Consider the following 119,318-nt stretch of genomic DNA (forward strand, 5'->3'; position numbering starts at 1 on the left):
ACGCTTAGGGGGAAGCAGAAACAAAGGTAAATTCCAAGAATGCCAGTTATTTCAGTTAAAGTTCAAAGTTGTCTGAGGCACTTACACAAGTGGCAAAGTTCAGCACTGGAAAAAAATAGTAAAAAGTAATTCCACGAAGGAGGGGATAGTTTGACACAGAGTACTTAATGAGTTAATGAGACAGAAAACTAGACTGTGAGAGAAAAGACAAGCAGGTGAGATTAACAGAAAAAACAGGCATGAGGGGACAGGTGCTGAAACTGCTGCTCTTTTTGAATATCTTCTTTTTGGGGAGCCTTCTGGTCCTCTCCATCTGGTATACGATGGAGAAAGGGTAAGTTAAACTTCTGTCTATGGGATGTAAACAAACATTTTGACATGTTCAGGGTCTCAGGTCTTCATAGTGACCCTGTGCGTACACAGGTAGATTCCTGCTGCTGAGGTTCAAATAAGGTAGTGGTAAAAGCTGATATTGTTGAAAAAGAAAAGTATATAATTTGTGGTTTTTTCATATACCTTTTTAACCAGTTTGTGTTCACTTGGGTCACCAAGTAAATTAAAAAAGTATGGAAAAAAATGACTAAATAAATGTCCATAACATTAAAGATACACGTACTCCTATGTTTAACATTGAAGTGTTATGTGTGTCTGCTTATCAGTTGAGGTTTACAGTTTTTCATTATTTTTTGTATTATAATTTAGCCCACTTGCTCTTAAAAGATTACAATTTCTCCAGACTGAAATAGCATTTTCCTGATTCATCCTGAAATTTTCTTATTTGTAGTTTCTACGTTTTTAGAGGCTTTGCTGCAAACTAAACGGATTAATCAGGGATAGTAATAAACAAATGGGTTTTTTTTCTGAAAAACTTTATTTCCTTAAGCCACTGCATTTTCTTCTTTCTTTTTGTAAGGACAGAAAAAAAAGGATATTTACTGGTCTTGACAAAAAAAAAATCTAAATCTTGTGATCCTTGAGCGCTTTAAAGTTGACAAATGGCAGAAATTGTGAACCATACAGCAAAAGTCTCACAGATGAAAGAAAGGTTAAGTACTAGGTCAACTGCTTTTACTGTTTGTTTTGTCAAAAAAACATTTATAAAAGCATTCTGGAAATCATTATCATTACTTTTAGATTAAGTTACATATTTACATTACTTAAGATTCAGAATGTAAAGTTTTATATTTGAAAACTGAAACTTGCATATCTTGATTTGCAGTTTTGAGTAGAAATATTTGAGGCTTACCTGTAATTCAGAAAACAGTAACTTGTTCACACCTCTGCTTATTAAATACCTTACTGGAGCTCTCTGAAAAGTCTTCAGCAAAACCATAAACAGGATAGACTCAAAGTTTCACAAATTTATCCTATGTGTCTCAATATTTTTATCATTTAAATAAGATATTCTCAGGCCTTCCATCATTAAGATTGATTTTGTAGCAGCACGCTTTGTTTCTACCATGTGAAATGTGACAGCCAAGACGGCTCTATTACATGGCTTTTTAAAGATGAAATGATATGCCGACTCATAAAACTGTGCACCAGATCTGTGCATTAAAGATTAACGCTTTTCATAAATTGAAGCCATCCTTACTCTGAACGGCTCTTGTATTTTTTATGCAACATTAAATTCTGGAGAAACTCCTGTCTTCCTTCAGGGTTCATCACTTCACAGCTAGATTATGTGTTTTACAGGTTTAAAAAAAAAAAAAAACATTGTGCAAGGACAAAAACTGTCCTGTCATGATGCCTTAAGCTGCATTTCATGTTAACTTGTTAACTTTTTGATTGTCAGCAGTAGAAACTCTGAAGAGCACAACGCTTTCAGGCCATCAGAACTGTCCTTGAAGAGTGGTATGAAAGAAGCATTAAAACTGCAGGGCAAAAAAGATAAACAGTAAATTAGATTTAAAAAAATAGGCCCATTGATGCTGCAAAAAAAGTCAGAAGCAGACTGAATATAAATAGATATAATTAACACAAATACATGCAAACATCTGACCACAAACGTTCACCTATTTATTTAGCAACACTGAATAAAACTTTTATTTCCAGAGAGAAATGGAAGTTCCAACAGTTCTCTAAACTGTAAACTAATGCTACAAAATAATTATTTTTTTCCCTTTAAGACTGGCACAAGAATCACATATTGTTCAGTACAAACATGAATTAATTTTTCAGTAATCAGTAACCTGTTAAGCTCCTTTCCCCCCACAAACAAAACAAACTCAAACATCAGCAGAACAATAAATTGTAAAATGACTGTGATTGTGCAGCAGTCCTTTTCCTGCTTATACAGTTTGCAGGATTTTTGGGTGTAAATGATGCAAAACCTCCTGCTTTTCATTTGGACTTTGTTGTATAATAAATTATCCTGTTTGGATGTAACCTTAAGAATGGGAGTTTTAGTACAAGAAGCATTTATTGCATCATTCCCTTTATAAAGTGAATGACTGTTCTGGAATATGCAGAACGCCCTAAAATTCTTCAGTGTTTTATCCTGGTAGAATTTGATGTTTGCAACTTTTGAAGCAGATTTGAGGATGAGAATCACTTACAAAGGCTGGATGGATTCTATAAAGATACTCTGCAGCGTATAAAGTTTTTATAGTGCATCAGATGAAAGATATTACAGAATGTCTCATAGTTCCTGTAACACCAAAGGCTGATTCACATGATGATTCACATGTGACCCACATAAGTTTATGCAATGCACTCACACTGAATAAAGCAAAACTGTTATTAAAAATATAATTTCTTCTCAACACCCTGTTTTTCTTTCGCCACAGATATAAGAAACCTCACCGCAATCTACTGCAAAGCACCGATTCATGTAGCCTCCGCAGGTAAAAATGAGCAGTCGCTGCTTTTCTTGTCGTTTCTTTCGTCATTCAATTATTAAATCAGTCTACATCAGTGACGCTCATTTCTGGATCTGCTCTTGTGTTTCAGGGAGAGTTCGAATCAGTTCATAGATTTCTGCTCTCAAGTCTCACAAATGGAAGAACTTGACAATAAACCATTGAGGTATAAATTCAATTCTTTCTTACAAAACTAAAGCTTCCTAAATCAAAATGCGATCTTATCAAATGCAATAAGCGCTTTCAAAACTCACCAGGGTTACTTGTTTGTTGTTGATGGACAGGACCCAAACCTGTCCATCAACCGTCCTGCATCATTCCAGTCACACACACCTCATAATTACACATTCTAGGGAACAAAATATACAGATATTTACAAAGTTTTGGTGCATTCTTCCTGTTGCTGAGACTCTTAATGGATGATATGTCCTGCAGTGGAAAGTTTCGTCCATCTGGTCTTGCTGTCTTGGGCAACTCTACATTGTGAAAGCTCAGCTGTCACCTAAATTCATAAATACTTTAGAATTAAAAAAACACAGTGTAATTATTTAGATGCTAAATACAAAGAACCAGAGTGAAGAAGTTTGTAAAAAAAAAAAAAAAAGCATATCAGTTTTGTCGACACAAAGCAAATAACAATGACATGCATCTGTTTTTTTGTTATCACACAGCAAAAAAAAAATCCCCATATAATAATACAATGATGCATTTTATTTATTACTTGTACCACAAAAGATAAAACAAAAGCCAGGTGCTCCTACAGTGAACTGAGCCGTTTTGATTGTGCGGAGGAAATCAAACATGCTGAAAATATAAACGATGAGCAGCTTCTTTAATTTTGGGAGGGATTTTTCCAGATTCATACGGTGGATGGAAAGGAAGATTATTCTATGCAGTCCTCGCAGTTATGAACAAGCATAACATGTGGGTGTTATATGAGCGTGTTTCCTCCTGCAATTAAGTTTCTGCAGAATTTGCGGTAAAGATCCAAACGAGAAATATGCCTATGGACCGGTTTTTCAGCGTCAGGGATGGGTTCGCTTGGAATGAAGTTTGGCAATATTTCGGAAAAGCTAACCGGAAATTTTACAAAACTCTAAAATTGTTACTGAAAAAAAATCCTTTAAAACAAAGTTGATGAATTATACCAACATGAAATAAATTAAACATCTGTTGCTGTTGTTTGAATTAAATCTAATCTGTATGGTCTGTAAAAAAAAATAATGGAAGCGGTATTGATTTTGTTGCCTTGCTCTGCACTATGTTATCAGTCACTGATCGTGACTGATATCCATTTTCCCAGTGGATAAAAATCATGAAACAAACAAAAAAGTGCAGCAAGTTGTTAGATAGAGATACAATTTTTAATCCATCTGAGATTGTCCCCATTTATGCATCAAAACATATAATCAAAGGATTAATTCAGATTTTTCTGTGATACTCTTGTACCTGCTCTTTATCTTTTAGCAAAAATAATGTCATATCACCCCATTCTTACTGGCAAAGAGAAAATTGTTTAGTTGCAGCTAAACAACTAAACAAACTGACACATAGAGTCAATTTAGAGAATATTAGCCAAATCTGATTTTGTCCAAATCGGCTCCTGGTTTGAGCATTACTGTGCTAAAATTGCTCCAAATGCTGTGATGGAGTTTTTGCACAAACTGTAGTCTTCTAAATAACCACTGTTCAGAGTCAGCTGAGTTTTTATGTCTGAAATACATTCAGTAAATTAAAAAATAAAGTTTTGTGCCATTTGATGCATTGCCATCATAAAGGCAATAATAACTCATTTGGAGGAGAAATGAAAGCATTTCAACTCTAATCCTCCCCACTGAGTCTCACAGAAAGGCATTCTGGAATAACTTCTACCCACGCTTTGAATCATTAAACTCTTCACCCTGCATCAAGTTTCTTCAGATGTCAAAGGGACAATGCAGAGGATTACCTTGAGAAAACAGCTGTAATGGTTGGGTAGGACCCAAAAGCTATGTTTTTTCAAAGCTAAAATGCTGCCAGACGTGTTTCAGCCATGTCATCCCTGGTGCCTGTCTGTTGTAAGAAGTCCAACAATGTACTGCACCTACAAAATTCAGTTTTTTCACCTAATTTTTTTCACGTTTTTTTTCTTTGAGTCTATGTATTAAATACATAGAGAAAATATAAGTTAAGTAAAACCTGGCCGCTGAATAAAAAAAGGATTTGTTAGGTCTGGATGCCTGAATCCAAATGTAAATAAAAGAAGATTTTTTTCATGTAAGTTTACAGATCTTGACCCATTTTTTCTCCAGTGAGCCCATCAAAAAAGAACCTGAAAAAACGGATGGCAAGAAACAAGCTGCTAAGCCATGTAAAGACTGCAGGTGAGAACAGTGTCATAATTTTTTTAAAATAATAAGCAAAGATGTATTTTTAATAAAAATTAAGTACTCCAGTTTATAGACAATTCATTTTTGGATATATATGTTATAAATGCATGAATGTGCATCAAAATAAGAGCCCAGCAGCAATGAATCAAGTTTACAGATTTTGACACTTTATTTCCTCCCAGCAAAGACAAATCTGAGCAAATACCCAATAAGAAGCAAGCTGCCAACCAACATAAACCCTGTAAAGACTGCAGGTGAGAACAGAGTGTCACAGTTTTTCCTTTAGGTCAGTGATTCTCAAAGGTTTTAGGTAGAGTCGCCCACTTAGAGGAAAAAACATTTATGATCCCTCCTGCCTCAACAAAACTCAGCAAAATGCTTAATTTAGTTTTTAAAAAAAGTTGTTTTTCTAGAAGTGCTGTGCCAGTAAGTATATTTCTTTAAATAAAACTCAAGAAATACTTATAAAAGACAATATTTTGTATTACTTCCTTGTCTGTCGCTTTATTCTCTGTCCAATCTAAATATCAGACACACACAAAAATGTCTTTAGCATTAAATTATGCTTGTAAAAATAAAAAACGTCTGCCAGGTAATATCAAATTATGTGCAAGAAGTTTAAAATGTCTTCGTCGTTTCGGTCCTTGTGTCTCATTTCCATGGAGACACTAGTAGTGTCTCCTTATTCTTGTAAAGCAGAAACAAGTTCGGGTTGCAACACTTGTGAAAATAAAAACAAAAATAAAAAAGACAAACCTCAGGGAACCTTTGAGAATCACAGCTGTAGTGAAATCCTTGCTTTTGCCGTAACAGAACCATGTCAGTACTTCACAGTTTCCTGGTCTTTTTGTGTTTCTGCTTTTGCAAATCCAGGAAGAAAATAACCGAAATGCTAAAGCCTTACTCCGAACTCTGGAAGAGACAGGAGGAAAAACACGAAGAATTAAGGTACAGATATCACTTTCAAAATCAATTGTAGCTTATTTTTAATCTCGTTCCCATCAGCTTGCTGCCTGAACGCTAAACAGCGTTCCAAAACTTTTCAAACTCTTTCCAGAAAAGATTTTATCAGGCCTGTCATCCTTTCATTGATTTCTTTGAAAGCCTTGCTTTCAAAGAAATTTGTTTATTTTGCTCTACTTCATGTATTGACTCTTGGATTTAATGGAGTTATCGTTTTTATCACACTGACTGACTTTTCGAAATTAAGTCTTTATTGAGGGATTACTGATATGTTATTTCATGCCAAGAATTGGAAAGAAGACTTAACTTCTTCCTTTAATAGAAAGAGCATGCTTTAAAAGCTATTGTTCTGTCAGACCTTAAAGTTCTGTTCCTCTGCTAACTGCTGAGTAAATAAAAATCCTTGTGTTTTTCCAGAGTTAAGCTGAACTTAAAGGTCAGAGGTTATGAAAAGGCCATCATTACTCAGAAGAACACTCTGGTGGGAGCAATGCTTGCTACAGATGGAGATAAAAAGAGGGTTTTTGAGGTGAAATCGGAGCATTTTGACACATTTTTGAAGGTAAGTTGTTTTATGTTTTGCATGTTTCCAGTTACATTTTTGTTTGTTACCGATTTATCAGTTATTTATTTTAGATATGAGACTGGCTAACATGGTCGTTCACTTTCAAACGCACTTAACCCGTAAAGATATTTTTATTTTTTTAATTATCTTTTTTTGGTTTCTTACAATCCTTTTTGGCAATAATTCTTAATTTATTTTAAGGAAAATACATCTGTGTGATTTGCAGCAGAACTTATGTATGTTACTCCCATAAAAAAAAAAGGCCAAATCTTTTCTGCCAGTTCCAAACAGCTTTTAGTTATTGATTGGCTATTGATCAGTGAAGGTGCAGAGAGGTTTTCCTACAGGTGGCAAAAATAAATAAAATATTAAAGCTATTCTTGATGACTCAATCATTGGCACAATCACTGTAAGAAATGATTCAAAAAACAAAAATTCAATGATTTAAGCAGAAAAAAAAAGCAGAAAAAAGACAATTATTTCTATATATGTACATCTGCCTTAAACTATAAACTGTTTACTTGAGCATAAAAACAGCTCAGATCAATGTGCCACCCATTAATGTTTTCCTAAATTCTGAGAGTTATTTTTGCGGATTAGTCAAAGGAACAAGATACAGTATATCACTGATTCCTATAAATATATTTAAATATAAGTTATTTGCATGCTTTTAATTGTTAAAACTATGAAAAATCCTATGTTTATCATATGTTTTTTAATAATTTTGTTGGTAATTTCAGGAGTCTCCTTTTGCAAATAAAACCTACAGCTCTTGTGCTGTTGTTGGGAATGCTGGGATCCTGGCAAACAGCAGCTGTGGGAAAGATATTGACTCAGCTGAGTTTGTCATCAGGTGAGTAGGCTGTCTAAGTATCAGAAGTTAAAATTATTTAAGAATCCTGTTTAATTTTTAAAAAATCTGCTACTGTTTTTCAGGTGCAACCTCCCGCCTTTAAGAAATGGATACGAGAAACACGTTGGGGTCAAGACGGACCTCGTGTCAGCAAACCCGAGCATACTTTTACAAAAGTGAGAAAATGTATACATTTTTCTCAGCTTAAGTAATATCATCTCGCTTGTTTTTATTAACATCAATTTTGTTTTTGCAGGTATGACTCTCTTTTGGGAAGTCGACGGAAGTTTATGGAGAAACTGTGCCAATACGGAAGCTCCATGATTTTGCTTCCTGCGTTTTCCTATGTCAAAAACGTAGCTCTCTGCATGCGGGCTTTCCACACGATTCAAGACTTTGGGAGCCCCATGCAACCAATCTACTTCCATCCAGAGTACTTAAAGGATCTTGACACGTTCTGGCGCTCTCAAGGATGGGAGGCTGTGCGTCTCAGTACTGGCATGATTGTGACAAGCATGGCGTTGGAACTGTGTGACACCGTCGACCTGTACGGCTTCTGGCCATTCGGTCTTCACCCACAGACCTTCAAGGAGCTGACCAACCATTATTACGATGACATGACAGGAAGGAGAGGATTCCACGCCATGCCGGGGGAGTTTAAGCTCTTGTTGCAGCTACACAGCGAGGGTATACTTAGGCTCCACCTTGGTGACTGTGAATCCAATGGAGAGTAGTCCAATAGGGATAAAAAGCATAGAGCTGTGTGTATGTAAGGGTGTGTTGGCGTGTGCATGTGCAGGTGTGGTTCTGCGTTAAGCAGAGGCCTAGGCAAGCAAATCCTCCTGCCACCCAAAACAAAACAAAATGGAGGAAATTATTTATATTCTGTTCTGGGATAAATGCAAAGCAGTCCAGAAACAAGTTGTCAGTAGGATGTGCAAACTGTCTGTTGGAATTCCCCTCTCTCTTTTAATGCTGCCCTGGGCAAGTGCCTATTGACCCTTTGTAACTAGTCACTCAATCATTCGAGGCGCCATGACGGATGTCGGAAGTGAGGGTTGGGAGTATTTTACAGAGCAACTGAAATAGTTTTTCCAAGATGTTTTTGTCATTTATTTATGGCCTCTACTTGTTCGGGTCACGCCAATTTGTCTGTGAACATGATTAGGGCTCATAGACGGTGGTATTAACAAAAGTTTGAAATAGCTAGCTTAGAAACCGACCCATACTTCCTCCGTTATGAAGTGTTGATCAAATTACCGACTATGCTTGAATTCATACCTCATGATTTATATCACTATGTCATAAACGGCCCTTCCCCTTTTTTTGGAGGAGGGGTGTTATTATTCTTTTATAATTACTTGCATGGTGGGATCTGTAGTTTGCAGTCTTTTACACTTGATGTTAGATTTAAACAATTTTAAAATGTGTTGATGTAAAAAAAAGTACTTTTTATACTTACTGTAAGCTTAGCACACAATAAAATAGGAGACAAATTGAAGATGATTCAAAATCAGTGGAAATTCTACTGCATTTTATGTGAACCATTATGAATTGTGCACTGTGTGAATGCTGCTGTTCAAAATGTTTTCATTTGTAACATTTAATCCTGAAGTAATTCTTGAATGCTATTAGTACTGTGACCACTGCTGTTAATAATTTATATCATAACATTGACTTCTGTTATGAAAATAAAAACCCTGACGTTATAGATTCCTGGCTCACTGAGAGTCAGTTGTAGATTAACGTGAAAAGCATTCTGAAAGAGGAAATATGAAGTGAACATTCTTAAATATTTATTATGAATCTGAATGTTTCTGCTAGGAAAATGGAAGGAATGCTTTTTCACATCCATCGTTATCCTGAAACCTTTAAGTGTTCAAGGTCACTGAGATTTAATGCAGAATTTAGCTTTTTTTTATGCAAGTGAAATTTTTGTAAAGTTCTCCAGGGTACAGATCAGAAGGAATGTCGTGGGATAGATGCATATATCAAAGTATTTTTCCAAAGGATCACATTTTATTACTTTTGATTAACATTTTACACAGTTCCTTACAAAAGTGTTTGCACCCTTTGATTCTTTCACATTTTGTCGCTTTATATCTATAAATCTAAATGTTCTGTTGGGATTTTCAGTACAACAAAGTAATGAGTAACTATGAAAGGGTTTTTAAATGGTTTTCCTAATAAAAATCTAATAAGTCCATGTATTTGTATTTATCTAATTAATAAATAGTCTCCATGTGTAGGTAATTTCTTCTCAGGTGTTCAGTGAAAACCTCAGAAGGAACAACTGGCATCATGAAGACCAAATGAACGCAGCAGACAGGGAGGAAGGTCTGGAGATGTTTACATAGAAATAGAGATATCCTTTACTGTCCCATCACTTGGGAAATCCAGGTGTGCTAGCAGCAAATGAAGGCATGCAAGTTCACACAAAGGTACAAAAATATAAGAACAAAAAATAAGAAATAACATACACACATAAGAAAGAAATACTGTAGATATTACAAGCATATCCTGGAAAAAAAACTCTTAAGGTTTCAGTACTTTACCTATTAAAGTGGGGTGGTTTGGTCCATCAGTTTAAAAAGGTAATACATAAACAGTTAACCAGATAAAGACCTATCTGTTTTGAAATGTATTTAACTTTAAGTACTGTGCAAAATAAAAGCATTTTGACCATTTTGTTGGGCAACCTTTGTATTCTACGGTGGCCGACAGGTGCAAATGCGCAGCAAAAGAGAAAACATGCGAACAAAAAAGAAGACACCCCCGAATGAAATGCAGCAAACAAAAAGAGAGACGCAAACACCCCCGAATGAAATGCAGCAAATAAAAAGAGAGACGCAAACACCCCCGAATGAAATGCAGCAAATAAAAAGAGAGACGCAAACACCCCCGAATGAAATGCAGCAAATAAAAAGAGAGACGCAAACACCCCCGAATGAAATGCAGCAAACAAAAAGAGAGACGCAAACACCCCCGAATGAAATGCAGCAAATAAAAAGAGAGACGCAAACACCCCCGAATGAAATGCAGCAAACAAAAAGAGAGACGCAAACACCCCCGAATGAAATGCAGCAAATAAAAAGAGAGACGCAAACACCCCCGAATGAAATGCAGCAAACAAAAAGTGTTGAAAACGGAAGTGCTCCAGACCACTAGGGGGAGTCAAAGAAAATAGTATTCATTTCTATGGGACCAGATGCAAGATTCAGAGAAAGAAATTTGAAAGAAAGTAAAGGTATCTCTCTGAATCTTGCATCTGGAAAGTGTGATTATTGTGAGAAGTCTGAAACAATAGAGCATGTTATTTTAGAGTGTTGTAAGTATGAAGAAGAGAGAAGATGCATGCTGAGAGAGTGTGTAGGTATTAAAGAAAGGTTTAATTTAATAGAATTTTTGAGGAGAGATTTCGGGAGTAGACATATTCAAATAATTATTCGGTATCTTAAAAAACAAAGCTATTTCATAGGATATGAGTAGAGCAAGTTGGGTGTGAGTGTGTAAAGAATATCAAAGAGGGGTATATAAAGTTATAAGCAAGTTGGATAATATAAGCAGGTGTGTATGTGTGGGGGTATGTTTAATCAGGAGTTAATGGAGGGAAAAGGTAGAAAGTGAAAGTTTATAGACCATCTCGAACCACACTCCATACTGGTAAGTGGCGGTAATGCTACTGTAAGTTTGTTGCCAACCGCCAATAAATACCAAGAAGAAGAAGAAGAAGAATCTTGCATCTGGTCCCATAGAAATGAATACTATTTTCTTTGACTCCCCCTAGTGGTCTGGAGCACTTCCGTTTTCAACACTTTTTGTTTGCTGCATTTCATTCGGGGGTGTTTGCGTCTCTCTTTTTATTTGCTGCATTTCATTCGGGGGTGTTTGCGTCTCTCTTTTTATTTGCTGCATTTCATTCGGGGGTGTTTGCGTCTCTCTTTTTATTTGCTGCATTTCATTCGGGGGTGTTTGCGTCTCTCTTTTTATTTGCTGCATTTCATTCGGGGGTGTTTGCGTCTCTCTTTTTATTTGCTGCATTTCATTCGGGGGTGTCTTCTTTTTTGTTCGCATGTTTTCTCTTTTGCTGCGCATTTGCACCTGTCGGCCACCGTAGTATTCTCTCTGGGACCATTTTCACCTCGCTGTTAAAGATTCAGCCACCAAAAGGACAAAACAAACAGTCAGAGATGCAATGAAACAGTTTGGATCAAAGCACATTTGTGAGTTAAAACGGCCCAGTCAAATCCAGTTAAAAAGTATTTACAAGTCTTGAGAGCGTACAGATTCTCTCCATCCAATCAGGAGCTGTAAACATTTTACACTCACAGTTCTAACGTTTTTATTTGTAACATTTCTTGTAAGAGATAAGATAAAGTTTTATGATTTATTAATGGGAAATTTTTCCTTAGGCTCACCAAACATAAAATAAAACGGATTGATACATTCATACATGTACTATTTTTCTCTCACATCAAAATTATACACCACTTTATGTTTGTTTATTGTATAAGGTCCTGGTGAAATGCATTACTAGTTTGTGCTTGTAATGTCATAAATACTTGAAAAGTTTTTAGGAGTATCAATGAACTTTTAACCCTTTTGCGATCCTAACATTCTGTTTACTCCCCTTGTCCTATGGGTCAAAAATGACCCGCCCTAATAAAACCCCCAAAATAAAGCAAATTAATTGAATTTTAAATCCAAAATCTATTTTGCATGATGAAACAATCTGTTTCCTATGTAGGTCAGTATGTGCAAACATACAACGTAGACACACCTGTTAGTGAAACTTCTCCTCTTGGCGTCAGCAAGGAACCAACTAGCGGTACTCAGATTCAGCCTACCTTCATTTTCTCTATACCTAATTTGTTTTTATTATGTCTGAGATTGTTTTCTGTTGTGTTTGGGATCTTGCGTGATGTGAGTGGTTAGCTGCAGAATCAGAGTGCAGGTGCAGGTCAAATGCAAGTTCAATTTGTACATCAAATCCAGTTTCTTTACTCTGTGCATGTGTGGGGGGGAACGAGGTGCAGGTGTGTTTGTGGTGTGTGTGTGTGTATGTATTAGAGTTTGTGTGTGGCCTTTGAACTCTTTCTGGTGTTTAAATGCTTTTATAATTCACGGGTAAAAAATGACCCATTAGACAATCCTTGTACGCTAGTGATGTACAGCCCACATGGAAATATAAACAAAAACAAAGTATAATATTTTTCTAATGACGGGGTCAATTTAGGAGAAATTTCAACTTGGAAAAAGATAGTTTAGGGTATTTCTTCTACAGGCAAACATGGTGATGAGTCACTTTTGACCCATAAGACAACACAAGGGTTAAAGCACAACACTGTGTCCAACAATAAAGAAATCTGTACTAACAGTGAATAATAATTTGTAGATTTTTTTTCTAAAATTGCTTCTGATCTCTCATGTTTTATCCCACAATAACTATGTGGACTAGACAACTCATGGAGTATGCATTTACAGTCTATAAAAAGTAGCAAAAAAACTTGGGTAGTTTTGTTCTTATTACCCTGTTTTTTTAATAGTACACTATGAAGCTGGCCTGAAAACACGATCAGCATACGGTCAATGCATTCTGCCAATTAGGCCATTCATTAGAGGACTGTGTTTATTTTTTTAAAGAATACATCCCACCATCACGAGATGCCAGCTTAGACTCTTTTGTGCCAGTGACCTCCTCTTTGTACATCCAGCTGTAGCACTTTAGTCATTCCCGGTGGCGAGTTTCTTTGAGCTTTTACCATTTCAGAGAAACAAAATGTGAGTTCCATTTCTATTTTTATTTTTCGTGACATACATTTTTAAGCAAGCTTAGTTGTAAGATCACTGATGAGAAGAGATGCTGAACCAAACTGAAAACTTTGATGTGTTGATGGTTAAAAGAAGCTAGTTCAGTTCATAACATCAAAAAGTAATCTGACCTTGCAATGCATTAATGTAATTTAAAGCCTTACGGATATTAATGTTTTCATAACAAGTTGAAGTTCATCTGCCATTGATGTGGGAAACAACATGACATGATTGACGCAAATTAAATTGGCATCACTTTGTTTTCTAAGTCAATGCTCCATTAACATGACATTAACTTCAAGACTCTAGTGAGCGTATGAAATGAACTGAAAAGTAAATATTTTCTTTGCCTAAAAAGATAGAAATATAGATTTTAAAAAAAGCATAATTTTGGCCCAGAAAATGCACCATTTATTGGTGGGCACAAATAAATTGCAGTGAAATTGCAGGAAAGACAAGTTGGTTTCTGTTCAGCACATCAATTAGGAAATTCTCCAAAAGTTGAACACAAAAAAGAAACAAAGAGTGCCAATATAAAAGTCATATCATATTGATATTTTGTAACAAACAAAACCTTAATATCAAAACTTCATGCAGGAGTAAAAAAAAAAAGATAGACTTCATAGATGTAATCTATTTTTGCCTATATATCACTAAACAAATTTTAATGATACAAAAATTTATTTTCAAAATATTTTTCCGGTATGAAATAAAGAAATCCCTTGAATACTTTACTTGCATACCCAATCATTGACATTTGAAGCACGCTTTAAGCAGAAAGATTATTTATTTGTGATTTCCTATTGGCTCTACACAGTTTGGAAACATTGTTCCAAAGGACGGTGAGAAACTCATTCAAAAAGAAGGTGAGAGCGACAGTCGCTCAAAAATAAATAAAAAACAGGCTAAGCAAGATACGAACATAAATGTGCTGTGGGATTTATCCTCTGTGAGGATTTCTCTACTTCTTCATGCAAACAGAGTCTAGGCTAAAAAACCTAGAATAGTTTTGTAGATGCGGGGCTGAGCTGCCAGCCATGCAGAACTGAGCAGATGGAGTCCTTGAATGCCCTCATGGCATCCCTCCAGTTTGCCCGTTCTTCACTTTGTGAAGAGTCCTCTCCATTGACAGGAAGTTATCTTTTTCAGGGAGCAGCTGGATCAAACAGCCAAGAGTCAACAGCTGCCTTCAGTCAATTTAACCTATGTATCCTTCTTCAAACTGCAGCAAATACTTTGGCTGAAAACTTTAACAAGGGTGGATGGACCTTACAGGAAAACGATTGTGACTTTTTAACATCGGACCTGTGTCTGCAAATTTTTTTCATCAACAGGCATAAAGCTAGGGCGCCCAATAGTTGCCTTTAAGGGCAATAGTTCGTCACTCCTGCTCAGAATCAACCTTTTTCTGTAATTCAAGCTCAAGAGAGCATCAAAACCCAGGACTGGGAGAGTCAAAGAACCGCTCTGTATATGCTCCAACCGTTTGAAAAAGTAAAAAAATAAACAAGTTCTATTAAAAAAAGTTTGCTGATTAACAATGATAATGTTAAAAATAGGACTGTTTTCTCCTTTTAATAAGTCTACTGAAATTAAAGTTAGGACTTTTGATTTTTCAATGAAGGTAAATATGTATTGAACATGTCAATGTTTTTATCAGTTTTAATATTCCTAATAGGCCATGGACCAAAAATTAAGACCAGAAATTAAGTCCAATGGGGAGATTCTCCGTATTATGGTCTGAAGCGCAGCAGCTGCGGTTATTTCTCCGCCGATTTGCAGCGATACTCAGGAACGGAGAACCTGGTTGTGATGAACTAAATCACAGGTGTCAAACTCCAGTCCTGGAGGGCCAGGGTCCTGCAACTTTCAGATGTGCCTCTGCTTCACCACATCTGAATAGAATAATTAGATCATCAGCAAGGCTCTGGAGAACTGATCTACACAAGGAGGAGGTAATTAAGCCATTTCATTCCAGTGTTTTGTATCTGTGGAGTTTGACACCCCTGAACTAAATGAACCCATATATTTTGTCTTAAAAAAATTTTCCTGGCCCAAACATAATTATAAACGCAGATTATGAACTTTATTATTTTTTAAATACAAACAAAAACTAAAATTCCCATCACACCAAGCTAATGTTATGTAGTTCTGGTGTTTTACACTGTCGGCAGCTCAGATCTCTGACCAGCTTCTTTGCTTTTCTCATCTTTATTATTGTCAGTTCTTCACAGAAACGAGCTGCTAGAAGCGCTGCTAATCCACGGCCATTCCCTCACAAAACGCAATGATCGCGTTCCTGTCGCTCCCCGTGATTAAACTCACAATTACGATCCTCTGTACTGAGCAGCTCTCTGATAGCAGACGGTGCGTCCGTGAACAAGTTTGACTAAATATTGTACTATAACCGAAAAGAGAGATGTAACTTCTATCATGAATATAGATTAGCAAAAAACCGTACAAATTACCGTGAAATACGGCTACTTCCGGTGGGCGCCTGAAGTAAGACCCATAATCGTTTCCCAGTAAACCTGACAGAAATAAGGTGGATAGAGCCTTACTGACACCTAGTGGACATTATTCACCTATTTAATTTGATCAGTGAAGCAGAACTCGTCCGGCACTACGCATGTTGTCATCGGCTGTCCTTCAAACACATTTGTCCCTTGGACTCTATTTGTCTGTAAGTTAATTTTATTAATTATTATTTCAGTGTTGTTTAATATTTTATAAGAAAACGTTCTATGTTCCCCAGCCAAAATACAAAGCTACATCGTTAGCTAATTAGTAATAATCGGGAGCCATTTGTTTTCTATAGTTGTATTTTGACTGTGGTTGATACTTTTGTGCTTTGCTACAGTTTTACAAAACAAATCAGAAAAGAGTTGCAAAATAAAACAAGAAAACTATCAAGGACTGGATTATTTTCAACTCAGGTGTTAGCTAGCTTTGTAAGAGCGACACATCGTGAGGGCAGCATATTCTCCTTATGCATGTATGGGTTCTCTCTGAACCAAAAATAAAGACTCTACAGATTTCAGGACAATGTTGAAAAATAAGTAACACTGTTTATTAAAAGTCAGTCCAGAGGGTTGCTAAATACATGAAATACTGATACTGCACCACACAAGAAAACAAAATGACTTTTTTTCCTTCAGCCATTGCAGCTGACATATTATAAAAATATACTATGTCATATTTCACATTTTTACAGTTGGAAGGCAATTAAATCACAATATCCATAAATATCCACAAAGGTAATCATTGATCTTTTTTTTTTTCTTTAATCATACAAAAAAGAGCTTCATTCCAAAAGCAAAATGTTTTCATACAAAACACTGGCTTTAACATTAAAATTGACTCCATTTTGGAGTTTTTCATTTCAAGTCCCAGTTCAAAAGAGCAATACACATATTGTACTTTTAAAAAAAGGAGCTTTACAAAAAGGGTTGGTCTGACACAGAAGTAGTTCCACGGCTGGAGTAGCATGGCCAACGTATTCCAAAGCTACAAACAACCAAGCTTCATAGCAGCCCAGTGTAAAATCTTGGCACTGACACTTGCATCACAGAGACAGTGTTTGGTCTCACTATATTAAAGTAATGGCTTTGAACTCTTTCCATTACGACGTGAAGACTTGTGCGTCCAACACTGAACATGAAGCACTAGGAAGACATAAGTGACACAAGTCTTGTCAATAGAAAAGGACCACTACAGCTGGTTAAGGTGTTGCTGGATATAGGTAGTATTTGCATCTACTTCATAAGTGAAATGAGAGTAAATGCCCAGTACAAAATCACCACCAGGGGGCAGTCAGCTACAAGGCAAATGGAGCAGCAGAGAAGCACTGTCTCCTCCAAAAACAGCCAAGGATACAACTAGGAACTTGAAGATTTAAGGTATAAAAGCTGAATTGCTTCTGCATCTTGTAAAAAATAAAAACAACTCTAAGGAGATGTAAGATCCACCAGCTGTACTCAGTGGCACCTGAGGAGCAGCTGGTTTAGCACTTTGATTAAAATTTCACATGAAACAAACACAGTTGGATTAAAGTGTAGGGCAAAAAACACTATGAGAAAATACTACGGAGGATGGAGGAAAAGAAGTCAAGTGACAGGACACAGCCTTTAGGTAGGTCATGTTCTCATTGTAGTAAACGGTCACTGCTTCAGGTGATGTCGTATTTATGTACATTTTTATAATTTATCTTAATTATCATAACCTTAAGTCAAAGCTTTGGTTTGCTAGACATTGTACATAACAAGACATAGTGATGGTGCATCATTTTTTGTCAGGATGAGCCAAAATCCAGAATCAATCTCATTTCAACTTTTCAGGATCAAAGATTATATGAAGCTTGATTTCCTACAAAAAGGGAAGCAGGAAGACTATATAGTTTTTTCAGAAGTGACTGGAACAAGACATAGTTGATGTGATTCTTCAAGCTCAGGGGGGTCAAACTTAATTTCATTTTGGGCCATATCAAGATCACGAATTTCCTCAAAAGGCAGATTGTGCCAGAATGTTTTGATAAAACAAACTGTTCAAATATTAATAAATATATGTCTCTGCATTCCATGAGTACTTGTTAAACTTAAATAATATTTTATGTCTTTTCACATTGAACAGCTCCTCTAGTATTTCACGATTGTTTGAAATTTTTTTTTTTGCAATAAAAATTACAGGTTTTGTGATGCTAATTTAAAAATATCTGCGAGGAATTTTGCACCATATGATGTCAAATGTGACTTTTTCTTATTTGCCATATTAATTATGGACTATAAGGTGATATCTAGTAAAGCTGAGGCAGGAACCTCAAAAGTAAGAAATACTGCCACCTGCAGGTGGGAGTTAGTATCACTTGAACCCAATGTTTTTGAACATTTTTGTGTAAAATTTGCAATAAACTCAGAGTTATCCATTAGCACAAACAAATGAGGGGATCTTCTGATTTTGGATAAATTTTTATGAAAAACTGGACTGATTTATGCAATTTGGAGTCAAGAAAGCCACATAAAAAGCTATGGTAGACTGGATTTGGCCTTGAGTTTGACTAAACAAATTGTCAGCTGCAACATTACACTTTTTTACCCAGATCTATAGAAAAACATTAGCCTCCAGCTTGCAGGATTCAATAAGGCATGTGGTGTAATATCCAACACAAGTTGCAACAGCTCCCCATTCATTCAATATTATATACATGCTAACATGCCACTGTGCGTGGGCTTAAATCCATACTGAGGGCTTGCCCTCTCCTGATTTGCTGCTGCTGCTGTTGCTGCTGCTACCTCCTCCACTGCTGCCCCCCTTGCCATGCTTCACTCTGTGTTTGCGCTCTTTCTGAGGTTGAAGCTGGGGCTGCGGTTGGGCTTGGATGATGTTGCTCTGCGGCTTGTCATCCTGGTTGTCTCCTAGATGCTCCTCTGCCCGGTGCTGCTGACTGTAGGCTTGGATGGCTGCTTCCAGTTGCTCGTGAGCTTGCTGGATCATGTCTTTGTTGAGAGCCACACGGGCTTCTCCTCCAGTGGGGAAATTGTCCTCATTGCTGCCAAACTGCTGCTGTTCCTCCTGGGCAATGTTTGCCCTGTTCTGCTTGCATGCCATCTTAGCATTGCTAAGGTCCGTGTACGGCATCTGTTCTGGCTTTACAACAATGTTGTACCCCGGTGGAGCTGATGGGGTGTTCCATGAGAATGGATACCCAACATAATCTGCAGCACCATCTCCACCTACCCCACCCTCAGAACCGGCCTCGGGAGCTGTTCCTCCAACAGAGCCCTCGCCACCGGCATTAGTGCCCAGCAAGCCCAGTTGATACTCATCGTCCTGAGGTGGGCTTCGCCGGCGCCGCAGAATGTCACAGATAGAACCGATGCCCAAATGGAGCATTTCCCAGACATTGAGAGAGAGGCAGAGGACGGTGACACCATACATGATTCGGAGGAAAATGGTTTTCTCCGTAGGACGCGACACAAAGCAGTCGACACTGTGGGGGCAAGGTTTACCCGAGCATACAAAAATCGGCTTCACACGGAAACCGTACAGCAAATACTGGCCTGCAAGGAAGCTCGCCTCCAGCACTGTTCGAGTCACCAGCTGCAAAACATAGACCCGCATCAGGCCCTCATCTCGGATGCGCTTACGCCCATCATGACGGATTTTAGGTCTAGGTGTTGGCTGCAGTGGATCTCGAGGCCTTTTCGGTGGTTCAATCTCTGGCACCTCATAGATCATAGGATCATCCTCTTGATCCTCCTCAGTCTCCTCTATGCCTCTGTGCTGGCGGGCTCCAAAGCAAATTTTCCTGGGTTTTCTGTGGGTGTAGCCCCCTCCTGCTGCTCTGATGCCGGCAGATCCAATGGTTCCTTTTGCTTCATCCAATCGTGCAATCTTATTGACAGCATACCCCATGTACATAAGAGAAGGCATCGCCACCAAAATGATCTGGAACACCCAGAAACGGACATGAGATAATGGGGCAAAGGCGTCGTAGCACACGTTCTCGCAGCCTGGCTGGCCCGAGTTGCACACAAACTTGCTCTGCTCGTCGTAGTAGATGGACTCTCCCCCAACGGCAGTGAGAACAATGCGGAAGACGATGAGCACGGTGAGCCACAGCTTCCCCACGAAGGTGGAGTGGTTGTGGATCTCCTCCAGCAGCCGTGTGAGGAAGCTCCAGCTCATGGTGTCACTGGACAGTGGGGCAGACAGTGTCCCTCTCTCACTTGCTCACAGACTCTGCAAAATGAGGAGACGGGGCGAGAGAAACAAGGTTATACAGGGTGAGTTCAAAGTAAAAGCAAAGATTTAGCAAAATATCTCCAGTAAGACTTTAATCCTAGTGGAAACAGTATTAGTTTTGCAAGTTCAGCGGGAAGATGTGAAAGGGAGTGACACAATAATTACATTAATTAAAATTAACGTTTCTCTCTGAGCTCAGAAAATCAATGCATCCTTAATTTCCTCTATTGCTCCTTGCAACTCAGATACACAGAGCTCTCTGTCACAAAGAGGTAGCTGTCAAGTTGGGACTTTTTAGGGAATTAGAAGCCCAAACAGACTGGAAAGAGGATATCGGTATTAAAAAATACCATCAAGCAGTACTGAGAAGGCAGAAAAATAATCCAAATAGGGAATTTGCTATCATCAAGTGCATGCGCATATATGTGCACGCCCATAGGCTTCATTTTATTTCACAGGCTATCTCTTTCAGAAGAAATAAATCCTCTTAGTGCAGCTGTCTTCTGTATGAGGTGGAGTTTTTAGGATTGCTCTAACTTCCCAGACTTGACTTGACTGGCTTGTTCTGGTTGAGACATAAATTGCATTGTTCTTACAGTGTCTATTTGTAGTTTCTGAGGATGGGATGGGACATGTTGTCTATCTAGGTTAGTTCTGGGCTCCAGGCTGTCCATGCACACCAGCAGAATCAGCAGGTGGTACGCCACAAACCATTGGAGCGGGATTTCAAACAGCAGACCCACATTAGGTCAGGCAGTGGAGCTGAACCCAAACGCGGCTGTCCCTCAGGGCAGCTTTGGGGATGAAAATGACACCTCTAGAGAACTTTCCTCCTCATGAAGGCGCAATAATACACGGCTTATTGTCAGCTTGACTGAAAAGAAAATCCAGCCATGAATACTAGCTTAGGTCAGGGTTTAAAGGCCTTCTGGGGTCGGGATCCTTACCAAGCTGGTTTTGAGCTTAGAGCTGCAGGAAAACTGTGAAACCTCACTGAAGCAGAGAAGACACAGCTTCCAGTCCTCTGTTTTGTGTCTCCAGGGCTGAGAGGGTGGGAATGTTCTGAAGGGGGCCTACGATAAAACATGAATCGAGTAATGATCACTGTGACCATATACGGACATGCCTGAGACGCAGGAGACAGAAGTCAGGAATATTTTTAGGTATGCTCACTGGAAATGTGAGTTCAAAATAGACAAAAACAACGACTGTTTTTCCGTCACAGTGTAAACTCTGAGCATCTGCGATCTGGTAAACAGTGAAAAGACCAAAGCAGAATGAGATGCCCCCACCCAGAGTCCTTCCATTTCTGAGCTCTGTCCGTTTGACTTTCCTGCATTACATCACTGTATTTCTCCACTTTCTGACTCTCCAGTAGGTCATAAATCCAGACTTACTCACAGAAACACAGGCAGCTGCAAAGGTAAAACTGATTCACCATTGTCTCGGTTTTGTATTTTATATTCTTTTTCGGGTACAATTCAATATCCGGGATGTAATAGCTTTTTTGTTTTACTCATAATGTTGTCTTTTGACAATGACAAAAGACCATGTCCTAATAAGGATTGTTCATATATGTTTTTCTTGTGATTTACTCTGATATATAAATGTATATATATCAGAAGTTCAGGTATTTCTAGATAAGTAATATGACTGCTAACCATGTGATTTATTCACATTTCCTTTTAATTTTGAGGACATGTTGAGGAATGTTTTAATATTGAAGAAAATTTCCTTTACTTAAAAACTGAACAGCATGGATGCACGCATTATAAGATTACTTTAAGTCACGATAAAAAGTCTATTTTTTAGACAGTTCATGTGAACATCTGGTTTAAGCAATATGCTTATATGTTTGTGACATTGACAACAAAAAAAATCTTTACCACACCTCTTTTGTGTAAACGATTTAAAGTAAAAGCAAACAATATCCTGTTAGATAACCTGCAGTTGTAGAACTTTGATTTAAATGTTTACTCATTTACAAAAGTGAGTTCTCCCTTCTTCTCCAATGTTTGGAAAATGCCCAATTTAGGGAAATCCATTCGCATTGAGAATAATACCTATGCAGGCTATGCAGTCTTCATCTATGATCTTTCTGTATTTTCTGAAAACTTTTGCAAAAGTCATAAAAAAAAAATCCATTCTTGTTCAGTTTTGATGTGTGTAAGAAATGGTCCAGGTCCACTTTGACCATGAGAAATGATCACACCCTGTCTCATATCTGACTGTGTTTATTACTCCTAATACTTCAACCACATTTGGCCAAGCCTTTTGCCTTCTCATCCAATTTATGTCTGCAGGAGCTAGTGGGGCAGTTGGGGGTAAGAAGCTGACTCTGCGCATTAAGTTACCAGGGTGAGTCAGCCTCCTGAAGAGCCCCACACAGACACAAGAGGCAGACGTTTTATTTTTTACTTTGCTTTAAAAAACGAACTTCAAAGTGGCAGTGTGGTTGCCACAGAAGAAAACATTAAAAAACAAACCTTTAAAAACTCCTTCAGGTTTATATCTTTACTAATTATCTTTGAAAGAGAGTCACAGTCAATGTTACAGATGATATTTGTAAGCTCACAAGGCTTATTGCCCTACTGGAACTGCATAAGGTGAAGCCGAGGGATGAAATCTACACATCAACATCTCACGCATTAATTTAAGCAGACAACACTCCAGTTACAGTCGGCAACACTTCGGGAATCCCCTCAGTTCCTGGCTCCCATCCCTCAGGACCTACGGAGATTTTCTGCCAGATGTAGTTTACAGACAGACTCCCAGATGGGCCGACACATTTACACACTCGCACGTGCAGGAGCCTCCGAAAGCATGAGGAGTAAAGTCACAGGGTCTCTGCATGTATGAGCTGAATGACTACACAGAAAGCCGCTCTAAGGTTAGTCGAGGTATTCCTTATTCACTGTAGTGACTCAACATGAAAACATGAGGCTGCAGACGCAGGACCACGGGCGAACCGAGGAACACCAAGACTCAGCCCAATCAAGCAAAGATGGCTGGCGGGAAAGTTTGTGAAGATTAACCTGGACTTGTGTTGCTAGTGCATGCATCATATATTACACAAACCCTGTAAATTCTAGACACTAACAGGTACCATAGAATTGCACAAAAATCCATGAGGGACGACGGAGTCCCAGAGCGAAATTCCATGAAACAGGTGTACAAAGCCTTGTGCCAAAAGCCCATTAAAATGCTGTCTACATTGTTTTAAACCGTGTGATTGTGAGCGTGAGTGGGAATAAAAATAGCAATAGGTATTTTGTTCCATATAACACAGTAGGAGTGTAACAGGTAAACCTTTTATGGATGCAAACTCGACTAAAAACCCACCTGTTTAGGATTGTATTTGAAACGTAATCAATTACAAATTTATTGATGGAACCTGACTTAATGTCGTGTTTTGACTGTTGATTCTATGTTGCATTGATATGACATGATGTAAAGCACTTTGAAATGCCTTGCTGCTGAAATGTGCTATACAAATAACATTTGATTGATTTGATTGATGGTGGTGGTGCTGTGCTGTAACATACAATGTGTCTGGTGGTAAATTTGTCCTGTCAAAGTTCAAAAGCACCATCAGTTTCCTCAGTGTGGGTTAATGAAATCTAGGTGGTTTGTTTAAATTATAAAGCATTACATCGGAGCAGGAGGTCCTTTGGGAAAAGTCTTAGAGATGAAGTCTTGAGGCATTACTTTTTATTACTCTGCCTTCCAATTAACAAAATATTCACATTTGTACTAGTACAATTATGAATTTAGTTTTATTTTGCAGTGATATTGTGATAATGATAAAAAGTGACAGTAAGAGCTATTTATTACTTCTCTTTTGAGCAATTGTATGGCAGTGACCACATGACACAGCCCCAGAAACACAAATATTGGTCTTGAAAAACATATCCACCAACAGCAGCGTGATTTCTAAGACCAATTTTCACAGAATAACTGAGTATTCTGCTGTGGTCCCTGGTCTTAATGCTGCTTGTTCTCCAGCATACTCTGACAACCCTTTTCAGTCGTTCTCAGAATAGTTGAATTCAAACAGAGATTAAATGACAAACATGTCAACTCAATTTACAAAGTAAATGCCATCTGAAGACCATTAATTTCACAGAACTTTATCTCAGGGTATTAAAGTTGAGTGAATGAGCGATTCAAGCTATTACATTTGCACATGCTTTAAAAGTGGCCTATAATGCTAGGATATGGGGCTATCTATGGGGCTATACAAAACGTGTTCATGACATTTATTATGTGCAAAATTATTCTAAAAAAATGAGATTTTAATCTGGTCAGTTATGACTGTTTTGTTCTCCTTTCAGAATGAGCTGCTGCTGACCACAACCCCCAACTCAACGATTACTCTCACACATAGAAATGACTGCAAACAGAGGCACAATTATACAACTGTTCATCTTTGAAAAGCAGAAGTAGAGCTTCCTGCACAACCAACAAGAATGCAGCAAATGGTTTTTGAACGGCAAGTCAACTAAAAGATACTAATCTTTTCCAGCAGCCATTGTACAGCATGTACAGTGGTAAAACTAGCTGACTAGCTTGGGTTGCTAGGTGAAGGGATAGGCTCATCTGGGGTTGCTAGGTAACAGCACTGTGCCTGTCGGTTGTGAAAATAGATAATTTTCCAGACATAAAGAAATATAAACTTACTGCCAAAAATGGCTGGGTGTTTTTTTACGCTTCCGTTTGGATCTCCAAAAGAATAAAAACATGCAAATAATGAATTTTGCACAATACGTTCTCCTTTAAATTTAGACTTTGAATTTCTAATAAATTCACTCTTTTTAAATATGATATCTAAAATCCTTTGGAGCAAAATTAAAAGAAGGCACCTTCTCAATAAATGTAATCCTGAATATAAATCAGGCCTATGTCTATATTTAAGTTGTAACCTCATTAAACTTCTGCAGTGTATCCATTATGAATTCAGTCTGGAATATCAAAATATTTTCTACATTATAAATATTTATACTTATTAGTTATTTTTCATGTCATCACTATACAAATATTGCCTAAAGACTAAAACTTAAGGTTATAACAGAGAGCAAGAGAGATGAGTAAAGGTAAATTGAACATTATGATTTAAATATATAAAGTATTAAGTTCTGAAGTACTTTTAAAAGATAATGTCATGATAATTTCATGTAGAAGTACATGAAACACTGATTTTGGGGTGTAATGGAATAATGTGTTAATCTTTAAATCTTTAAAGAAATCCCAGATAAAAGGTGCTTATTAGTCAAACTGCACCTCATTATAGTTTATGTAAACACAAACCTGCTTTCCTTTGATATGTGATTTTCTGTGTAGCACAGGCACAAATGTAATTACAGCCTTATTCATAATAATACAACATGGAGGCCAAAGGCAATTCGAAAACTAAATGCACTGGAATGTAAAGAAAGTGGCTCTAATGACAGCCGATATGGCTAATGGGTTTATTAGCCGCTGCTTTGGCTGTAATCTAGCCAACCATACTAATGTGTATATCCAGAGCTTTATTAATCAAAATTAAGTACCTCTCAACACTGTTATTGTAAGCAACTCCAGGGATTATTTTTAGTGTTATTTAAATCCTGATTATTTCCTATGATTAAAAGTAATTGCAAATATTCGTCTTTTTGTTTTCTGACATTGTTATTTTTCTCAGATAAAGTTGGAAACTATTTGCTTGAACGACTCTTTAATCTGCTTCATCATCAGGATAAATGATCAGTTAGATTTGTTTGTGGCAGTTATAATCACAAGACCATAAAATGGATCTAATCAGTTCCATCTTCAGCCAATATTGATTCAGCTTCTTCAACCAACTTGCCTTTTAAAACACTTCTCATTTTATCGTTCAGTTTTATTTGACTGACTTCTTTTGCCTAACAGCCTTTATGGACATCTAGAAGAAGAAAGACGATTGAAATTTGTTAGAATGTCATGGATTTTTTTTTTTTGTGTGTTTTTTATCAATTAATCACATTTCTGGACACACCCACTTAATAAAGTAGCTTTAAATTTAGCCAGCAAAGACTCATCGGAAAGACAAATAAATCTATGAAAGAAGATCCTATAAAAGTTATTTGCAGTTTATCTAATCAAAACTTTTAACTATGCATTGATTAACAAACAGTTATGGAAATTTCTCTTTGAACTATTACTAAGAAATGAAGTGTGGAAACTTTATTCTGCTTTAAAACTGGTACAAATTGTGGTTCTGTGAGCAAAAAGTCAAATTAGAAAGCTCCAGTCGTGGTGGTTTATATTACCAAATCCACAAAGGAGAGAAAACTTTACTTATTTCTTGTTTGTTTGTTTGAGATGAGCAAATTTCAGTCAAAAGGAAAAACGTAACTCTGCACTTTAAAATAAGAGGCAGTCGGTTGTTTTTCTCCTGTCAGTGAACAAAGTTCTTTCGTAAGAAAAAAGAAAGGATTCATTAAAACAATAATACTCAACAGAAATAGAGAAAAGTCAAGCTCATACTGAAGAATATAAAGAAAAAATAATAATAAATTGTGAAATAACATTTTGAGGCTAAGTGTAGGGAATACTTTCTAAGCTTACGTTCTAAAACATTTAAAAAATATTTCACTTTCAACATTTACAAGACACTGTAACCTCATGCTTTCCCTTCACTGAATCAAATAAAATATAAAAGTTGAAGAAGTGATAACTGGGGCTGTTTGAGGGTCACCGCCATGGCGCCTCTGTTCTGCCGCCGGCTTCACTGATGCCTCTCTGCACTCCCACCTTGTCCTCTGCAGACAGCACACACCAAACTAATCTGCTCACACAGGAGCTGGCCAAACATCTGTCCATTATAACCCTCTGGATCGTCATTAGTGGGTAAAAATGGTTTTGGTGGTAAGAAACGGATGTGAGCAGATATAGCTCGTATAAAAAGCTCTTTCTTTAGACATGCAGATGAAGAGAGAAAAAAATACACAGCTCATCTAAAAATGGAATTCTTATCAGCTTTTTCTGGTTGTCTCTTTTCTTTATGAGGAGCAACTTTGTTCAGGAGAGTTCTTGAAGTGATTAAAGCCATGCACGCCAAGAGGAGCTCTGCACCACAAAAGGTTATCAAAGCATAACGAAGCGTGGTGCACGCGCCGACATGTATAGCTAGATTTGTACATGCAAAATGTAAATAAATTCCAAAGAGCTGAGCAGACTGTGCACCCTGATTTGGGCCTCTAACTCTTGAAACATGCTGCAGAAAACAAAAAGGAAGTAACACAAAACATTTAAAGAGTAATGGAGCGCAAATCCTAAGTAAGCACGGAAGTTTTGTTTTCGGTGAGCATGTCTTTTTCTCTCTATGCATGAGGAAATAGAAAGAAAATTCCTCATTAATGGTGACCGAAGGGGAGAACTACAACTGTAAACAGGTTCCATATGCCAGTGGAAGAGTCTGAGGCAGGACTCTCTCTGTGCACATCTGTGCCTTTTTTTGATTAAAAAGAAAAGTACCTCAGAATATTCTTGGTAGGGATAAGTGCAAGGTACCCTAAAGATCACAAATTCACAATGTTTATATCCAAAAGCTGCAGTTAGATGAAGAAGAAGTGACAAAGCAGCGTACTCACTCCTCTCCTCTCCTCTCCCAGGTGCCAGATCCTGTGTCCTTCCTGAATGTGAGACCCCCCCATCTCTGTCTCCTCAGCTCCGGTCCTCTTTACATACTTGTAGCCTCAGCTGACATCTATTAGCTCTGACCTAAAACCAGCATCGGCATCTCGGCGACAAAGACAAACTGGAAACAAAACGCGGAGAAGCTCGGCGGAGATTCTCTTATGGAGAGCCTCAGTGTGTGCTTAACCAAGTGTGAGCGTTTTTTTTTTTCTTCTGAAAGGGAGAGAGGGAGGCAGCATCTTGCCTCTCTCCCTGTGGTACTCACAATGGTCCACACTTACACCCCCGCAAACTGGGTCATGGTTGGGGGTGGTGATGGTGATGAAGAGGAGGTGGTGGGGTTTCTAATACCCCCTCGGAGGGGTAAAGGGATGCGGAAGGATCCATTTCGTTTGAAGGTAAACAAAACTTAGACCTTGGACCACCTGAGGCGATCACGAGACAAAGATTTCAGGACGGGTCAGGATGTAATTAGAAGTTTGTACTTTTAAAACACTACTTGAGAAAATCTTAGATGCCAGCTTAAAAGAAATGTGCCTCAAGGAATATTTTCTACTTAAAAGAAACTCAATGAAAAGACCTTTGGTGTGTTTGTAAAGCAAGGACGTTTCTGAGAAGATTTTTACTTTTGGAAAAAAAAAAAAAACGCCATAAAGTAAGAGCTGCAGCTATGCAACCTTGTAAGTGAAAAGGGAGATAGAAAGAAGACTGGAAGTTTTGGGCGGCATTTTGGGAATGCAGCTTTAGACCTTGTGCAAAGTGTACATAGAAATAATAATTCAAACCCTTTGAAAATCATTTGCTACAAATTTAAATACTATTTAAAACTGGACCTATTTTGCAAGAGATCTTGGAAGCGGTTGGGCAATAAAGACAGTTATACCTAACTCTTCTAGCCAGACTTAGACCAAAAGATTTCCTAATCTTGTTGATATATTTGGCTGTACAACAGTTTTCAGTCTGTCATGATTTAAGTTTCCCAGTCACACCTTTGAGTTAGAAAATGTTTTGTAAAAAGCCAGTCTAGATTCCCCAAATTCAAACAATGCAGATAAGCAGAATTAAAAAGCATTTTACTCTATTAATGGATTGATCTAACCTTAATCGAGTTATTTTTGCAGAAGAAACTCAGACATCACTCCTCAGCTCATTCTGAGGGATCCAAAGTCAGACCAGAAGGGAGACAATGGGTCTCCAGTGGGTTATGGGTAATTTTCCGATGTAAGATGTGCCAGGAAAACCTTCAAAGAGCTGCCCTGACCACCTGACTCATTTTGACACGTGTCCAGAATCTAGTGTTTTCTGACCATAGGAGAAGGTCAGAATTTTAAAGGAGAACTTTATAAGCTGCAACATATTCAATCAGTTAAAGATTCTTCTGTCTTTCCTTCTCTGTTCACTTATCATATTAAAAATGTATTTTGTACAGAGGTGAAATTAAACTTTCTATGCTGGAAAAAAACAATCATTGCAGAATTGTTTTATTTTTGTTTGGATTGTGAGTATGTTGGCTACTAATTGATTAGGGCGTTTAAAGACACTTCTAAAGGGGGGGGGGGGGGGGTTCGGCAGTGTTTATTTTTCATTCTGCAGTAAAAACGATCCAATTAATTCCCAAGGTTTACATACATACTCAGTTAATTTCAATCGAAATTATTAAAACTAAAAAAATCTTGTTAAATGATGTGCTGCAAAATTGGATAAAAACAAATTTCTAATGTTCTAATTATTTTACACTGCATTATTTTTAAATAATTGCTTAATTTTGATTTATTTATATGTTCAAAATAAAACAGAACTGTTCCTTACTTATAATACTATTATGATTATTTAAAATGAAAAGGAAAGAAGGTAACATATGAAGCGCGAACACTGATAACTACCAGAAAATGTTAAGAATTTGAAATAAAAATACAAAAAACTTCAGACATATTTAGCACAATCTGTTTATAACAAAAGCAACATCCGTGCACATGAATAATCATACAAACCCACAAATAACAAAACATGTCCATCTGATATCTTTCAGCTGCTTATCTCAGCCTCCATTCTTACCTTTCTTCTTTAGGTGGAGTGAATGCTATAAATTATCTGAACCCTTTTTAAATACGCAGCATGTCACACAAAGTTCGCAGATTCTTTCATCAGTGAATCCTTTAATACGCAGCAATCAAACCTTTTGACATGAACGTGAAGCTGAAAAGTGATGAAATGTGTTTTCCACTGTGAAGAAAAGTGAAATCCTCAGATTTTATTTGATGCGCAGAGATTCAAGAAATTTTCTTTAATAAAATCTGCTCTTAATGTTGGCAGCGAGGATATTAGTTAGCAACCAAATCATCTGCTATAAGTTCGTGAACTTTGCGATTGCTGTGCATGACTGAACTCTGCTTTATGTGACTGAGTGTCTGACATCACACTTTATGGTATTTCCAATACTCAAACTTACTTGCAAGTAGTAAACTATAAATCACAACAGTCTTTGCAGACTCAGTCAGCAAAGAGGGAGAGATGATTTATTTCTTGAATCCTTTGCTGACTTAATGTGAGAGAAGCTCCTGTTATGGTCACTCTGTCTTACCGAGATGCATGTAGGTTACAGCGGAGCACTTAGCAGCAGATCAAAAGGGTCTCGGTTCAAATCTGAGCGAGCGATTTAAAAGACGGTTGTACAACATCAGCACTTGGTAGCCAGCCCTGCAGTAGAAACCTAATTTCTTTTATTGATTCTTGAAAGAAACATGTTTGAACCTGTAGCAGCAGTAGCCCGCAGTACAACTTATGAGTCCTGTGCTTTTAATTTTTGTGGCATCCAAACATCTTTTGTTACAATCTGAAATATCAAATAAATTATTCGGTCTGGTCTGTTGGATTAAGTGGTAGTCTTGCTTGGTAAAAGTGAGCAGTAACTTTTGCACAATGGGATGGAAACGCCTAAGCTGCAGCCAAATATTACAGGCTGAGCTGAAAACAGAGTCCTGGGCTGTTTATAACGACCTTCAGGATAACATTCATTGTCGTAATTAAGATGTGTTCATTTTAATGGTTGAGGCATCTTACAAAATTAGCAGCAATTTTCCCCCCACTTAGACCAATAATAGTGTGTTCATAAAAGTGCTATGTAAAGATTTTTTAATTATTTATTTAGATTTTCTTTTAATCCCTTTTTGTCATAGCAACCCCCTATTTTATTTTTCTTAAGTGAAAAACAAAAGTATGTTCCAAAGTGTGAAATTTTTTGATGAGTTGATCAAAGCCTAGACTAAGTAATTCATTGATTTACTTTGGTGCAACATATCAACTTTAGGACTCAAAACTTACTGATAGGAACCCTTTGGTAAGAACCCATACTCAATTGGAAGAACGAAATTATGCAATATTTTCAAAATGTACAGTTTGATAGCAGGTTTAGTTAATCAGCCTGGATTATGTCATAATTAATACCAGTGATTTTAATGGTATTATTTTGTTTAATGCCAATTTTTTTTTATTGCTCCACACAGTTTGCTGTTCAAAACTGGTCTGTTTGTGAACGTTTTTGGTTTTTTTCAGAAATTTCAGACTTAACCTTACATGTGGAGTTTTTTGTTATCCTGGTTATAATGTACTTTTAATGGTTTTATTCCCTTTTTTCCATTATAAGTCATGGCTTTTTTGTCTGTTTTGGCTTTGGTAACATGAAGCCTTGTAATGTCCAATTGTTTCATTGCTGGGCAATTAGCGAACATTAAATGGAGAAACTCTGCTGCCCCTAGTGGTTTGGTGGGGCCATCACACCTGAAACTTGATTTTCCTTCGATTTGTAGGTAGACGTTTAGATTTACTGGATATATGGGAACTAAATTATAATATGTGAGCATAACATTATATCAAATGATGTAGTTACAACAGCGTTCAGAGAGAAAATAAGCCTCCGAACTGACAGAAATAATATCAATAAAAGCTAATTTTAAATAAATTTATTTATTGCTTAGTGGAAGTTTTTGCAAAGACTAAATGTTAGCTTTATGCTACGACAACCATAGATTGAAGTGGTAACAACATGCAATGGCATCAATATCTTCAAAAAATAATTTCAGGATAATCTAATAAACAATCTTAAAATACCTTACAAGCAGACTAGTGGTTAACTTTTTTGTTCAGCTAATTGTGCATAAATTGTAAGGTAACAGAAACATGACATAAATGCAAACCTTACAGACACTTTTTTTTTTTTTTTTTTACAATTTATATGACCCCAAAGCAAAGGCGCAACAGTTTTTCCTGCTCTGTGCTGAAAGCAGCAGGGTTCCTACATTTTAAATCCTCAGCTCCTTCAGTAATCCTTCAGAAAATGTTTACTATTTATGAGTAAGCTATAAGTGACAGCAGATAGATGGACTGAGAAGATTGCAGCCACTAAACTCTCCTAATCCTTACAGGCTGCCTGGGAAACCAAACTAATTCAGTTAATTTCACAGAGCACTGTCCATGTAAACATCAAAGCACTTAAAAGGAGCCTGGAGTGATAAATTTGGTCAGCTTCGTATTATTTCCCCAAAATGTTTCTCCTCAGGCCATTAAAGAAATTGCTGCATTATAGAGTTTTAGACTGACAAGTGGCTATTGATTTCTACTAAGCCTGAGACAGCTGAGCCCTAATTTAATGGGACAAAGTGCATCTTTTAAGAAAATGATAGTGTGATGTTTTGGGCTTGTCAGCACATGAGGCCTGAATTTAAATACATTTTAAAGAAGCTGTGACTAACGGCGACTAACAATTGTTAATCTAATATTAGATTCTGCATATAAACAAATTAATCCCAAATCAACATCAAGTGTTTTACAGTCAGACTGTCTTTGAAAACATCAGTTTCTCTTTAAAGTACCAGGACTTCGTTGACTCTAAATTTCTAGATTTATAAAAAATAGAAACTCTACTTTAAATATAATCTTAGGCATGATGACAAATAATGTACGCACTCTGCAAGATATGGAATAACAACTATGGGGGACATTCCTTTAAGATTTTTTCCATTTTATTTTCATTACCAGTAATCATTACATACTTTGCAGCTCTTATTTAGCTTTTATTAGAAGAAAGGTTTACTGAAAACAAAAATTATTTAATCAGAAATGTATTGGTGAAATACCATATCACCTCTAGCAGGTCTGTCACGGTAAATACAAGCAGCAAAATGTTCCATACAGAAATTCACACGCAGGTGCCTCTCGATAATTTGGAATAAATTAGAACATAACTGACAATTGAATTTAGAGTGACTATATTAAATTGCAGAAGATGAGCTGGTAACTCTACTGGGTTGCTTCGGAAGCTCAGGTTACTTTAATAACGGGATTCAGTTTGTCTCTCATTTCCATCCATACAACACTCCACGGTTTCTCTATGGTGCTCAGGTCATTTCAGTTTTCTGCCCAATTAAGTACAGTAATACCATAACTATTGAACCAAATATTGCCACTTTTGGCAGCGTAGATAGGTGTTAAGTTCTCCTGAGGAATGAAAACAGCATCTGAAGTGAATTTCTGATACACTGGCAATAACTTTGGACTTAATAAAACCCACTGGACCGTTAGCAGCAGATGACCCGGCTGCCCAAATCATCACAGAGTCTGGGAATTATACTCTACACCTCAAGCAACTTGGATTCTCACCATCTCCAGGGGTCTCAAGCTCCAGTCCTCGAGGGCTGCAGACCAACAGTTTTTAGATGTGCCACAGATACAAAACACTGGGATGAAATGGCTTAATTACCGCCTCCTTGTGTAGATCAGTTCTCCAGAACCTGGCTAATTATTCTATTCAGGTGTGGTGCAGCAGAGGCACATCTAAAAGTTGCAGGGCTGCGGCCCTCGAGGACTGGAGTTTGAGACCCCTGATAAACTCTCTCTTCAAACTCTGGAACCTTGATTTAAAAATTTAATTTTCATCTGAAAACAGGACCGTAAGAAACTGAGCAACAACTCAATCTTTTTCTCTTTCTGTTCTGGCATTTGTGCAGCTTACATCTCCAATACTTTTTCCTTTCACTCAATTTTCTAGAACCTGTTAATGACTGTTTGCTGGACAACTGTTAAGTCAGCAGTTTCCTTTGCGATTGTAGGCCATAACAAAATTTCTATTTTATTTCTATTGTTAGATAAACGTAGTATGTTTTTATGACATGTAATCCAAATATTAATCTGTAAATTATATTATAGGATAAATTTTGAATTTTGAATTTGAAATAATTGAACATTTAGTTAGTAATAACCCACATGCTACGTTAACAGGGACTCATTAGGTGAGAATGACCCAAATATTGAAGCAAACACTTGTGTGACTACATACACCTAATTTCTTAACTTACCTGCCCGGTTAATGTGATTGTTCTGACCACAGTTTACAAATCTGATCATTTCAACCATCTTCAGAACTGAGAAAACATTTTGGATTAGATGAAACATCTTAAAGAAACTGGAGAAGTCCAATTGTCTTCAAATGCATTTCATATTTTCACATATACCTGAGATATTACATGGTACTCACTTTTATAAATAAGTTTTTTAAATCTCAAGACATTTTATTCAAAACATTTGAACTGATAATCTCTTGACTAGCAGTCATCTGATTTACCATTAACACATGCCACTCAAGTCAGGAAGTCAGGGTACCCAGAGAGAACCCACACATGCACGCGGAGAACCTGCAACTTTGGTGTAGACAGAAACTTGGACTGGATTTGAACCCAAGATCTTCTTACTGAAAGGCACCACAGTAGCTCTGATTTATTCACCGCAAACTGAAAAAGGATCGTCATTGTTTGTATTTGAGAAATGCTTGAGGAGAGAACTGTGCTTCAACAAGAGCAACAGGGGGCCCTTTATTTTCATATTCCTGCCAAAACAATTTTCATACTTCAGCAGTTTGATTTGAGTCCAAAGCCTCTCTGTGTTATTCACCTTTTCCCTTTATAGCAGAATTGTATTTAAAAAGATTTTGTGTATGTTTTCTGCGATGGATTTTCAGCCGGTGCAAGCTGAACCTCGACTCTCGGCCAATGGCTGCTGGAGATTGACACCAGCCCCCCCATGACCCTGCAAGGATAAGCAGGATTAAACCAAGGATGGATGAATGTTGTATAGAAAATGGGTGTAATGTAATGCTAAATCCTTTTCATTTTACTTTGTATCCATTTTTGTAACCTGTCAAGGGACTGCAGATGTGAATTAGCTTATGCTATAAACTGGTACAGCATCAAATGGTGATTCATGTTTGAGATGTACATTTTACCTTTTAAATAAAGCTTATTATTATTAATTATTACATTATTTAGTTATAGTAACCGTTTAATGACAACATTCAGTCCAAATGTTACGTTCGATTTCATAGTTATCCCCCCCTCTGTATTATGCCAACATTCGCACTTGTTTCTCTCCACAATCAGGGCAGAAATTCAGTTTTTTGCTAATTATTTGGAAGGATAAATGAATATAATAAAGATTTAAAATGATAAAGAAAAAATCAAGATCTGAAGTTCCACCTGAATCTAAAGCCAGAGTAAAAGTCAATTTTTTAAAGAGCTTTAAAACTTCCTACGGTCTGCATTGTCTTTATATGAAGTAACAGATGCAGAATGAATAATACAGAAATGAACAATAAGATCCACAAGACCACAACATAAGTCCGCAATAAAAATTCAATAAATAAATTTTATGGGAACACTCGCCAGCCATTTCATTATGTACACTTGATTAATTGCTTGCAAACACAAATAGTAAGTCAGCCAACCAGAAGGTACTTTTAGAAGAAGTATTAAAACCACATCCTGAAATTCAAAATAAGCATCAGAAAGGGGAGAAAACAGGGATTTTAAAAGAAATTGACCATGCAAGAGTATTTTTGAAGATGCAGAAATCCTGGGATTTTCTAACATCTCTGATATTTACAGAGAATAAACCAAAAACAGACAAAAAAAACCATTCAATGGCAATTGTGTGGATAACTGATTTGAGATGGTAGAAAGATAACAGTAGCTAAAAAACAAAAGAAAAATCAGCAGCAGAAGATGACACCGGGTGCTTCTCCTGTTAGCTCAGAAAAACTGAGGCTACACATTTCACCAAAATGGGACAATATGAGATTGGAAAAAAATGGAAAAGTGTGTTTTGGAAAGGGAAAATTTCTGAGGAATGTGTCTGACTTCTTGTTAAATCTGCACCACAAATATTTAAGTCAGCTCTGATGGGAAAAAAGGTTTCAAGCTGGTACTAGCAAAGCATACTTGATAATAACTGATTGTTTTATAGCAATTACCAATTGCCCTTCTTTTGTTTTGCACAATCTCTTGGCTCCATGGACTTTACATTCAAATCCCCTTTTGCTACATGATTACCTTTTGGAGAAAAATAGTTGGATAAATAAATAGGGAATTGTTTGATTAATGGGTGTAGAGGGTAAGGAAAGTACTAAATATAAATAAATAAATCATAGAATGTTTTCTCCAATTAGTTTATGGTCCCAAATTTGAATACAGTCATTTATCAAGTTTAATTACAGTCGTTATTACCCTGAAACCTATGATAATTCTGTTTGTTAAATGTTTTCTTACTCCTTTTATATATTTGATTTGTAACTTCAATTATATAAAAAAATAATTTATGCTTCTTGAAAGTCCAGTGGCTGATTAACGTATTCCCATGCCATATGCGTGTAAATGATTAAAATCCTTTATTTCAGAAGTAACTGGAACTGGGCAGACCTTGATTATGTTTGTGTGCAACACGGAGCCGTTTAATAAACAGCGGATAAGTGGAGAGTACATGCACATGTTCATTATCATACTCAAACATGTGGCTTGGGCATGCAGGGGCCCACGAGTCAGCAAACATTTGGGCTGTTAAATATTTGTAGTTCAGAGGAAAGTCGCTTTCATTATTCAGGCAATCTGTTTGGGTCATATTAGAGATAAAGCTTGCAGCTCACTGGATGGGTTTTCTTTTTCTTTTCTTTTTTTGCATCTCACATATGATCATTATGAGTTCACTTCCTGCCACATTTTCTCATAAAAAGGTCTCGTTTAAGCTTTAGATTAGATTCTCATCTGCAATTAGTATGGAGGAGACGAGAGATGTGAGGTGAATGGAAATGTGTGCAACTCTGTGCAGAGCCTGTGTCTGGGATCATACACGGAAACACACACGCACGCACACCCCCACGTGGAAGCAATCTCCTCAGGCTGTCTCTCACCTGCAAGCTCAGACTCATTAGAGTGGGATGGTGAAGAAAGAGGAGGGTGAAGGAGCTGAAGGATGAAGAGGTAAAACAACAGGAACTTTCAGCCTGAATGAAGACGAGTATGTCCGATCGATCAAATTAGCAGGAGCTACAATCCATGTCCTGTTAACCAAGCTGCTAGCGAATATAACTTTATTGTTGTTCTGTAAATATATTTGTATTTGCATATCTGTGCGTGAGTCAGGCTGAGTGACTCCAAGTTAGATGTTTCTTGTTGTTTCCTCAGGCATAGATGGAGTGTGTGTGTGTGTGTGTGTGTGTGTGTGTGTGTGTTTACTGTTGGTGACAGCTTTAGAGGGCTGAGGGAATATAGGGGTGCATATGTGTGTGTGCGTGTGCAGTCCTACTGTACTCGTGTGTTTTTCTTATCCACTTATTTACGTTCTCCAGGGAAGTGGCCAGTCTTTCGTTGCAGCGCGTGTTCACTTGTTTGACGGATCCGTTCCTGAGGCGACTGCTACTGCTAAATATCGCACACCTGGATGAGCAACGCCCGCCGCCTGTCTGATCCGGCGTCTTCTGAGACCCCATTACCTCACTAATAATATCCAACAATACACACAACACTTTCACCTTGTTGAGTCTTCATCACAGAGCCTGGATTGAGGATGACTTCATTTACTGCAGCAAACTTTTAATGCATCAGGAGCAGAAAGATGAAGGTTCTCACTCCAAATATGTCATATGTTGCAAGGACGCTTTGCAAAAAATAAAAAATAAACATAATCCCTGAGAAATGGGACATTAGATCAGATTTGTTGGGTTTTTCCTAAGTGTATGTGTATAAATAGCAAATTAATAAATTCTGTGTGCATTTCAACAAGAACCAAAACTATTCCCAAATTAAAAAGTGTTTGCCTCACAGATTTTTTCTGTTTTTGTTTCATCACACTTAAATGCTTCAGAACGAACACACTTTACTACTAGATTAAGATAACCTGCCAAATAAAAAATAATCAAAAGATGATTTAACTTATTAATGTGAAAAAAACTACCACTATCACCTCTCAATATTTAATCATTACTGAACTGTGATTGACAAAATTTATTTGAAAGAAGTTGAATTTTACAAGCCATATCTAGACCTCATTGTCGCCAAACCGGATTTTAGTGGACATCAACAGACTGCTATTTCAGAATAGATGGAAAACAATGACCAAAGATTTAGAAGCTGTTCAGTTTTCATGACAGAGCTGAAGATGGCAGCTGCTGCTGGAACTGGAAGGTGATCACTTGTTTGGAGAGAAAAGAGTGGTCTCAACCAAAGTGAATCAGAATGAAGGTTCATCTCCAAATTATCCTTCAAGATTGGAATTTTTTAACTAAAGAAAGTAGTGAGACATTACACAAGGGACAAAAAGCCATTTTTGCTTCAGATTCGTCATTGCAAATTGTGCAGCGGTGCTCAGAGTCAGCTCAAGTTTTGTTACATGACTTGTAAGCTGTGTGTTAAACACACCTAAAGTCTCTTTCCAACCAAAGAAGATGACGTGACAGACGTGAAAATATCTAATCTACGTAATGCTTAGTGAATATCACTCCATGTCCAGTAAAATATGTTTCGGTTTCATCCTATTATTAACACAATAAATAATATCTTAATGTGAGCAGAGGAAAAAATTAGACTCTAATTGCAGAACAATCATGGCACAAAAGTAAACAAATGGCAAATAAATGGAAATTAAAAACAATACAAAATTAACAAAGAAATCAATTACCAAACAAAAAGCAAGAAAAGAGGTGTTTATAATATTATGTTCTTATTAAAACAAACAAAACAAAATTTGTTGCTTGGAGAATTTTGACAAATTATGTCTTTTAGTTGTAGGAAAATAAAACTATAACAAATAAAAGAAACAGAATCACAAAATTATGTAAATCTATTTTTTTTTTAAGTTAGTTATGGGTAGTGACTCAATCTGCAGGTCCTGAATGGTTTACAGTCCTTATAAAAAAATCTGAAAATGATATGCATACGCAACAACTCTGATGATACTTGTCAGTGAACAACTTAGTGGAAAGTGCTTTGAAGAACCTGGGCAAGGTCAAACAACCGCATTAGGCAGGGCCCATTTCCATCTACATCACAGCTTTGCGTCTTGTTCATTGCTGAGATATTCAACCACCATTAAAACTCTTTCATGGTCACATATGAACATTAACAGCAAAAAGATGCTTATCTTGGTAACATCCAAGTGATCTGCATAGATGTATGTTTTTTTTTAAAAAAATAGAGAAAGTAATCTCTTTTCTAAGTATGCTTACAATATTTTATTCATATTATTTGATGCTAAAACTTTACTTAATCTTAAGTGTAGAATGTATTTTTCTTACAGCTAACTTAAGAAATATTCCCAGTTATTTTATCCATATTTTCCTGTCTTGATGTGGTGGTTTATGCATCTCTTCTTCTGCAGCTTTGAAACTAGTTTAGAGACTTTATCTAACCATAATTCTATAAAACAAAACTGACAAAGGTACAAATCTGCAAAGAAGCAAAGACATTATTCAAATACAAATCCTTACATGATTTGACCCCTAAACTAGACCAAACAGTGAAAACACCATACAGGTGGATTGATGTTATTCAGGTATGCAATAACATACCTAACTGGAGTTCAAAAAATGTCACCTTAAAATATGTCCTAATAAAATTTGACCTTGTCCCTGCTTGCACCTAAACTCCATACGAAACGTGTTACATAAATATGTCAAAATCTTCCCATCTGTGTCCATTTTAAGGCAGCCATTTTCAGCAGGGACACGCCATGTCAGCATTCTGGAGGTGTGTGCATTTTGACATGATAATCAGCGATAACAAGGTGGAGTTCAAATTAATCTGGTTGCATGCAAAACAAAGTACAATGACAGCAGACGCATGGCTGCATCCCTGACAGCTGCTTTAATTTATCTGCTATAAACAGTGATGTGAGGATAAGTAAGGCTGGGTTGACATACATAGGCCCCACTGCATTTACTCTCCTCAGCTGTGTGTCAGTAAAGGACTTCGGTAGCCCGCTTATGCAGCTGGATTTGCATTGAGTGCATTGACGCGAAAGATTTAAATGGCATCAGTCCTGCTATTAAAGCAAAGCAAAATTGTCAGACAAACAGGAAGAAGCGGCTTGCTCCCTTTGTGTCTTTTTCTCTGAGTGTATAGAGGGACGCTCCATGCTGCTGCTTAGTGCATGCAGCAGCTGCAACTTGCAGCCTCCTTCCACACTATAGGGGTCATTCTGCTGTTTGAAAGACTGATGGATACAAAAAGCAGAATGGTGATGAGAGATGAGGGAGAGGATTGCTATTTTTCAAACTCTTTTATTCTCATTCTGTTGCACTTCTGAATTAGTGAGAAGGGTAAAACAAAAGCCATGCTTTTGGGTCAAGGATTAAAGCTTGCTTCTAAAATACGAACCCTCAAGGTCTGTTCGGGAATGAAGGGGAAACAAAGGTAACGCATTTATGAAAGCGTGCCGGAGTTTTGCAACTAGGAAAACACACTATACTTCTTTTTTTGATCAGCCACAACCCTTGTCCTTCAACATAACAACATAAAACCATGGAATAAACCCAACTAAATGAAAAACAAAAATGATGAAACATCATCTACGGCTGCTGATAATCCTTGCATTAGCTGCAAAAGAAAATCTTGCAAGTAAATCAATCAAAACCCAAACATTTAAGGGTAAAATCACAATGAGAGCTGGTCCAATGTGGCGATATTCGAGAGTGCATGAATGGAGCTCCCTGTTTCTGCCTGTGGCACCAAGCAGAGACAAAGCACTCGTGCAACTTCCCATTCATAGACTGGGAACATGAAGGCAGAGAAATGGAACCAGAACACAACATTACAGTGTTATAATAACTGGGAGGAGACCCCATCATTCACCATCCCCCCATCTTTTACCCTGACAGTCCCTCAAATCCCCACACACTCCCACACTTCCCTCAGTCTGCTGCCACTGTACTCATCCCCCATCCCCCTCAAAAAGCCTTCACTTTTTCTTCCCCATCATCCATGAACAACCATCAGGATTCTCTTTAGTTCTGTAGCTAAACTAAACTCTGTAGTCTGTTAATTGAACAGCAAGGGAATATGCCAAAGTCTAGTCTGAATCACCCCCTCGGGGTAGTCTAATATCTCACTGTGATCTGACAAGGTGAAGCAGGGTAACACACACTCGTCGCTTTTAACACAACGCACTTCTTCAGCAAGAAAGCCAGACAGTCTCACTATGTAGCTGTGGGCTGATTTCACTTAGGTCTGCTGACAGATTTCTGTTTCTTTTCTGTATTTTTAAAATAAACATCTAAACTTAAATGTTATCCTGCTGTTCTGCAGTACCTACTGCATCCATTTTGTTCTCAATATTTTAACCGGGTCATTAAGAGAAATCCATTAGAAGTTTAATTTTATTAAAAACTGATAACACATTATTTTATTTCAGCATTATTCTGAGCAGTGGCAGTTCTGTGGGTGGATGGATGGATGGATGGATGGATGGACGGATCTTTTAAACAAACTTTAAACAGAAATTTAACTCAACAGAAATTGATCTGATGCAATATTCATTTGTTAAATGTAATATTTTCATTAGGTATAAGGTGAAGAACATCTTAATAAGCAGAAATAAGTCTTGAAAACATTGTTTTCTGTGTAATTAATCAATGTAATGTGCCTCAGTCAATCAGTAAATACAGCTAGCTAGCTAGTTAGCTGTATTAGCTAACAAGCTATCTAGCTATCTAGCTACCTTGATAGCTAGATAGCTAGATAGATAGAATATTATTCTAATATTTTCATTAGTTACAAGTGGAAAAACATGTTAATAAGCAGAGAAAAAATGACTGTGTAGTTAATCTATATAATGTGCCTCACTCAGTAAATTAATATGTATAGCTATATGGACCCGATGAGAAAAATCCCTAAAAAGCTTCTGCTAAGCTTAATAGAGGAAAGGTGTAGATTTTCTTATCAAAAAAAGTTCCTATGACTTCTAAGTTTGTTTTTTTTTTCAACGACACTATCAAACCAGCATCCTCTTACCTTGCGTTTTATATGGAAATATTTTCCTAACCTTACACATTTTCTTTTCTATATTCCTTCGTTACATATAGAACATTTGAAAATGCCATCTATCCATGGTGATAAAACCCAGATGGAAACACGGACACCTCCTTCTGCATGATTTCGAGGTGCTTCCATTCGAGAACCGAGTCGTTCCAGTAGATTCTGCTAAAAGGTCTCATCACTTTGCAACATGCTCAAACCTTTAGTCCAGTCATCATCAGAAACATACTCCAGAATCTCCTCCGCTTAGTGTTTTGATTCAAAAAAGCACCATCTCTTCAATGAATGAGCCAGAAAAAAAGCTGATTTAATCTGGTTGCAGTCAGCATCTCATTCTTTCAGTTATGGTGCCAAGAACATTAAAAAAGCTCAGGTTGGAACGGGACCAGTAAATTGGTCCTTCCTTTTTCAGCCCACTTTCTTCCTCCTTAAAACAGATCTAGAAGCACCAGTAATACTACTAATGAAACTCTGGCCAATTTGTTCGCATGAAGCTGCCTTTCCTTGTAAGCAATGCTCTGAGATACTTGAACTCCTCTGAATGAGGTTCAAACCAAGAAGGTACATTTAACCCATCTCTCAGGTTGGATTAAAAAGATTAAAACACCTCTCCTACAGAACAGAACTACAGAGCTGCTTTTCTAAAACAAAGCAGGATCTTTCACATTCAGCTATGACTTTTCATTTTTTCTTTTGTGTTTTAGCCGATGAACTCCAGCGCAGCCCTTTCAACACAGGAATTTGTTATGAATTCAGTGAGTCACAGTGCTGATGTGAAACAAGCCACAAACAAGCAGCAGAGGGCAGGAACAAACCCTCTACAGACCAAAAAGACTAACCGACTCAAACATGAGGGTCAGTTGCATCACGAAACGCACAATTCTTCCACATATCGATGAGACTGACTTTCTCGCTCAGGGGAGCCTCCCTGCCAGCTGCCCACAAAAAGGAGCTGATTAGAGTTGGTATTTATGACAAAGCATGGATGAGAAGAGTTCAGCTGGACTGACTCTGGCAAAAAGATGAATGGATTAAGGAGACACATGAGAGGGAATTAGTCCAGAAGCCTTGATTCATTATAAAACCTTTTGTCTGAACCGGATTCAGCCTCGCTGCTTTGTTAGGTCTAACATTTACCACATTCTCAGCAAACAGACTGTGTGTTTGGTTTCAATAAAACATAAATCACAAACAGATCCCTGAGGATGTAATACAATGCAACAACACTAATGACTTATTGATTAACAGCTGCGCCACTAAAGCCGCCTCCTTCTTGACACCTGATATTTCCCATTAAACTGCAGCTAGCGTGAAATTGGCACTTAGAGCATCATGATTCGTAAAGTCCCAATACTTTGTCTATTAAGGGCGTGACTATGAGTCAATCACTTAAAAACAGGCATGACTTACTGCAGAATTAATTATCACATAATAAGATGGTTTTTGTCCTGCGGCATGCAGCAGTTTAAAACCAGACATGAACTTCAGAGTATTCTGATTTAAATTGGCACATTCTTAAGAATGTATTTTCAATATCATTTAGAGATGCAAATAAACAAATAATTCAATTACTTTTTAACATAACAAAATTAAAATTTTTATTACATTTAGTGTAATAAATTGTATTAATTTTGCTTGACCATTTGTAGCAAGGGATGGATCTGCTGCAGTTCTACTAACACTTCTGCTCAATGTAGTGATTATTTTTTGTAAAACAGATTAATAATTAGCAAAAGGTGCCTAATTATTACTTTTTTTTTACAGAATTGGAACCAGGTGAAGCTAAAATTTCACAACTTGAGAAGTTTTGATTAAACATATTTACAGACATTTTTTTTAACTTAAATGCAAAATATATTTATTCTTTAGACAGTTTTGACTTAAAGAACAATCATTTGCTGTTCTCTCAGCAAATGACTTTTACTAAATTAGTTGACGAATATTTCAATAATTGATTCATCACAATTAATCTGAATAATCTTGTCATCCTTAAAGGATTTTAATGAGGAATGAGGATTAGAAGGATTCATTAAAAGGGAGCAGTAGGAATGGAAATGTGTCACAATAGAAGACGAGGAGGATAAAAATGTGTCATAAAACGGGATGAATATGATAAAAACAGGTTGGTAAAGGGGATAAGAGGTATGAAAATGAATGAGCAGCTCAAATAGCATAAATTATTATGACCAAATGTTGAGCTATTATGTAAAATTTAACCATTTTATTGATTACAATTATTAATGATCTTTAGTTTAAGTGCGTTTTTATATGTGAAACAAAAACACAAGATCTCAGAGTTTCATGTGTCCTTCCTTTAAAAACAAAGTTGTTTATTGCCTTGAGGAGATAATTCAGCCTGGACAGAAATATCAGAGGTTAAATAACTTGCTCAAGGATATATCAAAGGATGCTTCCATTTGAGTGACTCTCAGACACAAAAACACAGAAATGTGACGGCAGACAGAGACCCTGACCCTCTTCCTCTGATAAATCCACGGGACATCATTCATATTTATATGAGAGCCATGACATTAACGGCACAGGACAAGGCTCTCCCAGCCAATTATACTTTAATATCTGGGTAATAAATCTGTGTCAGCACAAACCATCTATCAGCGATTGTTCACTTTCATCTGACAGCACCATGGACACAATCCCTCCACTGCCGCTGATTTTGCCTTAAAGGAGCAAAGCAGAAGGACTGAACATCCTGACTGAGGGAGAGGAAAATGTTTGTCATAGGCAGGGGTCAAAGTTGAAACAGAGTTTGGTGTGAATAAGGGCCTCATGTGGATTCAGTTTGCTATAAATATCTATAAATATCAAGGTTACAGCTGAGGGTGAGCATATAAAGGGATAACAGCAGGTGGACGTAAATCAAGCTTTAGTTTTTGGTCAGGTGATGACAGCCATGTTGTCAAGGACCAAAATATTTCTAGAACTCCTGGATGGATTGGTAAACACTGAAGAAAATTATACATAAAGATCTCTTTTCATGTGTGCATGATGACTTTCAGTTTCTGTGAAATTAATGAGACTAGGTTTCAAAAGATAGCTACTAAAGTCCCAAATAAACCCATAAATTGGGTGGGAAATTGGAAAGCTAAACTGTTTAATGTCTCTTTACAAACATCTGGTCTGAACTTTTTTTTTTGCTACTTTGAAAATATTCCAAAGTAAGGATGCCAAATTGTTAATAATTGATTTAATTATGCGCTGCACTTAGATTTCTCAACCAAAAAAGCTTGAAGTTGAAATTGTGTGTGGTGAATCATTTCTTTATTGTTTTAGCCATAAAACAATAAATGGATCCTAATGATCCATTTTTAATTTTCCATCAAAGGCCAAAATATTTTTATTTTCAGTCTCCTATTATTTTAATCCTTGCATGATGCCTGGGACTCTTTAAAATGTTCTTTTTAAAAAAAGAGGAACAGGCCCACAGCATCACAGATCATCCTCTATTAGAACTGGACATGAGGTACTTTTCTACTTTTTTTTTTCTTATCAGATACAAATTTGCAATGTTTGTGACCAAAATCTGACCAAAAAACATCAGTTTCAAATAAAATCTAAATATTTTAGCAAACTGCACATGTCCTCAGTTGTGATGGTTGCTATGGAGACATGGTGACCCCAAAATGGCAGTCTATTCATTTGGACTTTTTTCGTCTTTCTCACAGTTTTTGGTGGTAAAATAAACTTGATTACTTATCCAACCAAATCTTTTTTAACTTCTGATTTTTATTATTATTTGATTATATTTTGGTGGAACACATGTCGACCTTCATTAAACTGCATGCTCTCTTATTTTTCTCATTTTAAAGAGTGGCCAGGTGAAGCAGACCTTCTGTTTCATGAATTACTAATGAAAAGTCCCAATTTACTCCAATTTTCAGTGTGAGATTATGCAGTTCTTTATACAGGATTAATTTGCAGTACCCAATGGTGTTTTAAAGAAATTCGCCACTGGTTCCAAATGCTGTGGAGGGTACTTAAGAAAAATATACATGACTGTTAATTCATCACCAGTTTAATTCAAATACTTGGGCATCATTTTTAGAGTTATACGTGGTTTAAACCCCAAATACTTTTGTTTTGACACTAATAACCAAAAACTACTGAATTCTTTTGATCTTTATTGAGATAACTAAATGATTTTCATACTCTTTCTTATATCTTATATCTTTAGAAGATATTGACTGGGTTGATTACATTAAAAATCTATGACAAACCTTTCTGATAGTTTTGTTGACAAAACAAAACTTTTTAACATACTTCCCACAGTCTGTTTATTACATTTAATGTTAATTCCTGTATTTTAAAATTTAATTTGCTTTTTGTAAATTAAATTTTAGTTGTAGCTTTGGCTGTTTTGACGCAACTAAAATAAGAACCATGTAGCATAAACATAATTTTAAACTTTAATCTACCGACTATATAATTATCTATCATCCCCTTTAGAAAACACTACATTTAATTGATGAAAAACACACAAGAAAACAGTTTGTAGTTCTGCATCATAAGACCTCGGGTTTCTTAGGGTTTCAGAAACTGAACTAATGTTTATAGGTGTTTCAAGTGAAACATGCGGAAACAGAAAAAGTGGAAATGGAGACACAAAGCGAGAGAGAAAGAGAGCGAGCAGGCAAACGAATGCAAATCTGCCAAGTGCATTAAGAATTGATTCAGAGCTGCAGCCAAATCCAGCAGATGGTGATTGAATGTAAACGGAAGCGAGCCATCAAATTTCCAACAAAACTCTTTAAGGATGCAGGGAGGGGGAGAGGCGGCTGGGTGATGGAAAGAATGTGCATGAAAAGAGCCGTAAAGCTGCAATATGTTCTTCCCTGCGGTTACGCTTGTTCCTGTGCAACTTTAATCATCCAATCAGGCTTGCCAAGTCCACTGACAGGTCTGATTGCACAGAAATATTTTCTGCTCGTACTTATGATGGATTTAAACCCCAAGATGAAAGAAACCAAAATCACTAAGTCATCAGAGCAGTCTGGACTCTGCCCAGTCACAACGTGCAAACAAGCAAAAAGAGAAGAAACAAAAAAAAAAAAGAGAAGCGGTGATTTAGACAACTGTAGCGTCTTTGAAAGCATATTTAGTCATAAAAAGAAATCTGAACTTTAAGGATTAGTTGAGATAAATTGTGAGTCCAAAAATACATTGTTGCCTTAAGGCGAATCTGTTGTACTGCTTCAGAGACGAGACATCCAGTGTGCAACAACCTTTTGCGTTCTTCTACGTCACACCAGGGACCACACAGCAGCATGTTTACATCTGCCTGCAACATGCAAACAGATCAGAACCTCAGTTTTACACCAAACCTGAAACCTGTGACTCTTATTCAGTCAGACTAACCTAACTGTGCTAAAGTTGAAACTTTAAGGTTTTCGGTTGGACACAGCTGAGCAGCAGGACCACATTCTCTGACACTTTCTTTAAAATTCGGCAGACGTTCAGCAATAGATGCTGCTGGTTTTCGTCCTAATAAATGATCAAACACAAATGTATGTTTGGAGCTGCTTCTGTCGGAATATTTCCTCATAATACGTACATGCTCAACCAGCATCAAGAAAACAGAAAAAAGGCAGAAGAGGAAATAAATAAATTTTGCTGGGCGATAAATTATTCCAGTAATTATTGCGATAAATGATAATATTGAGACCATGTTCAAGCAATAATGGCGTAATAATGCAAGTTTGTCCTCTCAAAGTCCAATAATCTTTAATTTTGTAAAGATTACAAAATGAAAAGGTATTTCAAGGTATGTCCAAAATAAAACACAATAACCAAAAACAATAATTAAAACAAAAATTAAAAAAACACAAACAACCCAAACTATAAATAAAATGAATTATGATGTTTTCCTAAAAAAATTCCTATTGAAAAAATATTACTCATCAAAATGGAAATTTCGCATTCAATTAATTGATCAATTGCTTATTGTGACAGGCTTAGTTCAGTATTTGAATTTTATGGTTATCTTTGCAAGAAGGGCAGAATAAACTACAATAGAAGAATGAAAGTAATGTTAAAAGCTGAACAAAATTAGACACAAAGAACATAAAAGTCTCAATTAAAGAACTTAAATACAAGGATTTAAAAGCTGTCAGCATAAATATATAAAAAATGTCAATATGCAAATTTAAGGGATTAAGTTGAAATCAAACGAAGTGAAAATCCTGTAACAAAAGGCACCAAGATGCAAATCATCATCATCATCTTTTTCTGAACAGACGCGCTCATTTCAGTAAATCTTTATGTAAACGGTCTGTCCTTAGGCTTTGAAGGCTCAATTCCTTCAACTTCTTGTTTGATTCAAGACAATTACGTGCGGCAGAAGCCCGAACCTAAAGCCCACAGAACAGTGGGGAAAAACAGAAACAGCACAGAGCTATTTAAAGTTAGGCCCTAAGCGCTTCTGTCAAGTGAATCTGTTCTTTTCTTTCCTATTTTTATTTCAGATACAGAGTCTCAGAACATCAGGCTGGGAGGCTATCGTCCAGGCTACACTAGAGTGCATATGTGCTCGCCCCTGGGCTTCTCCTGCCCATCGCAGCATGGCGGTCTGGGGCTCAGATCATCCTAAGGCCATGTGGTCATGAAAACCCACTCATGTATGAATGTTATTTTGCTTAAACACGACTCCAGGAGTAGAGTCTGAGAGGGAAGGACAGCACAGGTCAGGGCAGTCCTGGGAGACACATCACGTGTCTGTGACGTAACAGAGAGGAAAAGGTGCACAGGACCTTTCTGTGTTTAGGTGTATAAATGTCACAGCATCCAGAGGAAGCTCACGGGTTGGGGTTTTCCTCAGTCCAGTAGCAATGGCTACAGCATTGTAGTAGCATTTTCCTGTTTTTATTCTAGATATTTGGTTCATTTGTGAAGGTGTCAATGTGCAATCAAACTCTGATATGAACTCTGCTCTGCCTACAAACCCAGGTCTCGGTTCAGTTGACCTAAACTTTGGCGCGGTTCGAATGCATACATGAACGCCAAGCAGATAAGACACCACTCCAAAAGCAAGAAGCGGACTATATTGCAGGGCATTCTGGGTAAATACAACCTAAACAAACATGCTACTCTGGCGCCAGCGGGAGAAATGACTCACCAACGACAAAAGAGAAACCCTACAACCGCTAAGATCTGATAGCCACTGCATTTTTGTTTACATTTTGTGAAAAAGGAAGTTGCACTCATGTATCTTCGAGGTTTTCATGTTGTTTCCTTCAGTGGCTCTTGGTGCAGCGCCACCACAGGCAAGGAGGGGAACTGCTCTCCCAAATGGTTTGGTTTGCGAACCACACCAGCTGAAAATTTAACAAATGCAGCAAATTTGGTTCCCAGTCAAAGTAATGGACTATCAGATGTGAAAACATAAAAAAACACTAGTTATAATGTCAAAAAGGCAACTTAGTTTCAAGTCTAACTTTAAATATGTACTGTGACTGGTTACTGAGTTAATCTAAAAGATAGATAAGTATCTTTTAGAAACCCCCTAACAATGCTTTAAGGCTACTGTGCTAAAAAGACCAGTCCACCTAGCCATCAAATACAGTTTTAGAGCCATAATACCCATTAACATGAAAAAGTATGAAATGTAAATAAATCAAATTCAGCAAATGCATCATTTAAAAAGCCACAGCTCTTCTAAAAACAGGAAGAGATGTGGCTGACGGGTGATGACATGCAGTCTTTATGTACAGTGTTTGCTGTGCTTCAGTTGTACATAAGACACAAACTGTTTTCTTGATCACAACAAGAAACATTGCAATGGAAATGTGTCATATGACTGTGTGACCAGATGACACAGAGCAAAGATGCAGTGAGAACTTTACTGTCTGTGCAGGGAGCATGATGGAGATTAATTTCTTCCCACCAAGCCATCCAAGGAAAAACAGTCTCTCTGTTTCTTTCTCTATTTTCGTCCCCCAGGATTGTGCAGAAGCATCACTAGAAAATGGACACTGGGGTGACCAGATTGGGCCAGTAAAAAAAAATGCAGCTGTTGTTTGTGAGCACAAAGTTTATTAGGTAGGCAATTTGCTTATTTTTCTTTTGTATTAATTTTTAAATGTTTGGTGTCCAATCTACTAATCTCAGACAATCGTATGACTTCCTTCTAAAAGCTGGGCAAATCTTTGCTCAATGAACTCAAATTTGAGCTGAAGATTTTTCTGTCATGGTTGGAGATTTTGTTATGCATTCCTGTCCAAGTCCAACTTTATAAATCTATTATCATCAATACTATTTGGCAACTTTTCCAACACATCCTCGGTTGCTTTGCACCTTTATTCTTTACCGTCTCTACATTTCAGACATGGGTATTAATAAAATTGAAGCAAATCTTATCTAAAAGGCTGAGCACACTGAGCACAAGGTAAGTGCTGTGAACATAACATGTCTCTTAATATAACTTTGAACATGAAAAAATTGTAGAATTTTGCTCTAGTCTAAATCCAGACTCATATTCTGATGTTTACAAAATAAACCCTGTTATCTTCATGGCTCCAGTAAAGCTCTAGGTACATGCACTCTGCAGGATGAAGTCATCTGAAGTCACCATAGGAAGCTGTGTAAACACCACTTTTGACCCTGGAGCATCTTTGTGTCTGGAGAACATGTTGTATATAGAACAGTGGCTAAAAATAACCCCTGTTGGCTTGACTCTTCCTTGCTTTGTGGTAAAGTAAGCTCTTGCAGTTGATCACTTGGATAAAATTAATTGCTGAGACAGTAAAAGAGCCTCCAATCTGGTTCAAAGCATTACACATTCAAGCAAAGTGACTCGTGCTGCGGGGAGTTTCTATGTTTGAGGTGAATCACTAAATCCACCTCATGATGGGAAGTTTTTGGCCACACAGCCAAGTGTTTATGGTGAGCTAAAGAAGAGACCCAGAAGTGGAGGATGAGGCGTTTGTGAGTGGAGCTGAAACAAGACATGACCTTCTAAAACAACTAAAATGAAGTAAAAAAAAAAGAAAAACCTTCCCTGAAATTTATTCTGCTCAATAACCCAGCTTTCTTCACATTTCTGCACGTCACTGCGTGTGTGTGTGTGTCTTCGCCCTTTTGTGCATAGCGGAGTGTGCCTGGCGAGGCGATGACAGGGTGTCGGCCCTACTCTGTGAACCTGGCTGCTCCGCTCAGCTCCGCCTGTGACAGAGAGCGAGAGGGACATCACCCGGCCGTAGCCGCCCCAGCTGGACCAATCAGGCGTGAGAGCTCGTGGTCATGTCGGCGCGTGCGTTCGGCCATGTGCAGCCCTGTGGCACAGATCTCCTTATGGAGACTCATCTGCTCTCGACAGCGTCTGCAGCAAATTGCAAGTCATTTGTGTTTCTGCATTCAGTGAAAAAAAAAAAAGGAATGCTATTGTTTCTGGAAAGTACAGAAAGTACTTTCCAGAAAAAAGTAGTCCGAAAAAACATTGTGATAGAACCCCCAAAACTCTGCTCAATTATTAAACTTGTACAATTAAACAATTTCAAACAAAAGCTATCAAGCAGATGTAAATGAAAGTCAATGTTATTGTAGCAATTATGGATTTATCGTCAATATTTACCCCATAAAACCAGGGTTATTTCCTAGGTTCCTTAAGTATTAAGATGCAATTAATTTAACCCTTTCATGTATGAATTATGATCCTTTGTGTCAGGATTTTTTTCCTTTTTTTATTTTCTTAAGGCATAAAAAACGGTAGGAAATATTTTTTGTAAAAATTGTTTTTTTTTTATTAAAGTTTTTTTAGGTGATCAGTTGTAATTTTCTCCAAATACAAAGTTCGTATTTGAAAAATACATCAGTATTATTAGCCTTTAGGGGTTATCTGATGTCACAATATATTTTTTTACCTGCTAGAGTCGTCTACAGTAGAAGGAGGTGACAGGGACGGTTGCCATGCTTTTTTCTCTGTCGGCCATATTGGATTTAACAAAAATTATTTCTTGCATTTTCAGATGATGGTCAGTAGTTGATAGTGTATTTTATGGTGCATTAGTGTCCACTTCAGTGGTCTGTGTGCATTTATAACATAAAAATCCACAAGAAGCACAAGAAAATGGCTTCTAGATAGCTGTCCATTGTAATAACCACTATGCATGAAAGGGTTAATTAAATCAAAATTTAGTTGAATGGAAATTGTGGATTAGAACCGAAATAGAGCTTTGCCACACTTCCATATTCTGTAAATTTCTTTAAACACCACAAATTTATTGATGCTTTGCTTCCAAGGAGCAAAACTTTCTTTCTTTTAATCGTTTAAATGATCTTAGACGATTGTTCTCCGGCTTTTCTGGAAGTGCATTTATTGTGCAGTAAAGGTACCTGACTGTGAGTGTACGTAAATGAGTTTATTTGCATGTTTGTTTGTTGTTTTCAAATAGACAATCGGAGAATATAATCAAAATCAGAATACTTAATAAATCCTTGGCTTCAGGAAAGGACGCTGTTATAGCTGATCAGTTTAGATGTGCATCTGAAAAACATAAAATGAAAATTCAAACCAATCTGGACAAAATAATCAGAAAAGTACATTAAACAAATTGAATAACAATTTATCAAGAATGCTTGATGAGCTCATTCATGCCCTACACACTGCTTTAAGATGTTTTTCATTCACTGTTGCACACTCACCCATGAAGAGCCTCGATGTGTCTGCCTTATATGCAGCAGCGTCGCTAACACAGCAGAAATGTAGGAGCTGACGATTAACCTAAAAGTGATCCAGTTGGAGGAGCAGAACAAATGCAGCTCCATCTCTTCATGAACTGTGAGTGATCCCACTGATTCTTCCATGTTCTCATCAAATTCACCTAACATCCATTTTAAAGCAAGGGGGCCAGGGGGGAATCAAAAGCTGCATTCACTATTTTTTACTGTAAAACGAAAGAAGTTGGGATTTATTGAAATATTCACAACTTAAAACCAAGATTAATTTTGTTTCTCTGTCAGCAGAATATTATCTCCTGCGCTTCTTCTATTGGTTGAACTGAAGATGCAGATGACATTTAATGAGCCGCAATCAAATAATTATAACATGCATTTTTAAATTGAAAGTAAGTTTTAAGATGATTTTGGATTTTGGATGTTTTGGTTTTAAACATGGTCTATTTTTAAAGCCAAAAACAGACCATGTTTTGTTTTTGGATTTTTTTTGTTTTCATATTTGGTTGCAGATATTTAAGTTTATTTTTTTTATCCATTCATTTTGTTATATTCTCTTCCATTTTACGCAAATATGATTAAATATACTTTATTATTTTTGCTATATCAGATAAAGAATGACCTAATTTGATATTTAATAATAAAATCTTAACCAAACAAATACTGATAGGCCAGCAGAAACAGAAACAAATGCCAGTAAAAACAAAAACAGTCAGCTGAACATAAAGTCAAGTGTTACCTCATAACTGCTGACCCCAGTAAACTGGAGACAAGGGGGGAAAAAAGCTGTGTCACCAGAGGTTGACGGTGAATGAAAGGCATCTCTCTGCCCCGATCTCTGTCACGTTGTGGCTCCGCCCCCCCACACTGACCCAGGGGCAACAGCATAAGACCTGTCACCCCAAATCAGACCCCGGACCACGACAGCCATGCTCGTATGTAAATGTGTCAGCACACGGAAACTCGTGAGCCTGACATATCGGTTTGAATATGCATGTGAGGCACTGGCTGCAGCGTAAACATGTCTGCGCACGCTGGCCGAGGTTCATCTGCATGTGTGTGTGTGTGTTCCTGTGCACCCCCCCCCCCCCCCCCCCACACACACACACACACACACACGTGCACGCCGTTAGCCAGTCCGGGTGTGTAACAGTGACATTCCCGATGGGAAGGAGTCTCACGACTGTTTTCATTTGTCCGACTGTCTACATCTCTTCATGAGTAAAAGGCAGCAGAAAGAAACATCTTATTTCAGCCGCACTCCACAGAGGAACGCTTCTCCTTCACAGAAAGGCTTACTGCCTTCTTCTGTTGATCTGTTCAACAGTGTTTTAGGGCCATTGTGGATAGAAAATAAAGAAGTACATTTCTGCCAAAAAAACGTACAAAATTTGCAATTAATCCTAGAAATTGTCTAGAAAAAAACAAGGAAATTTCTGAGTTTGAAAGGTCAGATGTTTACTAGCAGAAACTCGGAAATTTTGAGATTAGTCTCAAGAATTTTCTAGAAAAAACATGAAATTTTCTGTTTCAAAAGTCTAAAAATATTCCAATTTTTAAAACACAGAAATTTCCATGTTTGTTCTAGGAAGATTCTGAGATTAATCTCAAAATCTCTTGACTTTTTCTAGCATTTTTTTTTACTTTTCAAAATAAAAAATTTGCAAGTTCTTTTCTACAAAATTTCTGATATTAATCTCAACATTTTGGGGGTTTTACTAGCAAATTTTAAACTTTTCAAACAAAGAAATTCTGAGGGCTTTTCTTTTTTGTGGAAAATTTCAGCGTTTTCTATCAGAATTTCATGTCTCTTTTTTTTCTACCCGCAATGAGCCTAATATGGCACCACATATTTGCACAAGCATGTTCATATCTACAATTTTCTTAGAAATGATTCAGGCGGAAATTGCATTCAGGTATGGCTGAGCAATATAGACTTAACTTTTTATCACAATATTTTTATATTGTGATAACAATAAAAGGGATAATAAGAACTATTTATTACATTTTTTATGGAGCTGCATGTCTGACACAGCAATCGTAGTCTCACAAACACAAATACTGCTGTTGAAAAACATTCCCATTACAATATGTTTTAGGACACCAGTCACAAAAGAAGTGTGATTTCAGTCACTAAAATGCACACATTAATATTTGATGCTCTCATTGTACAGTGGAGAAAATAGTAAAAAATAATCTCAACCATGCAGTATTTTTAATCACTACAAAATGGAATTTATGACAACTATAATTGAACATTTTTATCATGGTACATTATGGGTCTACCCCTTCAGTCAGGTGTTTTATTTTGCAAATTTTCCTACTATCTCAAGCTAATGCAAAAATTTTAGTTGATAATTAGCCTGAAAATTTTACCCAAAGTAGTTCTTATGTATAGAAAAAAAAAGAGTTGGCATAAATCACTACTGCAAACACGTGTGTTGCACAACCACCGCATGCTGCAGAAATACCAGACAGACGCCATGAATCACAGGATTCCCTTTGTCAGGCGAAGTCAGACTCTTCACCCCCCTCTACGTTTTTACAGTTAAAGACCCTGAGATCTGCTGTGGCATCATGGCGACACGTGCGCCAAAACAAAATGCAACGGGCCCGTTTGTGAAGGGTCAGGGCCGACTGCAGGCCTCATTTTCCCGGGGAGTCATCCTGAGTCACGGAAAGCTCTCCTGTCATCTCCGAATATTTTTCTGTATTTGGTCTGCGCTAAAATATTAGACACTGGGTGCTCATCCAATCACCAAATTAGAGATACATGAGAAGGTCAGAATTTTACATTTCACACTTTAAATATCACAAACTCAAAATTTATTACATTTTTTAATCCCCACTTTTTTCTGAAGACATTGGAGAACATCTCACTAGCCAATTAATTTTACATCAGTCATCCAGAACTAATTTTAGTATATTAATTTAATCACAATAGCAGAAAATTACCATTTGCTGACTCAAGCAATAGTTCATTCACATTTAAATCCATCATTTATGTCACAGCTACTTTCAAGTGGCTCAGTCAGTGCAGCTGAAACTTTGCACAACAACACAAGTGGGTGCACACAAACGCGCACTCCTGCGTCTCCCATTTACAGCTGATGACCTCCAACAACCTTAATCACTTGGTAATTACATGGAAAGAGAGCAAAGCACCTTCCCTCTGCTGCTGCTGCTGCTTCAAAGTGGCTTACAGGAACTGGCAAGCAGAAAAACGAAGAGCGGAGCGCACGGCGGCAAGCGGAGGGAATCCAGACTAGTTGGTGGGGATAAATATACGGTTTTCCCTCAGAAAGCGACACTCCGAGGATTAAGCCCAGCTACGCGCCTCTGTCTGCTGAACAAGAAATAAGCATAATACCTTGATGTTTCACGTTAACCAAGGCCAGCTAAGATATGTTGGATCTCAGTTCAGGTCTACGTGCTTCTCACGTCGCCTACATCACTGCTTTTTCTAAGTTCTTTTGCTTTTGTAAATCCGGGAGTCCTGATATATTGATTTTTTTTTTTTTTTTTTACACTGCAAAGCACCTGCTTCGTTAATTTTGTCGCTAAAAGCATTCACCTCTTCCAGAGCTTGCTCCACCTTTCACATTGTAAAGAAAAAAACTGGGAAAAATTACTCCGTTTATCAGAAATTGCTGCCTGCGAGCATGAAATCGATTTAGACACATCCTGGAGACAATTTCCTCAGCAAGTATAGATAATTGCAGATAACTGGGAGTGATTAACAGAAAGTATTCTCTTGAAAGTAAAATGGTGGATCATTGCACACCAAATGCACTCATCCTGGAGATTTTTAGAGATTAATTGTGTTTTATGATTTATGATTCAATGATTTTAAATCATCCCACTGAGCTATCAGGAAATAATGTTGCAGTAGGTAACACATTAAAACAACATTTAGTTCAGGCAGAGGCATTATATGTATCAAGGTCATTATTCTTACAACTTAAACTTTAATAAACGTATTTGTGTCAAAATTATAAATTAATTCAAATATTTGCATGTATCCCACTAATATTTGGGTGAATGTCTCTTGGCAAGTTGAAGCCTTGACCACATGCTTTTTGTAGCCATCAAAAAGCTCCTTCTGAACAGAACAGGCAGAGATTGTTTCAATTTGCTGGTTTTTTTACATTTCAAATCAGCTTTAATGTGTGATTTGTGAAAATGATTCTGATCAGAGTATCTCTCATCTGACCCACAACGTTAACCTCGAACGAGAGGAAATTGCGAGAGTCAACACTCAACTGACCACAGTGACGCTAGTTTTACACTAAATCTGAAGGGACCAAATCTGAAGCCTTGCTGCTCGGCGGACATGTACAGTTGCAGCTTAAAGTTAAATGAAACAAAGATAAAGCCACTTAGGTACAAAAACAGGAATTATAGTTGGATCATTTAAGATGAGGCTTTCAAATCTGAGAACACTGAAACAACTGCCACGCGTGTTGGTGGCAGAATCGTGCTCTGGGGTTGACGGACGGGATACTGACGAAATGAACAGCTAGGTCAAAGGTCAAGTTTATTTATAAAACATGCTTCCAACAACTCAAGCTGCACAGAGTGCTGTACAAGGGGGGAAAAAGTCTAAAGGCGTAACAGTGAAGCGATGATGTTAGAAACTTGGACATAACTGGGTGTCCAACAGAGCAATGACCTTAAGTCACTGGTGTACAAACATTTTCCCAGAGGAATCAAAACTGATTAACCTATTTCATTTAATTAAAAATACAAGAATGAGTTTATTGTGATTTTTCTCTTCTTTACTTCTACCGGTTTGACAATAGACACATACAAAATCTTTAAAGATCCCAAAAGTAAAAAAAAAGTCTTTGGACTGTTGCCTTATTAAAAGAAAAATTCATATTTAAAAATATTTCAAACAGACAATTGGCCACTGGGCCTCACTTTGGACAACCTCTACTCATCTACACATTAAGAAATGGGTTTGAAATGGCCGTCCAAAACTTGGACTTCAGCCCTATTGAAAATCTATAAATCATACTTAAACATTTAAAGCCATAAATGACGTTTCTTAACCCTGCCAAGAAAGAGAGAGAGATTGAAGTGTGGGTGTATGCAAACATTTCAGCGTGATGATCAGAGGTGGGAAAAGTATCCAAAATTTGAACTCAAGTAAGAGTAGTACTACTTCAACATATTTTTACTGAAGTAAATATAAAAGGTACACATCCAAGAAATGATAAGAGTAAAAAGGTATTTCTCAAACACTGAGTAACTGATCAAATTATTAATTATTTAATATTTTAAAAAATACATAATCAGAAATGATGTGGAATTTTTGATATTTTAAGGACAAAAATGACAATAATTCATATAAGTAATAAAAAATATCAAAATTGGACAAAATAAAATGTTTCCAAATCAGTTTCTTTCAATAATAAACTTATGAAATTTTAACAAAAACTGCAAGTGAGTATGAATTTTTGTTTTTCATTCAGAATCCAGACATTTCATTTAAGAGCAGAAGCTACTTCATAATCAAATTACTCAAGTAAAAGGAAAAAGCACCACATAGTAAAAATACTCCTAAAAGTATATTTAAAATAAAATTGAGTTAATGTAACCAGTATTCAACAATGAGTATACATATTTTTGACCAAGCAGCTGAGATAAAAACGACAGTGAACTTTATTTGCTTTTCTTATCATTGCAGTTGCATCATCTGTGCTCCTTGGGAAAAGAAGATCTCGACAAAGTAAAAAAAGAAAAAAGATGACATAAGATCACATTCATGTCTGTGATGATTGGATGTAAACGTATGACCAGAACTGTATATAGTGGTATGCACTGTGCTGCTTAGTGTTAAATTAAATTATAAGGCCTTTTATCTGATGCGCTCTTTCAAAAGTCCTTAAAGGAGATCTAATGCATCTTCAGTTTAATGGACCATCACTAATCATAACCCCCACAGTGATTCCAGCTTTTAACTGCAAATTAAAAGCACAGCACGCTAAGGCACTGTACGAAATGTATACCATTATTGATTTCTCATATAAAACAGGTTGTGGGGATTTCAGCGCAAGGCAATTAGGGCAGAGTCAAAAGATCTGGATTGAGTTTTGCAGAGATGGGATTTTTATCCAGTGTCTGCGTTCATAATAAAATAAAACATGAAGATTTTACTCTCTACAAAGTTGTTGTTTCTTTATGAGAAAAGCATATTTACATAATTGAAGACAGCTTTTCTATATAGTTTGCATTTCTATATATGTAAATATATAAAGTACCTGCTTATGTATGCAACCTAGAAAGTTATCTACGCTGCTGTCCTTTTCTTTCTTTCTTGGACCGATTCATGTGGTTCAATTTCTGAAGACTGAAAGTAAAAAATATATAAATTTTTCTCTTTCACAGGAATATTGAATATAAATCAGCACAACAGACAACTAAGAGACTATGTATCATTTCTTTGGCTTTTCTAGGACATCCTTTGATCATTTAATAAATAGCCATGCACAATTTATCACTCATATCTGCAAGGTCAGGATTTTAGTTTATATTTTGAGCCAAATGGACGAGAAAATTTCCCTCAAAAAGAACGCTGCATGGTAAATTGAAAGAGGAGTTTAGTTTGAGGTTAAGGGGCATTTCTCAGCTGCCAAACAGAATATGCTCCTCATCTCTCTCTCTGAGTGCTGCAGAGCAAAGGGGTTGACTTTTCCTCTTGTCTTCTATCACAGCGAGTGAAATAATGGTCTGTGTCGCAAGTGCGGGGGATAACAAGCAGGGAGGAGAACCGGAGAAATGGACTGTCTCACTAAATACTTTCACATACTGAAAATGTTAATGAGGAATGCGAGGCTGTGAAATGCCAAAACTGCTTTCCCTTGATGGAACCAAAAATAGAGTGGGGGGAAACTGAGGTGGCAGCTTGCCAACATAAAAATAAAAAAATTATGGAAAAAGAAAAAAAGCACAAAGTTTGATACGGTCAGAGCGAGAATCACTCAGTAGCACTAAGAGCTTTCAGCGGCAAGGCTCCAAAATCCATCACAATGACTTCACATGTAGCAGGGATTTTCTCAAGCACAGAGGGAGAAACTCATTATGGTGGCTCATATTTAAGCTGTTGCTGCTGTGGCACTGACAAATTGCTCCTCACTGAAACCAATGTGGCAAATTTCCAAAAACAGCCCTCTCCTCATCACGGTGAACTACTCCAGGTGTTGGCTGGAAGTGTTGGGGAATGTTTCTCCTGATGTGCCGGGAAAATGACTGAAGATGTGTGCAGATGGAAGGACGGCCAGAGCCTTATTTGGTAAGCGCTACAGTGAGGCGAAAGGAAGTAAAAGGTAACAGTGGAGTAAAGATGGAGGTGACAATAATTACATAACACATTTGCCTAAAGGTGGAGCTTTAAAGGCTGATTAATCAATGTTAAAGTCATTTTTAATTAACTCTGTAACCTGCTGCTTTTGTATTTTGTTGAATACATCAGTATTTCACGGCTCTTATTTTATCTAATTTGTTTCATTGAAGGGGCAAAGGATATTTATCATTATAAGAATTTCAGTTTTATTTTATTTGTTTTATTTAACCATTATTCTACCAGGAAAATAAAATCTCTACTGAGGAAGAGCTGGCAAAAAGGCAATTGTTGTTTTGTGCAGCATAAAACAATATTTAAAAGGTACAGACAACTCAAACACCATAAATACAAAAAAATAGCATTTAAAATATGACAAATTTGACAATAAATGCTCATTTCAAACATGGTCCAGTCAATTAGACATTGGTTGGAATTGTTCGATTTTGCCTGACTTGCAAATCAAACTGTAAAAAGAAATAAAAATGTTTTTTTTACTTACTATTCATTAAATACATCAAAACAAAGAGCTCACAGTTTGGTGATGTAGAGAAGTCAATTAACTTACAGTACACACTTTAAAAAAATGTTTAAGGTTATGTGCTCATGCAAGAATCTGCTGCTAAATGTCTTTGTTTGTTTTTTTTAAATGAATTTTCCATCTAAATGAAAACATCTTTTGTGAAAATACAAAGCTATTTATGAAACACCGTTTTAAAAATGTTTCTCGATTCTGTTGGAACGTGTTCCAAGTAGAATCTACAAGTTTTCCATATTCATCAATATTCTCATCAAAATCCAAAGACATTACCTCTGTTGCTTTGTTGGGGAATGCTTCTGAGTGCTTGCCAGAGCATAAATTGTTAATTAAGCACATTAGTTTACATGTAAAGTCGTTATGAAGCCTGCTTGACATTTATGTAAACAGCTTCTGCAGGGAATAAATCCCTGCGCCACCCATCTTACTCCTCATTGTGAGATGAGTGAGAAGTTTGACTTTTAAGTGACTTTCAAAAAAGCGATGACCAGGAATTAGTATTTCAGATTCCTCCGTGTCTGTTTACATTCCCCCAAAGCCTTGTTGTGTCTACAGAGAAGTTATGTGTACCTTATTCCAAATAGAAGAATGGACAGAAAGGAAACGCTGATTCTGATTTGATGAGGATATGGTTTGTGCGTTCCGGTGCCATGCGGTGCGCCTGCATGTGACCCTGATTTATCCGTTCATTTACTACCGGATTAGTTTTGCGCCCAATTAGGATTTAAACGATCTTTCAGTGAACAGACGCGTTCTTACCGCTATGCGAGTCTGTGAAGATGCTTTAAGGTGTAAGACGATCCTTTGTTTGGGGACGGAGGGAAGGTCGTTTTGGACTTGCTGAGGTTCCGCCGCTGATCCCTTCCTTGTGTTATTTCCCTCTCGGGGAGGAAACAGCAGGACGTTTCTCCGACGGCTTGTCAATGTTCACCTCGCAGCACCACTACGAAGACGTGTGCAGGCACTCTTTGTCCATGTGTTCGCTCCTCAGTCGAGCTGAACGTCGATCAAACTATGTGGTCTGCTGCGTAAAACCGGTGCCAAGATTCCTGCGGGCCCGTTCCGTTGCAAAGATGCGAGACAATAGTCTGGTCATTTTGGCAGGGATCGAACCTCTTTTCAGCTGAATCGGCCGATTTAGAAGCGAATCTCGGGCGCTCGTCCCTTCACATCGCTCTGGCTGCCTGGCTCGGGAATTCAGCGATAAATATGTCAGTGGCTCACATGCCTGTTGGCTCCGGCGCTGCCTTTCGGGTCCCTCATCTTTGCTCTTCCTCGCAGGAGGAGTGGGGAACAGTTGCCGATCTGTTGATCACCTGAAGATCCGCCCGCAAGCAGCGTGTTTATCCGGGCCGCAGCGCTCCTTCCACGCAGCCCGAACCTTTATTGGCTGATCGGGGGAGCTCGGTGAGTGACAGTCGGATCCTCTCAGTGGAAGCCCGTCGACCCTTCGTTTGCAGGGAGCGATGTGTAGGGGTGCGTGTGTGTGTGTGGGGGGGGGGGGGGGGGGGGGGGGGAGGGGGGGGGGGGGGGGGGGGGGGGAGAGAGAAAAAATGGGAAGATGTTGCGCGTACACGTGTTTTGGCGGTGCGCGCACCCGACAGGTCATACATCTCGGGTCCATAAACATCTGCTTCAACATGAGAGCCAGCGTTAAACAAAGCTGCAGCCTGCCGGAGTATTTCAGAAACAGCCGTGTTGACACTATTTAATAAGCAATGTGTTACATGGTAATAAATAATATTGGCTACATTTGGATTCATATATGCAGAAAGCTTTCATAGGCACATTTTGTCACATTACAACCAACTTCAGTTTCAGAGACATGTGCTAAATTTGATTTTACACCAAAAATTTGAAACGTGCGGTGTGCATGTTTTGCCTTCTTGTAAATGAAATCTAGCTGTACACACATAGTCTAAGCACCATACACTGGAATCTAGATCACGCAGCAAATCGATGTGTTAGAATGGCCCAAAGTTCAGAGCTAAATTTTATTGAGAACATGTGGCAATATATGAAATGTTCTGTTCACAGATACCAATCCGGCTGAGCTGCAGCAGTTTTCTAAAGAATAGGCAAGAAAAATTCAGTCTCTAGATTTTTTCAAAGCTGGCATAAACATACTTGCAGCTGCAATTGCAACAAAAGTGAGACCACTGAGGTTTTATCGTGCCTTTTCAAAAATTAGGACTCAAAAAACAACTCATTTACACAAAGTGTTAATAGAAAAAAAGAAGGGAAATTCCAATGCATTCAATGTGCAAATTTTGCAACAATCTCATAAAGATAAATTTGATTTGTTGGGCCAGTAAAGCTGGATAAACAACTGATTTGATAAGTGACAGTTTAGACTCTGTCTCTTTTTGACGCCTTCTAATGTCAAACAAGCATGTCTTTTGTCTCCTATGTTCCAAAAATAGATAGATAGATAGATAGATAGATAGATAGATAGATAGATAGATAGATAGATAGATAGATAGATAGATAGATAGATAGATAGATAGATAGATAGATAGATAGATAGATAGATAGATAGATAGATAGATAGATAGATAGATAGATAGATAGATAGATAGATAGATAGATAGATAGATAGATAGATAGATAGATAGATAGATAGATAGATAGATAGATAGATAGATAGATAGATAGATAGATAGATAGATAGATAGATAGATCTTTATTGTCATATGCCATTAGTAATCACTTTTTAATTTTCTTCTATTTCTGTAATCATATTAAGGCTCATTAACCACAGTGGGGTGCATTTGGTAAAAACTGCCTCAGTATATTTGATAGAAAATGATCCATTACAGAATTTCTCCATTTCAGTGCCTGAGGCAAGCAGGAGCCTTCAGGATATGATGTCTGTGATACGATCAACATCATCTCCTGCTGAGAAACTAGCTGGACGGCTCGGATCATTCCAAGGTGCTTAAGCGGTTCAGTCTGAGCGAGGCCCTTCATCTGGTCCAAATGTGCTTACGCCAAAGGCCTCGAGCGGCGGGACACACATGGCTCATTTGGCAAATTGAAACCGCTGGTTGTTTTGAGTTTGCTGCTTGATTGTTCTAAAGCACAAGTTCATCCGACCTCTCCGTCTGATTCTGCAGACATCCACGCTCGTCCTCCCTAAATCAGTTCACAGGCTACATTCTGGGGAAAACTGTTATGCAATAACAAGCGATATGATTCAGTGTTGCAGTTCCTTCGGGTGACCAAGTGGGAAAAAGTCACACAGTCATATGGTTGTGCAACGTCTTTGCTAGCATGTGTGCGAGTGAAATTGCCTGCACACAAACGTCGACCTTGCCAGAGCCCAAATTGTGACAGACCTTCTGGAAGGAAGATAACAAAATGTTATGCAACAACTTTCTGTGAGAATACAAGGATGCACTAAGGGAAGGTTAAGGAACAGGTGGAGGTCAAGATTACAAAACAATTTCTTCTTGGGACCAAATAAAAACATTTTACATCACTTGCTCTTCTCAATTAAAGACCAAAATAAACATTTTAGTTTGAGAAAAATGTTTGTTCTCATTAATATCTAGCAGATTTCACATTTGAATGAGTTAGATCATCAAACCCAGTTTAATATTGAATACAAGCAAACGCAGTTGAAAATGATTTCATTTTACAAAGGGAAGAGCTATGTGAACCAAGTTGACCATGTGTGAGATTGTTACACTTGGAGATAACTAAAAATGAACATTTTAAATGGCTGAGAAAGGAATTTTGGGACTCAGAGTTGGACGCAACTTTTTCCAAATACCTTTTCTTGTTGTTAAATCAGGTAGACTGACCTTAACTAAGGCAAAGAAGACCTGCAAAACTTTAGATGTTTTCTTTTGTAACTTAGTTTTTCTGAGAAGGATCATCACTGCTCCATGTATTTTCAATTTGTAGAGAAAACATGTGACTTAAAAGACTGTACATATAAAAATTTCAGTTTCAAGGCATTAAATTAGGAAGTAAACGTTTAAGTCATTTGAGTCTTGCTAGAGAAACTGGAGTTAAATTGGGTTAAACAAGGTGAATTAATAATCTAGCAAGAGAGATTATAGTTTCACATGTAAGGCCAGATGGAATAGATAGCATTACCCTTAAAAAACAACCTTTAAAATCATAAATTGAGAGCTGAATTTTGATATTTACTTTTATTAAAACTTTAACTTTGTTAAACCAAGATGAATAAAAACATATAGGAGGATTTTGTATGACCGGACCAATATGAAATATGACAAAAATAAAATCTGTTGCAGCGAACAATGCATTTTCGCTGCATTGTTCCTGCCATTTGTCGCTCTACGTCATGGGAAGCCAGCACCTTTGACCTCTGATGCTCCACAAAAGGAGCAGGTTTAAAAGTGGCAGAAAATGAAACCGACTAAAACATCTTTTCAATTCCTGCTTGTGATTTATTCTGCGGTTGCTTCAGACATCATTTCATCCCTCCGCAGTTGGTGCAGTCGTGATATTGTTTGTCAGATGACTAAACATTAATCATCTCCACTAAGACTTTAGATCTATTAATGATTCCTGGCTGTCTTTTATCCCCCCCTCTGCTTGTAGATGATTTTCATACCACCAAGTCTTCCTGAGCTGCCTACTGCTGGAGATTCCAGAGGAAAAGATTGGTTCATGATGCTAGCAGGATGAGACAAGTGTGACTGAGTCACTGACACACGGCAGAGCCACTGCGGTCCATAGTAGCAGAGAGACAGGCCAGAACACATGAACACAAGAAATGCAAATACACTGCAGGGAAAGGTGACAGATGAGGTGCTTAGGAGAAAGCTGCAAAGGAACAGGAGGAAATTGCCCCAAGCAGGCCCTGAACCAAAGTCTGCTCCGGTCTATTTTTAGCAAGGGCCACAGATTGTAACAAGTGCTCCGAGGCCCTGTGTTCAGACGGGCAAGAGCTGCTGCCATACATATCTGCAACCCAGGGCCAGGCACGATCCCGGCTCAGGAAGAGCTGGAACAAACACGCTAACTGAAAACATGTGTAAAGTTCAAAACGCTCTAATGGAGCAGCTGTGTGACGGGATGCAATCCCCGAAGCAGCCTCCACATGTCAATACCCCAATCAGAGCCGAGCCACAGCTTCACTCCTGCTCGTCTAGTTTGGGCTTTCACGGTCACAAGTTCCTCGGCCTCAGCCGTTCTCTTTCCCCTCGGCGTTGGGAAAGGGCAGGACAGCCCCCCGTTTGCCGAAAAATAAATCACTTGTCTTGCTGGACAGGACTGACATTCAGTGCAAAATGTCAAAAGTCGCTCAAGTCATATTTGGCTCTTCCCGTTTGTGCTCTAACCTTCGTCATCTACAACACCTCCAGTACTGCTGCCGGGATATTGTCAGCGGTGAGTGATGAGGGCCTGAGCTGTTCAGACAGCAGAGTCTTCTGAAGGTGTGACAAAGACTTAAATCGTGATCCATCCCGAAGTGTGCTAAAATGGTGGTCTGAGGAGTGATTAAAGAGGCTGCCATCAATATATAGCAACTTTACTTAAAGGCTTTTTGCCCAACAGGGTCCATCTTTTTCTAGAAATATTGACTGTGGTCAGTTTCTGAGAGTGGTATCTCCAGTGCGGCATTAGTCACTTTTCTGCTGTGCAGTCCTTTGTCTTTGTTTTTGGCTGGAGTTTTACTTGGACGGTCAATTTTTAACACAAAAACATGCTGAGCTGCAAGCAGCTTTTTCTGCTGACAGTCATAAAGTAACAGCTTTTATGTTTGGAGACCACCGGATAAATCTGCACTCAATCCAACTTTATTACTGGAGCACTTTAAAGTAGTGGTGTCCTAACTTTTTACCATGAGGGCCAAAATCATTAACTCGGAGGCACTTGGAGCGAAAAAACTTCATATTTTTACGACACTTTTGCCTTTTTAAATTTTATCTGTTCAATTATGAACAAAACAAATTAAATGTTATTAAAATCAAAACATTGTGGGATTTTTGCAGAAAAATTTATTTGTTAATCATTGTAGATACAAAACATAAAAAGGTCTTTACACATTCCCACAGTTTGAACATTTTGTTAGTTCATTTACTTATTTGAGAAGTAAGATTTGCTTTTGAGAAAAAAATAGGTCAATATTTGTGGTTTTAGTAACTCCAAAGATAAATGCAAATCTAATTTTTTTTTACTTAAAATTTTTTCTCAGATTTTATTCATTTGTTAGAAATGTTGCCTTAAAAGATGGAAAAAGAGTGTGTCTGCATCAAACACACTGTTTGCAGGCCAGATTTAAAAATTGAGGCTGCCCAAAATCCTTCAGAGGGCCATAAATGGCCCCTGCACCACACATTGGACGCCTGTGCTTTAAGGTAACCATGACAGGACCAAAGCGTCTACCAATGAAAATAGGTTAAAAGCTAAAAATCTAACGGTATTCAATAAAATAAAACACAATAAAACAGCACAAAAATAATCTAAAAACCAACATAAAACTCAGTTTAAACCATCTCACAAGGGGTCAAAGGTCACGGTGAAAATATGGGTTTTCAGAAGAGGTTTAAAAACCACCAGAGAAGACGACTGTCTAATTTCAGAAGGCAGATTGTTCCACAATTTGGGAAAGTCAAAGCCAGACAGTTTTCACGCAACAAAGATGAAGTCAAGATGAAAAGCTGTGTGTAGAATACCAACTGTGCTGTTGTTGCTTCCAAATGTATTGATTTATTAATCATCAGTAGGTCTGACCAGCGCTATAAAAGCAGTACTTTGTGTATCAACCCAATGCTGAAACGGAAAGATGTAAACGGTAGTTTTCAACAATCTTGGAGTTCTAAGTCCATTTTCAGGCATTTTGAAATCCATCATTCTGAAGTGAAAGAAACTCAAACTTCCAGCAACAAGATGTCAGAGACCAGAAGAGATCTAGTGGAAGTGTTATCAGAGAAAGGCTGAACAAGCAGGGCGAGTTTCAAACAAATCACAGGTTTGAAAAGTTGTATCTGTAAAAAAAAAAAACCCCAAAATATCTGGAACAGTTTTCTCTGAATAGAGAAGAGGAGCTGTCTGGTGAAACCCAAAGAGGACGGACTGGCACAAACACAAGCAGAGGGCCGGGAACCTATTAGTTACTGAGTCACCAACTCCTCTGATTACCAAAGTACTGAACAATCAAATGTGAGGCCATCTGCCTGACAGCTGGTTTGGCCTAAACTGTCATCAACTGCAAACAGGAACACTGAAAAAGAAAAGAAATAAGATTATACAATCGACCATGTTGAAAAACACATTTTTTTATATTCTCTCCATCCTTCTCATCTTTTATTCACATTTTCCCTTAACTCTCTTCCTGTCTTTTTCTCTCCTTATGCAGTGCAACTGAAACAAACCCAAGTGGAGCATTGTAGCAAAAGCTGGAATGATTTTCAATTAATGCAAAAATAAATAAATAAATAAATGTGGGAGCCAAAATCCCTCAACAAGGTGAGACTAAAAAAAATACTAGCAAAATGACTCCTTAAAAATGTGTGCATTTATTTTCTTCTATTTTTAAGAAACAAGAACTCATTAAGTGCCTTATTTGTGATATAGATGTTTTAAATATTCACAATGAATTAAGACAGTTTAGGGTATTTTGTCCAAACCTCTTTGTGTCTGAGAAACTGCTTCCAGCCTCGTCAACTTTTAAATTAAATCCGGTGTCAACACAGCTCATAATTAAACTGGAATAAATTAACGGGTTTTACATAAAAGATTTTTAAAAATCCATGTTTTAGCTACTTCTTTAAATGCAAAATATCTCAATTATACTTAGCAAACAATCCTAACCTGTCGCTTTGCTTGTGCCTCCATCCCACACCCTGCCAGTCAATCACCGCCCACAATGTCCCCAAAATGACTGATCGATCACAGTGAGCGTCAGTAAAGTTTCTATTTGCTCTCTGATGGTCGACAGGTGCACAACTCTGCCTGTTGCACTTTAAATTCAGCCACGTTGGAGAGACGTTCTGGCACAAAACTGCCTGTTTAAGGTATTAAAACAGGCAATTTAAGTTGAGACTTTGACTTGGCCATTCCAGTGTAAAATTAAACATTTTTTAAGCAAGGTTTTGTATAGCACATTTTCAATAACACCGAGTAGAACCACGAAAACAATAAAAACATTAAATTCAAGGGGCAAAAAAAAAAACTATATCTTGTTCCAATTGTTATTCATGAATGATAGCTTTACAGGTTTAAAGAAACTCAGTATTTCAGCTGTTTTGCAGTTTTCTGGAAGTTTGTTCTAGATGAAAACTGAGTGATTCTTCTCCATGTTTGGTTGTGGTACAGGGGACACAGAGCAGAACCAGAACACAAAGTCTTGAGAGGTCCGGAGGGTTGATACAGCAACAACAGGTCTTTAATGTATTTTAGTGCTACGCATTCAATAATTTATAAATTAACAAAAGTATTTTAAAGTCTGTTCTCCAAGCAATAGGGAACCAGTGTATGGAATATAAAAATGGGAGATGTGATATACTTTACTAGTTTTATGGAGGAAAAGTTTTAGTGGTGAATCGCAATTTATTCATGATTTCACAAGTGAAAATTACCTTTCCACATAAGACCAGTTTGACTTGGACAGCTTTTCCCCATTAATCAATAAAACCATTGCATCACCATTTTGTATTCACTCAGGTTCTCTTTGATATTAAAATTTGTTTCATCTTCTGAAACAAGAAATCTGTATGGGCACCACAAAATACACAAAACATGTTTATTTGATTTAAAAACATTTTTATTCAAACATAATCAAGTCCACCTCTTTTCTCATTTAGCTCCAAAGACAAATTGAGCTACAAAAAACCATTTTGTACAAGTAAAAAAATAAAAATACAACAAAAAATGAGAACAAACAGACGGATCCAATGTTTAACAGCTACACCTGTTCTGTAGATTAAAAAGTTCCCTCACATCGGATAATTAAGCACCACATCCTGCTTCGCCAACTCCAACAACATGGGATCGTCAAAGAACTTGCTGATGCTCACATCTTCGCTCAGACCCTGCAAAGCAACAAAGATTATTAGCATCTTTTTTATTTAAATGCTAAGTTTGTGGTTATATTTTAAATTCAAAGGGCAAACAGGCGGGCAGCCGACTTGCCTTGCGTCTTCTGGTCTTGATCATGAACTCTCGGGCCAGGTGGGGGGCGGGCTGAGGCTCGAGGGGCCGGATCACAATGCTCTTGTCCAGCGGGTCACCGGGAACAATCTAAAACGAGCGTCAGAAGCAAAACAGACACTCGTTTACGTTCAACACATTTCCCAACAACACGCAAGACCTTCAGCGCCAACAAGCTGAGTGAACATTTTTAACATTCCGTCCCGTTTTTCCTGACTCAGTACGGCAACCGTCATCATAACAGAAAAAAAAAAAAAAAAAACGAGACGCAAGTAGTGTCACTCAATCAAATGGGACCAATATGACAACAATGCAACGTTCGCAGGATGAGTTAGAATGCATACGAGCTCCCGGACGTTTAAAATTATTCACTAAATCCGCTCTAAGCAGCCTGACCTTCCTGGGGCGAATGGGATATTCATGTCATTTGACAGGAGAGGAAGAGGAGGCTTGCATAGGAATGGGATATGATAGAATAAATAAATACTTTCTGAGCCTGAGGGGGGGATTTTGACTGGAGGAAAAGAGGAAAACATAATCAAAGGAGAAGCTGGAGCCCAATCAACAGATGGAAGGGAGCGGCTGAGGACAGAAACTCAGCGCGACGCTATTAGCAAGCCAGTAGATGATAAAACTAATGAGGGAGGCACAATATGGCCTCTTAAGGTTAATGGGCCAAACAAGGCAGTTCAGGGACTTCTTTGTTCGTCTCGTTATCTGGGGCAGCCGAATCAATATGTGCTCACAGGAATCAAATCTCTCAAACACAAACAGCAGAAAAGAGCCAGATTGTTGAGTGAATTGGGAATGAGTCATTTCAACATGCGTGCTGACTAAGCATTTTGCAATAGGAAATGAATCAATTAATCGCATGATAAATTAAAATGAGCTCAATGAATTCCATTTGCATGATTGATTGTTTTTCTCTTTTTCTACCAAAGACTGGATGATGGAAGTTTCCAGTCTGGTCTTTCCTATTCTGTTTTTTTGAAGGACAATTTTCTTCACAGAGAGTTTAATATCCATTTTATTTGTTGCTTTGGGTGTTTTGTTTGTTTGTTATGGAAATTTTAAATCTCTTCCACTTCTAGTATTAAATATTTGATACTCAGCTTGCATTACTACATCATTTCCATGATATCACTTGAAAATGGTCTAAAAACAACATCAGTGACTTCTCAATAACAAGATTTGTTATTGTGACAGGCTTAGTGCTGATTGGTATTAAATCTCAAAAGAAGTTCCTTAAAAAATGAACATTTTGCAAGGAATAAATGGTGATAAACTGTTCCTGTCTGCTACTGAATAATCAGAATTATCTCATCAGGAACTGAAATGAAGAAAAACTTCTTAATAAAAAGCAATTCAGAACCAAATCTGTCACTGCATTTTATTTTCTCATCTTCATATAATTTAAATAACAATGATGCAAATATTCTCCAGCGCAAGCCTGACATAAATAATTCATGCCTGATGTCGCGTCAGATGCTTTCATTTTCACCTACGGGGGATGAGACATTAGTTCAAATGATGAAACATGAAATGTTTCCACTCCCTTTTTGCTCACAGATTAATGACTTTGCACTGAAGTATTAATCTAGCCTAAGTGGAGGTAATTTTCACTGACACAGCTCTACGGAGTGCAGACGCAAACACATGTCAGATAAGAGCAGGCAGTCACAGACAGACACATAAAACTTGAAAAGTAATGAGTCGACACTCTGCTGTACTCGGGATCAAAAGCTGTTTAACCGGAGCGGCAGACGAACGCGCGACGCCGGGCACTTCGGAGCCGCAACACATGTTGGTCGGGACTCCCAGCATTCCCAGACATGTTCGCAAACGTACTTCCAAACTTGTCAAAGGTCAATTTTCAAAGCATGAATACAAAACTTCACTTTAAACTACCTCAGGCTTTCCCATTAGGGCTGCAGCTAACAAATATTTTAGTAAATCGATTATTTTGATAATCAATTGGATAAAAGAAATTCCAGCTCATTCACAAAGTTTTTCATCCTAACCATTTAAGTCTGTTTTATTCAATATTAAAAAAACACAAAAATGGAAACAAACAATGCAATTCCCTTTTTGAATAAGAAAATTAGCATTTTATTGCCTAAGACGCAGTAACGGCATTCTTTTAGAGAATGCTTGATTATTTTTTAGTAAAGGATACATCTGCAGCTTAATCTGTTGATTATCTTTTGGACAAACTGATTAATGTTTGGTTAACAAAAAGTGTTTAATATGAGGTTTTATTTTTTACAAAGTGAAGCTAAAACTGCCACTTGAGGAGTTTTTGTAGAAAATATTCACAGGCAAAATGGGTTTTTCTTTCATCTTAATTGCAAAATCTATTTTTTATAGCTTTGGCTTAATTACTGCTCTGACTGTTGCTCTTTCAGAAAATTGCTTCTTTCAGCATTTGCATACTTCAGTTTACAATTATTCAATTACTAAATTAGTAATGACGATTACTTCAATAATCGATTCATCACGATTAATTCTAGTTTTACTTTCAATTTTAACCTGTAAAAACTAAAGAAGATGCAAAAACTAAAGAAGATGGATGAAAAACATGCATGGATGTAAGAAAGTAGGATGGATCGATGTACTTACAGATAGATGGGAGGAAAATGCATGAATGACAGATATAGGATGGGGGAACGGATGAAGGGATGTAAAAACATGAATATATAGATGAAGGGATGAATATTTGAAAGGATGGAAAAATGCATAGATAGATGGAGGCATGTAAGAAAGAAGGATAAATGGATGGCTAAACATACGAGTGGATAAAAGTACCAATAGATAAAATGGATGGTTTAGACGGACAGACAGGTCGATGGACAAAAGGATGACTGAATGACTGCAGTATTGAAAAAGTAAATGGAAGGCTGTATATGTGGAGAAAAAGAGTGATGGATAGATGGATGAAGGGAAGGACAAACTGACAGAGAAATGCAAACAAAATCCCAGGATAGTTTTATAAAGTCATTTACATCTTTCACATTAAAAACATATAGCATCAGCATCAGCCTGTATCTAAGAGACAGGAATTAATCTCGCAACTTTTCAACATATTTTTACCTGCCAGGCTTTTATTTTTAGGAGGCAAACACCAAGTAATCCAATCCACCAAGAAGAAGGAGCTGACTGCATGTTAGTGTCCATAAATCTCACCTGCCAGTGGTGGAACACAGACAGCGCGAAGGCCTGACCCTGTGTGTGTGTGCGAAGGTCGGTCTCAAAGCCGAACGAGTCTATGGCCGGGATGAAAGCCTTGATGGTGTAGAGAGGAGAGCCGGGTATGGGTGCATCCTGGGTGACGTGACCTCTGATAGATGGCAAACAAAGATTATTTCAATAAGAAAATGAAAAACGATGAGTGTGAAGCTTGATTTAGGAGGTAGACAAACCTTCTCCTAGCCAGAACGGTGTAGACGGCAGACACACAGTCAGCTGGAGCCTGGACCTCCACAAAGTAATACGGCTCCATTAACCTTGGAGTGGCCTGAAATGAAAGGGTTACTACAGATTAAAGTAGGAAGAAAGGCCTAAAGAAAGTCTGTAACATACTGATGAGATTCCAAAAACAGCATCACAGTTTAATTAAACTCTTCTCTAATAGAGGTAATTAACTAATTAACTATTTAAAAATAATAAGAAAAAAACAGGTTTCGAACACTTTTCAAGGTAAGTTTTCAAACTTTTCCAGCAGCACACTTTCGAGATTAAAAACAATATAAATGAACAAAAAGACAGATTCAATTTGCAATTATATGATAATGTAAACTAAAATATAGCTAAATGTTGTATTCTAAAGGTCTCTTTCATGCATCCTACAGTATATGCCTTACTGGTCTGAGAACAAAATACTAATTTAACAAAAAAAAAAATCCAACAAATTGTGCCAAAGTAAATAAAGTTTCTGTTCAAATACAACATACAAAAAGTCATAAAAATCTCTAAAATATTGTCTTGCAAAAATAATTTTGGTCACTCTAACTGACCTGAAAAAAAAACAACTACAGACATTGAGGGGGAAAAAAAATTGTCTTTTTATTAGGTGTATGAAAATATATGGTTTCAACTGAAAAATTACAAAACTGTGCAGTTTGAATATCAAGCATTTTCAACAATCAAGCACCATCAAATCCTTGAAAACACCTGATTGAAATTCAAGCATTTTAAAGGATCTGAAACACCTGTAGCAACCCTGGAAAAAAAAAAAAAGATCTGAAAGACTCTGACCATGAGAAAGGCGGAGTAGACCACCCTCCTGGCTGTGGGGATGACCTGACCTCCTCCTCTGTGGAGAGGCTCCTGAGCGATGACGGCATCCAGGATCTTAAACTTCACATTTCTAATAGCTGACAGGAACAAAAACAACAAAAATATGAATAAATCAGTCCACATTTAATTCAGATTAAGAGTCAAGGTTCTTACGCTCATCACACAGAGGTCCCTCCCTGGTGCCCCACTGGAAGCCCTGAACGATGCTGTCTTTGACTGAACCGAGCAAAGCTTTGTCCACCTGCAGAAAACACACAATGGCTCTGAGACTCTCTGGAAGAACACCATATTATCAATACATTCATCAAAAACAAGCAAAAAGACTAAATTTAGGTTTTCTTGATAACCTAAGGAACTAAAACATTTAATTTCATGCTTTTCGCACTCAAATCTCTAGAGTTCTCCATCCATTTTTACCCTTTTTTAAACCTATAAAAAAAAAACCTTCAACAGGAATTTGATGCAGATAACAGGAAACCGTAAAGCGTGACGTTTTAGGCACACATTGGGGATCTGCTGGGATGCTGCTGAGAGATGTGGAGGCAGTATTGCAGATTCAATATGACTGAATATATAATGTATATATAATGAATTTCTGCTAAATAACCAAAACAACAAAATTGAAAATACAATTTTTTCTTCCTGATCTTGACCTGGAAACCATTTAAATTGAGTTTCAGATGGAGAAAAATCAGCTTTTTGTACAAGACAAAAACAAAGTCCATTTAATTAATTTACTGTGGCAAACGCTGGAAAGCAAAAACATGATAAAATATGAATACATATCTAAGAGTTGCGCACAAAATTTCTTGCCAATCGTTTTTCTGACTTGCCTCCGAAGGAAGCGTGTCATCCACGAGAATATTTGGCCCCGTTGTGTCTGGTCCAAAGGCCCAGATAGACCTGGCAGCCAGCAGATCCCAGTCGTACTTCGTCTGGAAGAACTCTCCCAGCTTCTTCCTGCCATAACAAAACAGGACAGTTACTGGTTGGGGGTGGGGAAGTGATGGGAGGTGTAGTGTGTCAACTGGAACATTAAAGAGATTGCTTTATTCGGGAGACCAACAGGGGGGTTAATGGAAGAGAGGTATGTGCTATTATATGGTGCCACAACCAGGTCCAGATGGCCTCACAGACAGCAAGCCTCACTCAAGCAGAGGATGTAATCAGGCCTGCTCTTCATACAAGAGGAACGGGGAACTGCTTGCATGCTTTCAGTACACAATTTAATTATACAGAGTGAATTAATCAACAGGCAAACGTGAGGTAACATTGTGGGGGCATTTCTGTGATGCACAGGCAGCTACTCGGCAGCGAGCGCAAAATTATTGTCGAGCACTTATGTATTTAGCAACTTCCAATGTTTCACTTCTTAAATAAGTTTTTCCTCCACTGCCTCCTCTGACGGCGTTTAATTGCAGAACCTCGTTTTTCAATAACTGCTCATTAATCCCAGCAAAGGATGAAATGAGAATAAATGGTCAGAAAAGCGCGGAAATGTGGAGGAATTAAGCTGACATCAAAGCAAAACGAGAACATCTGACATGAAAGGCACATTGTATCACCCGGCTAATAAAGCAGTCAATTAAACTGCAGCTGCAGCAGCAGCAGCAGCAGTGAGCGGGAGAGTCTTTAGCAGCGTACCTGTTCCACGTGATCTGCACCACTTCGTTCTCGATGTCCTCGGCGAGCCCCTTCTCCAGAGGCTCAGCGATCATGGTGATCTTATTCCTGGAAATCAAACCAATCTCAGTTTGTGTTGCTTTATCTGACTTGTGTATTGCCCAGTCGAGCAGCTGTAATTATCTGGTGAAGCGTCATCGGATTACACTCTTGCCATTGTGTTCGACTTGGATCTGATAAAATGAGGGTAAATACTCACTTTTTGTTGGGCGTCTCAGCAAAACACTTAAGAGACGAAGTCTCAACCACCGTTTCACAAAAGGTCACAACGGGATCAGCGACCTGAAGGGAAAATGTTAAAAAGAGATTTGTTTAAGAAAACCGTATCAACAAAAGCATTTAAAAAAATAAATAAATCACTTTTCAACTGCAATAATGACAATAATCCACACGTTTTTATTTGTGGTGCCATTTTGTTTGCATATGAAACACACAGTCATGTTCTGCTGAAGTGAGCTGGTTGCAGGTTTCACAGGGTTACATACATATATACTCTGATAAATATTTAAAGGGGCAGTATAAAGTATTTTCCAGGTTATTTTATAGAACAATCAACTAACAATGTCACTTTTAAGTTAGTATAAATATTTAGATATTAAACATGACAAAATCAATTTGATTTTGTAATTTGACATCTTGAAATTGGGCCTCTGTCTCTTTAAGAAGCTTGTGCTCTTTCCGACACTCGTCCTTCAGCACATCGATCAACAATGCTTCTCATTATGCTATTTACAACAGTCCTTAGGCACAATAGTTCTTACTGAACTCAGCTCAGTTCCACCAGGTGTTTGCCAATTGCTGCTGCTGCTGCTAGTCTGAAGGAGTTGAGTGGGAGAGGAATTACAGTCTGAGTAAACCTTAGTGCATTAGTCGCAAAAATTATTAGAAGTACTGTGAGCTAAAAGTCCAAACATCAATCAAAATGATATAGATGTATGAGTTTGTCTATGTGCTCAGGGCTCCTTTTGCATCAATTATTGAGTTATCACAGCAGGGCTACAAAGGTGTTAAAGAAGTCAGGTTGCTATAACAGCAACATTGATATTGGTGACTCTGGTGTTTCATTTTTTCTCTGGACAGGGCTTCTTAGCATCACTATGAGGTTCATGTCAGGCCAGCCTGAAGGCCAGTCAGGCACTGAAGTAGGTGCTTCTGGCAGTGTGGGCAAAACTTCTCTGCAGAGTTTGTGTCTCTGCACAGAATCAAAGCTCCATGCTATGGACATTGCTCCATGTCCTGGATACTTCTGTGTGGATGTGTCTTGAAGCACCACCTTCAGTCGCTGCAACACTTTGGGAACTGAACCAGGACTCTTGATTGGGGGCTTGCTATGCAAAAGGGATGATTATTTTCTCCTTCCTTCACTCTGTAACCTTCAGCATTTTGTGTAATGTCCTTTGTGTCCAATGTGAGCATCTGCTGCTATGAGTCTCTGTCCAGCTGGCTAAATGCTGCATTAGCATGTAAAATGAAAGTTCATAACATTTGGAATATATTAGGCAACAATTATTGTACTCCAGACAGTCCTATGCGATATGAATTTTGAACGCACTGCTATAGCAAAGACTATATATATTCGAGACATATTGTGCAGCCTCTAAAGGTTGCAACTGTCTTTGTTACTCGACACATTTTTCTCCTTTGATTTTTTTCTTCCACTCAACATTCCATTAATACGCTTCGATGCAGCATTCTGTACACTATGTTTTTTAGCAGTGACCTTTTGCGGTTCATTTTGCTTGGTGTCAACAAGCACTCTTTCCTGATAGTGAAAGTTATAACATTACAATTTTATGTTATTATTGATTAAATTATCTATGACATATTTTCTTTTTGTTCAGTAATAAGCTGAAGTTGTCTTAGTATTTGCCTTCTGAATTTAATTACCAAAATAAATGACCTCATCAGTGACGACCGGTTATATTAAGATTCACCTGCAGTTTCTTCCTAACCAACCTAAATTGTTGTAGTTACATAATTATAATGGATATTTTTACGTACTTTAATGTCAATTTCGGAGTACATCTTCCTCAGATCATGCATGACACAATCCAGGTAAAGCTCTCCTGTCCCTAAGATGACATGCTCTCCAGACTCTTCCACCTGAAACACAGTCAACACGTCAATCAGCTCCGACACACCAAAGTAAATAAAATGATTCGACACGGTGATGGTGCTCAGATGTACCTTTGTGGTTAGAGAAGGGTAGCTCTTGTTGACCTTCCTCAGTCCGTCCAACATCTTGGGAAGCTCGGACGGGTTTACGGGCTCCACGGCGATCTTGATGACTGAAGCTGTGTTAAACTTTAACGGCCTGAAAATCTGAGCCTGTTGGAGAAAGAGAAGTTACTTTATTGTGGTTCATAGTTCTAAATATCTTCTAAAAAGTTTCTCAGTGATTCCGGACCTCTTCGTTCCCCCGTGGTTCTGTGATGGTGGCCGTCTTCACGATTGGCTGGTCACAGCCTTCGATCAGAACCCAGTTTCCTGCAGGAACTCGGTTCACTTCGATTTGGTATCTGAGATGGTGGAAGAGGCTGTAAGTGTACCAAGCAATCGCTGACATTGGACCTTCATAAACGAGTGAAACTAGAAGGTCACCTGGCAACAGAGATCCAGAGGCGACCCACAGTGCAAATCTGCGAGTCTTCCTCGTCATCCAGCGTGTAGTTCTCTCCCAGAACCTTGACCGGCTGACCTGCCTGAATGGTACCGCTCAGAACCCTACCAAAGGCATGGAACTGGACCCCATCCTCAGTGCTGTACATCTTAGTGGTGTGGCACATCAAGGGACCCTGAGGAACATCAGAAAGTAAGAAGAGGAGTCTTGAAACTAAAATAATGTTTTGGGTTTTTTTGTTTAATATATAAACGTTCCTGTAAAAAAATTGTACTAAACCATAAAATGACTCACATCAGGATCACATTCTGCCATGGCTTCTCCCAAGTCAGAGTCTAGTCCTCCTGTGTATGTATGGTCTATCTTTATTTTAGCACCCTCTTGTGGTGAGGGGATGTGTTGCACGCACATGTCCACAAAACCTGCAAAGAAAAACAAAAAAATTTATGGTTTAATACAAAACAATTAATTTATTTATTATTTATTTAACCAAATTTTTAAAGAATAAATAAAAAAACCTGGAAGATGTCTCTACAGTGGTCAGATTTTAAAAATACACCAAACAAAAATGACAGACTGTCAGGAGAGGAAAAGAAGGGAATAGATGGGATATGGATGGAAGCAAAATGGATGGATGTTGAAAAGAGACGGTTGGACGTAGGAGAGATGGACAGACGGACGGATGTAACAAAGATAGATGGATGAAGAAAGGTAATACAGAAGTGAACTTTCCCAGATTGTAACAGCGAATAAAGTTTGAAAATATCCATATTTTCCCACAATCCTTTCCATATCCATCAAAACTAGGAGAAAAACTTTATTCAAATTACAAATGAAGCACAAACATCAGACTCCGAGACGTACCGGTGAACTCTCCGAAGAAACGGTTACAGACCAGCCGGAGCAGAGGCCTGATGTTCAGCTTCAGCTCCTCCTTGGTCAAGTGGATCCCAAGTTCATCCAGAACCCGGGGCAGGGTGGTGTCCACATCCCCAACCACCTGCACACACACACATAAACACACCATTTGGGGAAGGATCACACACAGGAGGTTTGAACTGAGAACTGAGCTGCTAATCTTCAAGGAAACAAAAACAAACAAAGCCAGCCATTTCGAACCTGTGAGAGGATCTTGTAAAGAGGCTCCAGGACAAACTCCACAAAGCTGCGCTGGGAGTTACTGGTGGGAGCTTTCTTTGTGAACTTACGACTAAACAGAGAACAAAGAAAAAAACATGAAGGAAGAGAAGAGCTTCACAGATTTTAGCAGAGAGGCTGAGTGCTCACGTTTTGGGGTTGAAATAAATGTCTCCCCAAAGCCGCTTTGCAAACTCGTTATAGTTGATATCACCTAGAAACAGAGGAAGGAGACAGGAGTGAGTTAGTGCTGTTTTCTATTATCCACAGTGATGGTAAAAGTATTCACACCCTCATATTTTACTTTCTTGCTTTTCAAGCCTAAACAGATAAAAGCCCTTTTCTTTACAAACAAAATACATTAATTTGTCTAAAATGCAGCAAGACAAAAGAGCAACTGAACGAAAAGTTGCAGATTTTGTGTTAACTCAGGATATTTTTTGCCTAATATTCAAACATGTAGGGTTATTTAAAACGTATAAAACAGAACAAACAAAAAAAATCAGCATGTTTACTGATAAGTGATCTTACCGTAGGTGTCTGAGTAGATCTTGGCAAAGGACCCCAGGGTGAAACAGATGCTGTACTGAGAGCTGGCGAAGCAAACATTCCCGAGGAGCGGAGACACCACCAAGTTCTCGTCTGTGGAGTACGTACTGAAAGACAGAAGGAACGTCACAAATGCTGAGCCGGGGAAATCGCTTGAGTCTAAAGTACTTTTATTTTGAAACTCAAATGTTTTTTCATACTTTAAGGTTTGCAGTTTTCCCCTGTTAATCGAACAAACCAGAATTACCTGAGCATACCGTTGACCTCATCCACAATGTGTCGAAGTTTATAATAAGCATCTGTTGGTGGCAGTTTGAGCTCAACAATGAGCCGGTCCACCTTGTTGATGCAGATGGTGATGGCCATGCGCTCCTGTACTGCATGTTTGATCAGGCGCTCCGTGTTCAGCATCACCTGGTCAAAGAACAGAAGATTGAATCACTTCTTCTAAAAAAATTTTTTTATAAATATAAATGAACTTCTTAAGAAACGGCAACTCACTCCTTCAGCTGCATCGATGAAGAGGACAACTCCATCTGAGATCCTCATGCTGGATGTGACCTCATCAGAGAAGTTCACATGGCCTTTTCAAGGAGACATACTGTCAATGTTTTGTTTATTTTTAAGAAAACATCACAGATAAACCTCTTCATTGAGCTAATATACAAGACCTGGTGTATCCATGATGTTGAAAAGGTAAGATTTTCCTCTGGAGTCAGGCAGCACCATTGTGACTGGAGTGCTTTTGATGCCGACTCCTCGCTGATAAAAAAAAAAGCACCAGAAACAATGAAGAGACTAAATGTTATTGTTCAGTAATAACCCAATAGATTTAAATAAATACTGTCTGGTTAATTAATGACAAATATGAATGAAGGGCTCACCTCCTGCTCAGTGAAAAGGATGTCTGTGTACCGGAGCTGGAAAAAGAAAAAAGTCAAAATCCACGTTGGGTCGCAGTTGATTTCAACACAGTTTAAGTGAAATTGAAGCAGAGAACACTCACATCGACATCATCTCTCTTTCTGATTTCAGGATGAGTTTGCTCAATCAGGCAGTCCACAAAACACGTCTGAGAGGAATGAAAACATTAAGAGGGTAAAACTACATTAGTTGTCAAATTATTGTTTAATATTTCAATGACATTTAGTTTTTTTCCTAACATTGTGACAAGCATGAATAACTTTCTCCCCTTAGGTGCTTCTCCAGCTTCTATAGCAACCTTTAGCAGCTCACTAAAATCATAAAAATAGGCCCTCATTTTTATTTTAGCTACATTTTTTATTTATTTAAACTTGTTTTTTGATCAAAATGCCAAGGACAATCCCCCAGCAAAGAACAGAGCATGATGTGAGAGAGCCAGCAGCAGCTAGAGAGCTGCAGCTAACCTTGCCATGGTGGAGGTGACCGCAGAGGGTGACGTTACGGATCAGCTCGGTACCGTCCATCAAATCTGCCAGAAACCTGCACGGACACAAAGGATGAAAGAGACGCATGTCACTCTTCTGCATTCTGAATCATCAGCATTTTTATCCGAATTTAACGGGCTACAAGACTCACTCCATGTCATAAACAGTGGCAGGTAACTCCTGCTCCATCAATGTGAACTTCTTGTGCTTGACTGGCTTGATAATGGGCTCTGAAGGAAAGGTAAACAAGGAAAAATTCATGAGAATATCATTTGTCTTGTTTTCAAAGACAGAATTCTGTAACCATGTTAACAGCACACATTAATTTCAGAGTAATTTTGATTGCACAGAAATTATCTTCATATACATTTGATGTTTCAATAAAGGTAAAATTAGAATTAAATGAATACAGTCTAAAAACAAAAACATCAAATTACAGGGCAAAAAAAATGCATAATAAACATGAAAAATATGTGAGATCTCAGAGAAATTATATCTCTAAATCTTAGTTTTTGTAGTGTTTATAAAAGCAGAGTGATAAACTAGTTGTCAGACTGGCAAGCTTTCACAAAGTGATAAATCAGCAAAAAATGTCACAAAACTAAAACAGCAGAACATGGTGAGTCTGGAAAACATACTTTAAAAAAATGTATGACATCTTTAGTGACATCTTTTTGTTTTGTCTATAGATTCAAGCAAACAAAGATTAAATCAAACTTTAAATTTCCATTTCCAGAACAAATACCTGCACAAGCCTGATTGTGCAAAGAGCATTGTACAGAAAAAGAATGCAACTGGCAGATTAACAGGGAATACATTGACAAAAGCGAGAGCTGGTAAAAAGTTTTTCAAGACAAAAAAGGCATCAAAGCAATTAGCTTGAAACTCACTGTGATATACTTTGACAAAAGAAAGTACACTTCAAGAGCAACAAAAAATGGAAAGAAATAGGAGATAGAGTTTGTGGCAGGACTGTTAAAAAGGATCAACTGAATGGCATGACCAACAAACAGTCTTCAATTGAGAAATAAAAACAGTATATGACAAAACCCCATCTTGTAACATTTGTCCACCAGAAAATTACAAAACAATGTTGATGAAGAATATCGTTTTTCAGTAGTAAAATCAGTTTCTGAAACAACTCAAGCAGGAAGCAAAGTCTGGAGACGCAAAGACAGGTTTGATTTTTCCATAAAAATAGTGTTTTAATTTTGTGATTATAAATCCCAACACACATGAAACTAAATATTCTTATTTTCACGTTTTCCCAGATAGACCTCATTTACACACATTTCTCAGTGCTTTTGTAAACAAATTCACAATCTAATCAAAGGAAGCTCTGTAGAGGTACTAAACGAAAGCTGTTCCAGATAATAAAATGTGACTCAATCCTTGTAAAAAAAAAAAAAATCTTAATCTCACCAGTAAGAGGTTGTGTGTCTTCTTCCTGGACAATAGTTTCTACTTCCGGCCCGTAAACCTCCTCCGCTGTGGGATAGTATTTCTTGTCCTCATGCAGGACCACCTCCATGCCAGGTACGTTCTCATCCTCATTTGCAGGCTCATCTTCTTCATCTTCATCCCCCTGCAGGAAATAAACACAATGACAGGTTTTCCACTGAAATCTTTAGCAATTACAAGTAGTATGAATTTGAAAGATACCTCGTCAATATCCCTGTCCTCTGCATCCAGATCATCATCATCGTCATCAGAGTCCAGCTCTGGACCGATGTAATTACCAAACTCGTCATACAAATCAGCCTCCATCTTCTAGAAAACTGCAAAGGAAATCAAATATTTAGACTTGGGCTCATGTTGAAGAGAACACAGCAGCTCTGAGAAGATTAAACTTCCAAGTTTTTGAGACTGAAATGGAACAGATATTTTGTAATGATAAAATGTTAGGGGTGGAAAAATATGTAAAACAAAAAGCTGGAACAACCAGGTTGTGTAATCCTCCATGAAAACTGCAGAAGACCTTTTCTTTCTATACATTTTTTTTGACAACTTACAACAATCTATCAGTTTGTAAAAATATGCACATGAATAAATCTTAGAAAAAAGCTACAAGTACAAATGAGCTTTATTTCAGGTTAATTAATTCACTTATACTGAAGTGAGAGCACAGAAAATTCATACATTCCTGCTACATCATTTCATCTGAAATAAATTCTCCCATAATTGTAGTTTCTTACTAAATATAAAACATATACAAACTTTAACTGGTATTTGTAATTCATACATTTACGGTTCTTCAAATGTGCACAGTTTTAATAGTTGTAAACATTTTCCGTGCAAAATAAAATAAAGGAGTGGAAGTCTGGCTGTAATAGAGATGATCAGTCAGGCTGTACCACAACAGCTAATGCTAACACTGATATTCTCGCGACGGTTTACAGAACCCGATGTTTAATTTACGAAAGTTCCTGACAGAAAATAAACAAAAAGGTTGACCGGAAAAAATTCGGTTCTTTTTCGGGTAATATTTTATCTAATAGCATATTGTCATGCTAACGAGCTAAAAGGGTAAAGATATGAACGAGCTGCAAGCTACGTAAGAGGTACGTTGCTGTTCAGAGTTAGCAAGCGATAGCATGCGGATCCCAACTAAATCATATATAATATTATAAATACGTACCTTTTCCGGATAAAAAGCGGATACTTAATATGAAATCCAAAACAATAAGATGACTTTTATACACAGTATACAAATGCTCATTCAAATAGCGCCATGCGTATGAGATGCAACTGCCGTATATCCTCTTCTTCAGGTGTTTAATGGCGGATGGCAGATCTTTAAGTGTCAATACTGCCATCTACTGGACGTGAGGATAGACGAGAAACGTACATAATAAGTGCCTGGATTCGTTCTTTACCTTTTTCATAACTTGACATTTTATTTTATTTTATTTTATCAATCCCTCAAAAATACTTTATATTGTACTGTTAATATTTAATCTATTCGGTGCTTCTTTGAACTGTAACCTTTCTTGTTCATATCATGAAAACGCTGAACAGATTCAGGCAGATTATAGCGATCACATATCTCTGTAATATGGTTTCCAATTATTTTGAGTTTTGTTGAGACCTGTATGACCTTTTCTGAGACATCTGAAAATGTATACTGCTTTTCTTCCTGTTTTTCTTACATGCCCCTCAAACTTCTGCCTTATCCTTTCCCCCAAGCTTTTAACAGAATTGTTATCAATTAACTTGTATTCAACTTTCCTCAATGGAATTTGAAACTCCTTTTTTTATTATTGTCATTTACTGTTTATTCCAAAAAGAGAACATTCTTGTACTGAGATGAGATTTGTAGTTATCCTCCGATACCACTAGATGGAATTAAATACATAAACACCGCAACCAAAACAATTTTTCTTGGTAAAATAAAACTATAGCTAAATAAATAAATGATTGCATATTTACATTTAGTCAAAATATGATATAAAAAGTCAGATGTTATTTAAAGAATTTTTCCAGTGTTAAACTCTTCTGAAATATAGTCTAGTCTAAATCTAGTATTTATTCATGTTTTTAGGACACATTTTTTTCAGGGAAGTATTTTACTTTTTTAAACAAAATCATGTCTAAAACTTATATTTTTTTATGTCTGGCTTCTGAGATACTACAGTCACACAAAAGGCTATGCAAGACTTTTTGGAACTGTCAACATATTTATTATGATTTAATCAAGAGAGTTTAATCTAAGACTGAATGTTCAATAAAAGAATCATTTTTATATCATGACTGCTACCTGTTAGAATCTGTTAAAAAAAACAAAAACAAGATTGAGACACAAGCACTGTTTCAGGTTATGGCTTTATTCCTGCTGGTGGTATTTCATAGGCTGGGCCTATCCACGGTACAGACAAAACAAGATAACAGACATATTACAGAGATAAAAATAACATTTCATTTACAATACAATGCATCTATAAATTAGACAAACTCTTAAAATATATGGTGATTAAAAAAGAATAATAAAAAAACTGAATAAAAAGACAGTTTGGTCTGTATTAATGCCCATCACCATTAGGTGGCAGTGTTGTCAGGTTGACGCTATAATTTACAAAACCAAGTCATATTCCAATTGTGCAGTTTCAAAAAAAAGCACAACTATAATATTGGGGAGAAATAAATGAATGACATTTTAAATCTTTTAATCGTCCCACATGTAAACACAGACAACTCCTGAATTACCCCATATAATTAATACATGAGCGGTAATATCGTATATCGTTGCATTTTATGCAAATACTTTTCCAAGCTCTGACGTTTTCTTTACTTGTAGAGATGGTACACATTAGATTCTGATTTCATACACACTCTAATTTAAGTTTAGCTGAGGAGTTCACAGCCTGTTCTTGTTATAGGCTTTGGAGACCCTTAACTTTAGTCAAAAAGGTTTCTTATTGCTATTAGAATTATATATTTTTTAGGAGTTTCACCTGAGAGCGTGACGTTAAATAGTCTATTTATTGTACTAATTAATTTTCTGCTCTCCCAACTAATTCTCTATTCCGCCACTAGTTTCCTCAATCGCGTAATCACATCTTCCCCGCTGACCCAAGGCACTGTGACCGCCTTGAACTCCCCGGGCATGGCTTCGTGGGTTTCTGTGATGAGCCGGTGCATGGGGAAGTCCCTGCGTGGGAAAGCCACGTCTCGAGGCCCGAGCGAGAGCGCAGGACAGAAGTCGTTGGCCCCATCCCCTACATAGAAGATCCGCTGGTAAGGGCGGCCGCGCTCCTGCGTCCTGCGGGCCACGTAGTCCCTGACGACCACCTGCTTGCACATGTTGTCCGGGCACCGCTGGCACTCGTGGGAGTGAAAGGGCCGCAACACCAGCCTACCGTTCTTGTTGAAAGTGGCCGGGTTGGTGAAGATCCGGTGGAAGAGCTGGCGCACCCCGGCGCGTCGAAGCCAAGACTCGATGAAGAAGGTGTTGGCGTCAGACACCAGCACCACCTCAAAGTCATGCGCCGAGCGGTTGCGCAGGAACTGGAAGAGGGTGAGCATGCCGGGGGATGCGGGAATCTTCTCCATGATGCTGCGTAAGTCGCTCTCGGTGACGCCCTGCTCCGCCAGGTAGGCCAGTACTCGCTGCATGTACTCATTGTAGCGGCCGGGCTGATAGGTGTCCTTCAGCCAGCCGGGCAGGTACTGACCCGGGGCGGCCTGCACCACCATGTCGTCGCTGGTTTCATCCACGATGGTTTCATCGAAGTCAAAGAAGATTATGAAGCGTTTGTCCGGGGAGATGGAAGCAGAATGGGAGGCCATGATGTCTGTATGCCTGAACCTGTGCTGCTCCTCTTCACCTGGGGGCTGAGGGGGGACATAACAGCAGTTGAAGACTGAATCCCCCATGACTGACCAGCTCCACTCCCCTATATCCCACAGATGAGAATAATAAATAGCAAACATGCGAACAAAGAGGTTAAATTGGGTTCCATTTGAAATTTGCAGGACATGCATACCTTGAATTGCGCCCACGGCTCTCTTGACCTGAATCGCAGAGGCTTTCAAATTGTGCGGCTGGCCGAACCTGTGTATGGGGAAAAATGTAAGTATCGAGTTGCGTTAAAAGGCAAAGGTAGAAAGTATTACGTTTTCAATTGGAACACTAAGAGGAACGACTTAATAAAATAAGTCAAAGGCCAACTGGAAATGAAATAATGACGTGCAAAATTGGCTGATATGAATTTTAAGCTGGTCTAAATTATCTAAGCGATTTATCGACCTATTCTTAGGCAAAATAAATAAACATTATTTCTTCAAAGTATAGGCACCAATCATTGCAGGCAATCTAAACGCTATTTGAAAAAAATCTAGTAAATCACAATAAGCTCTAATTTTTTCAAATATTTTAAAAGCATATTTAAATTATGATTTAATTTAGAAGAAGAAGAAGAAGAAGAAGGTTAAAGCCATAAATGCATCACCAGCACTGGTTCCGATCCCCCGTTGTCAGGTTCGATCCGGTCTCTTTGGTTACAGAAGGCAGAGTTACAGCAGCAGCCGACCCGCGGCTCACGCACTTTTATCTGCGGAGCCGCTGTGAGCGTGCCCGCGGATTCAAGTCCGCCCATTTAATAGCAGCCCACAGTGCGCGTTCACGGCACTTTCATGAGATGAGAGAGTATAGGCAAAGAGAGGGGGCAAGGAAAGCAGGAATATTCTGTTGGATGAGGGTTCTACATAGTCAAAGATCCACTTTTTTCTTTTCCAAGTGTCTACGGTACATCTAGCCTTTTATGTAATCTGTTTTTGTTCAGCAGATTATCAACTTTATCTCTTGGTGAAACATTTACAGTTCCTTGCAACAGTATTTTTGAACTTTTCCACATTTTGTCCCTCCAAGTCAAGTCTTAGAACTGCTATTTATTGGAATCATAGCTTCGTGTCTTTACGGGTCCAGCTTTCCACATTTATAGAAACTAGAACTATTTTGACATTTTACTTTGCAAAATTGTCCAAATTTAGATAGGAGAATCTCTGAAACCATCAGTTTAAATATCCATTCGTTTAAGGTTTGGAACTTTTAACATGTTTTCATCAAAATCAAGTGAAAGGGCCGCTCTGTCCTTGTTTTAAGTTTTTTGCAGCCTCCAGCAGGTTGAGTTCCAGGATTGCCCTGTACTTAAATGCACCACTAAACTCTGACCAGATGTCCAGAGTAAAGACCACCCAATCAGCATGTTTTAACAAATGTTGCTGTAAAAAACAGTGATTTCAAAAATCAATCTTGGCCTCCTTTTAGATGGCTAATCTGTATTTAGTTCAGTGGGGCCATTTTAACGGTAAAATGCCTCGAGTCTGCGAGTCCATATCTGTAGTGAAGGCAGGACAGGGATGGCTTTCGTTGTTGGGTTTCGCATTTCAGGTGATGACTGGATAGAAATGATTTAAAAGTAATCAAAATCTGAAATAAGGTTATGTTTCCATTTACTAACTACAGAGAAACATCAGTATCGCAGCAAGGGAGCCCATGTTTGCTGCTTGTTCCTCCTGATAAGACCCTGCAAGTATGCTGATTAATGAAGCACACAGAACGAACAAACGGCTGGGAAACGCGACGTGAAGTCCTCTTCTCTTTATCTGCCTGCCGACAGACGCAGCCTCCTCCCTCCTCGACACCAGAAGGCGTAATGACTAACAGCTGGGGAGGCCGACTATTTTCAAACCCAAATGGGAATGGAGATGTACAGACGGCGTGTTATTATCTCCTCTGCTCGTGAAGCGAGCCCCGGTACCTGGCCACCCACTCATCAACAGTGAGTCACACACACTTTTCTCTGCTCCCATCGGCCTGTTCTGCTACCTATAGGATTATGCGACTCATTAAACCCACCTGGTAAAGAGAAAGCAGGTATTCTTCCAGCAATAATGCATCCTAAAAGGAGGGAAACACTACAAACCAATAAAACTTGAAGACTTTTTGGTACCTATGAAGATGATGACCTAAATTGTGGAACTATCCTGTTAATTTGCCCAAAATGGAAAGATTAGTAAAAGATTAAAGGTGTTAACAGTAGTAAAAACATGTCACAATTCTCAGATTCAGTGCAAAGAGTTGGTAAAATGTTATACCAAAATCGCAGTGAAACTAAAAAAAGCAGGAAAAAGACCAGCGCTGAAGTTAGTAAGAGTCAATCAGCAATAATCCACGCTGGAGCAAATCTCAGTTTGAAACATACTTAAACTGAAGCACACAATCAGGAACATGCTGTTCCCAATCAATATTTTTCATGTTCACAATATAAAGAAAGTAGACATCTTTTTTACTATAAAGTGACCTGCTCTAAACAAGTTCTAAAAGCGCCAATTCAACCTGAACAGATTCAGTCAAAAAAATTTCATAGATTAAAATAAAATAAGAACAGCCTGTAAAAACTAAATAGCCAATAATTCAATAGCTTGAAGAAACAGTAAGCAAGTGTTTTCTGTGTGACTTCAGTTTCTCATATCGCTGTTTGTGACAATACAGCTTCAGTTTGCTGCACTTGCAGGCAGTTATTTATGCACACCTTTCTAATATTCCTGCTACTGTATTTCAAACGTTGATTTTCCTCTTTTTTTTGACATCTTGTTGAAGATCTGCTGCTGTTTTTTTTTTAAATCTTTGTCCCATAGCTGAGACTCTTTGGGTCATGCTTCAGCCATCTGCCAAGTTATGCAACTAGCGGCAGTGGTTCACACAGCATCATCAACATTTAATAAATAAATGTGGATTTGTTTAAGTTCCTATTGAACTCAGGTCTAGCTCAGATATTTTATTATGCCCCGATACCTGAAACCCTAAATTAAGCGCCAGTTTTGTCCAATATACTCTATGTATAGCAAGGATTTTAAGAAAAAAGGAAAACAAAAGGATCCAAGGAAACAAATATCATGGCTACGAGTTTTTACTTTTCAAAGTTAGCAGTCAGTTAAATGTACATTATCAAAAAAAGGCCCAACTTTTTATCACTTATCCTCAATCTCCAGAAAACATACAAAAAGGACAAAACAGGACATTATAAAGCTGCACATTTTGTACCAGATACAATAATAAAATACACAATGCTACATTAAGTGGTTAAAAATACAAAGGGGAAAGAATATTGATTTTTTTAAAAACATCTTTAAAGAATATACAATGTTATTTTTTTAACTACTCGAGGATTTTAGTACAAAGTGCATTCTATATAACAAAGAAAGGAGGAGGAGAATCATTTTGCAACAGAGAAAACGGACACAACGGGAAAAAATAAAATGACGAACGTATTTCCAATAATACATGGAGGGGCGTGTGTGATGGCGCAAAAGCAGCAGGATCATCATTTGTACTTTGAAGGAAAGGTCCAAACTGAAGGCTATTTTTCTCAAAATGAAGTTAAGTACATTGATGTGTATATTAGCTATGGTCCCTTGCACACCGTCCACCTCCACCTCAGATTCTCCTCCTTTCCTTGCCTTAGAAAAAAAACAAAACAATCCACTCTAAAGTAAATCGCCTCCATCCATTTCCCATACAGTCACAACTGCATTCTGCTCCACAATGCATTGTCACCTCCTCCCCTAACCCCGTTCCCTGCGCATCACCCACGCAGCAGTAAAGTGCAGAGAATAACAAAAGGCTTTAAAAATAAAAAATAAAAGGAACAATACAAGATTGAAAATACCCCTACTGCAAAATCCTGAATCCCAGCAGTGAGCCTACAGAGATTGAATGATAGCAAATAATATTGCAGCAGTATTAAGACGCACAGAGATGGCAGGCTAATTGCAGGCCTGGCACTAAACTACTGAACTTAACCACTTCAGACTACCATCAGATTGACAGGATGGGTTATTTTATTCCTATTGTCCGCCCTCCTACCCATTTACTCCTCTAATGACACATTATTGGGACACATTGTAAAAGCAGCTTTGGGTAAGAGATCCAAACTGAGACCAATGCATGCACAATACGCTCTCAATGTATTATCAGTCTGAGGCGGCAAGAACCGGAAAAATTCAGACCAAACAAGCCCACGGCTTCTGCTCCTTAAAACACCAGACACACACCTTTTGGCCAACAGAAGAACCCCAGTTTCATGACATTTTCTGACCACTGCCTCTTATCCTGACATTTCCTATCATGTGCTGACAGTACATCAACAGTTGAAACCAGATGTTTACATACACAATATAAAAATGAGTTTTTACCCTCTCACCGTTAGACATTAAGTCAAACTAAGCTTTTACCATTTTAGGTAAATAATGATGGATTTCATTCATATGTTTTGAGTTTTTTAAACATCAGAAGTTTTACATTAAAATGACTATCCTTTTAAACTATTCAGGAAAGCCCAGATGCTTATTAAGAATCTGATTGATTAATTCTCAACACTAGAGTTAAATGGAGGCTTGCCTGTGGATGCATTTTAAGGCAACCCCTCAAAAACACAGCTTCCTTTTATGACACTATAGAAAATTTAAAGAAATCAGCAAGAGAGTTGTGGAGCTCCACTTGATTCACGTTTCCCAACTCCCTAAAGGTGTCAAGTTCATCTGTTCAAACAGCTTTATGCTAGTATAAACACCATGGAAATGTTCTGCCATCAAAGTGCTCAGAAGTCAGGTAGCTTCTATATATGACATGTGAGAATCAACCCAAAATTGTTGTTGAAACTGCTCAGAAACTTATCAATTTCTGAGCTAAAAGGCTACTCAGTGAAGAAGTCAAGTTCCAAACATTTTTCGAAACCTGTCTCGTTTAATAAAACCAAAATTCTAGCCCCAAAATGATCTTTGAATCATTTTCTGCAAAAAAAAAAAAAAAAGTAAAATAATGAAGCTTGCTAGCCAAAAAACTACAATCCCAACTGTGAAGTATGAGGGTGGCAGCATTATGTTGTACTTAACAAAATAGATGGGATCTTGAAGAAACATCATTATGTGAAAACACAGAGGCAGCATTTAATGACAGCTGGGAATTTAAAGGTTGAATTTAAACAGTTGTACCAACTGAGTAATGACCGTCAGCATCCAAAACAGCAATTAAGTTGCTAGAGGACGACAAATTGGGAGTTTTGGAGCGACCATTGTAAAGCTGTAATCTCAGGCCCACAAAACCCGTGGGAAGAGCTGAAAAGGTGACTGAGTAACAACTTCTGTCTGCCAAATTCCTACAATTCCACCAAATACTAAGGAGAACTATGTAAACATCTAAATTTGAAGAAATAATAAAAGAATCTCAAAGAATCCCCATTTAATTTTTCTAGTACTTCTTATACAGAAATAATTTTTATAATTGTAAATCTGATCTAAAAACAGGAAAAGTTTGTCAGAAGATGAGAAATAAAAATCATCCTTTTATTCAGTGTACGTAAAGATCTGCTGTTAACTGCATGTGACGGCTGTTCATTAGCTTAAAAACTAAGTAAATAATCTGAGAACATGAAACAAGAATGATCTATAAACCATCATTCGGCTTAGGCAACATTCAACAGGTTTACACATGCGCTGGCCTTTGTTGACCAAAGTTTGTCAGTACAGAAAATAAAATAAAATAAAATTAAAGTCTAGCCTCTACATTACACCACCCCACACCAAACCGTGGAATACAGGCTGAGGAATAATGCATAATATACTGTTAAGAGCTTCAATGAAAAAGGTCCCAGTTGTGTATACTGTGTGTGTGTGAGTGTGTGTGTCAGGCGACCTTTAACATGGTAACCCGTATTGTTTGAACAGCAGCAAAGGGAGGTGGGGATAAAAAATAAAATAGAGGACAAAAGCAGACAGGGCCACATGTCTGGCCCCTCACAGTGGCAGTATTATTCGACAGTCATTCATTTTCTAAAAGCAAACATTGACCAACAGTCCTGTAAGCTGAGGTTCTACTGGTCGCTGTAGGTAAATCAGTGACCGTGTGTATGCTTGAATGTGTGTGGGGTGTGTGTGTGTGTATGTGTGTGTGCCTGGGGCAGATCTCGTTTAATTAAAGTCATCTCGATCACAAAATATCAAGTCAAACATTTAATTTCACTGCAGAAAAGCCAGGCTGAAAGAACACAAATTTTTCCCCACACACACTAGATTAGGTTATGAAAATTGAACTAGAAAGCAAAATAAGGAGTTTTTACGTAATGGAATGAAAAGCACCATTTTTACGGATATAAATCTGAGACTTTGTCTAGATTCAATTTAATTTACACAGTAGTTAAAAACTAATCTCTCCCATCTCACTGTAACCTATGGCACTGCATTTTACTCTACTGCTGTTTGCCCCTGACTGACGGCCCTAAAGGGATAGTTCAAATGTTTTGAACTGAGGTTCTGTGAACTTATCAGTAATTGTTGCCTTAGCTGTAGCAGACAGATGCCATAGCATTGCGAGTTTGCAAAATAGTGAAGAAATAATTAGAGCGAAGGAAAACTACCAGACGAGGGGCTCTTTTAGTTGGTTTTAGTAATTACATTTGCAAGAAAATTTAGACCCAGTTGGCATTGTTTAAAATGGACGTTTAAAACAAACGAAACAAAAATATGGTCAATTTGTTGCTCTGATTTCACAAATGTGCAGTTTTACATAAATCCAAGTCTTAGTGTACCTTTCACACTGATGTTTACAGAAAATGAGAGCCTATCTGGTATCTGCATGCATGTCTAATATTAAATATATGTAAGAGTGCTATGTTGGAGACAATTGCATTACTTATCAAATTTAGAAAATCTTAAGATAACAGTTTTGGGGAGGGAGGGTCATTTTGTGAGCTAGTAAAATATTGCTCATCACTGGACGGTTACATTAGGGTTGTAATATTGACAGATTGTGTTTAACTGATCACAAGTCAACTCAAAATAATTTCCAAACAGCTAAATAGTGATACATCTGCAAAACTGACAGTCTAATGCAAAACGAAAATGCTTCGTTCTTGGCAGACGTTGAGCAGATCAGACAGTTGGAGATGATGAGGCAGCTGGAGAGCCTCAAATAATGCAATTTTGCACTATAACAGGGATGTTTTTCAGTTAAAAGACTAAAAGACAGAAGTATTCTGAAAGATACTTTTTCAGTTTGTTTAAAATAGCTAAAATCTGTGGTCTCCTCTTCTTAGCAGTTAGCCTAACTACCAACAAGGTAAGAAGAATGTTCATGTTTACACAAACTCATTCCAATATGACATCTGTCTACTACAGGTAGAGCATATACCTGTAGCTTATCCCACAGAACATTGATATAAAAATCTCAACTGTCCCTTTAACATTGGCCGCTGTACAGGAAAAAAAAGGCTCAGGTAGGCCCAGTTTCAACATTCATTAAACATTTTTTTGCCCATGAGGTTTCTGCACTACAGCTTGGAGAATAAGTACAATATTGCTATGGGGATGAGCGGCACAGGAAGCTCATGTCCTGACTAATGTATGACCTTGAGTCAAATTAACAAAATAAAAAGAAGAGGAAAGTTCAGTGAAACAAATCTTTGAGGATCCAGGGAGTCTAGGTATTATGGATTTTGAGTTCCATCAGCAGCTTTTATTTGTGATGAAAACCAGTTTCCACCCATTAAATGTGGAGAGAGATGTTCACACAGAGTCGTTTTCTGAAGAATAATTTCTAGCGATTGTAAAACCTTTGCCAGGTTGAACAGTTTTTTAAAGTGATGTCTCACTTAATGTGTGCACGGATGGTGCAACAGTTTGAATCCTTAATGTTTATGAGTTTAGATTAATTCTAGTCGAGCCACGTCTACGTAGGAAACCTGCATTGTCTGAAGGAACATGTATGCTCCTATTTCATCTCATCCTGCTGTCTGCAACAAACTCCTCTCTGCAGATCCGGCTTCCGGTTCCTGTGATTGAGAAACTGAGGCGGAGCTTTAAGAAGACAAGGTCTGGTTTGATGCTGCACAGGTTCAGTGGTGCTGTGGCGCTCCAGGACCCTTGTCAAGGGGAGCCATGTGGTGCAGGTAGCTGCTGTCTTCGTGCCCACAGTGGTTAAGTGGCTCGCTCTTGAAAAGAGCAGGAGGAGGTGGAAGGTGGGCGACAGGAGGGACAACCAGGTGGTGGTGGCTGTGAGGATTGGCCTGCTGCGGCGCATTGGAGAGATGATGATGAGAGGGCACTGAATGAAGCTGCACATGGGAGAACGCATGTCCGACGGAGCCCTGCTGCGGAACGGGCCCTCCGGTCGGGCCGAGGCCCACAGAAGCTGAAGTGGTGGCGGGGGTTGCCGCTGAGGGCCCGGGGACGGTGGTGGGAGAGGAAGAGGAGGAGGCGGGGGAGGAGAAGGCGTTGGCGAAGAGGCGGACAGGCACAGAGGAGCCGCTAGTCTGCAGGACCACGGGGCTGGTGACCCGGAAGCACTTCTCCTTGTGAGCTTTGAGCATGTTGGAGAATCGGAAGCGCTGGCCACAAACCTCGCAGGGGTACGGCTTCTCGCCCGTGTGCGTGCGGCGGTGGCGCTTCATGTTGGGCCGACTGGTGAAGCTCTTCCCGCAGATCTCACAAATGAAAGGCTTCTCTCCTGAAAGACAAACAGGCTGATTAATCAGAGTCAAATCATTTTAGGGCTATTTTAGTTATTGACTAATCTATCAACGATTATTGAAACTGCACATTCTATAGATTGTTAATTTAAGCCTTTAGGTAGTATTAGAAATGCATGAAAAAATGCATATAAAAAATTCTATTGATTTTTAAAAATAAATAAGAAAATCCTTTTATTTTCTAAAATGCACATAGCATTACTTTAGTGTATGCTTGATTATTTGTAGCAAAGGATGCATCTGCAGCTAAAAAAATACTTCTAACATCAATATATGAAAAGCTAAGCACTTTGAACTAGGTGACGCTATTTTTTGTACAATTTTGGCTTAATTACTCCTCTGAGAATGTTGCTTTTTCAGCAAGTGGTCTTTTTTGGAGTTTGTTTACTTCAGTTAACGATTAATCGATTAGTAAAAAAGTCTACGGTTATTTCAATAATCAATTCATCATCGCATCAGCCCTAAATCATCTGCTGTCAAATGTGCTGGTTACAGACTTTCAAACAACTGAAGCTTTTCACACAAAGTTTCCTTTTCAACTTCAGCTCTGAGAATGCAAATAAGCCTCCATCTTGAATCGAGGGTCTCTGCCGTCAACCCACCCACTCCCCAGGAAGCTATTACAATTCGCACTTCGAGGATGGGAGATGTGAAAGTGAACAACAGCAGTCCCGTTAGAATGCTGCTCTCATTAACCTCCCTCCACGGAGCCACTAAATGTGCCTGTTACCACCCACACAGCCATCTATTAACAGCCTGCTGAAGGGCTCTCCAAATGCCGGATTCTGGCACGTTCCACGCGAAGCTCCTCCACACCAACTGAATATCAAAAGGTGACAGCTGATGGGCCAGCGTTCTGTACCTGTTACATTTAATCATGGGAATTTACAAAAAAAGAACCAAAGTTTGGTTTATTACAGAGTAAGGCTGGGTGTGTCTCCTCCTGGATGAGGCTAAATTGGTCGGTAGCTGCAGGGATACGAGAGGGCAGCGTAATTACACATCACAAATATAACCTTGAGGGCCAACTGAGTGTGGCGTGTCCACCCACGGCTCAGGAAAAACAGCAGATGACGCGCAGGCATCAGTGCTCGGGCTGTTCTTAGAAAATTGGTGAAACATGAAAAAAAAACAAAAAAAACAGAGAAAGATGTACAGCTTCATGTGTCTGGGTAGTCATTACAAGCCACAATATATGCAGGGCTGTTCTTTGATGTAAAACATCCCCTCTCATTGCAAGAACGAAGCATAGAGGCAACACCCCATTTTGTTCCTTTTTTTAGAGTTTATGGTGCCTGGCGGGCGGCGAGGAGGGAAGACAAGAGCTTGGAAAACTTTGTAAATAACTCTAGCTGCATTAAGCTTTGCAAAAAAAGAAAAAGAGAGAAAAATAGAATAAAATCCACAAATAATCTAAATATTTAAATAAAATAAAAAACTAACATAAAATAATTTTTTAAAAAACTCAAATTTGACTTTGGTTACAGTTGAAATCCAATATTTATATACAATGTATAAAAACACACCCTCTTCCTCACCATTGGACATTAAATCAGATTAAATCCATCTCATTTTAGATCAGATAGAACATATAATTTAATACTACTACTTTATATTCATCTGTTCAAGTGATTCTGTACAAATATAAATGCCGTGGGAATGTCTGGTTCCAAAAAGAGAGAAAAATGTGTTTTGGTGTAAAATGTAGAAGACTGAAGATTTGGTTTGGCTAAGGCTCGTAAGACAAGGTGATTACGAAAACAGACTCACTCGGTGAGGAAGAAGCACAAGATAAAAAGGCGGATTAAAGTTTGCACAAAGCACAGACACCATCACAAAGCCCTGATCTCAGTCCTATAGAAAACCTGTGGGCTGAGCTAAGATGCGTGAGAAACCAGTGCCTCTGGTAAACTGGTTCTGTCAGTAGGAATGGGACAAAATTGGTATGGACACAAAAAACTTTGGACTTAAGTTTTCAATTGTGTGAAAATTTGGTTTAACCTTTTAAACAGCATTTAAAAGCCCCTTTCAGATAAGTTTGTTCAGTGATCTTAACATCTTCTTTGTCCATTGCAATCATCCTAGAGGTCAGCAGCACAGTGAACATGTGACCTCTGGTTAAAGCAATGTTTAAGGAATCAATTCCATTGATATTAGATTTTTTTTTTATTTGCAGCATTAAAGTACTAAAACATTAAATAAAAACAGGACATCTCCAGGAATATTTACCACTGTTGCTGAATGTTTTGGATGATATGTTCTCCTGCTTGATGGAGTCAATATGTCTGCTTTGTTTATTGTAATTGTCGATAATTACAACAAACAAAAGGTTTTGGTTCTGTTCAGATATTATTTGTTTACAGAACTGTGATGTGAAAAAAACTGTCATATTTCTCCTTTATCTGTGTGCAGCAAATAGCACCCAAAATGTTTTCTTAAATTTTGAATGTGTTGCACATTTAAGAGGTTTTGAGGGATATTTCTGTGTAAGAACATGAGTTCAGAAATGAAATACTTATTGATTTATTGATTTGAATTCAGCTTTTAATCTCATCCTAAACTTTGCCACACAGAGGTCATCCCTAGTACTATTATATTCTAATATATACAGCTCTGGAAAAAAAAAAATAAGAGACCACTGCACTAAACCCCACTGAAAACTTCATGGTTATTCCACCAAATATTGATTTCTCTTGAGTTAAAACATTAGTATTGTTGTTTCTAAGTGAATATGAACTTGTTTTCTTTGAAAGCACTGCATCTGTTTTGTTATTTTGACCATTTCTCATTTTCTGCAAATAAATACTCCATTTTTGCATGGAATTTCAGAGACATGTTGTTCATAGAATAAAAGAGCAATGTTCATTTTACTCAAACATATACCTATAAAAAGTAAAATCAGAGAAACTGATCATTTTAAGTGATCTCTTAATTTTTTTCAGAACTGTATGCGTGTGTCTGATACACAGCGAGAGCCTCAGTTCTCACCTGTGTGTGTTTTCATGTGCTCGTCAAAGTACTGCTTCATGTTGAAGTCCTTGCCACACCATTGGCACATGAACTGCTTGTGTCCAATGTGAATACTCATATGGGAGCGCAGCTGGTACTTGTACTGGAACCGTTCGTCGCAGTGCTGGAAAAGAAAGAGAGAGGCTTTTTTAGACATGTACCCACTAGGTCAACGCATGCACACATTCTCAGAAATCTAAACTGAACCCTTGTCACACGGTTCTGCAGTGGTTTTTTTCCCTGTGGTAATGTGCAGTAGATTTCTGCTTACTTCAGCATATTTAGCTTTCAGAACAAACTAATGTGAGAAGAGATTATCTCTTTTCCAAGAACTCAGTGGGCTCTGATTGGCCTCCCTCAAATGGCCTGAGAAGAGACTTCCTACCATCCAACATCAGCTCAGGTGAGAAAATCATGAAAAAAAAGCCACATATGTTCAGTCACTAAAAATAACCCTTGGTTGCAACACTTGTTACACACAGTGCATAGTTGCACTGAGGGTTTCTTGGTTCGATTTTTTTCCCCAAAGGTTAGATATTTATACTCTGTGCCACCACCTGACTAAATAGATGTCTTTGGTGAGAGAAAAAAAATGTAAGAAAGAATGTAAGGCCTACACATTACATAAACCTAATAGGCATGTAATAAAAACCTTAGTGTCTGGGATAGCTTCTAACATCTAATTAGAACAACTCCACCCATGAAACTGTTTTTAAGTGTGGTATAGTTAAAGGCCTAAAGCTGGAAGTAAGGACACCCTGTGAAGCATAAACAACCCTAGGAATACCGAGAGGGAAACTGACTGCATACTTTCCAAAGCAACAGAAGAAGTTTTGTTTTTTAGCTGGTCAGTCATGAGCATCGGGGTTTATAATGTTTGACATGATTTGGGTTCAACTCTGAGGACGCACTGTCTGCTGAATGTTAATGTGTGGAGATGAAAGAAAATATTAAATTAGTTGATTATATGCCGAAAGGCCAGGGTGTCCAAAGTGCAAACCTGACCGCAGTTTAATGTTTGTACAGTTTAATATATTTGGCCCAGCAGCTCAGGTGGTTGATGCAGATGGAAAGTTCATAATGATGAACTGAAATTATTATAACAGACAATTAGGTGCAAAACACAGTATTCATCTTTTAATCATTATGTTTTCTCTATAATTTCACTGTTAACAGAATCACAAATATCTAGCAATTTTTACTCAAATGTATTTAATTGATTTATTAAACTTTGCTAAATATAACAGGTGTGTTTTTTAAAAAAGAAGGAACCAAAGTTCTGTTCTTGTTACTGAGGAATAAACTTTTTGTCTGTAGGCCACAAAAATGGAAATTCTTCCAACTCCCTCCTCTGAAAGATTTGGAAACTGTACGCCTTTATTTTATTACGGTAAACCAACAAAACCTTGTTTATGTTCTGGATTTACAAAGATCTCGCACATTCCTTCCCCACAAAATTAACCATTTTATTTGTTTCACTAAAATTGCATTTTTATTTAATCTCTGACCAGATAAATTATATATATATATATATATATATATATATATATATATATATATATATATATATTTAAAATTATGTTTATATGGCTCACAAACCTTTTGACAATTTCAGCCCTTGTCATTAAAAGTTTGGAAACCACAGCATTAGGGGTGCGAACACACATGTTCTAAACTATATTTAAATTTCAAACCATTGCTCTAGTTTCTTATTGTTTTGTGCTCTTTGTAACGTGTTTATGTTTGCAATAATTCATGTTGTATGCAACTGTGTACCCTAGAACGCATTATGAAAGACAAAAAAAAGAACATTATGCAAAATACTGTTTAAAAGATTTCTTCACTTATAATGCCATATGGATTCTCACCCATTAACTCAGCTTTGCTGCTTTGAGTAGAAAACTAAATGAGAGCATCACAACGGGAAGAAATCAATTGCTCCCTCTTTGAAAGTTTAAAGGACTTTATATGGTTTATAAACTGTGTCTTCAAGATGTAAAAAAGAAAATATTAAATAGAATGTGAAAAAACATTGATTGCATTAATTTTAAAGCAACAGCATCTGGTCATCAGTCATTTTTATAGAGATGCTCTTTGCAGTTTATTTCAGAAAACAGCAGAGAGCGCCATAATGCACGTGCAAGTGCAGTAAAAAAGTATTTGCCACCTATAGATTTATTTTGTTTTGCTTTTTGTTACACTTAAATGTTTTACATCATCAAATAACTGTTAATGTTAGATTTTTTTATTTATTATGGCAAAAAAAGCAATTCAAACAAATGTGACCCTATGTGGAAAAAAGTAAATGTCCCCTAAACCAAATAAGCAGCAACAACTATTGTGTTTTTTAGATCACTGATAAATCTTGCATTACTATGGATGAGTAAATGCCCTAACATTCTTTGCATAATTGCTCACATTAAAGGGTTTTGTTAAATGCCATGTTACAAGTTCGGACCTTTACTAGGTCACTCCAAAATCTCACTATTCCCCCAGCCAATCAGAGGTGGACTTGGTGGTTTGGATATGCCACGTGACGAGGATCTGAAGTGTGCTGGAATTTAAATTAGTGTTCAGAGATATTCCTCCTTTGGCATTTTATACACCAGAGCAGAATTCTTGGGCCAGCAAGACAGTCCCAGACCATAACACTACCACCACCATGTGTGACTGAAAGCAAAATGTTCTTATTTCTGAAAGGTTGGGTTGTGTAACAGCAGAAGCAACAGAAGATTTGATGTTGTCCCATCAAATCTTTTGAGTCATCACTTTGTCAATTGCAAGACAGGCTTTTTTGGTCAGCAGTGGGTTTTCACTTTGGGTGCCATAGCAACCCAGCCTTTTTTCTGGTGTTGAAGGCCGACCTTAATTAAGGTAAATGAGGCCTGCAGGGGTTTTGCGACCTCCTGGATTAGTTGTTAATGCCTTGTTGGAGTAATTTTGGAAAGCTGGCCACTCTTAGGTAGGATCAGCACCACTTTGCGTTTTCCCCATTTGTGTACAACGGCTCTCACTGAGAGCCTGAGTGAGTCCTGCCTGAGTCCTAAAGCCTTTTGTGACCTGTTTTTCAGATTGAAACATGCGAGTGACTTTTTTCCCCTAACAAACTCTCTTCATACCGAGGCAAGAAGTGTTGCTTTTTCCTACTTCATATTGCATGGAAGTTCTATTTAAGTAATTGATTGATTCTACAAATCAGGTAGAGATTGGGTTTGGCTATTGAGAAAATCAAATAAACACAGCTTTCCTTAAAATCTAGGAAACCAGAATTAAATCTGATTTAATAAGATTGGGAGGTGAGAGGAAACGGACTGTGTAATGGGAGCAAATACCGTTTCACAGCATGGTGGTATTTTCTGCAAACTAAGACTTTTCGTAGTCTAAAGAAAGTCCTCTTCTTATCAAACATTCAGTATTTATCTGTAGGGCTGAGGAAAAGAAATGTTGCACAAAATAAAGGGAAATAACTCTTTGGAATTGAAAAGTTCACTCAACAAATGCATCATGACGCCATCTGTTGGAATATCTCTGAAAAGCAGAAGGAGTGTAATTTCTGCTGTGATGAAAAGGATACGTTAATGTTGCAAGGCGTGACTGTCGCCACAAAATCACAGAAAGATCCCAGAGGACCGCGATTCAGAGACTTGATAAAAGGGGAAATAAAGGTAATTGAAAGTCACACAGAGGACAGCTGACATTCAGAAGCGCTTTTGCCTGTTGTCATTTGCACTGCAGAAAGATTTAATTACAAACTGCAAACATAACCTGTTCTTTATTACCCTGTCAAAGATAAATTAAGAAACAAATCCGGGCTTTAATATCTGTTATTTTCTCTGCTTTAATACAAATATTGAGATATGCTGCTTGTGTTGGAAAACATTTAATAATGTTTCCATGTTATTAATGATATCTTGGTCTAGAATTGCATTTGTATCTTCTAATGAGTTTCTGCATTTACCATCAAGCATGTAATAAGTTGTGTCTCTTATTACATGCAAACAAGCAATAACCTGCTGAGTGTAATTCATGTAACCATAACTACAATAACCTGTTGGGCAGATATCTTTATGGTATGCCTATAACTCACCTAATTACATTTCCTTATTCTGTATTTCTTGTGAACATAGAACATATTTACTGTACTTTTGGACCCAACTCTCCATTTATAAAGCACAAATTCCCCTCATTATGGAACAACAGTAAATATTAGAGGCAATTAATGCATTTCTGTTTTACGGCAATGTTAAAACAGCATCTTACCTCACAGCGGAAAGGTTTCTCCCCAGAGTGCTGGAGCGAGTGAACTTTTAAAGACATGCTGCGTTTAAACGACTTCCCACACGTCTCACAGGTGAAAGGCATGTCCTTAGTGTGAGCTGGAGATGAAGGGAGATAATTAAAGCTATTTTAGGGGTTCCAATAATATTGATAAACATGTTGTCAGAGCTGACCCCTTGAAACATTATGCAAATAATTATAAGGCCCAACTCACCAACCATGTGCTTCCGGACGTGGGCCATTGTGTAGAACTTCTTCTCACAGATTTCGCATGAGAACTTCTTCTCTGCATAGCCGTGAACAATCTTAATGTGCTCATGCAGCGACCACAACTTCTTAAAAGACTTGTTGCAGGAGACACACTGTGGAAAACCAGAGCAGACATATTTATTAGGATGGAATAAAGTGTTGAGGTTTCTTATCAGTAGGTACAACTTTCTGAAAGTCCATTAGCTCCCTCTGCTGGGGAAAAAGTGTAACATCAGGGTAAACGTCTGATTAATCTGGGAAATTATTTCTATTTGAGGCAAGTGATTGCAGCAATTAGCAATAATAAGTGTCTAACTTGGTGCACAAGAAAATATTGCATCCAAAATCTAAAAAATTCCCAATTTGGTTACACAGTAACAAATTCATATATTTGTTCAATTTTAATAGCATTAAATAATCATATTACTTAGTTTCACTTTTTATTCCAAATCTTGTTTTATAAGTGATTTTTCCCTATTATTTTCTAATTTTTTCCATATCATGGAATATTATTATTTACATTATTATGAAATATTATTCACATTTTGCCATTGTTTCCATATTTTGTATATATGTAGTCTTTTTTTAATTAATGTATGTTTTTTTTTATCATACATTGATGTTCTCCCTGTAATATTTTCTCTTTTTCCCTCTCTCCTATTTTCTCCTTTGTTTATTTATTTACAAGGTTTTTATTTTCTTTGTGTTTTCTTTTGATTTTCCTTCTGACTATGAAATGGAAATTGGAAAAAACAGTGAGAGGAGGGGGACTGACTGCAGGACATGAGATTTGAAACTGGGTCATTTCTACCTTATGGGTAGTGGAGAAAATAAATTCCAACTTCTGCACTAAACTTCTGTTTTAAAACTTATCAATGGCATAGAATAATCAATGCACCTGAGGAAAAGACCTGGTTTGAACGACTCAAAAGTTAAAAAACTTTATGGCATTCATGTTAATCATGATATGTAAACATCTACAACTAATTTATTCAAAAATATTACTTAGCCATAAAACAAAGCTGCTTCTCTAACAGCTGCCATCTTTCAGGCTGCAAAGCTTAGCACAGAAAAACTCCCACAACATGCAGGAGAAATGTCAAAAAAACACAACTAATTAATGGTATGGCTTTGGTCTAATCAAAATTACAGACTTTCTCAATTAATCTGAGGAGCTCTTAAACACCTTAATGTTATGCTGGCTTGAAAAGGGAGTTTTTTTCTCCTCTTATAAAAAGGTGAGTTTTTCTTTTCTTCCATAAAACTGCTAAGATTCAATGGAAACAGTTGCATGCAACACATGATTTCCTCTCAGGCTTGACTCTATTTAGCTCATTTTGAGCTCTGAAACTCCACTCACATGCACTTATGTAACACAGAAATGAGTTTATGAAGTCTTTCCATTGAAGACACACTAAAAATACACAAACTAAAAAGTGTTTAAAACTAATTTGATGTATTTTGGTAACATTAACAGAAACTATGGAGGTAGAAAGAAACTAAACTTTAGAGATTTAAAGCTACAGACTTTTCTAGGGGGATGTATGTTTAGACTAGATGAGAAAAATCTTCAATATAACCGTTTCCTGCTTCAGAGAGAAATGACAGCAGTTTTATAAATGGTGCTTTTAAAGATAACTTTACATCCTCACAGCGTGGCATTGTTAGTAGAAATCTGAGCAGCTGTTCAGATACCCTGTGGTCTAAAATAACTTGAAAATGCAAATCAAAGTCAGCAAAAATCGGGTGAATTCAAGCGATCAAAACAGCTGCGAGTCCCTCAGGAATTCAAAAGCTGAACCTCCCCATTCAGTGTCAGGAAACTAAAGCCACAACAGAACAGCAGATAAGGATACAGGCTTACAGGAGCTGTGCTGCAAATATGCAAGCATGTGTTTTTAAACTATATCTGGACTCCAAGAGCACCAGATAATCGAAAGATTTGCTACAGTAAAGCTACCAATGCATGTATAAATGTTTAATGCAGATGGGTCGAATTCACATCAGTCATTTAAACTTGGAAAATGTGGACTGCCTCAGCGTTTGCATGTGTGCATACTGTATTTTCTATAAAAATCTAAAACCAACTACAAAACCTTCAGTCAAAAAAAACCAACAACTTGATGATCCCGCTAACAGACTGGTTTCGGCAGATTGTTGTATGATGACTGGAATACCGAGGATCATAAACTACTGGATTTGTCAAACACCTAAAGCCAACTGAACGCACTGAACTCTTGTACAAACTCTGACGAGGGGGGACAGTTTTGCCAGAGGGAGTCATTTGGTTCAAAGGAGCTTCAAAACTCACAAACAATATTTATCAGCAAATAAAACAGGAACACTCATTTCGCCACAAAATTACTAACTTCACAATGAATAATTGTCAAGATTGTAATGCAGAAATACTACCAAAGACGTCTCAATGACGCTAAACAAGCGAGGAAAAAAATCTTGTTCCTTCAAATATTCTCTAAGAGCATTTGGATTAAAGCAAGAGCAGATAATGTTCATGAAGCCTCTTGGTCATGTTTTAATGGATTCATCTGGGAATGAAAAAGACATTCCCAGATAAAAGTTGAGGTTGATGCCCTATAAAAGTACAAACTGCCTTCCAATAAGTCTCGTTTGTGAGATTAAAAGCACCTTTTGAAAAGAACCTTTAGACGGGTTTTAAATATACTTTTCATTAAAACCACATTTCTGCATTAAAAATGTTTATTGATCTAATGTAATATTCTAGCCCTAAATGTTGTGTTTTTGTTCTGTGTTTATGCAGAAAAACCAGCATAACTAAAAGAAATAAAGTCTTGAAAACACCAACTTGTGTGTTATTAAACTGCACAATGTTTTAGTGGATTACTAATGATGATAGTTTCCTGGTATTCCTCTAGAAAGAACAGACCAATTCTTCTCAATAAAACATCCAGTGCAGTGATGCCAAAATTAATTTGAGATTCATTATGTTGCTCCTCTTGATCATTCCAGAATCTGTATGAACCTGAAGCGTGGCCCATTTGCCAACTATAATATAGTCTACTACTCTTATTATATCAATCAACCAAAACAGCAAGCATTCTTTTTTCAAGTCAAGAAATTCTAAACTACAAGAGAGAATTATGAAAGGATAACTGGCTGACTGCAACTGAGATTGAGTCAGTTCCTCTTACACTTGCCTCAACAGATTTTGGTGCCCAGATCTTGCCTAACGTCTTGGGTACAATCTGGCAATAAAATGAATAAATAAAAATCATGTAGCAACTTCTCTGCTTTAGTGGAATGCAGCCTTTGTTTACAGTTTCAGGTAACAAAAGGCAGCTATAGTCTAAATTTAAAATGTGTGCATCTGAAGAAATCAGAATCAAAAAGTTTTCTGGTTTCAGCAATTCTTTGCAAGTATTACAATACATACAGAAATGGAAAAGTAACAAATATTAAAAAGTTGCACATCAACCACTTTGTTCTGTGAGAGAGCAAAATCATGTAAAGAAAAAGAAACTTGTATTGTGTAAAAAACCCCCCCAAAAAACAGGTAAGGTTGTTGTAAACCACTGTTGTTAAACAGTGGTTTAACAACAGTTGCTTTGATCCATCTGTGTTGTAGATCATAAGACTCCCTCAAACTCTTGAATGGGTTCTGCTTCACAACTCAGCAGGCTGCAGTTTCACCTGTTCTATTTTCATAACCACACTTTAATTTCCTTCCACTGAGCTTCCAATTATTATTCTAAAATACAGCAATTTGGGAACAGCCACATTCATTTGCAGTTACCTTTTGCGGCTTAACCTCCTTATGAAGAATGTTAATGACTTTCAGCTGGACAGCAGCATGATTTCAATAGTCACAACTTATCATTTCTATTATTAAAATACATTTGTATCATTCTTATGTTTTGTTAAAAGACTTAATTTTGGGTTAGTATTATTTACTGGGATACACCTGCGTCTGATTAACTGTGGTTTGTTATCATTTCAAACACCAGACCTGCACCACCTCAATCTTTAATTGCAGGTTAAATAAAAACTAATGAATGAAGTCAGATTTACCTGGATGTTCTTCTCGCAGTCAGTCTGCTGATGCAGTGCCAACTCGCTCTCCAGGACGAACTTCTTGCCGCATTTGTCGCAGATTTGCATCCGCCTGTGTGTGACGTTCATGTGCTTCTCCAGGTACCAGCGTGTGTTGAACACCCGGGGACACTTCTCGCACGCCAGCATCTCCTTCTCCTCCTCCAGCTCTGCCTTCTCGCCCGTCTTCTCTGTACCTGCGGAAGACGGGGTCGACCTGCCCGACCTGCGCTTGCTTTTTGGAGGCTCCATGCGCCTCCGCCGCCCCCTGGTGGTCATTCCTGCTGTGGCGGCGCTCAGGGCCATTCGGAGGCTTTTCCTCTTTGGCGGGCTGGCTGATGAAGAACTTTGTCTGGTTCTTCTCGACCGCGTCGTTTGACTCTCCATCGCTTCGTCCTCTTCGTCTTCCTCCTCTTCCTCGTCATGGCTCTCCTCCTCTTCTTCCTCCTCTTCTTCTTCTTCTTCCTCCTCATCATCCTCATCACTTCCTCCTCTTTCTGAGTCATCTGCTGCAGTTCCAGTTTTGTTGTCACCCTTGGATACGTGAAGCGTCTGGTTGTTCAGATTCACCTCGACGATGATCTGCTCACGTTTGAAGCCCTCTTCACTCTCCTCCTCCTCCTCCTCTTCTTCCTCATCATCTTCATCAACCTCAGTGTCATCAGAGGATTCCTGGTTTCCCGTTTCGGACTCCTGCGACCCCGCCTCCTGCGCTCCCTCTCTGAAGTACTGCTGATGCTGCTGTGAAGTCACATGCTGAGGCGGCACCTGACCCATGTTTTGGTCCGTCCCAGCCGTCTTGGCTGACATCTTGTTGTCTACCAACACAGAATAAGGCTTTCCACTCACCTCCCTCCTGTGAACCTTTCCCGTCAGAACCAAATCCGGGTTATTAGAGTGATAATAGTTCTGGGACACAGGCGTCCTACGTGCCTCCTCCTGTGACATCCCGCCCAGGCTGGGGATGGAAACCTCCTCTTTCAGGCTCTGGCAGGATTTCATGAAGAAGTGATGATGGGATTATATCAGGTGTGAGCACAAGGTAATATAAAAGAGAAAAGACTATGTTGCAAAAAAAGACTAGCCTAACCTAGCCTAGCCTGCAAGGAGGGGTAGGGGGCCAATCCCCCACCCTCCTTCTTCTGAGGAGATAGGAAGGAGGGGACGAGGTGTGAGACGATCAACCTGATTCAAAAAGAGCGTCCATTCTGTCCGGAGAAGGACACGCAGTTGGTAAGACATTAAAACTGTCCCAAAGTTTGTTCCATATAGTTGGGAAACAAAATCTGATTACAAAATCTCAGCGTCAGTTTTTCAAGGTCTTTCGGGTCCAGAGCAAGCGAAGGTGAGCCGGAGACTGCTCACCTGTCAGCACCTCCACGTCTCACTCGAAGCTCCATTTAACTGCAAGACAGAGAAAAAGAAGACACAAAGAGGCTTACAGATGAGATTAAAGACGATGTTCTTCCGCTCGCTTTGAAAAAACGGTGAGATTGCGACCTGAAACTGCAGGCATGTCGAGCTTGAAGCAGCGAGTGTCACATTTACCCACAGACGTTTGTCTTAGTGCCGAGTGTGGGAGCTGAAACCACAGGTTTCACGAATGACTGCGAGTAAAATTCAAATTTAAAAACTGTGCAGCCCGAATGTCTCTCTCGACCACAACTGAAAGATCTCATCAATTTTAACGTACAGATACATTTCTAAAGTGACACGCAGCTAGAGAACTCGCTTAACTGAAAACAGAAACTTTATTCCAAATGTACAATGAAAAACTTAAAAACTTTTAAGCAAGGTCAAAAACCACGGAGCGCACTCCTGCAGCAGTAGTAAAGCAGAAAACCTCGAAACAAACCGAAGCGGAGCATGCAAAAGCAAAAATCCAACCACTGTCCTTTAGCTTTTATCTAAAGTTGGACTGCAACCAAAGTAAAAATCAATTCACAACAATGTTAATGCCTCTCCGAAACAAGAAGCTCACCTGAAACGGCAAGAAACGCTGAAAAACATCAAGGTGTTCTTTCGCCTTAAGCAGCACATGTAAACGCAGCTCCCATTGACTGCTAGAAAGCGTAGTGTAACCACAGCTCTGGAGCTTCTATTGCAAACACAACCACAGGAAATTGTATGTCAACCTGTCAGTGAAACTTATCTGCTATACTTGTAACCTAAAGTGTGATTATCTTGTTTATAAACAAGTCACACACCGAAAAAGATGTATATATTTTCATGCTTGTTTTAGACTTGACTTTGAATCATGGATATACTAAAAGTTGGAAGGTTGCACATTCGTACTGAGGCGTCTCCAGGTTGACAGTTGGGTGACCTCAAAAAGCCTTTACCAGTAATTCTGAGTATGCATCGAGGCGGTTTCTTTTGCTAGAAAAAACCTCCTATAGCACCATACACACAAATCAGCATCTCCTTTCTTGGAGACAGAAAATATCGCCTCTATCTTCACAAACATCTTGCACTTATGCACTCTTGGCTTAAAATAAACGCCCAACTGGCTACAGAAGAAAAACAATGAAGTAATGCTGCCATATATACCATATATATATATATATATATATATATATATATATATATATACATATATAATGTGATTTGTATTTAATTTTAAATCAGATTTTGAAATCACAGTTTGTAAAATGCCACAAAATGAACCCTGGTTGTGCAACAGTAAATTTGTTGCTAAGAATTTGAATTAAATATTACAAGGCCACTTATTTTCCATTTATTTTTCTTGTCTTTGACCTGTTTTTGTCAGGATATCTTTTGTAGTTTGCTAGTGAAGTACTTGTAGTAAACTGATTCGGTGATTAACGTTTTGTGGATGCTATAATCCAATTCCATAATGACAACTACAATACTGTGAAAAGGCATTTGCACCCTTGCACATTTCTTTATCATATGTTTAACATTGAAATACTGGGGAAAAAAAACTAAAAAACTGTTTTGAATTATGATTTTATTAATAAAGTGAAAATGCCATCCAATCTAACATGACCCCATATAAAAATAAATCTAATTGCCAACAAAACCTAACAAGTGTTTGTTATACTTAAAAAAACAGTCTTATACATCTCTGTGTGGGAATTTTGGCACACTGTTTATTGCAGAATTGTTTTTATTCAGAAATTTTGAATTGTTTTAAAGCATTACATCTAGATTTGACTAATTCACTCCAAAAAACTTTTGTTCTTTGATCCAATCAGAGGTGATCTCGCTAGAATCCTAGGGGTCATTGCCCTGCTCCATAAGCTTCCCAGATTGTCCTTCAGGTTTTTCTACTGCAGAGCAGTTTTCATAGATCCAAATGAAGGAAGTCATCCAGGTCCTGAAGCAGCAAATCAGCCTCAGACCTTCACATGGCAACACTGTGTCAACATGATGTTCTTTTTATGAAATGCTCCGTTTGTTTTACGACAAATGTAACGGGTTGTACTTCTTCGAAAATGTTCCTCTTTTGACCACAGAAAATTTACTCAAAGGTTTGAGGGAGCATCAAGATATGTCGCAACATGTATAATAGGCCTTTATGTTATTTTATAGTTTTTTCTTTTCTTTGAACTCTCCACTGGATGGCATTTTTTGCCTAGGCTTTTTCTTATTTACAAATCATGAACTCTGATCTTAATTGAGGGAAATAAAGTCTGCAGTGCTTCAGTGTGTTATGCTAGTTTCTTCTGTTACCTCCTGGATAAATTAATAAGTCAAAGTTTCCTGTGTGCTCTGTGGTTTTTGGCCTCACCGACTCATTGAGTCCTCATTTCTAACCCTGTATTTGTGGATCATAACACTGACTTCTGCCTATTCTGCTGGAAAAGGCTTTATTATGGACAAACTCACCTAATGCTTGAAGAGATGGTGAGTTTCCTTGGTGTAAGGAGACCTAATACTTTATATTTATATTAAATAAAAATGATCCGACATTCGAGTCTTGAGGAACCTACCTCATGTTTATTCACTCAAATTTATAATCGCCAAATTATAGAAAGCATCATCAATTTATCAATTATGTTTTCATTAAATAAATAAAAAATCTATACTACTTTCGAGTGTATTAGTCACAATGTTCAATTTATTTGGTTGTAATTCAGACAAAAAAAAAGACGTTTCTGATCTAAGGAAATGCCACCATAATCAAATATACGTGTTCATTTACCCACACTTACTACATACTTTGCTTCCTTCAATAATCATTCTGCACTTCATTAGTAATACTTAGATGCAGTTATATTTGCTTTGCTTTGTTTTTATACTTGAATCTTACCAAATAATTAAAAATATATGATGAGAAATAGCAGAGGACATAAAACTGCTAGAAGAAGTAACTACCTAAACCAGTTCAGCCAAACTTTGCAATTACAAACGTAAGCAACGCAGGAGCATAAGACACCTGCCTTCCTGTGCATGCCGACTCTGATCCCCTCTGAGAATCGGACAGCATTTCTCAGAGCATTAAAACCGCAGAGGGGAGGGGAGCTCAGCACTGACAGAGCAACTCGCCTCACATGGTCGTCCCAGACACACAACCGAACAGATTATCCCATGTCTACATGACAGAGAAGCATAAACTGCATGCAAAACGGCAGCCTGACATACTTGACTTAAAAGTCGAGTCAGGTGGTTTTCTTCTCTGTCAAGCGTATGTGGTCCAAAACAATAAACCAAACTTATTTGATTTGGTACCAACTGCATAAAACCGTTGAAAACCCCAAAACAATAATCAAATGAATTTTTAAGTGCAAACAAACAAGCAGTAAACTTGAGTGGCTGCATAAAAGGCTTCCACTCAGTAATGATGAGTCATTTCTGAGTTTCACTCGCTGTGAAATACTGAAGTCCTTTGATGTGGGAATCATGTAGAGCTCAATATTAACTGAGATTAGATTACACAACCTGTCAGATCTTAAGATCCTACCTATGCAAATGACAAGTATAATGATAAGTGTTTTTTCCCCCCCAACTTCGACAATTTTGAAAACAAGTTTATTGGAAGGAAAGAAAATCAAGCATATTTGTATGTATCACTGACATTTTTACTCATCCAAAGCACAGAGGAAGTGAAGTTGCTTTCTCTCTAAAAAGTCAAATTAAAAGTTTTCCTCGATCAGCTATTGGGAGGCATTCTGAGAACCAAGCAGAAAACTTTTTTTGTGCATAGGTAAAGCCACAAAACCAGTCATGTACCGGATAGATGCTACTGTGGCTAAAGATCTGTATGACACAGGATGGGAGTGTTACTGCAAAGCAACTGTACCAAACAAACAATGCTGCACATACTGAAAAGTGCTTAGCCAAAATGCCTGTGACACAGATGAGATCTCCGCAGTTCAAATATGCCACGCTTTACTCTCCAATGCAAAGCTGCTGAAATCCATGCACCCTCTCAAGTCTAGACTTTAATGAGCTTTCTCCTCTTGCAGCTTGTAAAGGTTCACATTCCTCACGCTGTCCAAACTCATAAGACCTTAACCAGCTCACTGCGCAGTGCACTGCAGGGATGCTTCATGCCTCTGTAGGTATGTGGCCATCAAACCCCAGAATCGGGTCATGGAGCAATGCTCTGATTTTGCAGTCTGCTTCAAATCTTTTGGTTGAACTTAATGAAAAGTAGAAGGGGGGAAAGTAATCTCAGCTTTTGCTGCACAGACTGAGACATTTCCAAATTTGACAGAAACCAATGGTGTCAGATCTTATCCCCAGTTAACTAATAAAATTGAATATGTATGCATTTTTTAAGAAGATGAAAACTATAACTGCACAAAGGGTTAAAACCTAAAAGGCAACACTGCTCAGCGAATAGCAGAAACCCTGTACAGGCCCGGGCAACTTATGCTACTTAGCCCGCTAGCTAAAGTCTGCAGTTACTAACCTTACCTGTACATGACAAGCTAACTTTGCTACATTAGCTGAATATGCTCCTTTTAGGTAAATGTATCTGCAGAATAATCTCAAAACCTTAAGTTTTATCTCACGTTTTGCTTACATGCATTACCCCAAAACAAACACACGCACTTTCACTTTTTTTTAACCCCAAGCCGCCCAGAATGTTGCTAGTTAGCTTAAAGCTAGCATCAACGTTAAAGTTTTTAGCACAAACGTTACACTTTATGTCTGTGTTGCACATTGAAGATAATAAATGGCAGCTATCGGGCCCGTGTCGAGCTAAAGCCAATGTCACGCTTTGTTTTCACAGTATCTCCCTCTCGTTGTAAGCTGCAGTCCTAACAAACAAAAAAAAAAGCTGTGGTAAACCCACTCCACTCGACACTGTCACAAAGTCAGTGTTCATAGACAGTTTTTACCGTAGCTTCGGCCACCGGCTTCCGGAAACCCGTGTGCGCTTCCCCTGGCAGCTGTCCTGGATGTCAGTCCCGTAGGTGCCGAAAATCCACTAAAACAGCGACATTTTGCGGTCGCTTCACTGGCTTACCTCCGTCTAAAGAGAGCGAGAGCGACCTCCTTCTTGCGTTCGTGCAATCAGAGCTGCACAGATTCAGCAGGGTTGCTTGCCCTCCCTCTATCTATCTATGTACATTCGTGGATGTGCACACAGAACGGGTAATGCCAGCTTCTGTTATGTGTGCAAAAAAAGACGGGAGGATATTTTTTTATTAATGTACGTTACACCGGTTGCGGGGATACCTGCGCACCGGAGTCCTCAGCCCCGCTACGTGGCCCCAGCAGAGCTCTTAGTTTACGGCGCCGCCGTCCTCCCGCGCTCATCCCAGGCATTTAGGCCGCTGTCTGGGCGCAGGCGCGCCCCACGGTGTCTCGATTCTGTTGGTCTTCCCTGGAAGCTAGAGACTGTTCAGGGCGCGCACACAATGGGAGAAACCATACAGGAATCTGTATTTTCCTTCTGGTTCTAAAATTGTACTATTTTACTAAGTTCACCTTATCTGCTCTCTGGGAGTTTATTTTAATAACTCTATTCATATACAATTTAATTATCTCAAGGCACCTTGCAGGAAAACCAAGGAACAAATGTAAAGAAATACATTTCTTTAAATCTAAGCACAAAATAAATAAACGTTGAATTTTTTTTCTGTGTATTTTCTCTTTCTTTATCTTTACAGAACTGCAGTGGCAATTTCAGCACTAATTTAAAAGAGAAAACTATTTCTTCACATCACTGGTTTTCAGGAAGTTGTTCCAGGAACTGAAGAGCTTAGAAACTGAAGACTTTGTCAACTATTCTTGGAACACTGGCTAGAATATTTTGGAGAACTGTAGGTGTCAAGATGGTTCACATTACCTTTATTCTGGCAATGTTTTTTTTCTAAGATGGTAATACAATGTTTTAGAAATAGACAGGATGTCAAAACTTGATAGTGGTTTTAATCACGACTCTTAATTGTTTACCTTGCTTTTGGATCCAATAACAACTCTTATGGAGCCACTGATGTAAGACCGTAGTAGACTTTGGCCAGTGACAACACTGAACTTTACATAAATTATATCGAAATGCCCCAAAATCAAAGCTAAACACATCATATAGGTACTGAATAAAAGCGGTTCAAGGATAAAGCCATGAGGGCCCTCCACATGTAATATTTGGTTATTCAGATGTAGAAAACATAATAGTTGTTAGGCCAATTAATATCTGGACCAATCTCAAAAATATACCCCATCAGTATGTTATTAGCTGTGTTACAGACCGATTTATTAATACCAAGGGGATACATTAGAAAAAATTCCTTTTTTTCCACCAGTTCAAAGGTTATGAAGCTTGAAAGAGTCTGTAATCAGAAGTAACCTAACCTGCTGTTCTGGAATAGAACAGCAACGAAATCTGAAATCACACATGGCATAATCACTTGTGGTTGTTCAGGGTTTTTTTTTATTTAAAAGTACAAATAATAGACCACAATTGGGGGACCTTGATTACACATTTCCACACAAATTGTAAAATGCAGGATTAAATGTGGTGCATTTTAATTACCATTAATCCAGTTGAGACCATTAGTAATGTTGGTTGAAGACAAAAATCAATTCCAACCTAATAGAGAATTATCTAATCGGATCAGTTTTGGGTAAAATGTTTGTAAGATATTAATCTGGCTCCATGAGAGTCGATAAAAATAAAACGCTCTTTCACCAAATACACCCACTAATAGGAGGTAGAAAGACATCTTTATTAACTTGTGTCATTTCTGAGACATGGGGCTTTTTGACAATGTAAGTTAAACTAAAGAGAGCATACACTTTATTTTTAGATAGGCACATCCTAATTTGTAGAAGATGGCAACATTATTTGTGGAATAAATCAAAAGAAAGCCTTTCACATTTGAGATCTGAAAACTGTTTTACAAATGAACTTTCAAGCACAATAACATTTGCAATTTAGCATGTCTTAAATCAGTTACCAGTTCCCTTGATGCTTTAACGTTTCTTTCATGCAGTGCTCCCGTTCTGAGAGAAAGCTGCAAGTCAAATTAACTGCACTAATGATCTTCCTCAAAGTTTAATATGTTAGGATAAAGGTGGAGCAATTCTCCTCTTTATTTCCATACACCAAAGTGGACTTCATAAATGTATTCACAGACTTCTCACTCTATCCCCCACCATTCTGCAAACAGCAGAGCCAAGTCCAGTGGTAGTTTGAGAAAGAGTGGGACGAATGTATGTGAAGATGCAAGAACCACCTGCTGAATCATCAAGCTGGCCCCTCCGTGGCCCATGTCACAGCTGGTTAAGGTGGGAGGCTATCACTGGGGCAGCTGCAGCAACGTGCCCTGTCCTGACGGCAGGTAAGTGACATTGCGGGCGCGTGAGAGCTGGAAGGCGATATCTTCCGCTGCCTCCAGCTTACGGAGCTCCACCAAACCATCACCGGCTTCCATCAGGGAGTTAGCGATGAGCAAGGCGGCCTGAGAATCCCCCTCTGCTGAAATGATGGCAGCCTGCTTCTGTTGCTCGGCCTAAAAAAGCATGCAGAAAAATGTCAGATTTAGACTGCTGAGCATCCCCGAGGAGAATGCATACGAAGGTTTGCTGAACAAGTGTTTTGAGTAATACCTTTTCTACAACAAAACGGGCCCTCTCTGCTTCCTGCTGGGCCACCTGCTTCATCTCAACAGCCTCTGTGAATTCTTTACCAAAGGTCAAGTGTGTCTAAAAAGAGAATTGTGAATTAGTTTGGAGTTGATACAAAAAAACACGACATTGTTGGAAATTTTAGAACCAGCTTCCTACCAGTGATACGTCATCCAAGATGAGTCCGAAGGTGGAAGCTCTTTCCGTAAGATCCTCACTGACCTGCCGAGACACGAGCTCTCTCTGGGTGATGAGCTCCCCGGCATCAAACCGAGCCTGTAAGGAAAAAGATGCTTGACTGAGTGATTATTCCAACAATATTAAAAAAAAAAAAATACTTTCTTCCTGGCTCTTAAAGGCTCACCACAACAGCCTTTAAGACCTCTGTGGTGATGGACGGTAGCACCCTCTCATCGTAATCCTCGCCGATGCTGGTGAAGATGCGGGGCAGCTGATTCGTCACCGGCCGGAAGAGGATACGCAGTGTGATGTTAACATTCTGCAGATCTGCAGAATAAGTGGTTCAAAGTGATTTATAGAACATAACCTAACTGCGAGTTTAAGACATCATGTCATGAGTGCATTAGCTCTTCTTTTTTTGTATAGTTTGAAAGAATTTGTAGAAACACACAGCCTGCCAGTTTCATGTTAAATCTGAGAAAAACATTCAGTGTTTTTTTCAAGTTTGCTCCATCTTCCCAACCTCCTGTAGTCACAGTAAATAGCTGCCTTTAGTAAATTCAGTTCTGATGGAGGATAAAGGGTTGTGGTTCCTTTCCACTGTCGTCACGTTTGTTTAGAAGAGACTTTTGCAAAGTCAAGGCCTTGATGAAATTTCCTGAAGAGATATTTTTTCCTCACCTGCATTATATTATTGGTAGGACTGAATTGGAAGGATTTGGATTTGATTCTACCTATATGGCTGTACTGATTGTTCTAAACTAATTTTTATAAATTAATTTAATTTATTTAAATAACTCACCTTTGCTGCCAGTGATGACAGGCACGTTACGTGGACGGGATCGACAATCAAAGATGATGGGCTTCTGAACCCAAGGAATGAGGAAGTGGGTTCCTTCACCGACAACTGCATCCTGTACACCTCTGAACCTGTCAAATATTACAGCCCGATGTCCTGCATCAACTGTAAAGAGAAATATTGTCAATAATACACATTATACATATAAATTATGTATTACATGTTTTCTAACATAGCTGATTACTTTTCTTGAGGTAAAATAATTAGCTATAATCAAAAAGTCTCAAAAACTGATTACTTTAAAAGAACAATTGTTAAAAATGTAGAGACAGAGTATGCCATTACGGTTTTTCCCTCATTGGAACGTTGATGTTTTGTAAAATTAATATTGGAGCATTTGTGTGAATCTGTTGACTAATTTGACCATTTATCCATTTCACAAGTTTCAGTGAGAAAGCAGTAATATAGACCATTTTGAGCATAATTATATCAAGTGATTCTTATACAGATGTCATATCTAATATAAATATGAATGTAGGAAAGAGGGAAAAAAGACATATTAGTCAAATGAGTGGGCTGACTATTAAAAAACAAACAAGCTCAGATCATAACGACTACAATTATAGAATAGGTTCCATTACTACTGTACATTATTTTTAATGTACTATGTGCCAGATGTTCCCTTATCTAACTATTAAAGCTGTCCATGTGCAGCACTCACCGTTGAAGAGGGCGGAGTTCACAACACCTCCACCAATAGCAAGGGCGAGCCCCAACTTTCCGATAGACTCAAACAGCTTGGCCATGACCGCAGCAACCTGCAGGTGGAAACAAGGAACGTTTCGGTGACCCCGACTGCAACTTTACTAGTATGGCACGCTATGTAAACCAATTAAGTCTTTGTTGAAATCCTTAAAAAGCCACCGTTAATCCCTTCACTGCAGGACAAACAAACAGTGGCCTTGGTTGATGCCAACCACGGCTGTAGGGTAAAGCTAATTTAGCTCATCATTAGCTAGCTTTAGCTTAGAGATTAGCAGTGCATTGATAGCGCTAGCAAATTCCTACCAGATTTAAATGTGTTGTTTCACCAAGCCAACTAAAACGTTATTAAGTATAGTGTGCTGTTTGAAATGTATCAGTAAAATGTGTGCGGCTTAAATATTAACAGATAGCAGTTAGCTTTCGCTGATGGAGATAAGACAGTGGAACTCGTGCTCGTCTTACTCAAACCCCGGCCAGTCAAGGCAACCGTTTTACAACACCGTTAGTGCACAAAAAAGGGTCAATTTAGGGTAATCATGACTGTTACACTAAGCTCTAACTTAACAGTTTTGTATTTTTTGTGTTCTGATTACAATATGTGTCATAACTAACCTCAGTTTGCTCCAACGACTGTGACCTCCACCGGACACTACGTACAACACATGAAATATTTCACTCACGGCGCCTGCGCACAGCGAGTCACAACCTGCCTTCTGATTGGATAAACTCCACACCGTTCTCTGCTTCGTCGAAAGCGGCGGAAGAAGACATTTAATGCGCCACTGCAATACCGCCACCTAGTGGCTTTCCGTGTTAGGAAAATAAAAATAAACAAATAAATAATCAATTGATCAATGGCTGGTGGATTCCTTTAATTTATGTTTCTTTTGAACAAAGTAACAAATGTTTTTGTTCCTGCAGGTGTGCACGGTATAATACTGGTATAAATAAAGCATTAAAGACAGAACAATAATTTAGTGTTAACTTTTCTTTTAAGAAAGTTCATCAAGCTGGAGCTGTTGTTACGATTTACTATCAAAACAAGTCATGCTTTTTGATTTAAAAAGATGATGGTGGAAGCCACATGTTGTGGTCTGTGGAAATACTATATATGTTGAGCAGTCAGGAGCTCTGAGATTTCTAAATCATGATGTTTTTCTTATTCTGCTCTACAAATGTAACCCTTCCCTGTGTGTCCGTAATGCAAACAAGAAAACCAGATTTTAAAATGTTGGTTCTAAGAGAAAGAACTGTGAAAAAATGTGGGTGGTTTCCAGGACCTTGTGCCAGGTGGGATCTTACAAAAATCGTCATCTACAAAGCTTACTATACCTGAATG

General features: G+C 38.0%; 6 protein-coding genes across 12 annotated transcripts; 1 reads left to right on the forward strand and 5 right to left on the reverse strand.

Annotated features, from left to right (window-relative positions):
* Window positions 1-239: 239 nt before the first annotated feature.
* On the forward strand, window positions 240-8,816 carry LOC102218678 (alpha-2,8-sialyltransferase 8F-like). Its single transcript, XM_005796757.3, has 10 exons — window positions 240-334; window positions 2,790-2,831; window positions 2,941-3,027; window positions 5,153-5,224; window positions 5,413-5,484; window positions 6,104-6,178; window positions 6,611-6,755; window positions 7,499-7,611; window positions 7,695-7,787; window positions 7,868-8,816. Exons 1-10 carry the CDS (start codon window positions 240-242, stop codon window positions 8,343-8,345), a joined length of 1,272 nt encoding a protein of 423 aa, XP_005796814.2. The 3' UTR covers window positions 8,346-8,816.
* Window positions 8,817-16,475: 7,659 nt separating this feature from the next.
* On the reverse strand, window positions 16,476-62,195 carry LOC102218944 (gap junction gamma-1 protein-like). 2 transcript variants are annotated; one of them, XM_023349462.1, is made up of 2 exons: window positions 61,493-62,195; window positions 16,476-20,160 (listed from the first exon to the last, which is right to left on the reverse strand). In XM_023349462.1, the coding sequence occupies exon 2, from the start codon at window positions 20,104-20,106 to the stop codon at window positions 18,649-18,651; it is 1,458 nt and encodes a 485-aa protein (XP_023205230.1). In that variant the 5' UTR covers window positions 20,107-20,160; window positions 61,493-62,195; the 3' UTR covers window positions 16,476-18,648. The 2 variants fall into 2 exon arrangements, with proteins under 2 accessions (XP_023205230.1, XP_023205231.1); XM_023349463.1 differs by lacking the exon at window positions 61,493-62,195 and adding an exon at window positions 27,774-28,159.
* Window positions 62,196-69,461: 7,266 nt separating this feature from the next.
* On the reverse strand, window positions 69,462-84,323 carry eftud2 (elongation factor Tu GTP binding domain containing 2). Its single transcript, XM_005796673.3, has 28 exons — window positions 84,198-84,323; window positions 83,222-83,337; window positions 82,982-83,144; window positions 81,711-81,789; window positions 81,539-81,614; window positions 81,157-81,222; window positions 81,035-81,070; window positions 80,822-80,912; window positions 80,652-80,734; window positions 80,398-80,564; window positions 80,133-80,257; window positions 79,752-79,815; window positions 79,584-79,674; window positions 79,329-79,464; window positions 78,759-78,886; window positions 78,446-78,639; window positions 78,252-78,363; window positions 78,032-78,172; window positions 77,846-77,947; window positions 76,044-76,126; window positions 75,806-75,892; window positions 74,995-75,121; window positions 74,315-74,402; window positions 74,120-74,238; window positions 73,285-73,379; window positions 73,049-73,202; window positions 69,848-69,955; window positions 69,462-69,747 (listed from the first exon to the last, which is right to left on the reverse strand). The coding sequence occupies exons 2-28, from the start codon at window positions 83,324-83,326 to the stop codon at window positions 69,652-69,654; spliced, it is 2,916 nt and encodes a 971-aa protein (XP_005796730.1). The 5' UTR covers window positions 83,327-83,337; window positions 84,198-84,323; the 3' UTR covers window positions 69,462-69,651.
* A 1,039-nt stretch (window positions 84,324-85,362) lies between these two features.
* phospho1 (phosphoethanolamine/phosphocholine phosphatase) lies at window positions 85,363-87,719 on the reverse strand. Of its 2 annotated transcripts, none has more exons than XM_014475313.2 (3): window positions 87,508-87,719; window positions 87,043-87,110; window positions 85,363-86,952 (listed from the first exon to the last, which is right to left on the reverse strand). In XM_014475313.2, the coding sequence occupies exon 3, from the start codon at window positions 86,930-86,932 to the stop codon at window positions 86,078-86,080; it is 855 nt and encodes a 284-aa protein (XP_014330799.1). In that variant the 5' UTR covers window positions 86,933-86,952; window positions 87,043-87,110; window positions 87,508-87,719; the 3' UTR covers window positions 85,363-86,077. The 2 variants fall into 2 exon arrangements, with proteins under 2 accessions (XP_014330799.1, XP_005796731.1); XM_005796674.3 differs by having other exon boundaries at window positions 85,363-86,890; window positions 87,508-87,714.
* A 2,235-nt stretch (window positions 87,720-89,954) lies between these two features.
* Window positions 89,955-113,929, reverse strand: znf652 (zinc finger protein 652). 5 transcript variants are annotated; one of them, XM_023348832.1, is made up of 7 exons: window positions 113,502-113,929; window positions 108,278-108,591; window positions 107,167-108,174; window positions 103,085-103,232; window positions 102,853-102,968; window positions 98,572-98,716; window positions 89,955-95,561 (listed from the first exon to the last, which is right to left on the reverse strand). In XM_023348832.1, exons 3-7 carry the CDS (start codon window positions 108,133-108,135, stop codon window positions 94,951-94,953), a joined length of 1,989 nt encoding a protein of 662 aa, XP_023204600.1. In that variant the 5' UTR covers window positions 108,136-108,174; window positions 108,278-108,591; window positions 113,502-113,929; the 3' UTR covers window positions 89,955-94,950. The 5 variants fall into 5 exon arrangements, with proteins under 5 accessions (XP_023204600.1, XP_023204597.1, XP_023204596.1 ...); XM_023348829.1 differs by having other exon boundaries at window positions 107,167-108,591; window positions 113,630-113,929; XM_023348828.1 differs by having other exon boundaries at window positions 107,167-108,591.
* A 1,087-nt stretch (window positions 113,930-115,016) lies between these two features.
* Window positions 115,017-118,669, reverse strand: phb (prohibitin). Its single transcript, XM_005796675.3, has 7 exons — window positions 118,592-118,669; window positions 117,936-118,032; window positions 117,218-117,379; window positions 116,600-116,742; window positions 116,395-116,511; window positions 116,218-116,313; window positions 115,017-116,120 (listed from the first exon to the last, which is right to left on the reverse strand). Exons 2-7 carry the CDS (start codon window positions 118,018-118,020, stop codon window positions 115,908-115,910), a joined length of 816 nt encoding a protein of 271 aa, XP_005796732.1. The 5' UTR covers window positions 118,021-118,032; window positions 118,592-118,669; the 3' UTR covers window positions 115,017-115,907.
* Window positions 118,670-119,318: the final 649 nt, after the last annotated feature.

The sequence above is a fragment of the Xiphophorus maculatus genome, chromosome 16 (genome assembly GCF_002775205.1).
Source record: "Xiphophorus maculatus strain JP 163 A chromosome 16, X_maculatus-5.0-male, whole genome shotgun sequence".
Taxonomy (NCBI): domain Eukaryota; kingdom Metazoa; phylum Chordata; class Actinopteri; order Cyprinodontiformes; family Poeciliidae; genus Xiphophorus; species Xiphophorus maculatus.

Coding starts and splice junctions, on each gene's coding strand:
- LOC102218678 (XM_005796757.3), top strand. CDS start 240: ATGAGGGGACAGGTGCTGAAACTGCTGCTCTTTTTGAATATCTTCTTT. Junction 335..2,789: donor TGGTATACGATGGAGAAAGG/GTAAGTTAAACT, acceptor CTTTCGCCACAG/ATATAAGAAACCTCACCGCA. Junction 6,756..7,498: donor ATTTTGACACATTTTTGAAG/GTAAGTTGTTTT, acceptor TGGTAATTTCAG/GAGTCTCCTTTTGCAAATAA.
- phospho1 (XM_014475313.2), bottom strand. CDS start 86,932: ATGGGGGATTCAGTCTTCAACTGCTGTTATGTCCCCCCTCAGCCCCCA.
- eftud2 (XM_005796673.3), bottom strand. CDS start 83,326: ATGGAGGCTGATTTGTATGACGAGTTTGGTAATTACATCGGTCCAGAG. Junction 76,127..77,845: donor ACTCCGAAATTGACATTAAA/GTACGTAAAAAT, acceptor TTTTCCCTTCAG/GTCGCTGATCCCGTTGTGAC. Junction 73,380..74,119: donor TCTACTCCGCCTTTCTCATG/GTCAGAGTCTTT, acceptor CTTTCATTTCAG/GCCACTCCAAGGTTAATGGA.
- phb (XM_005796675.3), bottom strand. CDS start 118,020: ATGGCCAAGCTGTTTGAGTCTATCGGAAAGTTGGGGCTCGCCCTTGCT. Junction 116,314..116,394: donor TCTTGGATGACGTATCACTG/GTAGGAAGCTGG, acceptor TTCTCTTTTTAG/ACACACTTGACCTTTGGTAA. Junction 116,121..116,217: donor CCCGTTTTGTTGTAGAAAAG/GTATTACTCAAA, acceptor ATGCTTTTTTAG/GCCGAGCAACAGAAGCAGGC.
- znf652 (XM_023348829.1), bottom strand. CDS start 108,189: ATGAAATCCTGCCAGAGCCTGAAAGAGGAGGTTTCCATCCCCAGCCTG. Junction 103,233..107,166: donor ACTGCGAGAAGAACATCCAG/GTAAATCTGACT, acceptor GGTTTTCCACAG/TGTGTCTCCTGCAACAAGTC. Junction 102,969..103,084: donor CGTCCGGAAGCACATGGTTG/GTGAGTTGGGCC, acceptor CTTCATCTCCAG/CTCACACTAAGGACATGCCT.
- LOC102218944 (XM_023349462.1), bottom strand. CDS start 20,106: ATGAGCTGGAGCTTCCTCACACGGCTGCTGGAGGAGATCCACAACCAC.